Source organism: Lemur catta, chromosome 22, assembly GCF_020740605.2.
Source record: "Lemur catta isolate mLemCat1 chromosome 22, mLemCat1.pri, whole genome shotgun sequence".
NCBI classification, from domain to species: domain Eukaryota; kingdom Metazoa; phylum Chordata; class Mammalia; order Primates; family Lemuridae; genus Lemur; species Lemur catta.
Window position 1 is genome coordinate 8,373,771 of NC_059149.1, and position 144,179 is coordinate 8,517,949.

General features: G+C 45.0%; 2 protein-coding genes and 1 long non-coding RNA gene across 8 annotated transcripts in view; 2 read left to right on the forward strand and 1 right to left on the reverse strand.

Moving 5' to 3' along the window:
* Positions 1-9,819: 9,819 nt before the first annotated feature.
* TACC1 (transforming acidic coiled-coil containing protein 1) lies at positions 9,820-113,137 on the reverse strand. 6 transcript variants are annotated; one of them, XM_045535845.1, is made up of 13 exons: positions 113,052-113,137; positions 59,274-59,389; positions 40,337-41,405; positions 35,358-35,418; positions 32,854-33,061; positions 29,501-29,553; positions 24,012-24,134; positions 22,680-22,756; positions 21,303-21,346; positions 19,486-19,646; positions 18,577-18,683; positions 15,676-15,796; positions 9,820-14,515 (listed from the first exon to the last, which is right to left on the reverse strand). In XM_045535845.1, the coding sequence occupies exons 3-13, from the start codon at positions 41,095-41,097 to the stop codon at positions 14,447-14,449; spliced, it is 1,785 nt and encodes a 594-aa protein (XP_045391801.1). In that variant the 5' UTR covers positions 41,098-41,405; positions 59,274-59,389; positions 113,052-113,137; the 3' UTR covers positions 9,820-14,446. The 6 variants fall into 6 exon arrangements, with proteins under 6 accessions (XP_045391801.1, XP_045391799.1, XP_045391800.1 ...); XM_045535843.1 differs by lacking the exon at positions 113,052-113,137 and adding an exon at positions 60,324-60,812; XM_045535844.1 differs by lacking the exon at positions 113,052-113,137 and adding an exon at positions 60,324-60,755 and having other exon boundaries at positions 32,941-33,061.
* Positions 72,234-79,737, forward strand: LOC123626706 (uncharacterized protein C14orf178-like; the record flags this gene model as incomplete). Its single annotated transcript, XM_045535946.1, has 2 exons — positions 72,234-72,284; positions 79,564-79,737. Coding segments are annotated over 2 exons (225 nt in total), but the record flags the coding sequence as incomplete, so codon positions are not given.
* A 30,822-nt stretch (positions 113,138-143,959) lies between the features above and the next one.
* The window catches only part of LOC123626668, an 884-nt gene continuing 664 nt past the window's right edge, over positions 143,960-144,179 (forward strand). Inside the window, exons 1-2 of the long non-coding RNA XR_006730964.1 lie at positions 143,960-143,982; positions 144,099-144,179. The exon at positions 144,099-144,179 is cut by the window's right edge and continues 53 nt beyond it. This is a non-coding gene — a long non-coding RNA (uncharacterized LOC123626668). The remainder of the gene's footprint in view (positions 143,983-144,098) is intronic.

Below are 144,179 nucleotides of genomic sequence, written 5' to 3' on the forward strand. Positions count from 1 at the left end.
CTTGCCGTTTCTAGCTTTGGCTTTCAAGCCAGAGCTGTTGCATACTTCCTCTTTCCCTTGAACACTTCGGGGTCATCGTAGGGTTATTTCTTTCCATACTGTGATTCTCAGGGATTAGGGAGACCCGAGGAGAGGGAGGGGGGTGGGGGAGTGGCCAGTCCGTGAGCAGTCAGAACAGACAGCATGTACTGATTGCTGGCTGGCTTGTGGGTGTGGTTCGTGGGGCCCCAAAACAATTAGAGTAGGAACATCGGAGATCCCTGATCACAGATCACCATGACAGATACACCCATAATGGAAAAGTCTGAGATTTTGGTAATTGTGACACAGAGACACAACACGAGCTCACGTTGCCAACAAATGGCGCCCACAGACTCACCGGCCATGGGGCTGCCGCAAACCAATCTGCAAACAACGCAGTTATCTGCAAAGTGAGGAGAAGGGGAAGGCGATCAAACAAGGTGTGCTCGCGATGTCGCCAAGGACATCTTCAATCTAAAAGAAATGTATTTATGGACACAACGTAGTACTGACTTCTGTTGGAAAACAAATTGTGAAAGACTTTGAAATAGGCAAGGAAAGCTCAGTGGGTGCTCAGATTCGTTTACTCACCGTGTTAATTGTCTTTCAGCTCTAACTCAACTGTTAATTGCAGAAAATTGACACTAAATGAAAATGACTTGTCCACAGAAATGCAAATAAACTGTACCAGACAGAATGCAATTGAAGATTGCCTGGAGGATAGACCCATTTTTCACCTATTCATACATTTATTTCAGAATTCCTTGTTCTCTACAGATGTCTGGGCTTTTTGACTTCTTCTTTGAACCAGCTACAACATTTTTAGGTTCCCTGATTGATTAAGGAGTTTAAGAAAATCTTTGACCTGTGTTCATTTTGTATATCTGTATGAATGTCATGGTTCTACCCTCTTCTAAAAACTCCTATGACACTTCACTGGGGCATTGTGAGGATTAAGTGGGTTAATGCATGTAAAATCCTTGGAGTGGTGCTTGGCACACAGAAAGCACTTGAGTGCTGATTGTCGGTATTATCAATAGTACAGCACTCCATACACCGCCGTGTGTTTGTTAATGTCTTGTTAATGTCTCTCTCCCTCATTAGACGCCCTCTCCCCCTGTAGTGCAAGGTCCATTAAGAAAAGAACTTTGTAACTGCAACACTGAGAACAGAAGAACCAAGCACCAAACACCCACGCACAAAGAACATAGCAGACAATCAAGAAATTAGCTGAACATTGAATGAATTAGAACAGGGACCAGCAAAAGAAAATTTTTAAAGGACCAGATAGCATATACTATAGACCTGCCAGGCCGTATGGCCTCTGTTGCAACCACTCACTCTGCTATTGTGGTGTGAAAGCAGCTGTAGACTTATGTAAACAAATGAGTTCAGCTGTGTTACAGTCACACTTTATCAACAGACACTGAAATTCGAGTTTAATACAATTTTCACATGGCATGAACTATTACTCTCCTTTTGATCCCTCCCCCCAACCATTTAAAAATGTAAAAGCCATTCTCAGCAGGAGGGCCATATAAAAACAGGCCCGGGTTGGGCCCCAGATCATAGCTTGGTGAGCTCTGAATTAGACAATGGGCATATTAAAGGCAAGAATTTTGCCTGATTCATATAACCATAAATCTAGCCCTTCTCACGGTGACGGGTATTCAAATAATGTTTGTGGAATTCAGTAACAAATGGATAAAGGCAAAGAGAGACGTTTTAGGAATGTGACTTGCTAAATCATTTCAGAAAGATTCCATCGGCCGTGATGACAGGATGATGGCTGTCTTGGCCAAGCCTGTCATGTGGGTGGGGTGGCAGTAACTGGTCCCAACTCATCAACTTCATAATCACTCTTAACTGGCAATCTTAAGTGACACTGATGGTCTTATTATGCCTGCTGCAAACTGTCTTAAATCCTTTTTTAGAACAAAATGGAATTATAAATAAATCTAGATAATATCTGCTGATCAAAAAATGTAATCGGAATCCCATTACCAGATGCCTTTTCTAGGCAAGCTAGGAAAATGTCGGACTCTATTATATTGGCATTGGTCAATGTTAGAGAGCAGAATTAGGAATTTTCCAGAATGAGAAAAATGGCAGATCAACGTCCAAAAGCACAAACAGGCCCAGAATTTGATCCACCTCCAGAATTGAAATGGGCCCAACTGGAATCTACAGATGCTGCCTACTTTGCTTCCTGGTACACACACCTCCCTCCCCCGCACTCACATTGGCTCCCCAACAGAACAAAAGCTTTTGCTTCCAGCCAAGCGAACCCTCGTGTGTCCATGGACACTGAGTACTAAAGTTATACACACAACAGTACAGCTATATTTTTGCTTGTGGGTTCATAATTCCATTTCTTTTTTTGTGCCTATGATCTGATTTCATGCGGGACTTCAGGCACATGTTCAATCGGATGGTGGACTTCCAAACAGGAATTCCATAAAAAGCAGCATTTCTCAGTGCAGGACTATGGCCAAATAAATTAGAACAGCTGTGTCAGGAGAATGTATCTGGGATAAGAAGGAAACCTGAGGAAAAATCGGAGAAGAGTTCCAGTTTTAAAGACAGATTTAAAGTGTGAGAATACCAACACACATACATAGTTTTAAAAAGAACATGGAGTCACAGGGCTAGTCCAAACTTCTGGCAATTCGTAGGTGGTTAGGAAAGGAAAGACATCCACAGTATTGAAGTGACAGTCCCAGAGCCCCTGGGCACAGGCCGGGGCTCAAACCCGGCTCTCCTCTCTTCTCACCTGGGCTCAGGCTCCTTGCACAGAAGAGAAGGGAGGAGAACGGAAGGGGCCTTTCTTTCATCTAGGGCAAATCATCACATGTTGCTCGTCCTTTCATGGCTTTTTAAAGTATTATTAAATATATCTTATTGGGAAAGAGACTGCTCCTGATACCACCAATTTACTATAACCTCAGTAATGCTCGCTGCCAAATTAGGGATGAGTTCCTTCCTTGTGCGTTGGTGCTACATACCACTCAAGGACAGTAATGCTCGTGCAGAGAGGGAGCCCCCGGGGGGAAGACCTGGACAGATCCATTCTCCCATCAGTGCCTGCCCAGGAGCTGAGCACGTGGTACATGCGCAACAAAGAGTCAAGTGCTCTGGGAACGCCACGCCAGCAGGACAAGGGACAGGAAAGGATGTGGAGAAAAGGGAACTCTTATATACTCTTGGTGGGAATGTAAGTTAGCACGGCCACTATGGAAAACAGCACAGAGATTTCTCAAATTAAAAATGGAACTACCGTACGATCAGCAATTCCCCTAGTGGGTATGTATCCAAAGAAAAAGAAATCGGCCAGGCATGGTGGCTCACGCCTGTCATCCCAGCACTCTGGGAGGCCAAGGCGGGAGGATCTCTCGAGGTCAGGAGTTCAAGACCAGCCTGAGCAAGAGTGAGACCCTGTCTCTACTAAAAATAGAAAGAAATTATATGGACAGCTAAAATATATATAGAAAAAATGAGCCGGGCATGGTGGCGCATGCCTGTAGTCCCAGCTACTCGGGAGGCTGAGGCAGGAGGATTGCTTGAGCCCCGGAGTTTGAGGTTGCTGTGAGCTAGGCTGACGCCACGGCACTCACTCTAGCCCGGGCGACAGAGCGAGACTCTGTCTCAAAAAAAAAAAAAAAAGAAGAAAGAAAAAAAAGAAATGGATATGTCAAAGGGATACCTGCACTCGCCTGTTCACTGCAGCGCTCGCTGTTCACAGCAACGGAGATACAGGATCAACCCGGGTGTCCATCAGTGGAGGAATGGATAGAGAAAGTGTGGTCTCTACACACAATATATTAATACCGTTGTACACTGAATATGCCATTTGGTCAGTCAAAAAAATGAAATCCTGTCGTTTGCAGCAACATGGGTGGAACTGGAGGTCATTAGTTAAGTGAAATAAACCAGGCACGTAAAGACAAATTTCACATGTTCTCACTCATACGTGGGAGCTAAAAAAGTGGCTCTCGGGGAGGTGGAGCGTAGAATGATGGTTTCCAGGGGACGGGCAGGGGGAGGGGCAGGTGAGGAGGTTGGCTAATGGGTACAAAAATACAGTGAGATAGAAGGAGTAAGTCTCATGTTTGACAGCAGAGTGGGGGGAGTATAGCTAACAACAATGTATTGTACGTTTCAAAGTAGCTAAAAAAGAGGACTCAAAATGTTCCCAACACATGGAAATGATAAATACTTGAGGTGATGGTTACTCCAGATACCCTGACTTGGTCATTATACATTCTATGTATGTAACAAAGCCTCAAATGTACCCCATAAATATGGACAAATATAACCTATAAAAATTTTTAAAAAAGAAAAGAGAAAAAGGTGGAAGTTGAAAGCTAACCACAAAAGGAAGAAAAGTTTAGAGAATCTTTGCAACTTCTCTGCAAATCTGAAATTATTCCAGAATAATTTTAAAATGTTTGCACAAGCTGGTGGTTGTTTCCCAATATCCCAACTGACCAATTATTTTACCAGACCTCTGAATACCCTTGATTTATGTCCGTGTGACACTGCGGTGAGTCTCCTGGTGTCTCCTTAAGCTTATTTCTTTAACTCAAACCCTGGCATTCAGCCTTGAATTTGATCACACTTTTGAACACACGTGGAACCCGGTGACTAAGTCACTTACTCATTTCACACGCATGTATTAATTGCTTGTGGTTTACTCCATGGCAGAGTGACACTGACGGATAAAACATCACCCAAATCTAGTTAAGGCTTAAAAATAAAAGATCTTGTTTACAACAGATACGAACATTTGCAATTTAGAATTGAAATGTGCAAAGAGAATCAAGTCTGAGAACTTGTAGTCAAGGAGAATTCTTGCTTCTGACAGAGGAGGTTTCATTGTTTCAGTGGTGAGTCAGGTTAGTTTTTGGCAGCGGTAGCAAAGCAGAAATGGGACTCTGAACCTAAGTCGTCCGCCCTCTGCTGCCTGGAGGAGGAGGCAGAGTTTGCTGTGTTGACTATGGCGGAAGAAAGGAGGAGGAATTTTGCTTTTATTCTTTTTTTTTTTTTTTAATAGACTTTATTTTTTAGAGCACTTTTAGGTCCACAGGATTTTATTCTTTATATCCTCCCCTTCTAACTTCCACTTTTCTTCTTTCCTTCTCAATTGAGGATCAGAAAAGAATTTTTACGTCCTGTTTTCTGAATGCAGCTCATGTTGCTGTTGTAAAGTTTTAATTTCTTCTTCATGTTGCCGTACACTGTGGTTGTTAGTTACTAAGTGTTCTCACTCTGTAGCTTACTTTTAAAAGATGGATGTTGCAATCATTACTTACTTTTTACTCCCGTAAAATCCTGGACTGATCCAACGATCCCCTCTCCTCCACGGCCTAAAGTTGGTAGCTTTTAAGCTTTTTAAAACTTTTAACCTTTCAGGCTCCAACCCAAGACATTTGCAGTTTGCCACCCAGTACACATATACACATGTGAGTGTAATAAGTTTCCTGAAACAGCACATAGACTGTCACTGTTTGCTTGTACAACAAGCACTCACTCTTTTGGGGTTTTTTCCTTCTAATTCATATCCTCTAAAATAGGTTTTGACCCGCAGTTGGAAGAACAGGCCCTACAGACGCTAAGCTTTGGGAGTGGAGCCCTCTAGTGGCCATTCTCACACATTTTCACTGGCAGCTGATGCAGGATGTAAACTCTTATCTTAGACTTCTTTTTGCTGGAAATTTGTGTTGTCATAATCAACGGAAATGGAGAAAGAAAAAAATGTGTCTGGAAAAGTCAGGACGACAAAACAGACAAATTACAGTAAGTGCCAGTCTTTCTGTGAAACAAAAGGCACATTCATTATCGCACATCACCGAGAGAGGCTGTCTTGGACTCTTAATATTTTAGTAAAATATTGTGATTATGCCTGAATGCACCCAGTTAGCTAATTGTGTTGTCACTTTTGATGTCTAGAACAAAAATGTCTAAGTCTATACAACGTCTTACCATTGAGTATTTGTGATTATGAGTTTGCACATCCTAAGAACTCAGCACATTTTGTCAATTTATTCTCAGAAGTGCAGAAAATACAGGTGGCCGCCTTCGCAAGGCATGCAACTGAACTCCTGAGTCTCTGGGCAAATTTGGGGGAAATGTTCAGAATGTGTCTGCTTAAAACGTAGGAAAGTTAGGAACAGTGGCCGTAATGACACTCTCACCCTTGGAGGGGGCCTTAGAGAATATAACCCAACTCTTTCATCCTGCAGACAGCACTGAAGTCTAGAGAGGTGCAGCCCGGCAGAGAGGATGAGCAGGGGCTTGATGTCGGTTGGGGTTTGAGCCCAGACCCTTCCCTGGTGCGGCGTGGCCTGGCTACTTCACCTCCGAATGCTGTAGCTGAAGCAGACGTGGGAACAAATTTTGTGGGCTCACCAACTCGGGGCAAGTCCACGACTGTCAACACATCTCAAGCAGGCATTTTAATGATTTTTAAAGGGAAACTGGGGGACCGTTTGTCTCATAGGTAGCATTTTAGAGAAACTTACAAAATCACGAAATCACATGAGGGGACCTCTGCTGTTCTCAGCCCAAATGAGAGCATTAGAAGACTGCCCACTGCAGTGACCAAAACTAGGACTGGAACCTAGTTTGTCTCAGCCTTTCATGCCAAAGCTCTTCCCACAAAATGAGGGTGCCTGAAAGGAAGGAGAATTGGAGCTTTGTTTTCCCTTAAAAATGCCTTTCCAATATTGTAGCTAATGTGCATCTCCGGCTAGGTTCATACTCTCACACTATTGAACTTTGGTGAAAAGGTCGTGGAAAGCTTCTCTGATGTCCCTTGAAATATTCCCACTTGAGGTGAAGAAATAGCAACGAAATTCACTTAGTGAACAGAACGTCCTCCTTTGCACTGTTGAGTAACATATTCCAAAGTATGCCACATGTATGGAATGGCATTTGAGATGGGATCGAAGAAACCTGGGTCAAATGCCAGCTCCACCTCCTTAGCTAACTCATGTTTTTTAGCCTCATTTTCCCACATCACTTAAAAAAATTTTTTTCACCAACGTGGCCAATGTGCCATATCTGTAAAGGAAGGAATCTGGCACTCGGGGTACTCAGGTCGTTACTGTTGCCTTCATATTGGCCAACAAATGGATTTCTGTTAACTGAGGTATATCTTCAGCATGTTCTTTTTTTTTTTTTTTTTTTTTTTTTTGAGACAGAGTCTCGCTTTGTTGCCCAGGCTAGAGTGAGTGCCGTGGCATCAGCCTAGCTCACAGCAACCTCAAACTCCTGGGCTTAAGCAATCCTACTGCCTCAGCCTCCCGAGTAGCTGGGACTACAGGCATGCGCCACCATGCCCAGCCAATTTTTTCTATATAGATTTTTAGTTGGCCAGATAATTTCTTTCTATTTTTAGTAGAGACGGGGTCTTGCTCTTGCTCAGGCTGGTCTCAGAACTCCTGACCTCGAGCGATCCACCCGCCTCGGCCTCCCAGAGTGCTAGGATTACAGGCGTGAGCCACCGCGCCCGGCCTTTCAGCATGTTCTTGAATATATATTCCCATGGGAATCAAACTTCGGAGTTTGTTTTCTCATTTTGGCAAAGACAAACTAGAGATCATTGAAACACCCACTATTTTGTGGCTGGTACAGGTCTGGGGGGTCTTGGTATGGTCTAGGACACACAGGGACACCCGTTCCCCATCTAAAAGCTCAATCACCCCAACTTCGAGGTCTCTTGTCTTCAGCTAATTTTCCATTCCTCCACTTCCTACTGTTCTCAGATAAAACAACAAAGTTAGCTAGCTCTTGAAACTTTCAAAGCTTTGTTATTTTGAGATGCCTAACAAAACTACCAAAATTATTTGGTTCTAAGGGGGAGTCACTATTTGAAAATTTCTTACACTTGAGGTTTAGGTGATAATCATCATGTATTTAAGGACCTAAGAGCCAAGTACTACGCAAACATTAATGCTGTCGTCACCACAACCGCGGTATGAAGTTGGAACTGTTATCCCAGGATCTGGTAGTCCAGGCAGGTGACCTAATTGAGAAGCTGGGATCCGAACCTTGGCCGAACCCAGAGTGTGTGTTCAATACTGGTATTGCCCCACCCAGTTTGCACATCCTTGCTATTAAGTTCTTCCTTTCCACTTAGTCTGCCCCACACAGCTTGACAATTCCACGTCACCTTGTCCCGTCTTGGGGTTAGATTTATCTCACAGATCATACGTACACTGTGTCCCCACCCTCAGGCACATAACTAACTTAGATAAAATAACCTGCAACTCACAACTGGGCTAAGAACGGTAGACAGACACTGGCTTTCTTCTGGGAAAGAACAATTTTAAATCAGTACGTCGTTGATATGTAAACACAGTTTCAATCAAACGTGAACACAATTGCTCTTTAGCTAAGTATCCCTCAGAAACTCTTCCCATTACACTTTAAACTCTGCAATGTACTCTGCAAATGCACCAGTATTTGGTAAATGAGAATGACTACAGAAAAAAGGTATTTGGTTTTGACTGGCCCTTAAATGCCTGTGAACTTAGAAAATGATATAAATACTACCCAAGTCTGGGAGGAACTGAATTTCAAGAGCTTGAAAAGGACTAAATGGCAATTTTTTTTTTTTGCCCATTTTGAGTGAGGGTAGCAATGTTCGCTGACACATAAGCCACACAGTCTTGGCCCTGTCACTTCTCTGCGTCTTTCAATTGTAAAAGGACTTAAGCTGGCTGGATCAGGGTTGTTCATACTTTCACCCACAGCCACAGCAAGAAATTCATTTTTTGTCATGACCTCACAGTACACGTTTATTTATATCTGAAACAAATTTCATGAAGCAATACTTACGTTTCACTTGTACAATGCCCTCTGATATTTGCTTATTAAAATATTGATTGCTACTAACTAAAATGATGTCGTGATCCCCTATTTGTGTAAATTGGAAAAACACTGGTGCTCTTATCTAAGAATAAAATTCTGTAAGAGAGCAAGGTAAATTTCCATCTTATTCTTCCCGATAAATCTCTGAAAGAGATTTCTACTGTCTTTATTAGCATTTTGCAAATGGCAGTGCCACCTCCTTCTGTGATTTCATGAGATTCTCTCCTGGCAGTTCAGGAGCACACGGGTGAGAAACATCCTTTCAGGAACTCTGTGGGCTGCGATGTCTTACGATGCAGCAAGTAGCGATCACGCTCTTATTTTCCATTCACTTAGTGGATGAGCAACTAGGTTGTACAATGGAACCTTAACTGTCCTCTTATCTTTCCCTGCGATACCAACCCACGAAATTTCCTGCCTGACCTCCTACCCCTTTCAGCGGAGAGTTGGCCTGGCCGGTATTGGAAAAGTTTTTCCTGGTACTGTACTAACCTGGAAGAAACAGAAAACGTCAACTATTTTCTGTGGGCTGTTCGGCAGTGTTTACACAGTTCTGGCTTACCCTGTGTCCTTCGATGAGTCAGAAAGCTTGGGGTGACTTATATTCTTATGACTTGAAATGTGCCAGGGCAGACAACCAGACTCTAAGCAAAACCAAGAAGCACCCAGCTAAAAACTTTGTTTGCACAGATGTGAAGGCAGGGAAATTTGGATGGCTAGGTCTGAATTTCAAAGTTTGTTTTAATTACACGCCCAGCCACATGCATAAAACCCCACAAAATGAGTGTAGAGAAAATGTCATCTTTTCTATTTTTAGGCTGCAATAGGCAGCTCGCGGAAGTGAGGCTGCCATAAATTTTCACACTTGGGGACAAAACGACTTATAACCAGGAAAAATACCGACACCACACACACCCCTGAATCTAACAGTGGTAAACAGTTTTTATTCAGGCAATGAAACATGGAAAAAATATATTAGTAATCATTATAATAATTTGTGTGAGTATAACTTTTACAAATATTTACTTGACATATAAAAAGGGAAATTACTGTGCATAAAAAATTTATGTAGATGATTATTCCACACGACACACTCCTGATCGCAGTAGTCAGTGCAGCGCTCGTCCCTGCGGACGAGAGGCTCCTCACACGCTCCGTGGCACCCGCGGGGACACAGTGGAAGCAGATGTGCAAAGGATGTGACCGGTTGGCACACTGGTACGATGGGGACCTATTGGCAAACACACACTCACTACAGCAACACCGAGAAGTTCACTGCCGCCTCTGAGACGGAAAAGAAACCTTGGAGCCTCTCCTGGCGCCTGGGAAGGGCTGAGGCTGTGGCGTGGTGACCTACACGCTGCCCTGTGTCTGGACTGGGGGCACTTTCAGGGTTCACAATTTTCATATGTCCATTTGAAAATCCTTTCATAAATGCAGAATATCGGTTAACAATGTGATTAGGAAATGCTTTTTTGGAGTCCGTTTCAGATACCACTGAAAGGCAGAGGCCTCTTGAGGGTTCCAAGGCGAAGGACCAACACAGGGAAGGTTCGGGCCACACCCCAGCGCTGAGCCTGCCTCCTCTGCGGCATTAAAGCACTAGAGCACGATGCAGACGCCACAGCCAGCATTGCACACAGTCTCCACGTTAGAACTATAACCAGAATATATATTTATATAATAGCTGTAACCATATTATAGTTAATAAAGTCATTCCTTAGGAATCTTGTTTGTCCAAATCTAACTGCATGCTAAGAGGCACAGAAATGGGATTGCATTTGGACGAAAAACTACAGAAAGTGCAATCTTTAGTCTCCCGAACGCAAGCTCTGGCACCAGGGAGCCGGTCTTCGCTGGAGAACGCGGCCGTCTGCGTTTCCTTCCAGAGAGCCTTGGAGACAAGACTCAGTTTCTTTACCTCGACTATATGGGAGACTCAAGGATTTAGTGGTCAATTGCTTTTTAAAACTAACTGGAATCTGGAGGCCAGTCAAACCTTTTTTGGATAGATGTCTCCTCAAAATACTTCTTTATTAAAATATTTGAAGATGACTTCTTAGACCTTTGGCTTGACATTCTGGGATTCCCAGACTATATTTGTTCTTTAATAAGCAAATAATGTTATCTTTTAAATTCTTCAGAATATATACATCTTTACTTTAAAATCCTTTTCGGGAATCACTTAATCTTTCAATACCTCGTTTTCTCTTTTCCCGAGAGAATACGGTCAGAAACAGGGGCTGAGGGCAAGCTCGCGGCCCCACGGCCACAGAGAGACAACAGGCATGAACAATTCATGAGATGGCTACCAATTCAAATGAAAAACCAAAAGGAAATAAAGGGCAGCTTTAGAGCTTTCACTGCACTAAAAATGCATGCGTTGAATCACGTCCAACTCAGTGTGCACAAGACTCACCAAGGCCCTGCTCTTACAAAACTCCTTTTGGAGCTTTAGAGCCACCGCTGAGCCCTTTGTTACCTTGACTGAAAGCGAGTGCTTCAATCCGGCCACTTTAGTCAGCCCGGCACGCTGGGGGCCGTTATTCTCCCTGTTTGTAGTTAGAGCTGATTCAAGCAGTCTAACAAATGTCGCAGAGTTACACAGAGTGTGGGACAGGCAGAAAGGGAACTGGCTGGAGAGGAAGTTCAACGTGTGCTTTCCTCCGAAGCGAAACACAAATCCCCCCAGGTCCCATACCATCGGGAAGGCTGCCAGACCCTCGGCTTCTCACCGGCAAGTGCTTCTGGGCTTCCTAATTCGGGCTGAGTCTGAAGGAGCTAGAAGCCACGTGAGAAAACTGGGCTTCTCAACATTTCCAGAACAGTCTGACAGAACAAAAGGTTTGGGTAGGTCACCGGCTTCGAGGAGCTTCTCCAAATAAAGTCAGCCTCGGGAGCTCTGACTGGAGCTGACGGTCGAGCCAGGCCGATGGCAGACTGCAGTCTGACTTCCAGCAAATTCTCCAACTGAAGCACTGTCAGACAAAGGCTGTCTATGCTTTGGCAAAGTCAAAAGCTAGAGAGATGGCTCTGAATCCTGACCAGAGTCTCAGAAAAAACACCTAATATTCCCAAATCACTGCCCCAGCCAGCAGCTTCCTGCCATGTCCCTTTTGGAACAGGGTTTTCTTGCCTCGCAAGCTATGTGGCCGTCACATGTGTTGAAGCAAACTCTATATTATGCTCTTACTCTCCGGAGTTCTAAAAAGTATTTTTTTTTTCATTTTTTAAGAAAAACACACAAGTTTCACACTGCCCAGTGTATAATCTTAACTTACCAGCTGTAAAAGCTGCATTTTTATCAGTATTGGAGAGTATCCATTTATTAAGTTAGAATGGTCACGGCTGAGGCGCTGGTGGCAAACACAACTTAGCAAGGGCCTTGGTACGCCTTGTGCAGCAGCTCCACTCAGGAGGGTGGAGTTTTAAGGGGTCTTTTCTAGCAGTATGCTGGGGAAGGATTGTCATTACTCTGTTTTAACACGTGGCTACTTTCTTTATACACAGTAAGCTTAAAAAGAGGACTAAGGATTTATAGTGGAGACCACTACATGCCTTTCATACTTAAAGCAGATCAGTATAAAACAAGTAAACATGGATATGTCACCAAAACACAGCAGCAAAAAGGTTTAGCAATCAAGGTTTCTTTCTGCAAAACGTAAGATCAATTTCCTTAGTAGTAGAGGACTTAGAAATCAGTTACGCCGGCAGGAGACACTTGTATTTGATACTATGACTATTAGCACAGCATTCATATTAAACCACAGTGACTGCTTTCAAAGCCCAAATGATTGTCAAGCCACTTCTCAAACCACAGATAATTTCTGTTGTTCTTTTTTGTACAAAATGTTAAGACAATAGGCTTTAAAATACAGCCTAAGCACCAATTATAAATGCATATTGGTAAAACGTGACTTCTGGCTTTAAAAGACATTATTGACCTCCCTGGGGCTAAAGATTGCACCCATGTGAATAATACATTGCTAAAGAAAAACTCATTTTTTAAGATCTATAGAGGTTCTCCACTAGGCACAATTCATTGCGGAAGTTGGATCATGCAACAGTTTTACAAGAAGAATAGGAAAACGTACGTGTACTGAATATAGTGCATACCACCAGGAAGACTTTCAGGGTGTAAGATTAAGACAAAAGAGTGCTTTAGAACACTTGCATGGATTTGGTTTTGCCTATCAGATGGAAGGGAATTCACTGGCATTACATGGACAATTTTCATTTTGGGGTTAATGTCCCACCACTCTGAACTGAGTCCAGTAAGAGCTGGAGGAATTTGGTTTTGTTAGTAAAGGCCTTCTCCCTGCATGCCCCTCCCCGCATTCAAATTGTGTTTTGTTTAAAAATACTCAAAATGGGCTGTGGTTCGCATTATTTTTTTACTGCCTGTTTTGTTAAAAGTTCTATCTTAAGTTGGAAAGGATTTTTTGCTTTATTTTTTTAATCACCTGAAGAATAATGCATCACACTTATTAAAAAAACAACTGTTCCTTCACCTTATAATTGGCAATGGGGCTACAGTTACCTTTTCATTACACAAATCTAAACCTTTTACAAGTAGATTTTCTTTGCCTATTTAAAACAGAAAGATAACAAAGATTAAATGTTGATTTTGTATCAACAAGTGGAAGCAGAGGAGACTAAATGACGGTAGGGCAGATTCACCAACCCCCAGCGTGGAAGGAGCCCCACAGAGCTGTTCACCCAGAGAGGAGACGCCACGACTCCCGGTCTGGGGACTATGCCCAAAGGGCCGTGCCCATCAAAGCCGGGCAGTGTCCCAATACCGGAGCAACAAAATGTCCTGGCACAGTCCTCCCCAGATGGGAAAGCCTGAGTCTGCAATCTTCACATCCTCAATCCCCCAAAGTCTTAAGCTGGCATTCTGAGCCGGGACTCTATTTAGTTCTGGCTCAGAATTCAAGGAAATATGGTCTTCGGTAGGAAGTTCTTATTTGACTATGCTTCAGGGGAAAAAGCAGCAGCAAATACAAATACATACGTCTGTGTGAGTGTGTACAGAAAAGGGTAACCAGAGCCCCTTCTTGTTTATAAACTGGAAGTAAACATAGGCCAAATTATCTCCTTAAATAAAACCACTGATATTGAAAATTAAAAGATTAAATAAATAGGTCACAAAATAATCAGACAGGTGGTAGAGAAAGATGATCCCAAACAGTAGCCACAAAACCATAAATTTAACATATTTGGAACAGTAAAGATGACTTTAAAACAAACCGAAGGTAGAGAACTCACAAACCCAAACTCAGCAGCCTGTCTAGCTGGACCTGCGGACGGGGACAGACAGACCCCCGCACTGTGGGTTCACCCTCCTCTCGAGACTGCGACACTCTGGGGTTTCTTCCAGGGCCGTTGCACCGGCAGCAAAGCAGGACAGGCAGCAGTAGGCATGTGCTTTTTTTAGGTTTTTTTTTTTTTTTCTCTGCAAAGGGACAATTATTCCTGGATAAGGCAAGATAATTGTGGTCACGAGAGAAGCAGCCAAATGCAGATCTGTGGAGCTAACAGGGGAATCTCAGTCAGTCTTTCCCAGCTTTGCAATCAGCTCGTCACAGATTTTTGTCAGTTCTTCGATTTCTTGGTTCTGAAAGACAAACGATACAATCATGCAGGCCACTTTGTTTTCTGAGATAAAGGGAACCGTAGCTAAATAGTCCCAACACTGGCTGTACCCTACCTAGACATTCTAATTCAGTGATTTTTAACTTTTCTACATCAGGGATCCTTTATGAAAAGGAAGGCTATCTCCTCCCCTGGAAAATGTTCTTGTACTCACGAAATTATGCTTAAATTGAGTACATGGTGAGGACAGTCACAGACCTCGGAGCTTGTCCATGAACCTCTTAGTTCCCATATTTTCTAGTTATCATAGGAATTACCTGGGGTACTTGCTAAAAACACCAGTATCTGGGTCTCACTCAATCTACCAGCATCTCCAGGGACCTGGGATTCTGGAGCATGCACATTCCAGGAAACACTGTTTTAGGGGCTATCAGACTCCATGATAAAAACTCCTGCTCTCGCTGAATGGATGTCACTTGAGTACATAATTGGAGATGTTAGTAAGAAACACTGGAGACATATAAAAAAAGAAAGCTACAAATTGCTTAGTAGTGGGAAACAGGGATTATTGCTACTGTTGATTTTCATTTATCTATAGCAGTTTTGCAACTTGCAGCACTACTGATGTTTTGGGATGGGCGTGTCTTTCTTAGGAAGTGGGTGGGTGTCCTGTGCGTTGCAGGATGTTTAACGACACCCCTGGCCTCTTCCCCACCAGATGCTACTAGCATCTCCCAGTTGTGACAACCAAAGAAATAAATCTTCAGATATTGCCTAGTGTCCCCTGGAGGGCAAAACTGCCCCCAACTGAGGACCACTGGCCCAAACCAATGAAGGAGGAAGATGGCTTCATATACTGCTTAAAAAACAAAAAGAAAGAAAGGCAGCCTCCTGACCCCAACCAAGAAGTGTGTGATCCCCTGAACTTCAGTTAAAATACAACTTCCTCTGTACCCTGCCCGGGACGATCCCCACACAGTATGCCTGGAAATTTAATGATTGGACTTGTCTCCACCGAATCTGTTCACAAAGGAGCTAGATTGAAGTGTCTGAGTAAAAAGGCAAGGCCCCTTTCATCCAGATCACAAGCCAAGTACACCAAGGACCGAAGCTAGTCTAGTCCCTGCCGAGGAGGAAAAGCGAGTGTCCCTGTGGCCGTCCACACCAAAGCCCTTTCTGTACCTTCTGCTGAAGGGCCCTTTCCAGGGACTCCACCTTCATCTGCTCCTTCCGGAGTCCAGCGTGGAGAGCCGCACTCTCGGCCTTCGCTTTCGTCCGCACCTGAGCGATCTCCTCATTGGCTCTGCGTGTGGTTGTGTTGGTAGAATACAGAGACAAAAAGCACATGGTTAACCGTCGTCACAGCTGGAGTCAGGACACTAACCGCTGACACCTGTGAGGTACAGACCCAACGTGCTGACAGCACAATAAGAGAAGAACAAGAATCGGTGACCTAAATAGTAATAATTACATTTTCATTTATAAAAATTCAGTTTGCAGACAACTGCCAAGGAAGTCTCCATGGCACAAACCAATGGTAGAATCAACCTCAAGGGCTACAATGGCTCCTAAAATTCACATTTTACTAGAAAATAGAATCACAGAACGGCTGCTAAAACAATCAGATTTTTTTAACCCAGTACAATCGTAGGCTGGATCATTTTGGGATTATCACAGTTAAAGCGTCAGGATACTAACCACTGATGTCTGTGAGACAGAATTAGAAGAAGTGACTTTACTAATGAGATGAAAAGGAAATCTTAAAATCTATAAATACCAGTTGATAAACAGCCATTTACCTGACAAAAGGACACTAAAGTCTCACTAGTAATCAGTGGCATGTAAATTAAAATGATAAACTTTTAAAATTTATCCAATTGGCAAAAATTAACGAAGGTCATCTTGCCCTGTGTTGGCCAAAATAAAGAAAACAAGCCCATGTGCCGATGGGAGGGATGAAAACTGGCACTGCCTTTGCGGAGGACGATGTGACGGTGACTGGGACAACTGAAAATGGACACAGTCTCCGACCAGCAGCTCCACTTTCAGTTATCATTTCACAGAAATACACCTGCCTGGAACACCGGTGAGTGCACAAGAATGTTCACGGCAGCGTGGTTTGCAGTCGAAAGAACGTTTGAAACTATCTAAATGCCCATCAGTAAAGAAGTGTCATAGTCCCACGATCTAATAAAAAGATTTAGACTGAGCTATGTGTTCTAACATGAAAACATGGCTATGTTATACTATTAAGGAAATTTATATAGTATGACTCCAATATAGTATTTTTTTAAAGTAAAAAACAAAATGTTTGAAACCATCTTGAAGTATTGTAAAGACAAAAAGAAAACACTAGAGGGATATACAATACCCTGTGTATAGTGTGTACAGGGACATGTATCACCTCTGTAGAGATATACAATGAACCTAATTACACTACTATGGGAGTGGGAAGAGGAAAGGGGACTTAAGAGTTATTACAAATAGAAATACAGGCCGGGCGAGGTGGCTCACCCCTGTAATCCTAGAACTCTGAGGCTGAGGTAGGAGGATCATTTGAGCTCAGGAGTTCGAGACCAGCCTGAGCAAGAGCAAGACCCTGTCTTTACTAAAAATAGAAAGAAATCAGCTGGACATCTAAAAATACATGGGAAGAAAAAATTTGCCAGGCACAGTGGCACATGCCTGTAGTCCCAGGTACTTGGGAGGCCGAGGCAGAAGGATCACTTGAGTCCAGGAGTTTGAGGTTGCTGTGAGCTAGGCTGACGCCACGACACTCTAGCCTGGGCAACAGAGCGAGACTCTGTCTCAAAAAAAAAAAAAAAAAAAACCCAGAAATACAGGCAGCAAAATGTACAAGTTGTGTATTTTAGTTAAACAATAAAGTTGGATACCATTCCCTAGGATAAATTCCAAATGTACTGGAATTAGAGATTTAAAAAATTAAGCCACGAAGCATAAGGAAAAGCTGGGAGAACATTTTCTCTCCAGCGTGGGGAAGATCTTCCCTACTGTGACAGGGAGTCTAGAAGCTGCAGAAGAAATGACTAATAAATCTCAATGCATAAAAATAAATTTCTGCATACCAAAAAACACCAGTGGCAGAGCCAAAAGATAAATGATAAAACTGGAAAATTATTCAAAATTCACATCACAAAGTGCTGGTGTCCCTAATATATAAAATATATAAACTGACAATAGAAAAATGGGCAAAGAATAGTCATTCACAGTAAAGCAAATATATGAATAAATAAATGCTGCAATATATTCAATTTCACTCACAAGATAAATTCACATCAAAATTACATCAAATAAAATAATGCTCTGTTGCTTGCCAAAAAAACCCAAACAAAAGCCTACACTGAAATGCCATTTTTATCTATAAGATTTGCAGAAAACCAAAAAGTTGATCTGTTGCCAAAGCTGTAGGGAAAAGAGATGCTTTCGTATGTTGTATGGGGGGCTATACTCACATAGGTCTAACGAGGCCAATTTGATAATATTTACTGTAATTATAAACTCATATATTCTTTGGTCAAGCAATTCCTTTTCTATCACACAGATCATAAAGACAAGTCACGTGCAAGTGAGATGATCACCAAGGTTATTTCCTGCAGCGTCCTCTGTGGCAGCAAAAGATTTTAACTGACCTTGATTAAAGAAATGGTGAATTCCAACACTGGAATACCACGTGGCTATTGAAAAAAATGAGGGAGCTCTTCATGGATTGACATGGAAAGATTTTCAAAATTATGCTGTTAAGTAAAAAGAAGTGAGGCATGCTATCATATGTATAGAAAAGAAAAGGAAAAAGGTGTATCTGGAAGGAAAAACAGAAGCCAACGACAGTGATTACCTGAGGTGTGCAGAGAGGTGGGAACCCAGGGCAGGGGCACAGGGGTGGGAGAGAAATACCTTTTTATGCTTTTTTAATGTTTCAACCACGTAAAGATGGTTCAAAAACTGAAATAAAACATACACATACAAATACAACCTGGACTTGCAAAACAATGATTTTTTTTTGCCTCTGTGAATCTGCCTACAATCTCATGAAAAGTGAAATTCCAGTGTATAAGCTCGTACTTGTCTAGTTTTTCTTCGGCGTGGATTTTGAGGGCCTGATACCGCTGTTCCTCTTGTTTAACTCTGGCCAAGTAATCCTGAGCACATTTTTTCAAGGCTTCTTCATTCTGTTCCGAAGTGAAAATTTAAATTAAACAGGTCATTTTGTTTCTTCTACTAGCAATCTACCATGAATCAGAGTTTTCATTTTTTAAAAACTGGGTAAACCCAATTAATTCAGATGCCTTTAATTTACACTACGTGGTGATCTGAAATAAACACATGCAATTCGCACTGCAGAAATTCCACATAATTTCTTCACATTAATTTTCAACATCATGCAGTAAGGTTCAGTCATACCAATACGCCGACTTTAGGAAAGCAGTTATTCAAAAGTAAATGACACTTTGACTCCATATTAGATAAACTGGCCAGTCTCATGAAAATAAAGAAATTTCACTGCTATAAATGTGTCATATTGATAGTGTGCAATTAAACTAAATCAATATGCTTATTTACATTTAAGTTTGAAATATTACACTTAATGTCTTCTAGAACATGCACCTTAAATTTTTCAGTGATATGAAATTCTTTCTACTTCCAATATTGAAAAGGTGAATTATCAAAGAGAACATTTCTAGAATTCCACTAAGTTCTGAGCATTCTAGCTCTTGCACCCCACACCACACTCCAGTCGTGTCTGGGGGTTACTGCCTTGACCCACTAGAGGAACGACCAAGACACGCCAGCCAGTGGGCCAGACGCCTGGGAGCAGAAAAAATCCAGCTTCCCTGGAATAGAAGGTCCAAGGCCAGCGGCCACGAGCGCCTGTTTAAATGGCCTCCCCTCCCCAATCTGGCATCTGTATTGATGATCCATCACCAAAAAATGCATCACTAGCCAGGAGGTGGAAGGAAAGGAACACACTACCTTCTTGAACCCTTCCAGAACGCCTTTCAGGTTCTCGTATCTCCTGAAGAGATCAGAAAGGGACCTTTCCACAGAGTTGAGGTCGGCCAGAGCCTGCTCCTTCTCCATGGTCAGCTGCTGGAAGCTCTTCTGAGAGGTCATATTTGTCCTTTGTTCATCTTCTGGGAATCACAAGTCAGAAGTAACGGCATGTTTATTCAACAAATAGTTACCAGCTACTGTCTGCGAGCCGAGCAGCGCTGTCGCAGTGGGGACGCAGCCGTGGATGGAACAAGGTTCCCATTCTCAAGGACTAACAGGCTAGGGGGGTTTTGAGAAGCATGGGGACAAAGGATGGGGAAAAATAAGCCAGGGCAAGAGGGGGCTGCTATTTATGGAGTGGCCTGTCCGGGGAGAGACTTGAGCAGAGACTGGAAAGAAGTGAGGGTGGGATCCATGCAGCCACCTGGGAGGAGAATGTTGCACAGACGGAACAGGGTGGCCCAGCTGCTGTGGGCGGCAGAAAACAGCACTGCAGGGCTCAAGCTCGGAAGACCGGACTTTGACCGGGGAGGCAGTTCTTACGACACAGACCACAAGAGGCTCTACATGCAGCGCAGGGGGACTGGTCACCACTACTCGGTGCACCGAGAATCTGATGCAGGGAGACTACAACTCGCGGTGGGGCAAGGGCCGTGCACCGAACAAAGGACCCCGGGGGGGGGGCCTTGGCAAGGCGATCACGCGGTACTGCACGAGGGCTCGTCACGTGATACAGGTGTTTGCTATCTCTAAAATGAACCTAACGACAGCTGGTCCTCATTATTCGCAGTCTATGAATTCGCCTACTTGCTAAAATTTACTTGTAACCCCAAAATCAACACTCGTGGGCTCATGCAGTCATCTGTGGACCGATGCAGAGCAAACTGTTGTCACCTGACGTGCACATTCCCAGCTGAGGTGGAACGAGGTGAGGCTCTGCCTTGTTTCATGCTATCAACAAGGGTCCTTTCTGTGGTCTATTTCGTGTCACATCTTTTGCATTTCTGCTCTTTTGGTTGGTTGTCTAACCGTCGATGCCCCTAAGGGTAGTGCTGAAGTGCTGGCTAGTGTTCCTAAGCACAAGAAAGCTGTAATGTATCTTAAAATACGTATGTTAGAAAGCTTTGTTCAGACACGACTTAGAGTGCTGTTGACTGTTCATTAATAAAAAAATATGTACTAATTAATGTGTCTCTAAACAGAAACACACGTAGGACAATGTTATGTATTGATCAGCTGATGAAAATGTTGTGACCAGAGGCTCACGACATAACCCTGTATTTCCCCCAGAAGAAATGGTTCAGTATTTGCTAATTCAGTGTTTGTAGCAACTTCACAGAACATACCATGGATCATGAGACTTGACTGTATCTAAGTGACAAAATGAATTTTGTATTATGATTTGAAAATCACCCATGGATCTTGCTATGGTCTGAATGTTTATGTTCCTCCCCCCAAATTTGTATGTTGACACCTAAGCCCCAGTGTGCTAGTGTTAAGGGAGGGAAGACTTTTGGGAGGTGATTAAGTCATGAGGGCTCTGCTATCTTTTATAAGGATTAGTGCCCTTATAAAAGGGACCCCAAGAGCTAGCTACCCCTTCTAACAGGACCAGGCCCTCCCCAGACACCGAACCTGCTAGTGCCTTGATCTTGAACTTCCCAGCCTCCAGCACTGTGAGAAATAAATGTTTATTGTTCATAAGCTACCCAGTTTATAGTATTTTCTTATAGCAGCCCAAACAGACTAAGACAGATTCTACAGTTTATACCCTAGGAAAAAACTTTTCTCCTTACCAATCATTTGAGCAATAGTCTTTTCATATTCAGCCACAATTTTCCTAAATAAGAAAAAAACAAATTTATCATCAGAAGAGAATTTTTAGACTACTGAAGTTAGAGAAATGTTGCCCCAAACAATTAAACACATTAACATATACTGACAAATTTATATAACCCATTTATCTGCTTTGGAGGTGCTCTCTCTCTCTCTCTCTCTTTTTTCACATCGTATAAGGTTTATTAAAGTTCAAAAAGGTTTTTCTTAAGATTTGATGTTTACCAAGTCTTTTATTCTATTTACAGAAACAACTGCTTCCACCTTCTCCTTGCACCTGTTTGATATCTCGACAGCTTAATTCCACTTAGACAAATCAGTTGTTAACAAATTAAGTTAAAGACGTTATTCCAGGCTCTTCCTAAGAGACCTGATCTGACTTCAGGCTTTCCTGGCCCCAATCCACCCTTTCAGGTTCTCTGTCCCCTCTGATTCACTTATAAGTTGTATTCTATTTAAGTTTAATTCTAAGTCTTTCACTTATTCAACGACTTTAAAGATCACCCTCATGTTAACTTTTCTCCTAGTGAAGCACAACAAGGTCCTTCTGATCCTGTCACCCCTCCCCAGCCCTCACTCGTGGTCCCCGTCACTTGTGGCGGATGGCTACTGTCAGCTCTCTAAGGGCCGGGGATGTCCCTTCCTCTCCACCAAGCCCCGCACAGGGCCTTACACCCAGGAAATGTGCAAAAATCAAACAATACAAGAGCCAAAAATTAGAGTAGACATTTAAAATGTGTCTTAATCATTCACGTGCTGACTATAAAGTGTGTGAGCTAGCTCAGCTTGTTTTCCTTCTCTTCTTTGATACCATCTTTTGTCATTTCACAGCTCACAACTCTAAGGAGTGAGCAGGAAAAATAAAAAGATTTCCATTTAAAGTCAATTGGTTTTGTTTCCTGTTAACAGGCTTTTTATTATATAATCTATTTGGTGGTTATGTCATTTGGGCTACCATGAATAATTAATTTTTAAAAAGTATTATGAATTTTGATGCCTCCATCACTGAACACATCAATAAATCTTATTACTCTGTATTCCAAATGGATATTTTTGTATAAATTTCTGCCAATTCTTTTAAGAAGACCAGAATCATGTGGTTTCTGCTTATATGTAATGTTCTGAACAACCCAAGATAAGCTAGAGTATTTTGCTATAGTAACGGATGAGTAAGAACTCATGAAACGACATTCTCCATCATCAAGTAAGGTGCAAAGAGCAAGCCCTCAAGGTCAACAGCTGGTTCTGTGATAAACAAACACTTTCATCACTTTGTCCCCATTAAATCTGACAATGCATAAAAGTATCCAACCCCTCCCCCAAACTTCCGGTCTAACCTCATCTCCAAGACTTCTTGTCGGGTCTCTTCGTACTTTTTCTTCCATTCATTTGCTTCAATCTCTTTAGTGATGATCTAGAGTATAACACAGCTTGGTTTTACCTAATCGATCTATTACAGTTTGAATTTAAGACTGAGACGAAATCAGGACACAACCAGGTCTAACCCAAGACAGTCTACGTTAGGAACACAAAACCTCGACACTGTTCTCATTCGCACGATTCCGGTGGCCTCCTTACCGCTGCTGCACATTCTGACAGCAGGACTAGCTGACATCCAACCTGAAGCTATTTCATAAAGCTTTAAAAGCCCTAGAGCCGAGTGCTTAATCACTCTCACCATATTGTAAAAATAAAACTGCCACCCCATCTAAAAAAAAAAGGTGGAATCATTAAGAAAACACACAAACTAAATGCATAGAATACAGCACAGAAATATAATGGAAGAGGCAGGTAACATGACAGTACACAGTTACGCTAGCACATAACAATGTCTTTCATAGTTTCCAGATCATCCGAGAAAGGCCAAGGAGTGATGTATTTTGAACAGAGGCTGTTTAAAAGATACACAATACAGGAATTTGAGAGTTGAACTGTTTAATTCAACAGTGGCTAAAAGGAGGAAACAACTGTATATTACTGTAAAGAATTTAAGGAACTTTGGGGCATGAGCATACATCCTCTGTAAAATAAAAGCGGTGACTTAGTTATATATGTGAACAGAGCTGGCAAAATTAGATATTTAAAATGTCAAGATTGAGGCTGGGTGCGGTGGCTCACGCCCGTAATCCTAGCACTCTGGGAGGCCGAGGTGGGTGGATCATTTGAGCTCAGGAGTTCAAGACCAGCCTGAGCAAGAGCCAGACCCCGTCTCTACTAAAAATAGAAAGAAATTAGCTGGACAACTAAAAAATATATATATAGAAAAAATTAGCCGGGCATGGTGGCACATGCCTGTAGTCCCAGCTACTCGGGAGGCTGAGGCAGGAGGATCGCTTGAGCCCAGGAGTCTGAGGTTGCTGTGAGCTAGGCTGATGCCACGGCACTCTAGCCCGGGCAACAGAGTGAGACTCTGTCTCAAAAAAAAAAAAAGAAAAAAGTCAAGATTGAAAGATAAAGAAGGTACAAACATTTTTAAGAATATTTTGGATTGTCAACTCTTTCTCCCTGGACATGGGAGAGCCAGGGCTCCCGCATGGATGCGGAGCTGCACAAGGAGCCCTTTGTATGCGCTGAGCAAAGTGCAGGACACCCGAGCTCCCGGCTGCATGTGGGCCTCACAAAGACACGAACCGATAAGTCCTGATAAGCAGACTCAACAGGGCCGTTACCTCCTCTCTGATCAAGGTGAGCACGGCCGTCTTGTCTGACTCGCTGAGGCAGATTCCGCCCAGGGGGCTCTCCCCGCCACACGACAACACAGGGGCCTTCTCGGCGGAGGACTCCAGCAGTCCCTGTGGGGAAGGGGTCACAGTCAGTACATCGGTCTTCAGCTTTTTAACCCCAAATACCTTTCAATAACTTCCTCAGTACTAAGTTGATCACACCCTTTAAAAATGTATATGAAGAAAAAAAACAGTAGGGGGGAAGCTTTAAAAAAACCCATCTAATTACAGTACTATGTAAAGAAAAACTGTTATGATGAATATCAGGGTGGATGTAATTTCTGTTGAGCAGATAACCTGGAGACGTTTTCTTCTTACCCAAAAGGGACAAAGTTCCCTTATCACAGTGGTCAGCCACCAAAGAATCACATGCATAAAAGATAAAAACATCCATGGTTAAGGTCTCCTTTTTCTGCGAGTTTCTAGGGCTGATGTGTTCCATGTAAATGGAACTTTTTTTTTAAAAAACAGTGGCAGCTGTTCCTTTTACATATGGATGCTTTGTACGCGTCTTTATTTAGCCACTTTGGATGTGAATGCCTCTAAAATGTATTACTAGCTTTCAGGCCTTAGGAGGCAGAAATGGCAAATATATCTGAACCCTGACCCCTGCCTTCCACCGGACAGTTCGGATCACTGTGAACTTGACTGCTCTGCAGCGACGTCCTGCTGTCACCAGGTGCACACCAGTGTTTGCACGCACACAAGTGGCCACGCGGCACAAGGCCTGGGCCTGCTTTTGGGGTTTCTTCCCTACTATTAAGTTTCCCGCTCCCTCTGGCAGCGCCGAGTCTTCTGACCTGCGGGCTCACTTCTGTCATAACTCGGCTTCCAGAGGGCCGTGTGTGGCGAGCATTTTGTTTTGCACAAGAGCGTGGACTTCCGTACTATTTTCCTTTCTAAAAGGCATTTTTGGTGGCTATTTCCTCCAATGTATGGGAAGTAAACTTTTTGTATAGATGAGCGATCTAGTAGTCTGGGAACATTCAAAATGCCAACAGAAGTGACCTGGGAATAACCTTCATAATCTTAAATGTGAGTATAACTGATCAATTATTGATTATAATCAATCAGTTCTCTGGTATCTTGTTTGACCCAAGACTGAGCAGAAAGTCCAAGGTCAACACACAACAATGGCTTTTAAACTTTTCAGGGTCACTACAGCCTCACCCTCTCTCTAGGTGCTCAGAAACATACAGATCATTTTAGCGCAGACCTCAGCCACGGGCCTAACACAGAAACCCATCTTAGGCCGTGGAAAAGGGACACACAAAAGCCACAAACTGGCAGTGTCCCCGTTCCAGCAGCATTTGGGAGAGGGCAGCCCACCACGCTGACGGAAGTCCAAGGTCCCCCAGAACCTCTACCCTGGGATAGCTCACTAGAAGCAGAAGGCTCTCGTGGCGGGCAGCCTCTACAACAGCCCCCAGGGGCCCCCACATCCTGGTGCTAATCCTCTCTTGTAATCGCCTCCCTCTGGGTGTGGGCTGGACCTAGCGACTCTCTAGAATGTGGCGCAAGTCACAGGATGTCACTTCTGGGATGAGTTATGAAAAGACTCTGAGGAGCTGTGTGGAAAGGCCCACATGGCGAGGAACCGATGTCTCTGCCAGCAGCCAGTGCGGACCCAAGGCCCACAACAACCTTGTGAGCTTGGGACTGGATCTGCCCCGAGTCAAACTGGAGATGCCTGCGGCCCTGGTCAATACCTTGACCGCAGCCTGGGAGAGACCCTGAGTCAGAGGAACCCGGCAAGGTCGCCAGCGTTCCTGACCCTCAGAAACAGTGAGATGACAGACAGTTGTTGGCTGGGTTTTAGAGTCATTTGTCACACACAGTAGGTAGCTGACGTGCGCCTGGACATTTGAGTCATCTCATTAACTTCCTGATCCCTGGTTCTTACCAAGAAACTGCAACTGGCCTAAAGGGAAATAATACACTAGGTCAAGATGACACATTTATTCACCTTGTTGTTACGTTTCTGATTCTAAATTAACACATTTCATAGTCTTTTGCGAGTTATTTTAAGCCAGAGTCCCTGAGTTGAGTCAACTCTAGGAAACGGCCACTCAGTGCTTCCCACGGCCATCATGTGAGTGAGAATGTGGGAAATAAGCCCCCAACAATCTTCTCAGTAAGGAAAAGATCAACATCTATTATAAAGTTTAGCATTCATTCATTTGTCGAGGGGATGGATGAACAACTTGACACTAACAGATGTGGCGTCCAGAAGAGGCGGCTCTGAGCTGCAGGTGGAGACCAGGCTTGGGCAGTGCTGGATGTACCCAGGCAAGTGGGCTCTCTGGCATGTTGGCTCCTGCTGCCCCTGCCTGGCGCATGCCACAAGCCCCACCACTCCCAACGCAATGGCTCCTATGAGGTGTGAGGGCAGGAATTGTGCCACGGCCTATTTTAGCCACTTTTTCCTGTCTCCTGGGACTTAACTTCTTTACATTCCTTAGTCCTCATGTTGCTTATCAAACAGCATAGAAAACCTACAGAATCTACCATCACAAAGAATCGGCCAGATGATTTATCTCAGGGCTGGGAAATCTAGAACGTTTTCAATAAAGATGCTAAGTCAATCAATAATGTCCTTTCAAATGGGTCCCATTTCACGTCCTCTGGTGCTTCTCTTAGTCCCTCAGAACATTCACAATTGAGGATCAAGAAAGACTGTAGACAACAGAACTCAATGGATTTCTGGCTGCAAATTTACAGTGAACACAGACACTACAAAGGAATTCCCTTTGCTCGTGCCCTTGTAGCAGGAGAATCAGCATCACCAATCTATGTGCTGAGTGTGCCTGTCCTGTCTGTCACTTGTCCCTGAACCCACTGGAACAGCACCAGCCCCTGCCACTCTAACAGGGGCTCTCTTGAAAAGCCAAATGAACTCAACTTTCAAGAAGTGTAAGATATCTTAAAAAAATAATAAGCTGACTCATAAGTGAAGAATGTTGCAGGCCAACAGCTGAAAAGCAAGACGGGACTTAATCTCCATCCCTGACTGCTCTAACCCTGGTTATTTTGTCCCAGCCCTGCCTACCGCCGGGCATGAGACTACAGCAGCACGTGCTGCTTCAGAGCACACAGAGAGGCTGAAAGTAAATGCCGGATTAAACAGATTGCTTTATTCAATGTTTTGCGTATTGAAATTTCTTTATACATTTATTCAATGTTCTAAGGAAGTAGGATTAATCTATGTCAGGAAGTTCAAACTGGGGTTACTTTTAAAAGGTCACAGCATGCGATACGTTCCTCACCAGCTGGCTCTAGGGACAAGTATTCTCCATTCTTTTTCACTGTCTTTCCCACCCGTTTCCTATCAACACCACCTGACAGCAGCCTAGCACTTGACAGCATGAATCTTTCATGTTATCATTTCATTCTGTCCTCACAGCCGCTCTGACGAGGCAGATGGTACTGCTCATTTTATGGATGAATAAGTTGGGAATCGGGAAGTATAGACAGTTTGTTTGAAGCACCAAGTAAACCATCTGCATCTGCAGCCATGTAGATCAATGCTCTGTCCACTCAAAACACCCTTCTTCAATCATCCCTGCACTATTTTTGCACACTGAAAATACTAGGAAGTGCTGCTGTAGTACTTGGAGAACTTCAGAAGAACTGGTTTCCCAAAGCGCACAACCAGGCTGTTTTGTCGTGGAGTGTGGAATTTCATCGTCTGGTAAGTGCGGACAGCAGAGGAGGAAAACCAAGGCTTAAGCCCGGGGGTGGCTGCACTGGGATTAGATGACCTGACTCCCAAGAAGCTGAGATCCAGTGAGTTTCTGGGCAAAAGTGATTCTGCTTGGAAACAAGTGTCACTAAGGCGTGAGACTCTCCCCAGGGGCAATGCTCTCGGTCCCCCATGCGTATGGGCGTGTTCTCCCTTCTGACGCCTTCCCCAGGCTGCCCCTCCCCACCCCAGCCCGAGAGGTTACACGTCAACCTTTTGCCCACTCCTATTCTCTAGAGAAATACAGGTCACGGCCCAATAGTGAATCATGAAAACTATTTTGTGGCATTAAAAAAATGAAACAATAGGAAATACAAGAGTGAATCACCTGAAATAAGGTAGATACTTGTTTTGTGCAATTCATTCTATATAAATACACAAGTGTGTATTTTGTGACCTGTCATGGCGTGAGCTCAAGAAAAGTCTGGGTTGGCTTTAATAGATTTGAGGGCACTTGGGACACAGGTAGGTGATAGTGGATACTGTGGGAGCTGGTTGTGATCGAAACACTTTACCTTGATCCACAGAAAAAAATACACTTCATGTCTTTTTTTTTTTTTTTGAGACAGAGTCTCACTTTGTTGCCTGGGCTAGAGTGACTGCCATGGCGTCTGCCTAGCTCACAGCAACCTCAAACTCCTGGGCTCAAGCGATCCTCCTGCCTCAGCCTCCCGAGTAGCTGGGACTACAGGCATGCGCCACACTGCCCGGCTAATTTTTTTTTTTCTATATATATTTTTAGTTGTCCAGATAATTTCTTTCTATCTTTAGTAGAGATGGGGTCTTGCTCAGGCTGGTCTCGAACTCCTTGACCTCGAGCGATCCACCTGCCTCGGCCTCCCAGAGGGCTAGTATTATAGGCGTGAGCCACCACGCCCGGCCACATGTCTTGACCAATATAATACAAGGCAGCAGAAAAAGGACATCAGTGGGATAATTGATAAAATTTGAATAAGGCTAATATATTAGATAATAGTACTGTATCAGTGTTTTAAGTGTATTAGTGATTTTGATAACTGTCCTGTGGTTATGTAAAATGTTAATATTTGAGGGACATGGGTCAAAGATGTATAGGAATTCTTTGCCCTATTTTTACAAACCTAAAACTAGTTGAAAATGAAAAATTAAAAAAAAATGTTTTGAATTAGCACAAATGCTGCCTTCCCTAGCTCCCACAGCCCCTGAAACACATTCTATTACAACATTCACCACATGGTATTACTGGTTTGCATTTTGTGTTTACTACCAGTAGCTGTTCGACAGAAATATACTAGAAGCCATATATAGTTGTAAATATTTTAGTAGCAATAAAAAAGTAAAATGGGAAAATTAATTTTGATAATACAGTTTAGTTAACCCAATATACCCCAAATATTACCATATCAATCTGTAGTCAATATAAAAAGTTACTGAGACATCTTATGGTCCTTTGTTATTTCTGTACTAAGTCTGGTTGTATGTTACATGTAAAGGACCCGCTACAGTTTCAGTGCTGAATGGCCACACGCGGCCAGTGTCTCCTGTATAGAATGCAGTGTAGACTCGGTTCCTCAAGTGAAGAAACTGTTTTATTTGTATTTCATCCCCATCACCTCACACTGACTAGAATTTATTTAATGAATGAACATGGGCTTCAAAATAAATGCTGAAAGAAACGTGAGCTCCATGCCACCCTCCGCATCCAGACACTCACAGGCATGGCAGGTCCGTCGTCTTCTGTCTTCTGGCTCGTCTCTCTCTCCACGCCTACAACACAGAAAGCCATTTTTACAGTTACCCCAAGAAAGTGGTTCCTTTCCTCCCTAGGGAAAGACTCTCGGGAACCCCGGTGCAGGCTCAGAATGGCTATGGCCATACGGACAGCATTTCAGGATCTGAAAGGAGGGCTGGCATCCTGCTGAGCCTGCACAGCTCCATGTTAAACGTCTGTAACACTCGGGAGAAAGAGCAGGGCCCGGTTAGTCAGCCATGAACAGACTGTCCATCTTCAGGCGGAAAGAACAGCAAGGCTGTCCCCGTCTGTCCACGAAAAGTTTGGCAAATGAGTTGTACTGACTGTGGGATTGTCTCGGGAGGAGGAAATCATCACACTGATTGCTATTTCATTCCCAAGTCTGAGAGAATGTTAATTCCAGCCAAAGGGTGCCCTCAATCTACGACAAGAGACAGGATAATCAGCTTTACATTTCAAGCCTACAAAACTAAACAAAACTAAGTGCAGGATCCTCTCTACACCCTCCCAAACTGGTTTCCTTGTCTCAGGTCTATCTTCCACTCTACTGGGGTAGGAGGTAACATTTAACATAACCAGAATATGCACTTATTGAAGAAAATGTAAAAATATGGAAAAACATACAAAACTTTAAAAGCTTCAATCCTCCATGTAGCAATAACTAGTTACTATTTTAGTCAATAGCTAATTATTTAAAACACAAATGCTACCATCACTCCCCTGCTCAAAAATGTTCAAAACCTTCCCCCTCTGCCACACCCACAGGATCAAGCCCAAATTCCTCAGTCCGACCTTGTTTCCCACGTGCCCGGTACTCACAGAGGGCTACTGGGCATGTTAATATCACGGCCGCTTCCTTCCCACTGCTGGGTGAGAGTCTCCCTTCCCGGAGAACACCTACATATGTATCCATCAAGACCCAGCTCCAAGGCGACTCTCCCCAGGAATCAGTCCCTGATTCACTGAACAGAGCCGGTCAGAGTCAGTCGCCACCCACACACCCCCAGGACCACAGTCCCTGCTAGCTCCTGCGATACAGCTGGTAGGTTACAGTGTAACCGCTTGCTTAAATTTGGTCCGCTTTTTACCTTGAGGATAGCACTGTATCTAATTGAGCCCCAGCTCTCTACATAAATTTCTGTTGAAAGGATTTCCTCCAGGGAGGAAGAATGTTAATTCAACAGATATTTACCACGTTCTTGTATCAGAGCCGATTCAAAGATAAACCTCTCATAGTCTCTAACCTCAAGAAGCTTATTATAATCATTACTCTTCTATAACTAACATGCTGCACAGGTGCTGAACCACAGGAAGGCGAAGGGGAAATGAGGCAGGGCATACAGCACGCAGGGCAGGCCCGAAAGGACGGGCGGGATTTGCACAGGACGTGGCAGAGAAAGAGATTTCAAATGGAAAAAATGAGCGCAGGTGTGAGTCTCAGGACTGACCCCGAGTAGGCGGGTAGCAGGGCATCAAGTGGAATAGTGAACAAGGCCTTTGGGAAAGATGTCAGCACAAAAGGTGGCCTTGGAAGAAATCAGGAACAATTCCTGACACATTTATTTTACAGACAGAAGAGTGAGACCTGGGGTGAGGGAGGAGAAAATAACTTGCTCAAAGTCCTGGTTTTCTACCTCCTTCCCTGGTTTGAGTTCAGATCGTGACTTTTAAAATTCTAAACATAAAATCCCACAAACTAAATTACGTGACTTAAGAAGATCTAAGTTTTTAATAATGTTCAATGTAGTTAGGAACATGGTTCTCAACTTACTCATCCGTAACGTTTAAGGCCACAGGTGTAACTTGGGACCCAGAAGAGGGCCGTAGCTCTAGAATGATCTGAAGAGTCTGAAAGTAAGAGGCTTCAGCCCAGGCTCGTCTAGGTTCTCCAGCAGCAGCCCAGTGTAATGAACATAATCTCTTCACACTTGGCACTGTGGTTAAAAGGCCATGGAACCAGACCTGCTTAGATTCCAATCCAGTTCTACCACTTACTAGTGATGGGGTCCAGAACACACTAGCCCAAGATATGGCACCTGGACATTTGAGGAACAGCAGCAGGAAGGTCTCTTTGTCCTTCCTCCGACCTCCCCGCTAGAGCTAGAGCAGGCCATGAAGGAATCCTCTGACCTTCCTCTGAAAACAGGGCATAAGACCTTCATTCCAGAGGGCGCCTGCCTCCCGATAGGCAGAGGAAAAGAATGTCCTTATCCTGGCTGGGCGCGGTGGCTCATGCCTGTAATCCTGGCACTCAGGGAGGCCAAGGCGGGAGGACTGGTTGAGCTCCAGAGTTGGAGACCAGTCTGAGCAAAAGCGAGACCCCATCTCTACTAAACATAGAAGAATTAGCCGGGTGTCGTGATGTGTGCTTATAGTCTCAGCTACTTGGGAGACTGAGGCAGGATCCCTTGAGCCCAAGAGTTTGAGTTTGCAATGAGCTACAATGATGCCACTGTACTCTACCCAGGGTGACAGAGTGACTCCGTCTCAAAAAAAAAAGAATGTCCTTATCCTGGAAGACACAGAGAACAAACAGTAACCTGAACAAACAGGCCTTGCTAAACTCCCCCCAGTTCATTACCATTAGATCATACCCTTCTGTCCTCCAACTACACGTCTACACAACTGTCCACAAAAATAATTCTCCCTGTTTCTTTGGGTCTTCATTTCTGAAGGCTCTTGTGTCACACAGAACATAGTAAATAAATCCGTATGCTTTTCTCTTGTTGATCTGTCTTTGGTTACAGAGGTCTCAGCCAGGAATCTTGCAATGGGTGAGGAAACAGATATCCCTGTCTCTCCTACACTGGCCAAGTGACCTTGATCATGTTACTTAACTTCTGTGCCTCACTTTGCTTCTCTGAAGAATGCAGAAAAGAAGACTCAGCGAGGACCAGTGAGTTAATAGACGCAAAGCACTCAGAACAAAGGCCTGCACATAGTAAGGCAATATACATACTAGTCGTTATTATTTCTGTAAGTTAAACGAGTTTAATTATCACAAAAAGGTCAAATTTGTGACATACTTATAGGCCACTATACTTTAAGATATGGCCACATTAACATAAATTTATAAAGAAACACAAGCAGTCACTCACATCCGTGTCTCCTGTACATCCTGCCACACTTATCCCAATGTCCCTAGTGCTTTTTTGCATCTCTTTTCTAGGTAAAGAAGCAAAGCGTAGATCGGCACCCTAAATCCATCCTGCGAGTGACCCAATTCCTTAATCTCTCTAAGGCACCTGCTGCTGTATCAGGCTTTCGGGCATTTCCATGCTACGTACATTAGAGATGAAGATATGCTTCCATACCTGCTTCTGAGGATGAAAACGCATGACTTATGGCAGACACGGGAACATTGGAACATTCAAAGTACTCCAGGTCTTCCTCTGGCTCACCTTTCACCTCGGCCCCGGCCGATTTCTGACCACATGACGTGGACGCCAGTTTCTCCTCGTCAGTAGCGTGGCCGTCCCTATTAGAAATGTCTGAAATCTGGGAGATCACTGCTCCTTCATCCTGGGAAATGCAACAAAGATGCTGCCCTTTAGGAAGGTGACCCGTGGGGAAAAGTGACATCTCAGGAAGGGAGCGGAGCGGCCAGGGCTCCAGACTGACACTCGACAGAGTTACCCACAGATTTTGTTACAAAGCAAGGACGAAGCTGGAGTACTTCAATCAAGGGGTGCTGTGTTTTGTAGAACCTAACTTCTGTGATTTGGGTCTGAGGTTTTAAAAAATGAGTTTTTCTAGCCTAAATTTATAAGCAGGCAGTTTAAATGGTCCAAGATTGTGATTTTCAAATTTGTTTGCTCATGTACCTCCCAATTTTTTTTTGAAAAATCCATGTACCCTGTTGTATTTTCAAATGACATCTAAAAACTTTTCAGCATAAGTTTAAATAATCACGAAGGATGTAATTATCTGGCATATCCTAAATATTGAACTTGCTTAACGCAATCTAGTTACTCTGGTGATTTGATATACTATGATCCATTTTAAAACTACATGGGCTGGGTGTGGTGGCCCATGCCTATAATCCCAGCACTTTGGGAGGCCAAGGTGGGAGAATCACTTGAGGCCAGGAGTTCTAGACCAGCTTGTGCAACAAAGAGAGACCCTATCTCTACAAAAAACAAAAATAAAAACAAAACATTAGCCAGGAGTCGTGGTGCACGCCTGTAGTCCCAGCTACTCAGGAGGTTGAGCTGGGAGGATCACTTGAACCCAGCAGTAGGAGGTTGCAGTGAGCTGTGATTGTGCCACTGCACTTTAGCCTGGGCAACAGAATGAGATCCTGTCTCAAAAAATAAATAAATAAAACTACACAAGTTCTTTAATAGTGAGAAATTTACATTATTCCTTTTTCTGTCTGAATTTGTATTTTCACTGTACTTCCACCAATAAATTATCCCAATAAAATACATTTGTATGGCTGAAAGTTGTCTTTTCTTTTTTTTGAGACAAGGTCTTACTCGTTCCTGGGCTAGAGTGCAGTGGCCATTATCATAGCTCACTGCAAGCTCAAACTTCTGGGCTCAAGTGATCCTCCTCCTGCCTCAGCCTCCTGAGTAGCTGTGACTACAGGTGCACACCAATACATCCAGATAACTTTTCTATTTTTTATAGACACAGGATCTCACTAGGTTGCCCAGGCTGGTCTGGAACTTCTGGTCTCAAGCGCTCCTCTCAACTCAGCCTCCCAAAGTGCTGGGATCGCAAGCATGAGCCACCGTGCCTAGCCTAAAAGTATTTTGAAGGTCTTTCTATCCTATTCTGTTAAAAAATTAAAAAAAATTTTTTTTTTTGACCATAAGTCTCAAAGTGTTAAAATTTTTCTTCTGGAGAGTTATCATTATATTTACTATTGCATAATTTATTTTCAAAATATTGCAAGTTTTTAGCTGGGCATGGTGGCATGAACCTGTCTCTTTTGAACTCCTTTTCAAGTAATGTGCCAAAAAGTTCTACCATCAAAAATTATTATTTTGTTTATTTATTTTTGAGTAAGAGTCTCGCTCTGTTGCCTGGGCTAGGAGTGCCATGGCGTCAGCCTAGCTCACAGCAACCTCAAACTCCTGGGCTCAAGCGATCCTCCTGCCTCAGCCTCCCAAGTAGCTGGCACTACAGGCATGCACTACCATACCCAGCTAATTTTTTCTATATATTTTTAGTTGTCCAGCTAGTTTCTTTCTATTTTTTAGTAGAGATGGGGTCTCACTCTTGCTCAGGCTGGTCTCGAACTCCTGAGCTCAATCGAGCTGCCCACCTCGGCCTCCCAGAGTGCTAGGATTACAGGCGTGAGCCACCGTGCCTGGCCAAAAATTATTTTTAATGAGCTAACAGCCAATAACTCAGGTCCTCCTATTTTGTTGAAAGCAAAAAAACTATCTGACTTTTAAAAAATGCACTCTCCAGGAAGTACGTGTGCCTGCTGGCTTCTGGCCAGGGCTCTGCTTCCCAACCCCCAAAAACAAACAAAAAAAAAGCATTCTCCAGTTATTAGTGTCAATTACCTTCTCAGAACTGATATGCTATTTCAAATCTTCCCTTTGTTTGGTGCTGCAGAGGTTTTTACACCCTGCAGTGATGCATCTTTGTAAGATTTAGAGTAGAAATTTTACAAAAAGAAAAGTGCAAAAAGAATCATTGTGAAAGGGCTCCCTTGTCTTCAGGGGCCTTCTTGGATGGTTTTAGGACATTAAGATACAAACATCCACTGGAAAGTCTTCGTGAACCACCCCCCAGAGGGATGCAAACTCCAGTGGGGGGAACACTGGTCTAAGCGACATTGTGGTGACAGGCACAGACTTACCTGAGAACATGTATCCAAAGCAAGAGACTGAGTTTCGTATTTCTTCACCTTACAGCCACTCCTGGAAAGAGAAAAAACACAAACAAGCCAGTTCGGAATCACATCGACCACCTTCAAGGTATGAGATGGAGCAGAGAGCAGTGTGTGCAGACTGAAGCCAAAGCATACAGCACCACACAAATCATACATCTACACGTCAGGGAGGCAGAGACACCTTTTATGCCTCTGAATCATCTCTCAAGAGATGGATAAGCAAAGAACTACAGCTGGGCTCGTTCTCTGAAAAGACCACCTTGCTTGCTTCTGTGGGTTGTCAAACACCACTATGCTGACGTCCATGGGTTTTAACTACACACCATCAAAAGCCGTTCAGACAGCATAACCTTAGCAGCTAGAGACATCGGTTCTTCTGATCTTTGCTCAACTGGTTTTGATGTTCATTAGAAAAATCATCACGCTGGACCGACCATTCTTTAAAAATTCTTTATTGCACTAAAAGCCACAGAAGTCGCGTAAGACAGCTCCAGTCTAGACCTGTGTGCTCACAGAGAAGAACTGTGGTCAACAGAAAGTGTAAAAATACAAATATCTGCGTAAATCATTACCATTCCTATTAGATAATAGATGGAAGGTAAACACCACGTACTGTGCAAAACCTAAACTGGGGAAAGCTTGGACCACCCGTTAGTTTTAGACGAGAACATAATTTGTGGTCACAGGACTAATTCAGATTCTGTTCTGTCTTAATAAACTTTAAATTTCCAGTAAAAATGCCACTCTGACCAAAAAAAAGGGAAAAAATTATTTGCAAAATTTTTTCTTTTGTGAAAAAAAATTAAAAGGCAAGCACATAAGTCACCAGAATGTGCATATGATCACGAGTTCATGGTCCTCTTTCCCTAATGCTCTTATGTAATGCCATCCTCTCCACCAAGCTTGAGTTGACTCAATAATATTTACCACCTGTTCCAAGTCACCAGCCTCGTCCTATCAAAAAAGTCACTGATTTCCAATACTAAATAGCAGAGCAGTCCCTCAAACCACTGCTGTGTGATGATGTTGGGGCCAAGCCAGCTCTTGGTACTGTCAAAGCGCCACGTGACACCTGCCAAGCCAGGGAGCGCAAGCTCTTGCACCTAAGGTGGGAAGGCCGAGCCTCACTCCTTCAGGTGCAGGCAATTGCAAGGCTAAGCTGACTCATGAAGTGGCAGATGAGATGCAAAAAATCATCAGAAAATCGAACTCAGAAATAGAAGCCAACATGCTATGGAGAGATGGCTGGGAGAGGAAACTGCCAGCAGTCCCAGGGACAAACAGAAACAGCAGGAGTACTTACAACAGAAAACAGAGAAATTTCACTTGCTCAGTAGTCCTGATGCACCAACAAAATTAGAGACAGGAAAGAGACAGACAGATGGAGAAAAAGATCATGTAAAGACGGGATTATTTATCTCTAGTCTGGCAGATGCAAAAGCTGCACAGTTCTCTCTATGAGGTGAGATACAAACTAAAAATGTCATATTTATGAATGTTATCACTGGTGAGTGCATGATTAACAGGACCTGAACTATAATGGAGTAAGGAGTGGTAGAAACACTCAGAAATGCCACCAATTCACATTTGTAGATGGAAAGTATACTCCCAAATATTTGTGACTGAATTAAAACAGTATTTCGCTGCTGAGCATGCTCACTCTAAAATGTCTAGTCACCCCTATCAAAGGCAGCGCATGAATAAAAACATAGTTGAAAATATATCTCGATCTCTCTACAATAGGTACGCATCACTAAGAAGCTTAAAACGATTTCACATAATTTATCTTATTTGGTATGCAAAATCCCAATTGTATTATAGCGCCTCCATTTTACAGAAGAAGATTCTGAGAAGCCAATCATACGCATCTTTTGTGAATGTCATGCAAGACTCTTAACTCTCCACTAGATTCTATGACCACGTATGTGTGTTTTCAGTCTTTCCTATGAAGGGATTTGCTAATCAAAATCCCAGCATTACACAAGAAGTCTAGAACTCCTTTCTTGTAGAAAGAACAAGATGACAAGAATTTTCATTGTGTGCTTTAAAAAAAAAGCCCCAAATAAAGTACATTAGATCAAGAATTCACTGCACAAAAATAGAATGGGAGGCAAACGCTACTAGGTGGGGTGGGAGGACTCAAGAGGAGGTACTTCTTGCTGCTGCACATAAAAGTACAGAATAAACTTCCCTCTCTTTGGCCCAGATTGAATCTTACCTAACATGAATGCACTGCCGCATGCAGAGGACAGGAAGGCTCCCAAACGACTCACCAATTTCGGTAGGCAGGAGCGCCCCATGTTTAGAGGGGGAAGGACCAAGGCAGTGATGTGCCCCATATGTACCCCAAGGGCTGTATAGACATCATAGGTAACTAACTTTAAAGGCCACAAAATAAAACTCCTATCAATAATATTTTTCAACAAACATTTAACTGTTCATATATAATCAAAGAATAGATACACTTCATTCCCTTTAGAAATTTTAGGAGAAATGTTCTGGGGCTGCCAAAGAACTGATTAGCATATTGTTCAACTTTCTTGGTTCTGAAATCCATACTCCTGCTGTTTAAAACTCTGGGTATTTTCCTTTCCACTGGAATTCACCTGCCACCTGGAGTTTTTCTCTAAGCCACAGTAATGCTGAAAAGTATTTCCCTGACCTATAGTGACAGCTACAAATATGGTACATCTCATACTCCCTTTTCATATTTCATCCTCCATGTCATTGGTCCTTCTTCATATCTAATTTTTAGTAAAATGCCACAGGGTCTCAAAGGTATATGCCGTCATGTGCCACATAATGACATTTCAGCGACAGTCCACATACACTTTGGGGGCCCAATAAGGTTATAATGGAGGCCAGGTGCAGTGGCTCACGCCTGTAATCCCAGCACTCTGGGAGGTCGAGGCGGAAGGATCTCTCGAGGTCAGGAGTTCGAGGACAGCCTGAGCAAGAGTGAGACCCTGTCTCTACTTAAAAAAAAAAAATAGAAAGAAATTAGGTGGACAACTAAAAATATATAGAAAAAATTAGCCGGGCATGGTGGCGCATGCCTGTAGTACCAGCTACTCGGGAGGCTGAGGCAGGAGGATCGCTTGAGCCCAGGAGTTTGAGGTTGCTGTGAGCTAGGCTGATGCCACGGCACTCTAGCCCGAGCAACAGAGTGACACTCTGTCTCAAAAAAAAAAAAAAAAGATTATAATGGAGCTGAAAAATTCCTATCTCCTAGTGATATCCTGATGATCCTGACTCTGTGTAGGCCTATGCGAATGTGTGCATGTCTTAGGTTTTAACAAAAAAGTTTAAAAAGTAAAAAAAGAAGTAAAAAATTTTTTAAATACAAGAAAGCTTATGGAATAAGGACATAAAGAAAATATTTTTGTACAATGTGTTTGTGTTTTAAGCTAAGTGTTATCACAAAAGCCAAAAAGTTTTAAAGAAAATTTTATATAGTAAAAAAGTTACAATAACAGCCAGGTACAATGGCTCACACTTGTAATCCCAGCACTTTGGGAGGCCAAGGTGGGAAGTTCACTTGAGGCCAGGAGTTCGAGACCAGCCTGGGCAACATAGCCAGACACTGTCTCCAAAAAAAAAAAAGTTACAGTAAGCTAAAGTTAATTCACTATTGAAGAAAGACAAATTAAAAAAAAAATAAATAAATTCAGTATAGCCTAAGTGTGCGGAGTTTATAAAGTCTACAGCAGTGCACAGCAGCGTCCTAGGCCTTCCCGGTCGCCCACTGCTCACTCACCGGCTCACCCAGAGCAACTTCCAGTCCTGCAAGCTCCATGCATGGTAAGTACCCTATACAGGTGTACCGTTTTTTATTTTTCTGACCACATTTTACTGTACCTTTTCTATGTTTAGATGTGTTTAGATACATAAACGCCACTATGGTACAACTGCCCGCAGAATTCAGAACAGTGAGGTGCTGTGCAGGTGTGTAGCCTGGGAGCAGCAGGCCGCACCACGTGGCCCCGGTGAGCAGCCGGCTGCACTGTCTGGTTTGGGTGATCACACCCTGTGATGCTCGCACGACTACAAAATCACCTAACGACGCATTTCTCAGAACTACGCCCCGCTGCTAAACGACGAATGACTGTATCGCAACCTACTCAACTTAAATTTTGTGATAAAAACAAAGTTAAACTGAAGCTTAACACGGAATGTGGCCCGAGGTGATCACCTGAGAACTCCAAGGACCCTGCAAAAGTCCATCCAGGTTTCCCAGGAGAAATGGGGGACAGAGAGGAGCCGGCACTCGACAAAACACTAACCAACTAATTTAGTCAGATTTAACTGGCTGTTTAAATTATTCTCGATCCTTAGTGGAAATTCACCCCCCTGCTGATCAGCGAGAAGCTACACATGGAGACAAGAATTCTCACCAACTTTTAGTCAGAGGTTTGTTTCCAACAAAAATCACAGCTTTCTGTTTAAATAAAAAGACTTCTTCAAGACCTTTTTGCAACATTTCCCACACATTATTGACACTAGACAGGTAATTTTTAGTCCTGGCACTTTTGTTTTATCCATAGGGAATATGAAGAAGGTGGTTAGCACTGACACCTGAATTCTGTATATGAAGTGATTCCTGAAAGCTCAGCTAGGATTTCTGAAAACTATCAAATCTCTACTTGCCTATCTCAGGCTACTTTTAAAAAGAAAAACAAAACCAAAGGGGGAAAAAAAATCCAAGCTAAACGGAATAAGCCAAGGATTCAGAAATAAGGGAGAAATCGCAAAAGGAAATCTCTGGTGTTTCTGATTCCACACAAGAGTTTTAAGCAAAATAGCGAAGACTGTGGTATAAAGTCATGAGCTTTGCATCTGTCCCACTGCACTTCAAAGACCAAGTCAGTTCACCAAAACCAAAGGAGCAGGCTGCCAAACTCACAGGGACCCACAGAGCACAATACCCAGCACCCATCATCACTCACGTTATCAAACGCGACTTTGCCTTCTTGGGTGAGTCTAAGATTTCATTAACATGATTACCAGTGGTAGAACAAAAGTCACTGCTTGTTAGAGTTGTAGTTGGCTTAAAGGGATCCATGGATTCGTCAAAGTTATCTGGGTCAAAGTGGTAGGAGCCCTTAGAGGAGAGGGGAGGGGAGTTCTGCAGGATGGAGCGGCTCCCAAAGGGATTAAAGCCGGGGTCGTCCCACTGACTGGGATCTAGTTTAGAAGACGCTTGCGAGAGAGGCGCATCTCCTGGTGGGTCTGCCGGCTGCTCTACACCTACTGGCTTACCGATGCCATCCTTTTGTATCTTGGGAGTCAGTTTGTTACCAAGTTTCCTGCCAAGTTTCCTTGGAAGGGCTTTCCTGGCCTCTGCACTTTCCACATCTGTATAATCAAACTCAAGCTTGAGAGGTGAGCTCCTTGCCTCCTCCGGCAGCTCCACCCTCAAATCACTGGTGTCACTACTGAGAGAGCCTGGGATTTCTCCTAGCAAAGAAGGATTTGTGTTCCCATCCAGTTCTCTGGGATACTGGTAGGATATCTTGGAGAGAGGCGTGCCCTCCAAAGCAGTTTCAGGGTCTGAGAACTCTCCTCCGGTGGTTTTCTTCCTCAGAGAGACGGGCTTGGGCTTTCTTAGTTTGCTTCTGCAGAGCACGGGCTCTGGACAGGGGCTTCCGGCCTTGAGATCAGCTTCTGCGGGTGCCTGGAGGGCAACCCCCATGCTGCCTTCTGTCATTGCCTGGTCCTGGATGGTGCCCGCTGCGCGGGGGGCCAGGGCCTCGCCCGAGACTGCAGTCACACCGCCATGAGCCACTTTTGTTCCCAGAGCTGCCGGGATGTCTGTGGAATTCTTGGTTTCTATTGAAAATGGCCTCACGACCGAAATTTTGCTAATATCGTGTTCGGGTTCTTCTTTGAAATCCTTGACTAAGTGAGAACCAACAGCCTGCTGAGATACCTCATTTTCTGAAGGTCTAGAACAATTCTCAGACGAACATTTGCCAACCACTTCGGCTACCAGCCGTTCATCAGCTTCTTGTGATTCTAAAACAAAACACAAAAGCCTTCTGTTAAAGAATTATCTTTCTGGCATTTGTAAATATTCTCTACTACCTGACTTCACATAAACAAACAGCAAATTCTTCCCTTTGCTTTTACTAAGCACCTCCAAAATTCAGCAAGGATGGCGGCAGAGGCTGAAAAAAAACAGCTGGCATATAGCCTAAAATGAATTTTCCTATCCCAAATTGTACATGTGCATGATTGAAGGGATGTGAGCAACAAGGATGCCAGCAGAGCTATTTAGAAAAAGGCTAAATAGATCAAGAGTCTATTGCAATGTATATAATACAGGTTAAAACTGATCTGGAGGAATCTTTAGACGCCAGCAGCTTAGCTGTGGGGATGCACATTGGTGCCAAACAGTTCCCAGGAAAAGCCCAACAGCTTCAGGGTCAGAACTTTATGCAGAGAGCAGATCCGAGTCTTTGGATGCTAAAAGCACAACTTGAAGAAGGGGTTATGGGAACCCACAAATTTACAGCCAATTGGTCAGAAGTACTGAGACTTGTGACTGGCTTCTGAAGTGGGGCAGTCTTATGGGCCTGAGCCCTTAACTTGTGGGGTCTGTGCTAAATACAGACAGCGTCAGAACCGAATCGAACTGTTGGGCGCTCAGGTGGTGTTGGAGAATCTGAGAACACACAAAACAGGAAATCTGCCTTGAGACAACCACTACTTAATAAACAGAGTCACTAAAGTATCTGAGATTTTTTTTTAAAATGGTACTTTTAAATATTGCAGTGTTATATTTTCTACCAAAAAGATTTAAACTTATGAGAAACCATTTTATGTACTTTTTCATGTCTACAAAATTAATAAATTAAATGAATCATTAGATATTGTTAGTAACAATTCTGAAACACAAACTCCCTCTGTTCTTCTTTCAGACATCTGGAACAGTTTAATTAAAGCATTCACTCGGGTACTAAGCTGAACTGTTTAACAACTTATCATTTGTAACTACTAACTTGCATAAATCAAGGTTCTTTCAATAACATGTAACCCAAACACTATTGAAAAATACTAGATTTTAAGTAGACTCTGATTTATTTTGTATGTTTTAATCACATAAATCCCATTGTTTTTAAAATTAATGTTTTGAGTCTTTACAACTGTATCACCTTAATCTGCTATAGAGTCCACACAATATTTTCTTTGAAGAAAGGTTCCATGGCCTAAAGATTTTGAAAACTAAAGTTACAGGGGAAAGTACATCTCTAAAAATGGTGATATGGAAGTAACTGGAAATGAATCAACCTCCTAGGAACTTGCTCATGTGACTTCTTAGAGAACTTCAGCATCTCTCAGATATTCTACAGATGATCCCACTGCACGCAACAGATCTTGAAAAACTTAGGCAAGAGGTTGTATTTTAAAGTCTTTAACCTGGTGCCCAGCAAGAGCAGGTGGGTTACACAGGGACAGAACCACCTTTTCCACATTCTGACAAGAAACGGCCCCGAGCCACCATTTCTACACCTAGAAAACTACTTTCATTAACAGGTTAAATGATGTACAACGTAACATGGTAGACACTCAACAAAAGTATTCGTTCCCCAACCTTTCAGTTCCCCATCCAAATTTTTCTTCGAATCATTTCACTATAAATCAAACTGATGTACTGGAAGAACTTGTTACCCAAATAAATTATGATGGATTTGGTAAAATAAATATTCCACTTCTAAAACTGTGGTAATAAATGTGTATTGTCATGTGTGGGATTTACTTGAAGTGATATTTACCCCCAAATTAATTAGCCTATATTATTAATAAATGTCATGACAGGAACTACTTCCTTTCATTTGCTGTGGATATGCTTTCCAACTAATTTTTTAAATTTGGTTCTTTTAGTTTTGGGGTCTACAGAGAGGTGCTTCTGGGCTGGCCATGGTAGCTTTTCCACTTATGTTTGAAATGGTCTGATTATCTGAATTCTATTCTCTGGAACAGGGAATACAGGCGTGTTGCTTAACGACAGGGATACATTCTGAGAAACGAGGCGTTAGGCAGTTTTGTTGCTGTGGGAACATCACAGAGTGCACATACACAGCCCAGACGGAGCAGCCTCCTGCACGGCTAGGCTGCGTGGCACAGCCGGCCGCTGCCAGGCTACAAACCTGTACCGCACGTGACTGTACTCAATACGGCAGGCAACTGCAACACAGATTTGTGTATCTAAACATATTAAACCTAGAAAAGGTGCAGTAAAAATACAGTATTATGATCTTATAGGATCCTTTCACCAAGCCGAGAGCCTGAAACTCTGGAGAGGGAGGGTGTACCTCCCAGGGACAGGGCAGGGCCCGGGAGCTGGGGAGGAGGGAGGAGCACACACCCCAGCCCTGCCCAGCCACTGTCCCTGGACACAGACAGCTTCTGCAGAGTAAGGAGGGTCAGTGGCCGTGCCATCCTCTCACCCCACGCCTAGGAGGGGTGGCATCAGATACGGAAACAGAGCACAGGGCTTTGCGTGAAATAGCCGCAGCCCCACACGTCCTCCCACTGGTGTTCGTGTCTGGGAATCGAGGTTGAAACAGTGTTCGGGTGGGTGTTACAGATCTGCTACAGCAGAAAGCCTGTGGCCCTGCCCTTGCGGAGTGGGGAAGGAAGACAAACACCCCTCATCTGGCTGCAGGCCCCAGGCTGAGCGGACGGCTGAGACAGACCCGCTGGAAAGACACCCTGCTCGGTCATTTCTTGGCCAGCTTAGGGCAGGTACCAGGTAAATAAACTTAACTGCTCCTACACCTACTCACTGCAGGCCCCACCTGGGTCTCTTCAGTCACCAGCAGAAAGTCCTCACGGGGCGGAGGAAGGTGTTGCTCATTTACCTATTAAACCAGCTTGGGGAGCTGTGAGAATACCAAACAAGAAAAAAACCAAACTAACCACATACCTCAAAAAGAGGTCTGGGTAGGATCTTTTTTTTTTTTTTTTTTTTGAGACAGAGTCTCACTTTGTTGCCCGGGCTAGAGTGAGTGCCGTGGCGTCAGCCTAGCTCACAGCAACCTCAAACTCCTGGGCTTAAGCGATCCTACTGCCTCAGCCTCCCGAGCAGCTGGGACTACAGGCATGCGCCACCATGCGCGGCTAATTTTTTTCTATACAGATTTTTAGTTGTCCAGATAATTTATTTCTATTTTTAGTAGAGACAGGGTCTCGCTCAGGCTGGTCTCGAACTCCTGACCTCGAGCAATCCACCCGCCTCGGCCTCCCAGAGGGCTAGGATTACAGGCGTGAGCCACCGCGCCCGGCCTTTGGGTAGGATCTTATTTGGCATTTGCACTGTCAATCAGCAAGTATCCCGGTCCCCTCTGAACCCACATATCTAGGGCTGCCCCAAAACAGAAGCTGGCATTCAAGTACCCCACGTGTAACTTTTAGTAAGAAGTAAAACACCCAGATTCTCTGTAGGCTCCAGTTCCCAATTTGCCGCCAATTAAGAGGTCTAGCCACAGCTGTCGGTCCTTGCTTTCCATACTGTTACATAACTAACCTACCTACATGTGCCTTTCCATTTTCACAAAAATTCTGTATTCCCCAAAAATATTCTTCCAGGGCACAGAAAAGCTCTCTCCCTAGAATGATGAGTTTGATTCTGACAAGCACAGCACTGCCTGGCGGCTTGGTGAACACAGATCATTAGAGATCAGATCAGTAGATAAATTCAAAGCAAACACAGAGGAAATCCAAAAATAGACCAACATTTCCACTTCTGCCACATTTGTTGCTGTTAATGAAGCTCTTCCTTTCAATAAGCAGCCTTCCCTAACTCTAAAAGGTTGTGTGAATCACCCACGGCTGCTCTTAAAACAGCAGATGCCTTTCGTGCTTATGTGGGATAAAGGCTATTCTCATGTAAAACGAGTCCTTCCCTCCCTCTCTGCAATATTTTTAAAAGAAAAGGCATGGTATGCCAGAATTTTAAGTATTGAGGTAAAAACAACTTAACATTCTGGTTTGCACTCTAGTATGCTGAAAATATACTGGGTTAAAACACAAGTTTATGAAAAACCTTGAAAGCCTTAGAAGAAGGGAAATGTCATTATCGCAAAGTATTTTTGAAACTTCAGAGAAACTTCGACTGACATACACTGGAAGCTGCTTTTACATGTAGAATCTCATTTAAGAGGAGATAAAACAGCAACCACTTGGAAAACAATGTATAGATGTATATTAACACTTCAGATTGGGCATTATTCTCAAATACGCTTGGCTTCTCCCTCCCAGGTCTTTTCTAAATACCTGATGTGACAATTGAGAAAGCTGTCAAGATGTGGACAAGCCTCCTGTATCTCAGACACACACACACACACACACACACACACACACACACGGGTCTTTCCGAATCAAAACCCGCAACAGTATCTCTCATCCGGTGACTTCAGGTGGGGCCTCACCACCGGAAGGATCAGAACTCGAGCTTTCAGCCCTCCCCACGCCCATTCCTGGAGCGGGGAAGGGGCTGGAGACGGGGTTATAAAAACTCTAGAGCAAGCAGACGCAGAGGACTTCTGGGCTGGTGGACGCTTAGAGGAGCTGGGAGGGTGGCACCCGGTGAGGGCACGGAAGCTCCGCCCTGTCTTGAGCATCTCTTCCATCTGCTGTTCCTGAGCTGTGTCCTCTACAGTAACCAGTAAACCAAGTAAAGGATTTTCCTGAGTTCTGGGAGTCATTCCAGTGAATTATCAAACCTGGGGTTGGGGGGGTGTACCAGTATTGGAATCCTCCAACTTGTAGCCAAGTTGGATAAAGTGCAGGTGACCTGAGGGCCTGGGACTCTGCTGTCTGAAGCGAAGGCAGACTTGTAAGACTGAGCCCCGAAACCTCTGGAGTCTGAGGCTGACTCGAGGTATCTAGTAGCAGAAACCAATTTGATTGATTTGTCAAACACCCAGTTGGTATTGGAGAATCAGAGAACTGATACAGAAAAGACACCACACATCCTATAAGCGAGCCCGAAATAAGTAGAGAAACACAGTCTATCTAAGAACAAGGGCCTAGAACGCTTTTATTAAGCATAAATATATATTCTGATCCCAAACCTAATCCCCTTCTACCAATTTCTCCTTTGTCTCCATTTCACCACAGGATTCTCACTCCCAACCCCAGCCAGCCCACCGCACCTTCTCCTCCCAAGATGGAGGGGCAAGATTTATACACAGACACACACACACACACACACACACACACACACACACGGCCACATGGAGCACAGGCAGGACACGGCTCAACCATGCTAGAGAGCCCCCCGTAAACTCTAGAGCTAGCTTCATTAATCTAATTTCTCTTAATTCATAGGATGAACCTCACAGAACCCAAGTTTTGCCTTAATTGTCTTAATTCAGATCCTTGGATCACAAACCAAGGAAGAAGGGCTCTGGGGTTCAACATTTACGGTTTAACGGAGCCAAGAATATTGCTCTGTGTTGTCACAGCCACTGAGGGGCAGGCAGCGGAGAGTCGGGACAGAGGAAGAGGGGCAGTCTCCAGGAACAAACTCCCCCACGCCCATGGCATGCTTCTGAGCACCCAGGCGACATAAGAAATCCGCACGCCCAAGCTGGGCCAGATACCTCCAACAGATGGGACTACTGCTCCCCATCACTGCTCTGTTCTGTCCTCATTAGTGGGGGGGACCCACGGCTTCACACGACCCCCCAGGTCGTACTGTGCCTCATATTAAGCAAGCCTCTGACAACTAGAGGATAGGACCCCTAGTGACCAAGGCGCTGGCCTAGATTTCTGAACTCAAGACCAAGTGTGGGTCTCTGCTACCGAGGGCCACATGAAAGATACGCAGAAGATGCTTCAAACTTAGAGGGCCCAGCACCAAGGGTGAAATTTTACAAATGTATAAAAGCAGTTGACTGTAAGCCACAGTACTGAGAAATTCTACATAGAGATCTAAACCAGATGTTCAATGTCAGCACTCTGTAATTAGTTTAAACTCGTAGCTTCATCAGCATCGGAACCCCGAGAATCAAACCACAGAATATTTTTAAAGATAATCATCCATGCAACCGACCACAGGTCTTTACGACCGGCAGCACACGCCGTGCTAGGCACAGGCACGAAGCAATCGCGAAGTGGGCGCACGCGGCCTGCAGGCCCGTTAAGGAGGCAAACGCCACACTCAAGGCCCTTCCGGAGAACAGCCAAGTTCTGAATCGGGAGGGAACAGCTACCTCCTTCTCATTTAACTCCCACCTCACAGTCTGCAACGTGTTTTTACACAGAAAACACTCCCACTGCCGGACTTCTGATTGTGCAGGACTCAGTTTCTTACACCACCGACTTCCCTTTCTCAATGGGTTACTTCCTTTTTGGATGTGCCTTAATATTCAGCAGAAGAGAAATCTCCAGAACCATTATATAAAATAGTTCCTTATTTTTGAAAGCCAGCAAGATTGTATTTTAAAATAGCCTTTATTATTGACTTAGAAGCAAACTGGGAGGTGGGATGAATGAATACAACGCGTCTAAGGTATGGGCTACAGGAGAGGTTTAGGAAACCAGTGAATGGACCACACTCAGCATTTCTTCAGAGAGGAGAGGAAACAGCTGCTGTCAGTGCTAGCCAGGAACTGCTCTGGAACTGTCACACAGCGCTGGCAGGAATGTAAGATGGTGCAGCCACTCTGGGAAACAGTCTGGCAGTTCTTCAAAATGTCAGACATAGGCCAGGCACCCTGGCTCACACCTCTAATCCTAGCACTCTGGGAGGATGAGGCAGGAGGATCTCTCGAGGTCAGGAGTTCAAGACCTACCCGAGCAAGAGCGAGACCCCATTTCTACTACAAATAGAAAAAATTAGCCGGGCATGGTGGCGTGCGCCTGTAGTTCCAGCTACTCGGGAGGCTGAGGCAGGAGGGTCACTTGAGCCCAGGAGTTGGAGGTTGTTGTGAGCTAGGCTGACACCACAGCACTCTAGCCCCGGCAACAGAGTGAGACTCTGTCTCAAAAAAAAAAAAAAAAAAAAAAGAAGAAAGAAAGAAAAAGAAAAAGAAATACAAAATGTCAGGCATGGAACCATATGACCCAGGAATTCCACTCCTAGGTATATACCCAAGAGAAAGGAAAACATATATCCACGAACACAGATGTTCATAGCAGCATTATTCATAACAGCCCCAAAGTAGAAATAACCCAACTGTCCGTCAACTGATGAATGGGTAAATAAATTACTGTATATCCACACAACGGAGTATTATTCGGCAATCAAAAAGGAATGAAGTACTGATACGCTACGACATAACTTGACCTTGAAAACATTATGGTAAGTGAGCAGATCCAGCCATAAAAGACTACGCATGTGTGATTCTACTTACATGAACTGTCCAGGAAAAGCAAATCTACTGAAACACAAAGCAGATCACGGTTGCCCAGGACTGTGGGGGGACAGGAGAGGAGTGAGGTGTGACAACAACACCAACACACACACACACACACACACACACACACACACACACGCTGATGCACGCAGGGCTTCTTACGGGGGTGGATAAAACGTTCTAAAAATTAGATTGGGGTAATTAGTTGTACAACTCTTGATATACTAAAAACCACTGAATTATATACCTTTTAAATAGGTGAAATGTATGGCATGTAAACTACAGCTCAATAAAACTGTTTTTTTTTTTTAAACAACAGAGGCTCAGACCCCAGGGTAATGGAGGAGCAGTGTCCTGTGATTTCCAATAAAACCACACAGACTTCCATTTCAGAAAGTAATTAATCTCTTATATTGTGTCACCTGGAGAGACACACACTTGAGAGGTGGTAGGTCTCACCACCACACCAACGTTGCATTTTAAATTTCTCTTGAGGAAGCCCATACGGTGCTAAATTCTATTTACAGAAAGAGGTGAAAAAATGACATCACCCCTCTCTCCTACAGCAGATACAGCCAATTGCAGCACATGGAACATCCTGGAGATACGACAGTTGTCAAGCCCCAAAGGCTTGTTTCTGTTTTACTTTGTTTGGGGATGGTGGGGGGGGGGGGGCGAAGTTTTTTTGGTTTTTTTTTCCATTCTCATTTTTAACACTTGACTTCTTCCTTTTAACATTTGACTTCTGGATTTTGCTGCTAAAACTTCTTGGGAGGTCAAGGAGGCCAAGAGATCTGGGAAACAGAGCCTGGCTGGCTCCCTCGAGACCCTGAGTGCGGGGGGGCCTTATTCCCTGCTCCCCTCTGTGTTCCTGAAGCAGAAACTGAGTGCCCAAAACAGCATCGATGCTCTGATACACAAACGGCACCCCCTTCTCGCCTGATTATCTTGTTATACAGAAAAGCAGCACATATGAGTAGGAAGTGAGAGGCAGTCCCGCTCCACGCTGACGTTAAGCTGTGGAAAGGACCAACATGTTCTCCCCCGGCCCCCTCCCTCTGAAGGCCCCACTCCTCCTCCACGTGCCCCCTGGTCCTGCCTCCACCCTGTCCTCTCCCACGCTGAATCACCAGCTTCGGGGGGACACAAGTGTGCTCTGGCACCACCCCCGTCGGCTCAAGAAGTCTGACCCGAGGAGACTGTTCATCGTGCACATTAGCATGCAGGCGACTGTCCAGAATTTGAGAGCTGTTTTTTTCCAGTTTCACGTCTCTGAGTTCCCAGTCCCTCTGAGTCTCCCACAGCTGAAATGTATTTGATCTGTGTACGTTCTCAGACACTTAGTCAAGGGCATCAGTCTTAAAATGGAGAAGGAGAAACAATTTATCGGCCAAGGACGGAACAACCGTACAAGAAGGCCTTTTCCAGGAATGCTGAGTGGATCCTAAGGATGTCGGCTGCATAACTCACATCTCCCCGACAGCCACTGGGCCCAGGCTACCCAGAAGCATGGGGGGTCGTGTCCCAAGTGGGTGAGTCAAGGCAGAACATCCTCTTAGGTACATCATCATTTTAAGATGTCTCACCAACCAAAGCAGAAAAACAACACCAACACACACACACACACACACACACACACACACACACACCCTCTGAAAGAACAGAGACAACACACTAACTGTTCAAACCCCTCCTTTCCACCCTCCAAGAAACACCAAACATAAAGATTAACCAGGAGGCTAAAGGGCGGCACGTTTAGCTGCTTTTTGTAAGAGACAGGGTACCGGCTGCCCTGCTATTCTCCTGAGATGAGCTTCTAACTCCTGAGAGAGGCTCCCTCTAGAACCTAAGACTCTATGGGTAAAGAATAATCTAGAAAACTACTTGATAAACTGAAATCGCTTGCACTAAGGATGAAGAAAGCACTTCGAATTTCCAAAAGAGCGCTTTATGCTATTTCCTTTAAAAAGAGACCCCAGCTCTATCCTCTGGAGGTCACGATCATAAGGAAAGAGGCTGGGCCCACTCAGCGGGCGGTGTGCACCTGCCAGGAGCCACAGCCCCTCCAGGGAAGCCAAGCCCAACAGCGAGCATGTCCTCTCAGTCATGACATGCCCCTGGGTTCCGGAACCATCTGCATTTGTTTGAGGTTACGTTTCAAACAGAGTAGAAACCCCCCACCACCGACAGAAATCATGGCGGGTCCTCCCCGTAGGACTTCTCTTCCATCCCGAAACCATTCCAGCAGGAAGAGCAAGGGCAGGAAGCGCACGTGCTAACAGATGGGCTCCTCTGCCGGGATCCGACATTGTGTAACTTCAGCCTGTTGCTGCCAAACAACCATAATGTGCATCTCTTCAGAAATAATTACCGGAGAATTCAAAATACCAACTGCCTCTCTCACAAAGTAGCAACCGCCCACACAGGGCTGAGAAGCTGACGCTGGATAAAGAAAAGAGGGAGGAGTGTTCAGCAAGAGAGGGGCCTCCAGACAGAGTGACAGCAGTCACCACACGGAGTGCCTGAGACACGTCTGCGGTAGGATCGTGACCCTGGCTGGGGACATGGCATTTCTCCGGCCACTCCAGCTGCTGCACTCTAAGAAATGGGGTGGCAGGGCTGAGTTTGGTGGCTTACGCCTGTAATCTTAGCACTCTGGGAGGCCAAGGAGGGAGGATCGCCTGAGGTCAGGAGTTCCAGCCTAGTCTGAGCAAGAGCGAGACCCCTGTCTCTAAAAAAAAAAAAAAGAAAGAAAGAAAGAAGTGGGGTGGCAGGGAGGGGTGGGGGAGGCAGTGAAGAGCCCCCAAAGGAAGAAAGCCATGGGAAAAGCTTTGCAGTCAATGCAACTATACCCTTTGGTACAAGTTTTTTTAAAAGTAGACAAGGACCTTGTGATAGCCAGCCTCCAAGATGGCCCCAGTGAGTCTCACCATTTGGTTTTCATGCCCTTGGACTGACATATATGTAACCAAAAGGACGTGTGGAAAAAAATGTGACCTCTGAAGCTAAGTCATAAAAGACACTGTGGTTCCATCCTGCTTGCGCTTGGACCACTTACTCTGGGGGCAGCCAGCTGCCATGCTCTGAGGACACCCAAGCAGCCCTGCAGAGCGTTCCACATGGTGAAGAACTGAGCCTCCCACCAACAGCCAGCTCTGACTGGCCAGGAGGATGAGTAAGCCAGCTTGGGAGAGGACCCTCCAGCCTCAGTCAAGTCTCCAAACAACTGCAGTCCCAGCCAACATCGAGACTTCGTTCTCCCAAGTGACCCCAGCCACACCACCCAGCTAAGCTGCTCCCGAATTCCCCACCTACAAAGACTATGTGAAATAAATGTTTAAAGTTTTGGAGGCATTTGTTATGCAGCAATAGATCACCAATACAGGCACCTTAAAAACTCCTCTATTGGCCGGGCGCGGTGGCTCACGCCTGTAATCCTAGCACTCTGGGAGGCCGAGGCAGGTGGATCGCTCGAGGTCAGGAGTTCGAGACCAGCCTGAGCGAGAGCGAGACCCCGTCTCTACTAAAAATAGAAAGAAATTATCTGGCCAACTCAAATATATATAGAAAAAATTAGCCGGGCATGGTGGCACATGCCTATAGTCCCAGCTATTGGGGAGGCTGAGGCAGTAGGATCGCTTAAGCCCAGGAGTTTGAGGTTGCTGTGAGCTAGGCTGACACCACGGCACTCACTCTAGCCCGGGCAACAAAGCGAGACTCTGTCTCAAAAGAACAAAACGAAACAAAAGAAAACTCCTCTATCTACTACAAAATAGGTGCACAGTCCGAGGAGGCTGCACACATCTCCATGCACCTGCCTTTTCTCACCCATGCATGACTCAGGCGGAGAAGGAAAGCAAAAGCTAACACTGAATTTGTCAGTTCCTTTATTTTTCACTGACAAGCTAAAGCTAAGCACTGGGTAAGCAAAATGTTTTCAATGCCACTGCACTGCTTACCCAGTGAGGATTTTTGCTCCTATTAATCTACAGCTAAATTGTGCTGCAAGCTTCCAAACTTCTGACGTTCAAAATTCCTAAAATACGTTTTATGCTTCAGACATTATATATGCCAAGTTAACACATGTGGAAGATGTATCCCCTGGTTTTTTTTAACTGCTATGACTTAACAGGATACTTATTTTAGAGGATGCTTTTCCTCATCACACACCCTGTTCTGGCAACATTTTAAGAACCTTTATTTCCTTTGATAAGTGTTCTCTTCAGACAGTGAAGAAAGAGACTCACGAATTCCTTGGAGAGAAAAGCTGTATAATATGTCCCAAAAGGCTCGGGTCTGGATCTGTAGTCTTGAGGGCTGAATTCAAGACCAAGGTCCACTACTAGTAATAAAGGCTCTGGCCTCAATTTCCCAATCTGTGAAATGGAAACCACATGAGTCCTATCTCACAGCATCGTTGTTTTAAAAATCAAATAAGATGCTGTAAACAAAAATTACTTGCTTCCAATACATCTAATAAATAAATACAGCTGAAACAGAAAGGAGGTGATCTGGCAGATGGCAGTCTTACAGCAGGAAAGATGGAGACCAATCAATCATTTATCGTTATATTTCTAACAATGACATAAGAAAGAGGGTACGTGGACTGGCTAGGAGAGTACTTGCATCTGCCAAACAGAACTGTCAAACATTTTTCATTTGCGAATTAATAAAATACTCCTACCATTTCCATTCCCTTGTGAGGCTGGGGCTCTAGTCACACTGGTGTGAACTGGTAAAATGAGGCTCATGTACACTGACAGGTGAAGGTGAGATGTTGAACTAACAAGCAGCAAAGTCTTTCTAGACCCAGCTTTAAACAGTTACCAGGCAATATAGCAACGCTTGGTTATCAAATCCCCACTGAGATGGCTGTTTGGGGGGTAAACCCCGGTCTCCCACCACTGGGTTTAGGAGATTGTGATAAAATGTTTTATACCCCCAAGGCTTCCTATGGGCAGAGTTACTGGTCACCTGAAGAACATACAATGACTACTCTTTAAATGTTCGAATGGCTTTAGACTACAGCCTCTTTTTACATGCGGCATTAACTGGCAGCAGTAGAATTTTAGACGGGACTACCCCGTGGAAAATGCCTCTGCCACAAGAATCAATCAAATGAGTTATACTGCTTTGTGTGATGCTCAGGTATGCAATTCTGAAATGAGTTTAATCAGTATAGTATTTTTTAAGAAAGTCTTAATTTTAGTACTCATTTTAAAAGAAAAATCCCAACGTGACAGTTACCAAAACCTCTACTTTCTTGAGGTAGGCTTTGCTCACCCGCCTTGGAGGGTTTTACTCAAACCCTATTGCTCCGCTGTGGTTCTGCACTCTCTCGAGTCTCTGCTGGAAAAACTATACTTTTTTCCCTCAGAAGACATTCTCTTGGGTGAAGCACCATATAGAAGCAGAGGTGCTTCCCACTCGGCTTATTTACTGTGATAAATAAAACAACAAGGAAAACATGGCTCTGATCCCATTTATTAAGTTGTTGGAATCTCCAACTTGAGAGCCAGAAACCTGGAAAGAATGGAAATGTATCATGCTGCTAAGGTTTTCCAGTCTTAAATATCTTAAAACAGAATCATATAATAAAAAAATCAAACTGTGGAAGAGCCAATCACAATAAAAAATACGAATTAAATTAAAAAGCATTCGCCTGGGATGCTGTCGAAGGAGCCACATGGGTTGGATTGTTGGACTATGTAGCATTTAGGGTCCTTATTAGTCCCACTGTTTCTAGGAAACTCTAATAAAGCAATCTCCAGTCGGGGGCAGGGAGAGGACATCAAACTGAATTCCTAGGAGAACATGCTTGTAGATTTAAATGGAATACTTCAATATGCATCTAATGAAAAATGTTCATAGTATTTGCTTAAATATATAACCCAAAACCTTAGAATTAAAAATTGAAGTCTCAGATTTTAACAAGACCTCTGTTCTAAGTGATATATATATATATTTAGACCATATATATATACATATATATATATATATATATGGTCTAAAACATTCCAATAAATATACCCTATTAACTTCTTAAGAGATCTGCACAAATAACAAACTCTCAAACACCCAAGGTTACATAATGGGCAAAAGTTAAAATTCTGTTTGTACTTGTATTAAATGATTCTAACATTTTCCCCATTCTTCCCTTATTTCCTTAAGTAATTAGATCCTCAAGTTACTTGAAAATCAGGTACGTTGACAGCCCAACTACATCATCCTACTCTGCAAAGCACAGAGCCGGCCCACGTTAGCGTCTCCCTTCACCTCCCGACCACACACGAAGGGCACCCAGAGTCCACGGTTCATCAGATACGGCCTTGCTACCTTTCTTCTTTATTCCTAAAGTCATCATCCCAAATTACTTAAATTTTATAGTTTACTGAAACTGTCACAGTATGGATATAGGTTGGCAAACTTTCCCTGTGAAGGACCAGACAGTAAATATTTTAGGCTGTTGTCAGACATTTGGTCTCTGTTCCAAGTACTCAACCCCGCTCTGCAGTGTGAAAGCAGCCATAGGCAACACCTAAACAAATGAGCATGGCTGTATTCCCATGAACTTTATTTATAGGCTCTGAAATTTGAATTTCATATGATTTTCATACATCACAAATTTTTTTCCAACCATTTAAAAATGTAAACCCCATACAAAAACAGGTGGCAGGCCAGATTTGGCCTTTGAGCCACAGTTTGCTGATTCTGAGCTAGACTACCAAAATTGGGTCAACAAACAACTCTGCATTCCCCACGAGGCCTGCAGCAGTAAACACCTGTGGATTGGTCTCATTTATCCCTCTCCTTCTTTCTGGAGAACTACAGTATGTTTTTTAAATACCTAGGCATTTCATTAACACATCAAACTGGTAGGTTTAACTAGTTGTTTCACGGGTGATGGGAAAGCTTCTGTATTAATTAAGATTCTCTTTCTTAAACCAAGATAACAATCTGTAAATAAATGTGTGTGTGTGCTTGAGGGGGAGGAGGAACTCAAGTGGCAGGTAACATCACTGCAGTTTTCGTGTCTAAAACAGTGGACAAAACCACAGCCCCTGAGTCCTCTATAAGCACCAAAAGAAAAAAAAGGATGTTTCTGCACCAGTATATTATATTTCCCAGCAAAGAGAAAGAATAATATAACAGTAGCAGCTTTAAACATCTTTTGTGGGAGAAAGCAGACAGATAGTAAATACGAACTTCCAGCCCAAATTTACAGCCATCAGTCTGGTATTTTCAAGAAATCTCTTTGGCTAGAGTTTTATTTTACCAGGTAGTCTAAAACCAGCTTCTATCAGTGGCTTTAAAAAAAAAACAAATTACAATCTTATCCACTGTTTAATTCCTGGCACACAATGCTTAGGAAGAGTCGTTATAGAGTTTAGATACTGTAAGTTCCTAAAATAGTTCCAATAAAAAGAAAAGTTATTTCAAAATAGACTTAAATGTTTCCCTGAGTTCAAAGAATTATATGGAAGTCAGCATGGAGCCATGGATATGGTATATGGGATGGAGCCCACATGTTTGAGGGCCATTATATACCAAGAAGCCAGAATCTTTACATATGTTAACTCCAACTCCTAACTGCCTAACGACTCATGAATGATTTCGTCTTATATAATCTGTAACTGCTGTCCAACCATGTCCTGGAACCACAGAACTATGAAAGACTAACTTTCTCAGGGAAAAAAATAATCAAGAATTTCGGGAGAAAGGGAACCATATGGTTCCAGAAATTAAACTTCAACATGAAATGACTCCTAAGGAATTTTTGCCCACTGAAATCTTCCCTGGTCAGAACTGTGCTTTGGTTGAACACATGACAAGGCCATCAACAAGACTCTGGACTGGCTCCAGATGTTGTGTGGAAGGAGTCTCGGAAGGCAGAACACTACAGGCTGATGAGCAATCATCCTATTGTTTAAAGACCCTAAATTGAAAGACTTCAAAATAGGCAGGGTTGTTTCCTAGACTGTACGCCGTCCTCCCGCCCCCAATTACAGTCTGCAATCATGAACTACACCACATAGCTTTCCTCATCTACAACTTTTAAATAAGTTTTCCTTTTAGAGAGAATGAAAAAGAGTGTGAGAGTCACTGGCACAGGAAGGAACAAACAATAGGGTCTCTGTGGCTTTGGGGGCCTAGGCCATCCAGGCCTCTATTCAGTTGGCAAAGAATCTGGCAGCATGAATCCGTCCTGCAACTGACAAAATGATAAGGAAGGGCTGCCCAAGCTGACGGCAATTCAAAGAGGCTTTCAAACAGCTATTTAACATGTGTCTTATGAGTTTTATTTAAATTTGATGGGAAAGCCACCAAATAGTTCTTTCCAGCTTTAAAATCTCCCTTGTGATCTGCCAATCTTTAGAGAAGAAAAGGGAAGCTATGACAAACAAGTGGTGTCTCCGTCACTGGGAGTCTACACAGCTACGTGCCACACACAAGTTCCCCGCTACATAAACTTGTCTGTTCCCGTGACATCCTTGCCTGGAACAATGAAAAAATGCAGCCCAGGGTGGGTTGAGGCTATTGTTGAATTCTCAGCAGGATAAGCACAGCATGGAGCTCTCAATTTAAAGCAAAAACAAATCACAAAAGCTGATGTCATTTTATCAATAATTCTAGCTCCATCAGGCAGTTCATAACCAGAGTGACCTGACTTCCCTGGGTAACCTGTGAAGAAATTACTAAGCAATAAAATACAGTAACTGGGAAAAGGAGAAAGTCATAGGCCGTTAAAAAATAAGGTAACTAGATAACTGGGAGCTGGTTCTATCTACCACTGTAGGATGACAGCGTCAGACACAGGAATAGAGAAGCCACATAAAAAGGACATCCAGCCTAGAGTTCCCTCTCCATACAGCAGCCAGTGAGCCTTTTCAAAAACAAGTCAAAGCACAATCTCTCTGCTCAAAGCCCTCTGTTGTGGGTTAAACTGTCTCTTAAAAAGACATGTTACAGGCCTCACTCCTGGTACCTGTGAATGTGACCTTATTTGGAAACATTATCTTTGGAGATATAATCAAGGTAAGATGAGGTCATACTGCATTAGGGTGGGCCCAAACTTTAATGACTGGTGTCCTTATAAGAAGGCCACATAAACACACAGGCACACAGGGAGAAGACCACCGTGTGACACAGCAAAGACTGGAGTTCTGCTGCCACGAGCCAAAGATCACCAAGGATTACAGACAACCACCAGGAGCCACAAGAGGCAAGGACGGGTTCTTCCTAGGGCCTTCCAAGGGAGCATGGCCCTGCCGCCACCTTGATTTCAGACTTCTAGGTCTGAATTCAGTTCTCCAGAACTGTGAGAGAATAAATTCAGCTTGCGGTCCTTAGATACGGCCACCCTAGGAAGGTAATACACCCTCCAATGGCTTTCCACCTCACTCAGAAAGCAAATCATAAATCACCATTACAATATTGGGCCTCCTCCCGCTCCCTGCCTACTCACTCCACTCTGGCCACACTGGCTGTCCTCGAACGTGCCATGAGCCCTCCCACCAGAGGGCCTCACCCATGGCAGGCTAGTCGTGCCTCAGACCTTTGCAGATGCCATTCCCTCGGCTGGAAGGGTTCTTTCTTTCCCCAAGAATCTACAAGGCCTGCTCCCTTCATCCCCCTTCAGGTCTTTGCTTGAGTCGCCTTGTCACTAATGCTTCCCTAACTCCCTTCAGCATTCCCTATCCCCACTCCATGTTCCCTGTTCCCCCTTTTCCTGCTTTATTTTTCTCCATAAATCTTAACACAAGTGACATAAATATTTTTGTAACCCTTAAAAAGGTTCATTCATCTCCTTCTCCGTTAGCTCAGTGAGAGCAGGACTTCACTGCTGAATCACACTCTATTTACTGAATAAACAAACGAATTCTACTGGAACAGGTGAAATTTTACTCAGAACTGGCTATGGGACAAAAAAGGTTTCTGCTAATTAAGTGGGACAGCCAAAGAAAGCTTCTGTAGGTGAAGGGCAGGCTCAGGGCTGGGCGAGGACCTGTGACCAGGTTTTCTTAGGCAGACTGAAGGGCCCCCCACCGCCCCTGCGTGGAGGTGCGAGATAAGCAATTCGAAGCAACTTCTTAAGGTTCCGCCCCATCAAAAAAAGGTCAACTCTTACCTATAATTTTTGTCTCCAGCCACACCCTGGTAGAAAGCAACTTAGCCTGAGGAATTTGTGAAGCCAAATGTAAACAGAATCATACCACAGCGCATTATTATACGCATCTTTACTTTCTAGGGGCTGAAGAATGTCTGGTAATGATAATCTCATACTGCAAATGTCAAACTCTACTCAGGGAAGAAAGCCTCTGATCACCACACTCCTTTGAAAAAAACAAAAACACCTTTCAAATAAGCCAGGAGCTTTAAAACAGCTCTTTCTGAGTAAGGAGGCAATCTGGACCCTTTCAAATGGGTCTAAACTGACACCTTTCCCCTCTTCGTTTATTTATATGTTTCAAAACCTTAAAATAAAAGAAGCAGAAAAATGAAAGTTTTTCTTTACCTTGGGTTTTGGCCCCGGGTCCTGCCAATCCTAGTGAGGGATCACAGGATTCCTTGAGAGGCGATCTGATCGGGGTTTCAGCTTCAGGGGTCTCAAAATTACCTTCAGAATCCGAGCTGCCAAAGGGGAAAAATGAGGAATTACCACTTTCAACGGTATTTCTGACACCCTTTCAAATCTATATATCGACAAAGTCCAGCATGTTTGTCTAACTTTACAATCAGCTGAGCCTCAGCACAGATGGGCCTGCAGGAGGCGGAGTTTTAGCAGTGCCCTCCTTAGTTTCCCGGTCTAGCTTCCTATCTCTGAAATCTCCTCCATTCTTTCCAGCTTTTCTCCAGCACCATTTATTTTTGAGGTCATCCTTCCCTCCGATACCGGAAAAATGCACTTTCCCAACAGACTGCTTTTTTCACAAGAAGAGCCCCTTCCCTGAGACTTAAAAATTAATATTGGTCCCACCCCAACATGAAGCCCATTCTAGCGATTCCTTTTTCCTCGGCAGGCCTCTACCTGTTTGGAGCTCACTCGGCCAGAGACTAGGAATGCTGTCACCTGCCTTCCGCAATCACAAGGGTGACAGCTCGGCAGAGACCACCATTTCTCACCAGCTGCCAGGGGCCTGTCATCACGCGACTTCAATGACCGCGGCTGCATTTGTGGGACACAGTGGGGCCCCGGGAAGGCCCTAAGACCCACCGGGTGTGATCAGCGACGCGACCCTCATTTGTGTGTGTGTGTATCGGGGCAGGGGCTGGGAGGTCGAAGCTTACAGAAAGCGACCGAGGCAAATGGGGATGCGGAGAGACTGCAGATTCCGGGTCGGGTTCAGAAAGCTCCCTAGCGAAACGGGGGACGGAAAATACACGGAGGACAGAACATCCTGAACTTTCGAATGCACAGCGGGGACCTGGCCACGGGCGGGGACGCAGCCATTGCCACGGACACGGTTACGCGGGCGGGCGACACACACACGCACACAGAGCGAGCCGCGGATGGATGGATGGTGACGGCAGCGGTCTGCATCTCGCGGGGATGCTGTGTACTTGCCTGAAACTCAAGGATTTGGTCTCGGCTTGCGAGTCCTCCTCCTCGGGGTCGCCCTCGGGCCCAGCGGCCTCGTCCTCCCCGGCGCCCCCGCCGCGCACCGCAGACCACGTCCATTTCGCCCACTGCACGGGGGACAGGATCTGCCAGGGGCTGAACGCCATGAGCGGCTCCCGCGGCTCCAGCTCCTAGGGGCAGGGGCAGGGGAAGAGCCTTTTTCCCTTTCAAAATGGAGGGAACCGGTGACAGGCGCCAGGCAGCGTTTCCAGCCGGGCGCGGATGTGGTTAAACGCGCGCCGTCGGGGGCGCGGGCGGAGCGCTTCCTCTCGCCGGCTGCAGCGCGGCCGCCTCCTCGTCCCCCGCCCCCTACGGCGCGACGCGGCGGCCCGCGCCCGGCTCCCCCGCCACGAAGACGCCTCCCCGGGGCCTCCTCCGGGCCCCGGCCCGCGGCTCCCGGCAGCTCGGCGCGGCGGCTCGCGCTCCGGGCTCTGGCTCGCGCCTCCCGGCCGGCGGGGGCGCATCAGCGGCGCATCAGCGGCGCCGGGGCCGCCCCCCGGACCGTACTACCGCGCGCGGGGGGCGGAGCCTTTGAAGTCCGCGCGCGCCCGGTCCCCCCGCCGCGGCGCCGCGCTGGTCGCGCCCCGGCTGCGGGCAGGGCTGCGGGGCTGGGCGGGCGTCAGGGCCGGAGAAGGTCCATTTTCCGAGTCCGTGCGCTGCGCTTTTCCTCCTGCTTTGTCATTCTTTTACGTTTTTATCTTGCCACTGGGACTGAAGGGCGTTGATGAGATTGGACTGCACGGAAGTTAAGCCCCTCATTCAAAAAACAACAACAACAACTTTGAGGCTGGTGTTTTCCCCTCCCTGATAACGGCAGCGTGGCAGATCCAGCCTGTTCATCTTCATCCCTGTCACTCCCAGCATTTAGAAATCCCTCAGCAGCAGTGCAGGGGGTGGCCAAGGACTGCAATTTAAGATGTTTTGTCCCTCCCTAAACCGTACCCGTGGCCGCCGAAGTGGCCTGGTCTTGGGCTAATGGGCGCTAAAATGGCCCCGTGAAATTACAGCCCGATCGGCTTCTTATTCTCCTTTTTGAGGCTTTCTTTTCATAACTTATAAGTCTTCGATTTCTGACTTCGTTTGCTACTTCCTGTAGTAAGCCAAGAGGCCTGGTGACAGCTTTACGTTTGAAGGCAAAGAGAAATAGTAGTTTTCCTCATTTCCCATTGAAGGATTTCATTTAGGGATTGCTTCTCTCCAAACCAACAGTTCACCCTCTTCCAAGCGAATCAGCTGCCTCAAACACCAGGCTCAACGGATCTCCGTGCCTGGATGAGGTGTTTCTTGTACTATTGTGATTGCGGTGAATCTGTGAGGTGCTGCAAGTTCCCACAGAGCGCAGCTCCCAAATCTGCATGCTGAAACTTGCAAGAAACTGACCCTCTCCTCTGAAAGGGGTTGGCACATACCTTGCAGATGAATCATGACTGTCTTACACATTCGATAATGAAAACAGAAGTAAAAATAACACAAGATAAGACTTGGCTGGTAGTCTTACCATAAGGAAAGGGCAAGAGTCTCTCTAGAAAAAAAGGATTGGGATGTCTGTCGGGATGCTTTAGAATTCAGTCCCGCTTCTTCCCAGAGATAAACACAACTGTTATGAGTGTTCTAGGGACTACAAAAAAGTGAAGTAGGCAGGAGGGCCACATGAAATATGCCACACTATCCAACTGTTTGTGTTTATAGGTTTAAGTTCACCAAGTAAACCTTCAGATTATACAGTCCCCCAGGCTCCTGATTTGACCCAAATGTTCTGTTGCCAGGAAATAATATTACTGCAGTAAATCAGTAACTGGCATCCACTGGGTCCTGTTCATTCTGCCTCCTGAATAGTTCTCTGATCTTTTCATTCCTCTGCATCCCTGTTGTGACTGACTTAGTTCCCACACTCCCCCTTTTTCATAGATACACTGTAAATGACTCCCACCTGCTTCTGTCTCTGAGCACTTTCTCACCTGGGGTCACCCTTGCCTGGCTGATCTGTGATTTCTGCTCTAATTTTGCTGTTCCTTCTCTCCCCTATTCCTGCCCTTTTGAATTCCTAGCATGAAATCAGTAGAGAATTGGTTGTGAACCTTTAATATGCCCAAGAATCATCTAGGAGAGCTTCTTAAAAAAACAAAAACACTAATGCAAACTGCCAGCAGGATATGGAAGTCTGTATGTTTACCCATTGTCCTGGGGAATTGTTATCACAGGATAAATTTGGGAAACAATGTCTAGCTTGAACCAACCAATTGCTGCTTCAGGAACAATGTCCCTTTGCCTGCAGAATTTAGCACATTCCCCAAGGAACCTCTACCCCACCCCACCCTATGCTCCCAGTCCTTGGCTGTCAACATGTTCTTCACTGCCTAGAGCTCAAGTGTCTACTCAGGAAGCAGGCTGATGGGCCCTCCTTTCTATCATGTCTGTACCCTGAACATTCATAGACACTTACTGTGGCCTTAGATGGTTTTGGAAGTGAAAGGGAGCATTCTTAATAGTTATACAGGGACAACAAGGCACAAACCAGGGAAGTCTCAGGAAGACCAGGATGTAAGGTCACTGTATACTTAGCACACTATATATAACATATTTATTTCCACATCTGTCCCACAGGCTTCTAAAGGGCAGGGACCATGTTGTCCCTGCCATTTAGGGACTTTCCCCAGAGATTAGGACAGGGCCACACACTCAATAAATGTGTAAAAACAATAAATAATCTAGTTTACAAATAGTCCTGGTGAGTTTGGCTAGGGTGACAAATTTCTAAAGCCTGATGACTCCTGGAAAAATACAAGTTTCTGAACCAGCAAAGCACAGAATCCAGGACTAGTGACGGCCCCAGTAAGATAAAGCCTGACCTACGTGGCAACTTCTTGAAACTAGGAAAGCAAATGCCATTTCTGAAAGTCACTCCTCTGCAAGTTCTTGAACTTAGTGTGAGCAGCAACAAAGTAGGTAACTACTCCATAGCTTGAACTGATTTTGTTTTCCAGAAGTGCAGTGATGAGGCTGATATATAACTTTTCTTGTAATTCTGGGAAAGAATGGGCAATGTTTGACAACAGATATCCTAACCAAGGTAAACCATAATTTTGCTGCTATGACCTCAGCCTCACCAAGCAGAATGTCTGCAAACATATAACCAAGTAACCAAATGAAACCTATTTGTCTTGGAAATGACCTTAAGCACAGAAAGGGCCCATCTGTTCTCTTCCTTCCTCTGCCTCTTGCCCTTCCCAGAAGCTTTGGATCAATACACCATAAAAGTCAAAAATTTGTTACTGCAGTTGACCCGTGAACAATGCAGGGGTTAGGTGTGCTGACTCTGGCACAGTCAAAAACTGGGTATAACTTTTCACTCTCCCCAAACTTAACTAATATCCTACTATTGACCAGAAGCCTCACCAATAACATGAACAGTCGATTAACCCATATTTTGTATGCTATGCGTATTATACACTGTATTCTTACAATAAAGTAAGCTAGAGAAAAAGAAAATATTAAGAAAATCATCAGGAAGAGAAATCTATTTACTATTCATTAAGTGGAAGTGCATCCTAAATGTCTTCACCCTCAGTCTTCACGTTGAGTGGGCTGGCGAGGAGGAGGAAGAGGAGGGGTTGGTCTTGCTGTCTCAGGGGTGGCAGAGGCAGAAGAGGGGGCGGAGGCGGAAGGGGAGGCAAGAGAGGCAGGCACACTGCTATAATTTTTCTTGAAAAAAATCCACATGTAAGTGGACCCGCACTGTTCAAACCCATGTTGTTCAAGAGTCAACTGTACCTTGCAACACTCCACAAATGGTGGCCAGACCAGGGATACACCTTATGGCTCATCAGTGCTCTGGAGAGGTCTGCAAAATGAGTCTCTCTGATACAAACGAAACAAGCCATATACGTAAGCAAACTCAAACAGGCTGACAAAGACTCTGCTTCACCTGACCCTAGTCAGGCTCCACACCAAGTCCTCTAAGCCTTGACCTTGGGCTTCCCTGTCTGCCCTTGTGAAGTCCAGTTTTATCAAGGATCCTGCCAGGTCAGTTCAGGGAGAGTCCCCCGCCCTCGTTATCACCCTGGCCGGCCTTCAGCAGGAATCCCATCAAGCCCCTTCCCCCAATGCTTCCGCTCAGTGATTTTCTATCCAGGGACCCCCACCCCGATTCTTGGCTATAAATCCCCATCTGTCCTTGTGTTTAGAGTTCAGCCAGATCTCTCTCCACTACTGCAAAATCCCATTTCGGCTGTCTCTTCTTAAATGAAGTCTTCCTTATTTATTAAGTGTCATGAAACATTTTTCTTTAACAAGGCGGACCACTCTCTATTTAGTAGCACAGCTACCCGAGGATGCCTGTGGGCTGTGGCAGGAAGAGAGGGGCAGAGGCAGGCCGGGGCCAGCCGTGAAGGGTCCTGTGCACCTGTGGGAGTGAGACCCTGCTCCCGGGTGGGGGAGCAAACACAAATGCCCACCTAGGTAATGGAAGGGAGTGACAAGCCCTGGGCGGTAGCTGTGTTACCTGGAGGACCCTGCCATGGCTAAGGGACAGTCCTACCCAGTCTCTACTGCCCAGCATTGCCATCCAACAACCTCCCATGCAAAATGGAAATCCTGGATAAGAAATCTTCCAGTATTTTAACTGTTCTTACTAAGTTTAAACCTTCTGTTACTGCAGGGCAAACAGAAGCCCTCTGTGCACCTTCTTAGACCGAGCCCAGGATGGGCAAAGGGAGTCGTCAATTAGTGTCTCTCACTCCACTTGTTCCACAGGCACCAGAACTGTACGCAGGCCATGCACAATGCGAACACCATTACAGTGGAAGGGAGAGAAAACCACTTCTGCTTCTGCTACGGAAACTGCATTTCGGGCAGCCAGTGAGAAGAGCAGGCATCTGTGTATGAGACGGTGCTCAGGGAGTGGGGGAGGGAAGGAAGGAGATAGGGAATCCGAGAGATAAAGAGAGATAAGTAACCACTGATTAAACAGAAAGGCCAGGCCAGCAGGAAAACCTATGTACCTGTATTTTCTAACCTAAGAATCTGATAAGCAAAATATACATCTCATTTACGTAAGATTGAATGTCAGACTGATGATGTCACCAAAATTGCTGGGCAGCTCTGAGGCACTTAGGAGAAGTACAGGCCCGTATGGAATTGAAACAGCACATGGCAGGTAGGTTTAGGCATCTCAGTGGAACTTCAGCAGAACATCTCCCGGCCCCTACCCTGCCTTCTGAGAGCCGTCCTGAGCCCTGGATGAGTTTTCTAAGACATAGTGGGGAATTCCCTGAGTGTGGTTAAAACCTTCAGCCCTTAGCTTTTTTCCCCCTAAATATTTAAATATGGAAGGTCCCTAAGATGTAATAATACAGGGTGTCCCAAAAGTCTCCATACACAGGGAAATTGTAGCTAAATATACCCTTTATTTACAAAATATTCATTACAAAATTTTTCCTTCATATGGAGACTTGGGGACATCCTGTAGTATCCTAAGTCAGGTAAGACACCAGTCTTAACCCTGCAAGATCAGATGTTATCCTAGTTGTCCTGTACCTGTAGGCTATAATCACCTATAGAATTATGATCTTCCCTCCACTTTGGTGACTTAAACACACTAAAGTCAGGGAATTTGTACTACGTATCATACTGAAAATTATATCGTAAACAGAAGCTCCTTTCTGATTTTTTAAAAAAGAAAAGTTAGAGTTATGTCCACAGTTAATACTCTTTCAAAGCTCCGGGAAGATTAACAGGGAACCAGACTGCATCCATTAAAGGCTTGGCAAAGCCCCCTCCTGGGGTCTGCTCAGAGACCCTTGTCCAGGTGCTTTACTCTGGGAACAACTCTTGTCACACCCACCCTCTGATCTATCTCATTCTGTAACACAAAAGTTTGATTTCCCCAGAAAGTATGCCATTCTACCTAGGTAACAGATCAGACCTACAGCAGAACTGCCATATAGCAGAGTTATACTGTGTCAGCTTTCAGATAAGGGGAAAAAATAAATGAATTGTATGATGTTTACACTAAACTAGTGTCATTAAGGAGCCAGTTCTATGAGGTTCTCTCTCATTCTCATGAAATATCGTGACTGTATGTTTATCAACTTTACAAGAAAGTTCACTTTAGTTCTCTAAGTGTAAGAGTATTAAAGAAGCAGTTGTTGAGTGCAAAAGATATCAACAGTTAGGTCAGTCTGTTTATTCTAAGTGAGGAAAATAACATCATCCCTAATTCTTCCCACCAACTACCACTAACCCAAAGTTGAAAACAAGCAAAGCAAAAATAAATACAACGATCTACTTAAAGCATGGACTATCTTTAAATTAGAAACATTCTGTTCAGTAGGTATGTTTGGTCTTTCCTGCTAAACAACACTATTGTAAGTATAGAGCCTGTTAAACAGGAATATCATCTTGGAAGACTACTCTTACTGATTTTGCACATTTTGTGTCCTTCTGCTGAACTCAGATTCCTTTTGAGCAGATTAGGCATTAAAAAAGAGTCCAAGTCCAGGAGCTTTACACTTAGAGCCTCAGACAAGAAAGCCATCTGAATCCTCCTCCACCTTTCTTATAAATTAAAGTTTCTAATCAGGAACATTGCTCCAAATTTGAGATAGCTGCTTTACTTCACTCACCTGGGTTGGAGGGAGGGTGGAATCTAAGGCTTGAGTGAAAGAGGCTGAAGGAATTTAGGAAAGTGAAATAGAATAATATTCCTTCTTCTGCAGCCATTTTAGTCCTTTCTCCTCTACCTCACCTCCAAAATGAAATAAAGTTCCCAAAGATTAGAAGACCATTGATCATATGGCCCAGATTTTCTGAGATTATCCTGATACCAAAAATTCTATTCACTATTCTCATAAATACATTTATGAGCCTTCATGAGACCACATGTCCCCATTTTTGATTTATGAGACATTGTCGCTAGGAAGTTAGAAAGGAACATATTGGGATCGCAGATGGGAAGGGCAGCAGAGATTCACTGGTAGGAGGATGTGGGGAGAAAGGTCCACCAAGAAGAAAGAATAAAACCACAGACAGCTTCCCAAAATAATTGTGCCACCCATGCCACCTTGATCCTTACTCGGATTCCAAGGGATTTCATTACAAGAGCTCATGTGTTTGTGACCAATAATCTTCCTGCATTTCTAACAGATAAAAAGACGGGAAACTAAGAAGCAAATTCCATGACATGATTTGCAGCCTCTTGTAATTTCCGGCTTTTATCTCTTTGTAATAAAAGTTTAACTATTCATATCCTATTTTGGTCCTAAAATTACATGTGAAAATTGAAGGAAAATGGGTCCTTTTATTTCTCTGTTATAGTACAAAGCAGAGAGGGGAAATGTATCCTTTTTATGTGTGCTAATTTTTAAAAATCCACATATTAACAAATCACTCATTTTCTCACTGATAAATATAAGCTAAAAGACTAGCGGACTACATGGAAAGACATAACAGTGTTCCAGGTTGGTAAAACAACATTGTAAAAATGGCAATACTACCCAATTAACTTAGAGGGGTTGATTTGATTTCAGTCAAAATTCCCAGGGGATTTTTCTTAGAATTTGTCAATATTTTTCAAAAGTTTATCTGGAAAAATAAACTGGTGAGCATATTTTAGATTAGAAAAAAAAAAAAACAAGCACCACTAAGAGTTAAGAAGGGGATTAGTCCTACAAGATATTAAGACAAGTTTATGCAGAAATAGGCAGATCTTTATTGTTTCTGTAAAACAGAATAAGAAGCCCAGAAAAGGATCCTACAAGATAGGGGAATTTATTATATAACAAAGAAGATGTCATAATATATAGAGAAAATGAAGATTATTTATAATAATAAATGGCTGGAGAGTAATTGGTTGGCAATGGGGAAAGAAGATCAAGTCAAACCCTTACCTCAGAGCATATACCAAGATAAATTCCAGATGGATTAGCTGGCTAAATAATAAAAATCAAACCATTGGGGAGAAAACAATCTAGAAGCAACAGAATCTGTCAAAGCTCTGTAGGAAGGATGACGGTCCAATCTGGAAGTAATTAATGAAATCACATGCAAAATAAAGAATGCAGATTTGGCTACATTAAAAAAGTAAAGCTTCTAACTGTGAGCCTTCAAATTAAAAGGCAAACAACAGGCTGGGGAAAAACAAAGGTTGTTAGTATTGTTACTACCTAAAGAACTGTGCAAACCAGTAAGATTATTCAAACCCCAACAGAAAAGTGAACAGTTATACCTGCTTACGATGTGTCAGATACTGTGCTAAGCACTTTATGTGAATTATCTCATTTAATTCCCACTCCCTTATCCCCATGTTCTCATGAGGAAAGTATTATTATGGCCCTTTTGTTGTTGTTGTTTAACAGGTTAAACTGGCTACATTTTCCACCTCTAGAGCAGAGGCTGTGGATCTGGGCTTAGCAAGCAAGGGTTTCAGAAGACCCTGATCTCCCTGAAATTACAGGCAGAATACGTGTTTGTGCCCGTTTCCATCCACCTCTCCTCCTCCTCTTCCTCACACACAGTCAAGCTCCACTCCGGGAACAATGTTTCAGGCTGATTGAGATTAATTTTTCAAATCTGAAAGTGGAACAAATAGAAGATTCTTCAGTGACAAGGAAGTCCCGGCCACAGGGGCCCTTACAGGGAAAACCCAGACCTGCCAGAAATTAACATAAGCAGCAGCGAGCTCTGATGACACAGACAGTGCAATGGGGAGCGAGGAGGTGACACTGCTCACCAGGCATGACACTGGTCACTGCTGCAGGCAGGTGTGCTCTTCCCCGAGTGCCCAGGGGGAGCCAGGGGCCTTGGGCAGCCTGTGGGTTTCTTCTGAGGGATCCCCTGGTGACCACGGCGTGAAACCCTCAGTGCAGGGAGGCATTTGCCTGTGAGTCCAGGTACCATCAAAACAGATTTTTGTGGGGACTCCTACTGATACAAATGAGAGTCCTCCAAGGAGCACAAAATAGGGTCGAGCATAAAAGGTGTACTTTCCGTGGGAGATGTAAAAGGGTTAATTTCAGCATCTCTCTCTTTGGGGTGCTCTCGATTTTGGTATACCTCCCTTTAGGGTGGTTTCTTCCAAGAAACTATGTTGTTGAGGCCAAACAGACCACTGGGGAGCCTCTCCCCATCTGGGAAAAAGTAGGAACTTTGGTGGGGTTTAGTGGGGAAAGGAGGCATGGGACAGCTTGTCAAGGCCTGATTTTGTGAAGCAGGAAGCTTAAGAATTTGGGGAGCCCTAAGAAAAATGCAAAAGGATCCATGAACACAGTGCTAGAGCCACACCAGAGACGCGGAAGGGGCCCTAGCAAGTAAGGGGCCGAAGTTTAAGCTTTAACTTCATGGTAAATTAATTCATCTCTGCCCAGAAGGCAAAAGAGATCCTTGGGGCTCAGGAGTGGCCTAACTGGCTTCAACCTGGCAAGTGAAAATACTGATTTATGGAGGTAGGGGGGTCACACTGACCTCTGTCTGCTTAAAGGAAACAAAAAAAATTGACTGTTGGAAACTTGATAAAACTGTCAAAAGATATCTCCCACACAGATTGTGAAACAGAACTCATGGCTCTATTCCTTCTGTACCAGTTGTAAACACACACACACACACACAATTTAAATTAAGATAAAAAAGAAAAACCACACTGTTTCTTCAGCGTTGTGTGCCTTAAGCACCATTACCCTTTGAATTTCCACAAGATACTATAGTAGAGTCTAATTCCCACCACCCCACCCCCCAGCATCCATTATTTCCTTATTTCTTCTGGAAAAGACCCTCTGAGTTTTCAATGGGAACATGGCCACCCAGCTAGAGCACACATTTTTTCCTGGCCTTCTTAGCAGCTGGTGTGGCCTTGGGTCTCAGGTCTGCAAAGGGTAAGTGCAAATTTGGGGCAATGTCTTTTTTTTTTTTTTTTTTTTCTGAGACAGAGTCTCCTCCGTTGCTCTGTTGCCTGGGCTAGAGTGCCAAGGAGTCAGCCTGGCTCACAGCAACCTCCAACTCCTGGGCTCAAACAATCCTCCTGCCTCAACCTCCCAAGTAGCTGGGACTACAGGTGCATGCCACCACGCTCGGCTAATTTTTTTCTCTTTTCAGTCACCAGACTAATTTTTTCTATTTTTAGCAGAGATGGGATCTCTCTCTTGCTCAGGCTGGTCTTCAACTCCTGGGCTCAAGCAATCCTCCTGCCCCATCTTCCCAGAGTGCTAGGATTACAAGCTTGAGCCACTGCGCCCAGCCTGGGGCAACGTCTTTGAAAAGAAAACTGCATGTCCTACATCTCCTGCCTGAAGTTGAGCCAGCTTCTGTGGTATGGAGGACAGGGACACTTGGGACAGCGTGGAGCAATAGGACAAGCCAGGCTGACCTGCGGAGCAGAGCAACCGCTGCCCTAGACCAATAGCTGCCTAAGGACTGTTCTACACGAGGGAAGTAAAAGTCTATCTTCTTCGCACTACTGTGTCACGAGATATTTTCGTCATAGCAGCCTTGCCTCGCCCCTAACAGTACAACCTCCTCTGGGGCATTTCAGCATCTCAGCTCCTTTAGATGAAGGTACAGGAAGAACCTGCCTTAAATTTCAGTCCACATGATTGTGAACAGGATTATATTAAGGTCCCTTCAAAAATTCATTTTATACAGGTTGAGCATCCCTTGATCTGAAAATCTGAAATCTGAAATGCTCCAAAATCTGAAACTTTTTGAGCACCAACATGACACCACAGTGGAAAATTCCACACCTGACCTCATTTGACAAGTCACAGTCAAAATGCAGTCAAAACTTTGTTTCATGCACCCAAATTATTTAAAATATTATATAAAATTATCTTCAGGCTATGTCTAATGAATTTCATGTTTAGGCTTGCGTCCTATCCCCAAGATATCTTATTATATTAAAAAAAAGCAAGTATTCCAAAATCCGAAAAAATCCTGAAATCTGAAACACTCCTGGTTCCAAGCATTTTGGATAAGGGATACTCAACCTGTATCTCAGTGGTGTCTTGATCCTCAGAACAGATATTTCCCGGCCATGAGACTCACATCTGCCATGTGGATGATGTTCTAATTATCCTAAAAACAGGACCACCCTTCCCTCTGCTGTAATGACTTGGGTGATGACCCTGCCTCTCTGGAAATCAGACAATTGCTTCTTTATTTTATTGTGTTTTGTTTTGTGTTTTAGAGACAGGGTCTTGCTCTGTCACCCAGGCTGGAGTGCAGTGGCGCGATCATAGCCCACTACAGCCTCGAACTCTGGACTGAAGCGATCCTCCTGCCTCAGCCTCCCAAAGTGCTGGGATTACAGGTGGGAACCACTGCGCCTGGCCACAGTTGCATCTTTAAAGATGACTGGGGTGTGGGCAGAAAGGCTGCAGAGTAGAGGGAGGCAACATTTAGGTTCCTACAAAGGCCAAGTCTTCCAGGTAGAATGTATTTAGATATAGTGTGAAGAATATTATCTTCTTTGGGGAGATTTCTCTGTTATGACTTTACAAATCCAGAAATAGTATATAATACATGAGTATGTGTCCAGTTCTAGGGATAAAATAATAACTGACCCAAATTCTATAAATGAACTAACATTGCTCTTTGGCTTTAAAATGTTATAACTGGTATTAGTGATGATTTCTAGCACTCACCCACAAAATATTTTTTAGAAACTGTTTTCTTATGGATTCATAATTAGTCAAGTTATTTTGTTGTATTATCTTACAGAACCATCGTAAACAAGAACAAGATTAGCCTTACTGGTCTTCCATGTACCTCATTATGTATGATATAGTCTTTTTTTTTTTTTTTTTTTGAGACAGAGTCTCGCTTTGTTGCCCAGGCTAGAGTGAATGCTGTGGCATCAGCCTAGCTCACAGCAACCTCAAACTCCTGGGCTTAAGCGATCCTACGGCTTCAGCCTCCCAAGTAGCTGGCACTACAGGCATGCACCACCATGCCCAGCTAATTTTTTCTATATATATTTTTAGTTGGCCAGATAATTTCTTTCTATTTTTAGTAGAGACGGGGGTCTCGCTCTTGCTCAGGCTGGTCTCGAACTCCTGACCTCGAGTGATCCACCCCGCCTCGGCCTCCCAGAGTGCTAGGATTACAGGCATGAGCCACCGCCCCCGGCCCCTGATATAGTCTTATTACATGAATTTCCTATTTCCTTTGGTCAGGGCATAGATAGCTACTGAGTAGAATATATTTGCTTTAAATTATTTTCTGAACATATGATAAATCACTGCTACAGACTGAATGTTTATATCCCCCCAAATTCATATGTCAAAATCTAATCTCCAATGCAAGAGTATTAGAAGGTGGGGCCTTTGGGAGGTGATTAGGTGAGGAGGCCTTTGGGCCTTTGGGGGGTGATTAGGCTCTGCATGGGACTAGTGCCCTTACAAAAGGGACCCCAGAGAGCTCCCTCCACCATGTGAGGACACAGGAGAATACGGCTGTCTGTGAACCGGCAAAGTCAGCCTTCACCAGACACCAAATATGCTGGAGTCTTAATCTTGGACCCTGCATCCTCCAGAACTGCAAGAAATAAATTTCTGTTGTTTATAAGCCACCCATCTATGGTATTCTGTTATAGCAGCTCAAACAGACTAAGACAGTCACTGACTCCTAACCTAAGTGTCCATCTCAGATCTCAAAGAACCACAGGAATTTTTAGCTGGAAAGGACCTTTGCCGAAGATCACTGTGTCCAATATCCTCATTTTCAGATGAGTCCCAGAAACAGTAAGGATTGCCCAAGTGTTACTCAGGCACCAAAGCTGGCAGTACTAGGATTCATACCTCTTGGGAGGAAGGTAATGCGGGACTTTCTCCCCTACCCTAAAGGATATGCACACTTGGTATGTGTAATAGAGATATGACTGCCCCCCCCAAATTCATCTTACTTTAAAAGGCAACATGAATTATTTTATAAAACAGATAATTCTTTTGCATACAAATAATGTTATGCACTGTTTTAAAAGTGTTTTTAAATACCTTTATTGTTTAAGGCAAAATAATACATCTGTACATTCATTCATCATTCTACAAATTTCACAAATGACCAAGCTTGGCCAGCTTCTGTGAAACACTGTGTTGAACAAAACAGACCCTGGTTCCTGCCCCCTCATGGAGGCTGCAGAGAAAACAGCCTCCTGGAGACCCCAGGAGGGAAGGCCCCTCTGCTCCCCAGCAAGCGCAGCTAAAGCCAAGTCGTGAGAGGGAGGAGTGAGGTGCTCAGGCTGATGAAGTCAGAAGGTCAGTAGAGCCTAGTGGACCGGGTTTAGGATGACTGTCTTAGAAAAAGTGAAATTTTGACAACACAGAAAAGTTTGATGAAGAATGGAAAACTTACCCATAGTCTTGCTGTTGCTAAATAGCCACTGTTAAAATGTTGATGAGCAATATCCCTATTTTATATTTTTCAAAGCATTTTTTTACATCTAGAATCAAATTGCCTGTATTTTTCTACTTATAATCTGTCTTTCCCTAGTAAAATAAAAAGCACCTTATCTACCTTGGCTGTCTGCTCAATAATATGTGAGGACAATGATTAAACAAAATATTGCAAATCAGTCTCTTACATCTACACAAGCATGTACTTATGTGGATGGACGGAAGAATGGATAGATGGGTGGATAGATATTTTACACAAACAGGATGTAAATATACGTATCATCCTCTGCTAGAGGTGAGTACTTACTCACACTCCTCCAGTTTTCATTATAACATTCTCCTCTCCAGAGGAGGAAGAGGGAACCAGGATGTGTAGCCAAGACCCTCTCTGACCCTCAATGGTATCAGCCTCCTTGCAGAGACCAAGTGTTCTGACCTCCTTCTTTTAGCTGCATAACACGCCTTTGTGTCTCGGTGCATAATTTGACCGACCTGCTCCCCACGAGGGACATTTAACGGGTTCACTGTTTCTCACCATAAATGCAATGGTGACGAACAACCCCATGCACATGCATCCTTCCACACATGATTTCTTACAGTAAAATCCTAGAAGTGGGATTTTAGTGTCAAAAGCACATTTTGTATTTTGATAAATACAGCCAAACTGCCCTCCAGCAAGGTCATACTAATTCACATTTTTAATGAGATAGCCTTTTCTCTAAACCTTAATCAATACCAAGTTCAATCAATGTTTTAAAACTTTGCCTAATGGGTGGAAATGATAAGCCAGCACTAATGATTTTTGGTTTAATTTGAACACATGGATTATTTATGAAGTCTGAACATCTTTTAATGCATTTATTGAACCCTTGCCTGACTTCCTTCCTTCTTTCCTTCCTTTCTTCCTTTCCTTCCTTCTTTTTTTGTAAATGGAGTATTTAAGCCCTTTACCTTAAATCAGTAATATCAAATGTGTGGTCCCGGGAACAGCAGCATCAGTATCATCTAGGAACACATAAGAAATGCAAATTCTTTTTTTTTGTAGAGACAGGGTCTCACTATGTTGCCCCGGTTGGTCTCAAACACCTGGCCTCAAGCTCTCCTCCCACCTCAGCCTCCCAAAGTGCTAGGATGACAGTGAGCCACTATGCCCGGCAAAAATGCAAATTCTGAACCTCACCTCTGTTGAATCAGAAACCTGGGGTGGGCCCAGCCATCGGTGTTACAACAGGCCCTCCTGGCGGTGCCCACGCACATGGAAGTGCCTTAAATCACTGATTTTTTCCAGTCACCTTGGAGACCCTCACTTCCTATACAGGAAATGTGTCTCTACCACCCAATTTGGAGATAAAAAGCTTTCTGATGAGTAGCAAGTTCAATATTTCCTCCTCAAGATGGCATTCACAGACTGAGTATCATTTATTATTTCCTTTCATCCACGATATTCTGTTTTTTTTTTTTTTTTTTTTGAGACAGAGTGTCACTCTGTTGCCCAGGCTAGAGTGAGTGCCGTGGCGTCAGCCTAGCTCACAGCAACCTCAGACTCCTGAGCTTAAGCAATCCTTCTGCCTCAGCCTCCCGAGTTGCTGGGACTACAGGCATGCGCCATCATGCCCAGCTAATTTTTTTCTATATATATATTTTTAGCTGTCCATATAGTTTCCCTCTATTTTTTTAGTAGAGACGGGGTCTCGCTCTTGCTCAGGCTGGTCTCGAACTCCTGAGCTCACACAATCCGCCCGCCTCGGCCTCCCAAGTGCTAGGATTACAGGCTTGAGCCACCGTGCCCGGCCATCCACGGTATTCTGAATCACCTCAACAAAACTCTCCAGTCCATGGTGTCGCCGGCACCACACTCCTAACAGCCAAATCACAGCTGTGAGTGGGATTTCCCATTCGTGTCTGCCCCACACCACTCCCTCATCTTAGGCCCACGATCCGTATGTCCTTCGGACCTCTAGGGGCGTGTGGTTTGGAGATCCTGGTGCCATCCCCCACTCCCAATGCAGGGGTGGGAAAGCGACTCGGGCCTGACTGACAGCATCTCCCCCTCTCCCCTTTCCAGCATAACACTTGGTCCAGCCAAGGGCACAAGGCACAAGCCCATCCAATTTATGTCTCCCGACAACCTCGCCCAAGTTTTTCCACCACTGCCCCTCCCGTTTCTTATATCACATCTGGGGCCCTATGGCAGGATTCTAAAGAAAGTCTAACATCCCCCACGGGAGAGCCCTGCCCACCCGAGCCACTGGCGGGGGAAATGGCGTCTACCATGGTAACCGCGGTGGGTCCAGCAGGAATCCCAGGGGACGGGGCTGAGTCTGTTTTAATGTTATCAGTGCCCAGTGTAGGCAGAAACGTGGCTCCGCACTGGGGTTAGCCAACATGATGGGCACTTTGATTAGTCACCAGCCTCCTGGCTCAATAATCCCTGCATTCAAGATGCTCTGCAAGCCGCAAGCTGACAACTGGTAGGGACATTTCCCAGGCTGGCGAGTGCCAGGAAGGGATACACACCGAGATCATGTGGCAACATTCTTCGGCCTCATTCCACAGCCCCTGGTACATCTGTTTGGCAAAAGCTGCCTCAGACGGTGCCAGGATTCACTCCTCCTCGCCAGCACCACCAAGGGGCCAAACCTGAAGAATTCCCCTAATTCTCAGAGACACTAAAGTGACTCCTTGAGCTGGAGTCTTTCTTTTCTCCCTTTAGATGATTATTTTTCCTCCCGTAAGGTATTTAGAATCATTTTATCTTCGGCCAGGCACACTTTAACTCAAGCCAGTCATTCAAAAACACCCGTGGAGCGGCTGTCGGGACGGGCAGGCACACCAGGCGACTGCTCTTCCTCTGGGGTGCGACACACCGACAGGCGCGTCCCGACAGCGTCACGCAAGGAACTGATCCGTTTCACATATCTCGCGCCTCTGAAAGTGGAAGAAAGCTCAACTGTGACCAAAAAAGGAAGCAACATGATTCAGCTTCCATAGAGGGCTTTCTCGAACGTGTGAGGGGGGAAGCCGGTGACAGGGGAGGGAGGGAGGGAGGGAGGCCCGCGGTGGAGACGCTGCAGACTGCGGGAGAAGTGGGGTGCAGTGGGGGAGAGAAGCGGGGCGGAACCCACGCTCACCTCCGACCGTGATCGTGGTCGAAGGCAGGACAGCCACTGCCAGAAGGGAGGTATCCTGATGCCACTGAACAACACAGCATCAAAAACCCTTTCTGCTCTGCAAGGAACGTGGGAAAGCCTGGGTTTGAGCTGTCAGCTGAGTGTACACACAGCAGGAGACAGCCCTGGGTAGCTCGGGGGCTCTGTAGGGGAGGCCACAGCGTGACACGGCCACGTGCCACGGGGCACCTTTGTGAGGACGGTGTGTGGGAAGGTCGGGGCTGGCAGTACAGGGTGCGTGACATACACACGCGCACACACACACGCACACACACAGTCTCACATACACACGGTCACACACACATCACATGAACCACCCACAGGATCACGTTCTCTCACACACACACCCACACACCACACACAAATGCCCGCATACACCGCCCTCCATGCATACAACACACAGACATACACAGCCACACACACACACACACCACGCAAATGCCCGCATACACCGCCCTCCATGCATACACCACACACACACACACACACACACACACACACACACTCCTCAAGCACTTCAGTCCCAGCACAGGACTTCGTCCTCAGCCCCGATGACCATTCATACAAGGGTATGGAGTCAAACAATACAAATAATTATAATTAAGGGTATAAAAGCAACTGTTATTTAGAAGAAAAAAGACCATCAGCTGGGAAAGGACTGCCCAGTAAAAAACACACAGAGAAATGAGAATTGTAGGCCGAGGGCAGCCAAGACTGAGAGAGAAGATGCCGGAAGGGCCAGGGAAACGAGAGCTGGCCTGTCGGGGGTCCCCGAGCCGGGGGCACCCACTCCCAGTCAGTGCTGGCCTCCTGCTGGGCTCTCTCGCTGCATAAATCCGTACAGATTTGCCAGCCAGGAGCTTTGGGAGGGTACCAGAAAGTTCTGTCACGCATTCAATCAACAAACTTTTGTGAAAAATTCTTCAAAATTTTTATTTTCTATAAATACAAAAAGGCACAACGAGCCCCCTCTGCCACCAACACAGGGTGTTCACACTGCAATTCGACCCGTGGAAACCAACGAGCAAGCATGGGACGACACGGAGGAGAAGGGAGGAGAAGGGAGGAGAAGAAGGGAGGAGAAGAAGGGAGGAGAAGGGAGGAGAAGGGAGGAGAAGGGAGGAGAAGGGAGGCTTCCATCTTCTCAGAAGCCGCCAAACAGTATCCTCCGAATCATGCGCTTTGGAGCGAAAAGAAACGCGCCCCTGAGGGGTGGGGTCCCAGCCAGCAGAAGGAAACGAAGTGTCACAAAACTCAATCTTGTCCTCCCTGTTCCCTAATCTATTTTCTTTTCTCCTACACGTACTACGAATCAGTATCCAGGGGGTCCTCATGTTATCCCACCAGCAAAGGCGCGGGATGAAGGAAGGGCTTGCTCACCCCTCGGGCCAACCCAGGCCCCAAACTAAGTGGGTGGCGGACGGCGCCCCCTGGTGGTGGGACTGGGGACAGGGCCTGCTCCCCGGCAGGAAGCAGGAAGGCTACGAAACCCGGTGAAAGAGACCCACCCCAGACTACGCCATCGCTGTCTCTCTTCCTCCCCATCACTGCCAGCCACTCCTGACATTTGGGCACATCTCTTAGTTCTAATCCCGTCCTCAAGAGAAGCTGCCAAGCTCCACTTTGGGTACCAGCTGTAAAGGTGGGCCATGTTATTCAGGACTTGATCTGTGTCCCCAGATGGCATAGTTACGGCCCTCTAGACATGTATTAGGAACCGTGGCTTCAAACACACCTGTCCAGAAGTACCACAGCCTGAATATCATTTAGTCAACAAAGGGTTCCAGAGCCTTCCGAGGCCAATGGACCTGCAGGTTTGCAAAGGCAAAGGAAATGTCAGTCATCTTTCCACCTTCATGTCTTGCCCGAGCCTTCCTGGTTTTGTTTTCTCAAACCCCTATTTAAGAGCAATTTTGATGTAGCCATAGAAACATAACATTTTGCAGTTGTTAGGAAAGTAGGACTCACAGACAAAAATACTTCAGCAAAGAAACCCGGGAGAGGCATTCTGTCTGCTCTGTGTAAATGCAATACAGCGTGTGAGTGTTTGTCTACAGAAGGGGCTGGACAATGTTTTCTCAAACATTTACTTCCCTGAACTATGTTATCAGTAGGGAATAAGCCATAAAACTCACTTTCTAGCAGATAAACAGAAGCTGCCACTGGTTAATGAGTCACCTGGCTGGCATACCCACCCTGGAAATGACTAGAAATGTTGTCTCCTCTGCTTCAGCTAGGTTCAGCAGAACTGAATCCCAGCTCCCCCATTTCCTAGCTCTTTGGCCTTAGTTTCTCAATTTTTCCAGGACTGTTTCTTAATCTGTAAAATGGGGATAATAATATCTACTTCACAGGGTCCACGAAAGCATTAAATGAGATAATGGATAGATTTCAGGGTCGCTGACACTCCTAACTTTTATATGTTGTGTATATTTGTATTTTCTTTTCTTTACATTTTTTTATTTTAACAAACAGGGTGCCAATCTGTTTTCCATACTGGAGTGCAGTGGCCCAATCATAGCTCACTGTAACACTGAATTCCTGGGCTCAAGTGATCCTCCTGCCTCAACCTCCTTAGTAGCTAGGACTGTAAGTGCACGCCACCATGCCTGGCTAATTTTTTCCATGTTTTCCTAGAGACGAGAGTCTTGCTATGTTGCCCAGGCTGGTCTTAAACTCTTGGCCTCAAGCAATCCTCCTGCCTTGGCCTCCCAAAGTGCTGGGATCACAGGTGTGAGCCACCACGACCAGCTGTATGTGTACTTTCATGTGGTCCAGAAACATTTTATCATATTATCAAGGGATCTGTGACCCAAATAAGTTTTTTAGAGCTATTGCTCTAAAGCAAAGTGTCTTTGCAAGATTCCTGGGAGCTCTCATCCTTCCCGGTGACAACCATCCTTACTTGCTGTCAGGCTTTTATGAGGACATGCAATCTGAGACAGATATATGGGTTTTCTTAGAAACAGAACTATCCTGCTTTCAGAAAATGGATATGACTCTAAAGTTTCTATGTATGATAACACTCCCAAATTTAAGAAAGCTAAATATAATTTCTTTTGCCTAGAATTGTTACTAATAACATTTGCAAAGACGTACCATAAGACTGATGAAGGTAAAATTGTACTATGTACAAGCAAAAAAAAATTACATCCAAAGTATCCTTAACAGTAAGACTTCTGAGAATGCAGAAACATCAAAGTGAGCTATTCTGGTGGTTAACAACTCTCCAAGGTTACCAAGCCTCCACAGGTAAAAGAGTTGGAAGATAAAGGAAGAGTAGAGAACAGTGGTTTATCATTTGCCATCCCTTATATTAAATCTGCTAGTATTTTATATCATATTATCTCAAAAAATAAAGTCTGTCCCTGAAAACTGTAAGCCTGACAGAGCATGCAGATGACCCGAAAGCATCTGAAGGTGCCACCATTTTGGCAGAGGAAGTGAAACTGCTTAAAATATAACCTTAAGATCGATGGTAAATTGATCAGGACAGTAAAAAAATCTATGAGAAAAGCTCAGTTATGAATGTCCTTTTTTTCCAACCTCCACACAACCCCTCCATTCACAAGGTCACCTCCTCTTGTCTGACCTTCTGGCATATGTCCTTCCCCAATATTACAAACAAATATTCAGATTTTTATACATTTATAAATGCTTTTCTCTGCTCATGTAAATTCCCACATACATAATAAATAACATTCATGGTGTCTGATCAGAAGGCAGTCAATTAATGTGTTGAATAAATGAGAATGAAATGAAAAAGATTAACATGTTCAATGAATGAGAATAAAGAGAAAAATGGCCCAGGGTTAAACAGAAGGAAAGAGAGGTTATAATACTGAATTTTTTAAATTGTGGGATGAGAAAGGATTATTTAGTACTTAATCCTATTACTGGAGTAACTGGATAGCCATTTTGAAAAAAAAAAATAATGTTAGAACCTCACTAGTGATTCTAGAAATTTCAGATAGACTAAATGGATTATTATAAAGACAAGGAAGTCATAAAACAACTACAACAAAAAAGTTCTCTCATCTTGGGATAGGGAAGAGCATAAAAGCCAAAGAAGAAATCCTAAAGTAAAACATGTCAGGTTTATTTATATTAAAAATGGACATGATTACTAGTGTTTTTTTGTTTTGTTTTTGGTTTTTTTGGAGACAGAATCTCACTCTGTCACCCAGGCTAGAGTGCAGTGGCATCATAGTAGCTCACAGCAACCTCAAACTCTTGGGCTCAAGTGGTCCTCCTGGCTCAGCCTTCCAAGTACTTGGGACTACAGGAGTGTGCCACGATGCCTGGCTAATTTTTCTATTTTTAGTAGAGACGGGGTCTTGCTCTTGCTCAGGCTGGTCTCAAACTCCTGGCCTCAAGCAAGTTGACTGCTAGGCCTCCCAGAGTGCTAGAATTATAGGTGTGAGCCACCATGCCTGGTCTATGACTACTAAATTTTTATGTGGTATTCTGGATGGGAATCTTGGAACAGAAAAAGGACATCAGGCAAAAACTAAGGAAACCTTAATAAAGTATGGACTTTAGTTAATAATAATATACGAACATTGATTGTTGAGTTGGAGAATAGAAAAACCAGTTTGTGTCTTTTACACAGAACAGTATTCTGGATTTCCTAAATTTTCAGATAATCTTTTTTAAAATGCGCTTTCTGAATATAAAAGGAATATGTGTTTGTCGTAGAAAATCTGGAAAATCAAAAAACCAAAATGTTTATACATGCTACTGAATTACTAATAAACAAAAATTAAGTTAAAGTGTTAAAAATGGAAAATCAAGCCCCCCATTAGGCAGCCCAGGTGAGCAGTGAGGTGCTGGGGAAAATCACAGCTGTGGTTTCAGGTACCCCTGTCTTTAGGTTGAGCCCATCTTGAGAAAACTTCTCCCCAGTTCAGTCCAGGGCTGCCACCAGGACTTGGCCGACCCCTCAGCTGGAGACCCCCAGCCCCCATCTGTGGCTCCTGAAATTCTGTCTGCCCTCCCACTCGGCACCTGCCAGCCCTCACCCTCCTCACCAGACCCCTCTTCCCAGGCCCCCAGGCCCACTCCACCTCCACCCGCCCCACACGACAGGCCTGCACGTGCTCCCCTTTCACTGAAAAAGCCTCTGCCTGACTTCCATCACCCGGCAACTCACTGGCTGTCTCCTGCAAGGGTCAGTTTCTTTCTGGGAACTGCGAGAGATCATCTCATCTCTCAACCTCTGACCCCCACAGCGATGCTCAGCCTCCTGCCTGCCTCTCAGGGGCCTGTGCTGTGGTCCTCTTTGGATTCAGCAAATACCTTGGGGCGAAAAGTCTGGCTGGAGTAGGGAGGAGCGGAGGGCAGAGAGTGAGAATTTTGGGGGCAGCACACCACCACCCCAAGGCAGGCTAGCATTCTCTCAGGCAAGGCGGCTGACTGTTCCCAGCCAAGGAGAAAATGCAGGGGTGGGGGGGGATATCAAAAACAGAAAAAAAGAAAAATCCTCAAGAGACTCCAAACAGCCAAATGATCTTGAAAAAGAACAAAGGTGAAAGACTCATCCTTCCTGATCTCAAAACTTACTATAAAATTACAGTCATCAAAAGCATGGTACTGGCATAGGATAGAAATATAAACCAATGGAACAGAATAGAGAGCCCAGAAATAAATCCTCATATACGTGGTCAGTTGATTTTCAACAAGCATGCCAAGATCATTCAATGGGGAAATGATAACTTTTCAACAAATGGTGGTGGAAAAACTAGATCCACACGCAGAAGAATGAAGTTGGACCCTTATCTTATGCCCTACACAAAACTCAAAATGGATCAAAGACCTAAACCTAGGAGCTAAAACTATAAAACTTTTAAAGTAAGACATAGGGGGAAATCTTCATGACAGTGGATTTGGAAATGATTTCTTAGGTATCATACCAAAAGCACAGGCAACAAAAGTAAAAATAGGTAAATTGGATTGCATCAAAACTCAAAAATGTTGTACCTCAAAGGACACTATCAAACAGTAAATAGGTAACCCACAGAATGGAAAAATATTATTTGCAAACCACATATTTGATAAGGAATTAATATACACAATAGAATAATACACAATATGTAAGGAACTACAACTCAACAACAACAAAAACAACATAATTCAAAACTGGTCAAAGCACTTAATAGATATCCAAAGAAGATACACAAATCGCCAATAAGCACAAATACTAATCATTAGGAAAATGCAAATCAAAACTGAGACACCACTTCACACCCATTGGGATGGTAATTTAAAAACAACAACAGAAAATAACAAGTGTGGGTGAGGATGTGGGGAAATTGGAACCCACATGCATTGTTTGTGACAATGAAAAATGAATGGTACAGCCACTGTGAAAAAGTTGTTTTTATTTTTGCTTTTTTAAAGACAGGGACTTGCTCTGTCGCTTAGGCTGGAGTGCAGTGTGCACGATCATAGGTCACTGTAACCGTCAATTCCTGGGCTCCAGCGATCCTCCTGCCTCAGCCTCCCAAGTAGGTGGGACTCCAGGCATGTGCCCCCATGCACGGCTAATTTTTTCTATTTTTTTGTAGAGACAGGGGTCTTGATCTTGCTCAGGCTGGTCTCGAACTCCTGACCTCAAGTGATCCTCCCACTTGGCCTCCCAAAGTGCTGCGATTACTGGCATGAGCCACCATGTCCTGCCAAAAAACAGTTTTGTGGTTCTTCAAAAGTTAAACGGAAAGTTACTATACTCAAAAGAACTGAAAGCAGAGACTCACAGATACTTGTATACCAACATTCAAAGCAGAATTATTCACGATAGCCAAAAAGTGGAGGCAACTCAAGTGTCTTTTCACAGATGAATGAATAAACAGAATGTGGTATATATATATATATACATACACACACACACACACACACACACACACAATGGAATACTATTCAGCCACGAAGAGGAATGAAATTCTAATAATGCTACAACAGGGATCAGCCTTGAAAACAACATGCTAAGCAAAGTAAGTCAGATGCAAAAGGACAAATACTGTATGATTACAGTTATATTAATAGAAGGGACCTAGAATAGATAAATAGAGACAGAAAGTAGAATAAAGGTTAGGGAATAGGAGCCTGGGTAGTTGTTGTTCAGCAACTACAGAATTTCTGTTTGGGATAATGAACAAGTTCTGGCAATGGATATTGGTGATGGTTGTACAATGTACTTAATGCCACTAAATTGTACACTTTAAAGTAGCTAAAATGGTGAGCTTTATGTTATATGTATTTCACTGTAGTAAAAAAATTACAAAAAAAAAAAAAAAAAAACCCAAAAAGTACCCCACAATAGCCAAAATGAGCTTCCTCAGAAGGTGGACCTCCCTGTTCCATGGCCTTGCAGATGGCATCCACTCATTTCCTCACCTTGGGTTAAGGAGTTCATGCACCCTCCAGCCCCCTCTGGCTACTAACCAACTTAGATTCAGATAATCCACTTCCTTAGCTCAGAATACCAGCAGCTGCGCCCTTTTTTCCTTTCTCTTCTTAACTTTTAATACTTGAACCATGTACCAGCTGGGAGAAGCTGGGGTGTAGTTGGCCACTACAGCTAAAATAGGGAAGAAATTGTGAAGCAAAACTATACGTGAACTCCCTCAGAGTAGGATTCTTCTCTTTTTTCTTTTCTTTTTTTTTTGTGGGGTGGGGGGAGGACAGAGTCTCACTCTGTTGCCCGGGCTAGAGTACCGTGACATCAGCCTTGCTCACAGCAACCTCAAACTCCTGGGCTCAAGCGATCCTCCTGCATCAGCCTCCCGAGTAGCTGGGACTACAGGCATGTGCACCATGCCTGGCTAATTTTTTCTAGTTCAACTGCTTGGCTAGTTTCTTTCTACTTTTTAGTAGAGACGGGGTCTTGCAGAGGCTGGTCTCAAACTCCTGACCTCAAGCCATCCTCCTGCCTCAGCCTCCCTGAGTGCTAGGATTACAGGTGTGAGCCACCACGGCTGGCCCAGAGTAGCATTCTTGATAAGAGTATCTACCTCACTTTTTAATGATTTGCAGAGGATTTTTCTTCTCTTATTGACTCTTTTTACTGTTTCAACTACCTTCACTACCTAGAAGTTGTGATATCTAAACTCAACATATACATACAAATAATTCCATTGTCATGCAATTCAAACCATTTCCTTTTGGGCTGGCTTCACTGCAGATGGAGCCAGCCAACTTTTCCTAAAAATTATATATTGCCACATCTCTTGGGCCCCTTCTCCAGTTAAATACTATAATTCTTTTAACTTTTCATAACATAGCTGGTTTTTCTGGGTCTTTTCCACAAACTTTCTCTAAATCTCTCTCTTAATTGTACACTAAAACATTTTACATGGACATTAAAAAAACTTCTATAGCAAAGGGAAACAAACATGTTTTTAATGACAATAAAAACGGTGTGGTGACATATAGGAACAACATTTATCAGGTAGCAGATGGGAGGGGGGAGGCGATGGGCATATACACACATAATGGGTGCAGTGCGCACTGTCTGGGGGATGGACACACTTGAAGCTCTGATTGGGGCGGGGGGCAAGGGCAATATATGTAACCTAAACTTTTGAACCCCCATAATATGCCGAAATAAAAAAAATTAAAGATATAATAATTTCCAAGATTTTGCAAAAACGGTAAATGTAGTTCATAAACTACTGAAGTTTGGTAAATACTGCTTTAGAATAAATTTGTTTCAAAGCCAAAGAATTACTCAAAAAGTAATCAAAATTATTAAATTATCTACACACACACAAAAAAAATGGTGTGGTGAGAAGGTCGTGAACCATATTATTTTAAAATCAACGGATTTCAGAAATGTTGCTCCTTAAGTTTACTTATTTTGAGCCATGTTTTCTTCTAAACCTCAAAGCCAGCACCTCCCTCTTTATGTCAGGGACATATGTCCCGCGATAACTTGCTCATCAAGAGGCACTCTAGCTTAGCTGTTGCTGACTGCAGTTCACCAGAACACTCTGTGGCCTGCAGCTAATTTCCGCCGTCAGAAAGACACACGGCAAAATCACTTAAGACTTCAGAAACTCCTGACTTTGCTACCGACCTATTCCATGATGTTATATTCCAAATGCAAACAAAGATTGGACTAGAAATTTAAACTAGTAAGAATTGACAACAGGTGTGTATCTTGCATTCCAGGCAGGCAAGCCAAACAAGCACAGATCTGTCAACTGCACACATATTCCCTAATGAATCATAGGCTTTGCTTTATGCCATTCTTCAAACCTCTCCACAAATCATTTACTACTCTTAGAAAACCTACCTCAGCCACACTGCCGAAAATAAACAGCTAAGAAATCAGTGATTTCAAACATTTCATCAAACTACTATATTCCCAAATACATTTCCAACCTCTTGGTAGTACAACTTTCTGGAAAATAGAAATTAACTGAGGAAAAAATTAACTCAAACAGTTATCGCCTTGCTTCTCTAAGAGGCCTTATAGAATTAGCATACACATCAACCTCCCCTTCAGAAGAGACCCTGCCTTACTCATGAAGGTATCTCCAAAGAGCCCAGCACAGCATCTGGTTCATAGATGCATGTACATATAACTGTGTTAATAATAATTCATGTATTTAGCACTAGGTGCCAGGCACTGTGCCAGTAATATACACCGCTCCAAAAATTAGGTATGATTATTGCCATTGTAAACTTGTAGAAATTTGCCCAACTGAAGAGTTAAATAACTATATTTCCAGTGCTTCCTAAACTAAGCCTGGAAGCAATCTAGCTGAAATTCAGCCTAGTCTTAATAACAATCCTGTGCAGCCTCCTTGAATAAATGAAGTGAAATTTCCCCTAGCTTTTATCAAAGCCAGCTCATGCATTTCCTTGGGTTTACAGAAGATTGGCTGCTACGATTTTCAACAATAGTGAGTTTTATCTTAAAATCAGACATTTCTTTTCATGTATATCCATACTTTATATTTCACAACAGAGCTCTTGTAAGAGAGATTTATCAGATTACTGTTATACCTCATTAAGTTACTTTGAAACACAAATTATGAACATTCTGAAACATAATTTCTCTCTTAAAAGAGAAATGCCAGTATTAATGTATTATTTGTGTAATTTTCACGTTTTTTTTTTAAAGGAACAATAGATCTCAAAAATGCCACAGCCTGAGTAGGAGAACTTCCCTGAGGTCAGTGGTATCCAGGACAGCCATATATCCGGCAGGAAGTCCACAGCCAGTGACATCAACAACGGATCCCCCACTTGTACCCTGGAGAGACTTGTGGCTTGTATATCTGAACAAGGCAGGACTCGGATTAAAAGCCTACTCTTTGCTCTCCATGTATATTATGGGTGTGGAATCCCATATTTCTAAAGAGTCTTTCACTTGAGCATGCCAGGTGGCTTGCAAGGCTGACTCATTAAGCAGAACCTGACACTCCGATGAGACCAGTAATCTCAACACAGTCTACATGTGTTACGTGCTTCTTAATATGTTCACTTGATTAGAGAAGGGCTATATTCATAGGCAAAGACCTTGCGTTTAATTATTTTTAGGCAAGCTTTGCAAAATATACAAGGGACACTCAGAACCTCATCGGAGAGAGAGACCCTCCATCTATTGCCAAGCCACTGCATAATTTAACAATTGATCAATTAACACCCTAACCCCTGAACCATGCATTGCATGCCGAGTTCATTTCTTCAGCATGCTGTCAGTGAGTAAGTCCATTATCTGCTTTCAAGTTACACAGTAAAGCTGGCCACACATTCACAAAAACTAAACAGTCAACTTTCACCCTTGGCTAAAACAATATATGGCTTAGACATAAAACTATAACTTGAGATGCACATCTACACGATCTTATATCAGCCTCAGAACAGCCCGTGAAGTAAGGATTGCTGTCATTCCCATTTCACAAATGAGGAAACGAGACACAAGGAGGTTAAGGAACAGGCAAGAGATCTCCAGCTATTAAGGAACAGAGCCTAGAACTAAAAACCACCGCTATCTGCCTCCAAAACTCTTAACTTCACATGAATGTTATACTGCCTCTTATGTTTGTTTTTTAAAAGTTACATCAATTTTGGCAATTTCGTCTTATTAGGTACAAAGCATTGCTAACGCAGAGTTCCCCCTTATACGGAGAAAATTTAAAAAAGAGAGGTGTGTTCTGCCAACTGAGACAAATGTTTGGTTGTTTTGTAGGACAGTCCCAACTCTCGAGTGGGAGGGAGCTGCAGCATGAGCTCTGAAGTAAGACAACCTGGGTCCACCACTTTCTAGCTGTGTGAGCTTGGGCAAGTTACTTGACCTCTCTGTGCTTTAGTTTATTCACCAGTAAAATGAAAACAATAACAGAAACTAACTCAGTGTTCTTGGGGATTAAATAACACAGAATATTTAGAAGCATTTTGCACATCTTTTGTGGTCAATAAATCTCAGCTATTCTTATCATTAATAAGCTGCCTGAACTAAGGTTTAGATTTGTGATCTAAACATGAGGAGGGACAACTAACACATCTAACATGTAGATGTGCTGGAAGCTACTACTATGCCTTGAAAAGATGATCAAAAAGCCCTCCCACGGTTCAGGCTGCCTGTAGGATGGATAACTGTATCTTTCTCAAACTAAACAGCTTTAACATTTGCTGAATTAAAATAAAAAGTATGGATTCCTTAGCACTGACTCACCACCAAGACACACATACATTCCAAAAAGTTTTAAACTAAACATCCAAAGACTATCTGGGTTCTAAAACGGTCATCAGGGCACCCCTCTGTCAAGAAGCATTGCCGTCTTTCGAAACGTGAGACTTGCTCTCAATCACGTTCTCTAAAAATTTCCCTTCACGGCTTGCATTACACACAGTACTTGGTGTCCCCAATTGTTGCTGTCCCAGAACAAAAGCCTAATTGCTGCTGCTACAATACTGCCCTTTTTCTGAGATCATCATGAAGCCCTTGGAGCAAACAAGAGAGGGAGTTCTCGTAAGCAGCAAGCACGGAGCAAAATTCCTGGCGCCTGAAGGCCAACACGAGCTGAGTTTTTCATCTTTGAGACTCGAGTCCCTTATCTAATATCGACGCCTCCATGCAAATATTAATAGCTCCGTCTCGCGAATGCTTCCGAGCCCTTTAGGACACGTGCGTTTTCCTGCTTGGGCGAGGGGTCCCTTCTCCGGCCGGCGTCGGCGCGAACAGGCGCAGGACGGCGGACCCGCGGGACGGCCGGGGTCGCCCCCAGCCCCCGCAGGGCGAGGCTCGGGAGGGAAGTCCCGGCCGGCCGGAGCCCAAGCGCCCGCGCCCGCCGCCGCGAGCGGGAGCCCCGCGTTCCCAGCCCTCCCGGACGGCGCCGTGCGCCCCCGTCCCGCGCGGGCACGCGAAGGCCAGCGGGCGCCCCCGGACAGGGCTCTGCGACTCACGCGGTCTCGCGGGGCCTCTCCCCGGCGGGTTCCCGGGCCCTCGGGGTCTGCGAGTGGGAGACTCCCATCGCTCCGGACTCGGCGCGCGGCTGCACCCGCCGGCGCTGTACAGCCGGGCGGCTCTGCGCGGAGCTGGGCGGGCAGGAGGAAGCGTGGGGGGACGGGGGACGGGGGACGGGGTGGGGGAGCCCAGCCTCAGGGTCCCGGCCGCCGGGAGAGCGGCGACAGGAGCTTGCTAAAGCAGCTGCCAACTTTCTCCGCCACTTGCAGGGCCCGGCCTGGGCTGCGCCCCGCGCCCCGGCGGGGACGGCGCCGGGAGATGCCAAGTGCCCTGGCCACGCCCCGGGCGCGCGGAGCTGCGGGGGTACGCCGAGCGGCGCGCTTCACCCACCCCCGCAGCGCCCCTCCGCCGCGCGGGGCAGCAGGTGGCGGGGCCCGAGGGCCAGCGTGCGCCCGGGGCCGCCGACCTCCGAGCCGGGGCCGGGCTGGCGCGGAAGCCGCGGGCGCAGCCGGGGCCGCCGTGCGGAGAAGCACCGGCAGGGGGCGCCGTGCGCGGCGTCGGGCCCCAGGCGGCCCCTCGGGGGGCGTGGCCTCCCCGCCGCCTCGGCCGGGCCGCCGCGAGGCCGGGACCGGGCTGCGGACGGCTTGGGGCCGCCCCCAGCGAGCTGGGCGGCTCGGTGCGAGATCCACCCTCTGAGTGTGTTTCTCCGTCTGTAACACGAGGGAGCATGTTCTTTACTGAATGTCCCTTTCGCCCCTGACAACCAAGGACTGAGTACTCTTCCACACTCCGTCTTAGGGAAAAAGTGCGCCTCCTCTCCCATGTCATCTGCGATCCGGCTACATCTAGCAACTCCCTTTCCGGAATATTCCATGCTCTTCCTCACCCATTCCCGCCTCCCACCTCTCTCTCTCCAGCCCCTGTCTTCTTCCCAGCGTCCCCCCACCCCAACAGATTGGAATGCCCCTTCTGCTAACCCTGTTCATCCTTCAGACCCAACTCACACCTCCCTTCTATGACGCCGTCCTGCATCCTGACACTGCCACATCTGCCTCGTCACTGCCTGTGTCCCTCGCTAGAACGTGAGCTCCATGAACACGGGGAATTCGTCCTGTTTTCACCAGTCCTCCAACATGCTTGGCGCATAGCGGGCACTCATGGTTGTTGATAGGTGCATTTATCCCACACGCGCCTCATCACTTAGCTTCCCCATAGCCCTTGTCAATTCCTCTAACAAAGCATTTGCCAATCTTATTTTGTAATTATGTATTCACTTGTCTGTCTTTCCACTAGAATGTGAGTTCTTTAATGGCAGGAATGCTTCTTATCTCTGTACCTTAGCTTAGCGCCTGGCACAGTGCTTGGCTCATGGTTTAGTACAATAAATATTTGCTAAATGAATGAATGAGTCCATGGCTAGGTAGGCACACAGAATTGTCTTCAACAGTAACCTCTTTCTTAACGGAAGCTATAGTAGAATGCAGATGTATGTGGCTACCTTTTAATTTTTCCAGAAAGAATCAGAAAACTCATTAAAGAGACATATTTGCAACAGATCTTTTGCGTGTCAAATTTTGACACATTTTTACACATTATCTTCACTCTCCTTAGCCAGAGGGGTCCTAAGGTCCAGGATGGTAGACATATACAACCAGAGTATTTGGGGGGTGGGAAAACAAACATTAATTAGTAAAAGTGTAGTGAGGAATTGAGATTTTTGTGGAAAGGATTTCAAACAGCTTAAGACAAGTTGACTCTTGGCAGATAATTTTTTTCGTAAGTTCAAATTCTTCACACACTGTGTCTGGAATACTTTGGTGATGTGATGGAAGTGTCATCGATAATGCAAACATAACCCTGTCAGAGCTGTGGTTTCCACCAGAGGAACTCTCAGCCTCTCCTTGTGGGAAAGGTCTTTTTTCCCAGCAGGTCATTCTAAGGAAAAACAGGAGGGATGGGCGACAGGAGAAGAGCGTGGGAATGGGACAGTTTTCTTTCTTTGGGTAGACAAGATGGGCTGTGGGGAAGAGTTTTATTAGTGCAGAAGGGCACAGCAGAGTGCCACTGAAATGCTTTAAAAAGAAAAAAGTGAAGCCCACACGGTCCTGTGTTGCAGAGGAAACTGAGACAAGAGGGAAAAAAGGACTCTGCAGTATAATGTGAAAGACTGTCTGCATGTGGCCAAAGGCCACCTCCACAAAGATGCTTGTGTGTTGACTGGTGTCACTCTATGTTGTTTACTGGGTTTGCTGCCCTGGCTGGTACAGAGACATGGGCAGCTGGGGCTTCAGACCAGGGGGAGTGATGACAGTGGAGGGAAGTCTTGACTTTGGGAGGTACATTTATGAGGGCTTTTCAGGATAAATGCTCAAGACAAACCAGAGATCCCCAGACACCCCTCTTCTCCCAACATAATAATAATTTGTCCATCTCATGAAAGCAAAACCATGATCTATTTCTCTATCCTGGAGACTGGCTGAAGATCACCAACAAAGGTATAGATTATCTGCAGTTTCTCTGCTTAATGTCCTTTGGTTTAAAATCCTTCTTGCTTTATATATTTCAATTAAAAAACAAAAAACTTCCTAATGATAATAAAGTGTTACTATGCAGTCACAATTTCTTTATTATTATTATATTTTTCTTTTAAGATGGGGTCTTGCTATGTTGCCCAGGCTAGCCTTGAACTTCTAGGTTCAAGTGATCTTCCTGCCTCAGCATTCCAAGTAGCTGGGACTACGGGCATGCACCACAATTTCTGCTCGGAGGACAGTTATTAAGAAAATGGAAAGCCCTCCTCTCCCTTGGTGTGATCTTGAAGTGGCACACTCAGAGGTCAGCTGTAAGTTGTGGGTAACCCTGCTACTGGCTGTCCCCAGGGACCGAGAAAGTAATGCCAGTTCTGGGGCTCAGAACCACTCTCATAGCAGAAGAGTTCTCCAAGAAGACGGCAGGAGGGTAATAGCAGGACACTACTTGGTATTGCAGTTGATGTGGAATAAAGAGAGAATAAAGCCTTCTGGCTATATTTTGGTGTCCTGTAATTTCTTCCTAATTAAGACAGAAGGAGAAGGAGGAGAAAGAAAGGAGAGAGGAGGGAGGCAGCCCTTATTTTGCAGTCTCTGAGTCAGTTGGCTGCTGGACAAGATGGCTAGCTGGGGCCAAAGGGGACATGTGGCCTGTGATGGAGTGTAGGAGACACAGAATTTGATTCTACTTCCCTGCCCAGCATTAGGTTTCCATTTGTGCACACTAATTCCATCCATAAGGTATTTTTTAGACATTGAAAAACTAGTAAGAAAAGAGAATTTAAGAAGGTGACACTTAAGATTGCCCCTAAGGTTTCAGTGTTGAGCCCTACCCCCAGAATGCTGCTTGTGCTCTGCAGAGGGGCAGGAGCTAACATTTATTGGATACCAGGGACTGTGCTTGATGGTTAACAAAAGTAGCCACATTCAGGTCTCTGGGAAAAAAATAATAGTGGGTAATACTTACTGAGCAATTTTTATGGGCCAGACTCTGTTCTACGTGCTTTAGATTTATTAACTCATTTACTCTTCACCATGACCCTATGAGCAGGCACTTTCAGTATTCTTAGTTAGCAGGCACAGCTTGCAGACATTGCAGGTTCTGTTCCAGACCACCGCAGTAGTGTGACTACTGCAATAAAGCAAGTCACACAAATTTTATGGTTTCCCACCACATATAAGAGTTATGTTTACACTATACTGTAGTCTATTAAGTGTCTAATAGCAATGTTTAAAAAGATAGGATTCCTTAATTTAAAAAATACTTATTGATAAAAATATGCAGACACAGAGACATGAAGTGAGCACATACTGTAGGAAAAGTGGCACCTACAGACCTGCTCAACACAAGGTTACCACAAACCTTCAATTGTTTTTTTATTTTTTTTGAGAGAGTCTTGCTCTGTCGTCCAGGCTAGAGTACAGTAGTATCAACATACCTCACTGCAACCTCACGCTCCTGGGCTCACGTGATCCTCCTGCCTCAGCCTCCCAAAGTGCTAGGATTACAGGTGTGAGCCACCGCACCCAGCCCAAACCTTCAATTTGTAAAAAAAATGTGGTATCTGAAAAGTGCAATTAAGTGAAGCACAATAAAACGAGCTGTGCCTGCACAAACGAGCAAAATGAAGCATGCAAAGGATACACATGCCCAAGGCCACACAGCTAGAAAATAGCAAAGCTAGATTCAAACCCAGGTAGCTAGCTCCAGAGCCACAGCACAGAGCTTAGCCTCTATGCTATACTGCTTTAATTCTTACACTGCACACCCCATTTTACCATTAAAAAACTCCAGTTTAGGAAAGTGAGTGTTGTATCCAGTATTTAAACCCAGTCATCTTGAGTACAAACCTTATGCTCCACATGGATTTTTTTCCCCCAGGAATCATGCCAAATGAGTGTTATCCTTCAAAGCCACCTTGGTAAGTTCCATGCTTATCTCAGACTGCACTATCGCTCCTCATTTGGAAATTATTTAACACATTGACTGCCAAACTAGAAAAATTTTTTTTCCTTGGGGCCACAGTGTTTTATTACAAAAACAGAATAAAAACTTCAAAAACAAAATGATCCTTTATAATTTAATGAAAAATTTGTTATTTTTTATTGTTTTCTGTGCATGAGTTACATGCAACTTGAAAAATAGTTCCAGCAGCTCCCAAAGTAAAGAGACATGTGAGTTACATATGCTTCATGAGGCCCCAGGCTCAAAGCTAGCAAGAGTTAAATACAACTCACATGGCAGGTAATGTGTTAAATACTCATTTGACAGTGTTGTGATTTGGATATGGTTTGTTCCCACCAGATCTCATGTTGAAATTTGATCCCCAGTGTGGCAGTTTTGGGAAGTGGATCCTAGTGGGAGGTGTTTGGATCATGGGGGAGGATCCCTCATGACTAGATTAATGACCTCCTTGGGGGTGAGTGAGTTCTCTATTAGTTCCCTCTAGAGCCAGGTGTTAAAAAGAGCCTGCACCTTCCTGCTCTCTCTGTTGTTCCCTTTCTTGCCACATGATCTCTGCACATGCTAGCTCCCCTTTTTTAACTCCCACTACAAGTGGAAGCAGCCGGATACCTTCACCAGATGTCCTGTCTTGAACCTTCCAGCCAGGAGAATCATAAGCCAAATAAACCCTTTTTCTTTATAGATTATCCAGCCTCAGGTATTCCTTGATGGCAACACAAAATGGACTAAGACAACAGGTCTAAGGATAAAATTGGTTCATTCCTTCAGAGCCACATATCGTTCTTGAAATCAGGTAGTGTTAAGTGTTCCAACATTCTTCTCCTTTTTCAAAATAGTTTGTCTATGCTAGGTCCTTTGTCTTCCTATACAAAACTTAAAATAAACTTGTAAATTTTTTTCAAAAAAAAAAAACCTGTTAGGATTTTTATGGGCATTGCATTGAATTTATTGACTAATTTAAGAAGGATTACCAGCTTAACAATATTGAGACTTCCAATCCATGAACATGGTATAGCTCTTCATTTATGTAGCTCTTTTTCTGTAATGTTTTGTAGTGTTCAGCCTACAAGTCTTATACATCTTTTGCTAAATTTAATCCTAAGTATTTGTATGCTATTGTAAATGAAGTGTTTTTATAATATTATTTCCTAAATGTTAGTTGCTACATGCTGCAATCTTGCTAAATTTACTTATTACCTCTAATAGCTTTTTTGTGGATTCCTTAGGGTTTCTATACAATGTTACTTGCATATAAAGACAGTTTTATTTATTCCTTTATAATACGTGTACTTTTTTTTTTCTTTTGCCTGTGGCACTGGCTAGGCACTCCTATTTATTTTATATAAATAAAAGTAGTGAAAGCCAACATCCTTGCCTTGTACTTGACCTAGAAAGAACTGAATATTTCACATTGCAGTATTATGTTAGCTGATGAGTTTTGTAGATGTCCTCAACCAGGTTGAGGAAGTTTTCTTTTATTCCTAATTTGTTGAGAGGTTTGTGGGTTTTTTTTTAATAAAAAGGTGTTGAATTTTGACAATGATATTACTGCACCTATTGAAATGACCATATAGTTTTCTCCTTTATTCTATTAATCTGTTGAATTACATTGATTATCAGGTTAAAACAACCTTGTATTGCCACTTGATCATAGTGTATAATCTTTTTTATATATGGCTGCATATGGTCTGCTAATATTTTGTTGAGGATTTTTACATTTATACTCATGAGGGATATTGGCCTGTAGTTCTTTTTTCTTAAGATGTCTTCATTTGGTTTTGGCATGAAGATAATACTGGAATCATAAAATGATACCTCTTCCTTTATTTTCTGAAACAGTTTTTGCAAAAATGGAATAATTTCTTCCATAAATGTTTGATAGAATTCACCAGTGAAGCCATCTAAAAGGTGTTAAATTACAAATTCAATTTCTCTAATTGATATAGGGCTGTTCAAGCTTTCTGTTTCTTCTTGGGTGAGCTTTGTAATTCATATCCTTCCCAAAATGTGTCCGTTTCATCTAAGTGGTCACATTTAATGGCATAAAGTTGTTCATAACAATAATGGACTATTATTTTTTCAGTATGTCAAGGATCAGTAGTGGTGTCCCCTCTTTTATTCCAGATATTGGTGATTTCTTTTTTTTTTTCCTTACTCAGTCTTGAGATTTATCAATTTTATCAGTTTTTTCAAAGGACCAGCTTCTGGCTTTATTGATTTTTCTTTTTCTTTTTTTTTTTTTATGTTCTCTAGTTCATCTATTTCTGCTATTATTTTTATTTTCTTCCTTCTAGTTGCTTTGGGTTTAATTTCCTCTTCTTTTTCTAGACTTTAAAGGTAAAAATTAATATAATTAATTTGAGACTCTTTTTCCTCTTACAGTCTGTCAAAGCTACACATTTCCCTTTAAGTGCTATGTTAGCTACATCCCTCAAATTTTGATATATTGTATTTTATCATTCAGTACAAAATATTTTCAATCTGTCTTGAGATTTCTTCTTCAACCCAATGAATATTTAGACGCATGTTGTTTAGTTTAAAAAATTTGGGGTCTTGCTAGTTACCTTATTGTTTTTAGTTTCTAATTTAATTTCACTGTGGTCAGAAAATTATTTGATTTCAACCTTTTAAAATTTATTAAAACTTTTTTATGGTCGAGAATATGGTCTATCCTGGTAAACATACCATGTGGACTTGAAAATAACGTGCATTTTACTGCTGTCAAGTGAAGTGTTCTATAAATATCAATTAGGTCAAGGTGATTGATAGTGTTGTTCAGATTTCCTGCTTTTGCTGATTTTCTTTTTCTTTTTTTTTTTTTTTTGAGACAGAGTCTCGCTCTGTTGCTGGGGCTAGAGTGCTGTGGTGTCAGCCTAGCTCACAGCAACCTCAAACTGCTGGGCTCAAGCGATCCTCCTGCCTCAGCCTCCTGAGTAGCTGGGACTACTGGCATGTGCCACTATGCCCGACTGATTTTTTTTTAATATATATATTTTTTTAGTTGTCCAGATAATTTCTTTCTATATTTAATAGAGATGGGGTATTGCTCTTGCTCAGGCTGGTCTTGAACTCCTGAGCTCAAACAATCCACCCACCTCAGCCTCCCAGAGTGCTAGGATTATAGGTGTGAGCCACCACGCCCAGCCTTTGCTGATTTTCTTTTAGCTGTTCTATTGACTTCTGAGAGATTCTGAGAGACATTAAAATTTCTAATTATGATTGTATTATCTTTGGTAATACATTTTGTTTAGAAATCTATTCTAATTTGATACTAATATAGCCATTCCAGCCTCCTTGCGCTTACTATTTACATGATTTATCTTTTTCTATCCATCTATATTTGATTTCCTTCTGCCTGTATATTCAAAGTATGTCTTGGAAGAGGTTTATATTTCTTATTTTAAATAGACTTTATTTTTTAGAGGAGTTGTAGGTTCATAGCTAAATTGAGATGAAAATACAGAGAGTTCCCAAATACCCCCCTACCTCCGACACTCACACAGCCTCCCCACGTGAACATCCCACACCACAGTGTACCTCTGTTACAATCAATGAACCTGCACTGAGGTATCCTTATCACCCAAAGTCCATGATTTACATTAGGGTTTGCTCTTCGTATTGTACATTCTGTGAGTTTTCACAAATTTATAATGACATGTTTCCACCATTATATTATTTGTATCTTAGAGAACAGTTTCACTGTTCTAAAAATCCTCTGTGCTCTACCTATTCATGGCCTTTCCACTAACTCCTGGCAACCACTGATCTTTTTATTGTCTCCATAGTTTTGCCTTTTCCGGAATATCACATAGTTGGAATCATAGAGTATATAGCCCTTTCAGATTGGCATTTTTCACTTAGTAATATGCACTTAAGCTTTATCCATGTCTTTTCATGGCTTGACAGCTCATTTCTTTTTAGCAATGAATAATATTCCATTGTCTGGGTGTATCACAGTTTAACCATTTGCCTACCGAAGGCCATCTTGGTTGCTTCCAAGTTTTGGCAATTATGAATAAAGCTGCTACAAATAGTCATGTGCAGTTATTGCGTGGACATAAATTTTTAGCTCTTCTGTGTAAATACCAAGGAGTGAGATTGCTGGATTTTATGATAAGAGTATGTTTACTTTTGCAAGAACTGTCAAAACTGTCTTCCCAAGTGGCTGGACCATTTTGCATTCCCAGCAGCAATGAATGAGAGTTCCTGTTGCTCTCCATCCTTGCCAGCATTTGATGTTGTTAGTGTTTTGAATTTCAGCCATCCTATTAGGTATGTAGTGTTCTCTCACTGTTGTTTTAATTTGTAATTCCCTAATAGCATAAAATGTTAAACATCTTTTCATAAGTTTATTTGGCATCTGTATATCTTCTTTGGTGAGGTGTTATATTTGTTTTTGTATCTATTTAAAACCAGTCATCTATCTTAGTGTTTTAATTAGATTGTTTAGTTCATTAACATTTAATGTAATTATTGATGTAGTTGGGTATGGGTCTATCATTTTTGTTTTATTTTGTTTTCAGTTGTCTCCTCTGACATCTGTTTCTCCATATCTCATTTCTCACCTTTTAAAAATTCCTTAATATTTAAAAAATTATTCTACTTAAATTTCCTGATGCTTTTTAGCTAGTCTTTGCATTATGTTTAGTGATTGATCTACAATTACCAAATACATCACAGCCCATTTACAGTTGATATGTACTTCTTCATGTAAATTCTTACAGCTTAAAAGTACAATTTCTTAAATAGAAAATTCATCAGATGGAGTTAACAGGTAAATGGATATGTTAAAGGAAACTGTAAGTAAACTTTAAGATAGATCTATCAAAATTACTCATAATTAATACCAGAAAGGAAAAAGATTCAAAATAAAATGAACAAAAACTCAGGGACTAGTTAGATGATATCAAACAAACATACATGTAATTGGAATCTCAGAAGGAGAGAAGAAAATGGAGTAGAAAAAATATTTAAAAAAATAACCAAACACTTTCCAAATGTAATAAAAATCAGAAATTTGCAGATACAAGATATTAGATAAACACTAAGTAGAATAAACATGAACTCCACTCCAAGGCACATGGAAGTCAAGCTGGCATAAATTTTGAAGGCAGAAAGATAGCAACGAAAAAACTGGATTTCCATTGGGTTCTTCATTATATCTGTTCTCTGCTGAAACTTCTCATTTCTCTGCTGAGATTTTGATTCATCAAAAACAAACTTTTTATCTTAATTTTTAAAAATTTCATTGAAAATAGCTATAAAGTCCTTTAAAACTACAAAAACACTTTAAAACCCTTGCCTTTTAAATTCTTGTTCATCTCCAGGTCGATTTGATTGACTTTTCTCTTAAGATCATATCCCATTTTCTTTGTTCTTGACATGTTAGGTAATTTTGGTTTGAATCTTGGATATCATGAATGCTAAGTTGGAGAGATTTCAGACTCAGTTTTCTCTGATGAATGTTGTTTTTCCTTTGTTTTAGCAGACAATTTTCTGGTCGGGCTTGAACGGCAAACTGTTTCTTGGGTTGCCCCTCCAGCCTGAGTGCAGATCTTTTGTCTTTAGCTGAGCTGCTCTGAGTGTATTTTGTGCAGATGTGGTTCAGGAGCTGATCAGAGGTTGGGCTTGGGGATCCCCTCTCTGATTCTCTCCTCTCTTGATCCCCTCATTCTTTTCAGCATCCGAGATTCCCTGGCTCTGGCTCTTTCATCCCTCAAGACACGGAGCCAGCGTGGGGCCCACACATAGCCCCAGGCTAGGAGCCCAGGAGGGGGAGGACCGGCTTACGAGGCTTCCCATCTCCCGTTGCCCAAGCTGACACACGCCACCAGAGGCTGTCTGTTCCCATTCCCTCTTCAGTAACTTCAGGTGGCTGCTTCGTGTGTTATGTCCCCATGTTAAGCGATACTTTTTGCAGGAATGGTCATCATCACTAGAACAATCTATAACACCCAGAAGCAGAAGCCCACCTGTAGTTCTTATGAAATGGTAAAATCCAGCTTTATCACCCACCTTGCTCATCACAGTCGTCCTGTGTGACTTTGGACTGTTTTTAAAAATCAAAGAACACAGAAAATATTTTGCTATGGGCCCTGAGGACAATTTTAAGGGATAAGGGCCAAAGCAGTTGAGAAACTGGAGCATCACTGCACAGCTGGGCATGTTTGTAATCTCAAGGTAACAGAGGCCAATATTCCCTAATATCTGTTCTCTCTCTCTCTCAGTAAAACAAACAAACAAACAAGCAAGAAACAACCCAGGTTTTTAGCGAGGCATGTGGCTGCTGCGAATAAAAGCTGCATTTCCCAGTCCCCATGACACCCAGGGGTGGCCACGTAACCAAGTTTTAGTCAATGGGGTGAAAATAAAGTGTGCAGTTCGACTTCCAGGAAGTATCATTAATGGGAAATGGGGAGGTGAGGCCTTTTTTGGTCCTTTTCCCCCCTGCTGGCTAACATGCTGATGGACAGCTGAATGCAGGTAGCTGTAAAGTAATCCTGAGGTGGAAGCCATGTGCTGAGGTTAAAGGAGCCTGAATCCCTGACACCATGGAGCCTCTGAACCTACCCTGGACTGCTCACCTACAGATTTCTTTTATGTAGGGGAAAAATAAATTTATATATCATTTAGGCTGGGCACAGTGGCTTATACCTATAATCCTACCACCCTGGGAGGCTAAGGTGGGAGGATTACTTTAGGCCCATGGTTCAAGACCAGCCTGAGCAACATACTGAGACCTCGTCTCTACACAAAAACTAGAAAAATTAGCTGGACATGGTGGCGAGAGCCTGTAATCCCAGCTACTCGAGAGGCTGAGGCAGGAGGATTGCTTGGGTCCAGGAGATTGAGGTTGGAGTGAGCTGTGATGATGTCACTGCACTCTAGCCTGGGCAACAGAGTAACACTCTGTCTCAAAAAAAAAAAAAAAAGAAAGAAAGAAAAAGAAACAAAAAAAACCTTATGTATCATTTAGCCACTGTTATTTTGAGTTTCTATAAGACTCAGCCAGATCAAATCCTAATCAATACTCTGACCATTACACTGGGGAGAAAAAGAGTTCCATTATCTTGCAGTCAAACCACCTACACCTGGAAGGGCTGTATGACTTGGCAGCCTCACCAGCGGTCGCCCCACCCTACTCCATAAATACGGGGTGCTGTGTAAGCAGTCCTGACCCTGACACTTCCCAGGCCTAAAGGTCAGCTCCAGCTGGAACTGTCCATAAAACCGTCCCCAGCCCCCACCCCGCCATTACTGCCAAGCAAATCTACCCCTATTCCAAATACATTCCCTCTGGCAGAATGTTTCCATTCTCTTCCCCCTCAAGGCTGTCCTGAGTTATTCGTGCATTTGTTCATTCATTCATTCGACAAACATGTACTGAATGCCTGTTTGAGTGTCTGTCTTACTCTGAATTCACCTTTGCAAAAATGTTGGATGAGGTGAGAGTTTCCTGAGTCGTGCTACCAGCCACCAGATGACGCTCCCATAAACCCACACCCTCACCCCATCTCACATTATTGTTTTGGCACCGCCTAAACATAACAAAGGTCAAAAATAAGAAACTGATTCATAGAATAGAGCTGGAAAGGCCCTGAGAGGCCATCTGGTTCCGCCTTCTCATGTGAAGATAAGGAAGCACAGGCCCTGACACGGCAGACGTAGAGACCTGCCCGAGGTTACAGAGACAGCAGCTCAGCCGGGACTGGACTCAGAGTTCTCCGCCACCACCCCGTCCTTTGTTCTTTCCTGCATCATTATTTCCTTCATTCGCACTTAATGCAAATACAAAGATTATGCATCTGTTATTTTCACTAGAAAATAAAACTTTTTACTTTAAAATCCACCCCAGTTATCAAAGAGAGGATTGTCTTTGCATTTGTACTCTGAACACGCCAGCAACCAAGTCCAGGGCCTTCTCTCCGGCCTTGGAACCCGTGGGACTGGAGGAGAATTAAGTCAGGTGAAAGTCACATGCTCACTTGCCAGGTAGGTCTGCAGTGCCAGTTTCCAGCCAAATGCCTTTCGCCTAAAGCTTATTCCCAGAAATTCCTCTATAATTCCGCCAGCCACTGTATGTGCGACTACTCTCTAATGTCTTGTGCTAGCAAAGCCAAATTCTGGCCAAAAAAAAAAAAAAACACTGTCTTTGTTCCCATTGCAAGGTGATGCAACTGTCACCTATAAGTAGGCAGTTTCCAGACGAGGCTAGTGCTTCAGACCAGTGACCTTGCTCTCCTGCTGCGGAAACAGCTGCCAAATGCACATTTCAGTCTGCAATTGCAGCAGGAGGAATGAAAGCACTTGTTTTTTTTAAGCTTCTTTTGTTTTGTATTTCATTTACTTGTCATTTCTATTCTTACATAATGGTTCAGGGGCAGTGTGCCCTTTATGAGCGTTTTATTGAATTTTTTTTTTTAAAGCAGGCTATTTTTTGTGCCCTGTCATTGTTTTGAAAGACAGAACCTGCCCAGAATTCATACATCCTGGACTTAGTGACTCACAAGTGCCCTCCTGAACTCTCACTACCTTTTTGGGTCTCATCCAGCTTCCGAGTAGTGACCTGGAACAACCTTTGGGTATTTAAACACGATTCTGACACCATCGACCGGTCCTGGGAGTGGCAGGGTGGGGACAATCCCATCCACCAGTGCTTTCTTTCCACTCACCGCCCACCAGGTTCTGGTTTTGGTCATTCCACCAAGAACAGACAGAGGACAGAAAAAACAGAAAGCTGTCAAGAATCCGAGGGCCTGGGTTCAAGGAAGCTCTTTAATTTGTGAGCCTTTGGAATTAAAATCAGTATGCACGGTTCATTGTATAAAACAGCATCATGAATATAAAAAAATGCTACTGTTCCCCAGCCGGGCAAACAGGGTCTATGAAGCCTGAAAACGCTGCAAAGCAGCAGCAAACATTTAAAGGAAATCTCTACAGAGACAAAGTAAAATAAATTCTTTTGGCTTACAAGTTAAGACTGTCCTTAGAGGCCACATAGAGACCTTAATTATTTACTTTAGGACACTCGTGAGCCAGAAATAGCTGCCAAGTTGCCAAAAAACCCACAAAACAAACAATAAAAGCAGGCTTTTAACCTCAAGTATATTGAATAAAAGGCAGAATAAGCACAGGTAGAACAAAACAACAGAGCCATGCTTTCTTCAGGAAGCCTGAAAGTTTTCTATTTTCCTGCAGGGAAAGACCAGAACTGCGATGGAATGGCTCTGCACCTGCCGGTGGAAACCACGAGCAAGGGGGTTAGGAAGGAAGAAAATAAAAACATCGTATCTTGCCAGGTGTGGTATGTGCACGGATCAGTAGGGAGTGCCACTGTTTTGCTTTTTCCATGTTCCAGGGAGGGGACACTTCAGACAAGGATTCGGCTTGTGTAGTCTTAACTTTGAAAGTTCCATTTTCTTGCCTGTAGCATTAAACTTTTTATTAATATCTATATTCAACTCCTTGATCCAGGCCAGGCGTGGTGACTCACGCCTGTAATCCTGGCCCTCTGGGAGGCCGAGGCAGGAGGATCGCTCGAGGTCAGGAGTTCAAGACCAGCCTGAGCAAGAACAAGACCCCGTCTCTACTAAAAATAAAAAGAAATTATCTGGCCAACTAAAAATATATACAGAAAAATTAGCCGGGCATGGTGGCACATGCCTGTAGTCCCAGCTACTCGGGAGGCTGAGGCAGGAGGATCGCTTAAGCCCAGGAGTTTGAGGTTGCTGTGAGCTAGGCTGACGCCACGGCACTCACTCTAACCCAGGCAACAAAGTGAGACTCTGTCTCAAAAAAAAAAAAAAAAAACCTCCTTGATCCATATTGCTATGGGTGCTGTAACCATTTTTTTTTTTTTTTTTTGAGCATTTGGGATCTAAAAGGGTGTGAACAGCAGAAGTGAGACCCGCAGACCCTGTCTTCTGGCTCCTCTGCCCCTCTATAAATGGTCCCTGGGGAAAGGAGGTGTTCTGACATAGCAGGGCGTAAGAGAGTCAGTGCAAGAGGGAAGCAGAGGTCTGAGCAAGGTGGGCTGAGTGTGAGCAATGGAACTCCTGGGTTACCTGGACCACAGCAGGATCAGGGCGGTCACAGGACCCAAGAGCTGAAAGGAGCCAATGAGATCATCTGGCCCCAAATCCCACCCACTGGTGGATCCTCTGCTCAAGACTCCTGACCAGTGGTCAGCCAACCTCTGCCTGGAATTTCCAAAGATAGTTCTGGCACACCCAGAGTTGCAGCACTCAGATCCCTCTGCAGGAAAGGATTTAGCAAGGAGGCTTCAAGGAATGTGGTTAGCTGATAACCTCCAGCTGTTAGTGCCTTCATGGTCTGTCTCAGCTCCTGCAATGTCTTCTCTGGCCGTCCCCAGACAATGGCTGAGCAAGGCAGCAGTATAAAGCCCTGGCCATTGTTGCCCAACAGGGCACTCCCGGAAGGGGCAATTGGGTTTGGAGCTCCCCACGAGGCTGGCTGAGACTGTGTCAGGCCTGCACCACAGCCTGAAGCTCCTCCTGCCCAATCTTGCTTTCGCTCCTTTTCCTTCCCCAGGTGTTGCTCCTCAAGAAGCCAGGGAAGCACTGGGGACGTTTTAGGGCATGAAACTGTTCTATATGATACAATAATGGTGGAATCATGACACTATGCATTTGTCAAAACCCATAGAACTTTATAGCACAGTTGTATGCAAATTAAAGAAAAATCATTTAGGAGGTCAGGGGATCCCCGGGTGGAATGCAGACTAGACAAAATAATCTAACCGTATCACAAATGTACGAAATCACCTCACTGAAGACAGTGTAGGGAGAAAGATGCCGACCTAATAACTTTGGAAATGAGTGGAGTCTGTTGAGGTGAAAGCCAAAAGGAACTGTACATAAGCACTGTAATCTACCTGATAAAGGTGTTTCCCATGGGGGCGCATGTTAACAATTCTAATACCATTATACACGTACGTTGCAATTGAACAACTAAAACAATGGCAGGTGGAGGAGCCATGTTTCTCACTGTTGGAGAAGGTACAAATAAGCAAGGGGAGGTCTAGACTGATCCTTGTAGTCACGGGTTAGAGTTGGAGACATCAGTATGAATTCATGTTTAGCTTAATATATTAATAGGTACAGAGGGTTACACACAGAAATACTTACGAATGTGTGTATGTACACAGGCTAGTGCACACTCATATATCTCCTTGCTCCATCAACTGGGAGGGCCTAGAAGCAAGGACATCCAGTACCAACAAGCACACCTGGCATCCAGACCTTGGTTTTTAATACTGGGCTCCAATCAAAGGAACCAGGGCTACTTGGAGAAATAGCTGATTCTAGGACTGGGGCAGAAAACATATGAGATGAGCCTTGAGCATCTTGTAGTGCCAGAAGGTAAAAAAAAAAAAAAGGTGCAGTGGCTCATGCCTATAATCCCAGCACTTTGGGAGGCCGAGGCAGGAGGATTGCTTGAGGCCAGGAGTTTGAGACCAGCCTGGGCAACATAGCGAGACCCCATCTCTACAAAAAACAGAAAAATCAGCCAGGTATGGTGGCACATGCCTATAGTCCCAGCTACTCAGGAGGCTGAGACAGGAGCATCATTTGAGCCCAGGAGTCTGAGGATGCTGTGAGCTATGATGATGCCATTGCACTCTAGCCCAGGCGACAGAGCAAGATCCTGTCTCAAAAAAAACAGTATTCAAAAAACAAACACAACATCAAAACCCACAATGATGGGGGTATAGCAAAGGGATACTCAAAGAGTTCTCAATGGCCAAAGCTACAACAATCTGAGCAATAAAATTAATAAAGTATTATTATATTATAACTCAAAGTATAAAATAAATATATACAAGTCTTTACTAATATAAGTAAATGGTTAAACAAGTAAATAAATGAAGAGGAGAGACAAATCTCCCTTGAAGGAATTCCAAATGATCTATGTAGCTATTCCACCCTTAGATTGAGTGCCTCGACTTCCATTTCAGTCCTGGGCTTGTCACTAACCAGCTGTGAGAACGAAATCCCCTCTCCAGGAGTCAGTTTCCTCATCTGTACAAGGTGGCCCCAGAGCTAGGTAATTTCTTGAGGGTCTTCCAGCTTTTATGGTCTAGGATTCAGCCTTTTGTGTCAAATGACTGCCACACCCAAAAAGTCTCTAGGCTGGGCCCTTTCACAGTTTTCGTGTCCCCATCCCAGCCCATCATTCTGTTCCCCTCAGTGCTCCACCTGGTGAGAATCAGCTGGCTCCAGAATGGGACTCTCACAGTGACATCCCGCTGCCAGCCCCCAAAACAGGAGAATTACAGTCTACAGGCTAAAAGGCACCTTCAAGAATGTGCACCCCCCAAAGACCGGTCAACACTTTTGTCAAGCATAAGGGTGTCCACAAATGTGTGCCAGAAGAATTGTCCTGAAGGAATTCTCCAGAGCCTCTGTCACACTTTGCAGTAGGCTGAAAAATGGCCTCAAAGACTGGGTCCTAATTCCTGGAACCTGTAAATCTCACCTTATTTGGAACAACGCTGTCCTATTTGTTACCTTAATTGTTAACATGGTTCAGTTAAGGATTTTTGAGATGGTGAGATTATCCTGGATTATCGGGGTGGACTTTAAATACAATCCTCAGCATCGTTATAAAGGGAGGCAGAGGAGACCTCACACAAAGAAGAGAGGGCAATGTGACTAAGAAGGTAAACACTGAAGTGATGTGGCCACAAGTCAAGGAAGCCACCGGAAGCTGAAAGAGGTGAGGACCCGACTGTCCCCTAGAGCCTCTGAGGGAGCACAGCACTGCTGATACCTGTCAAGTCCAAGGATACTGACTCTGGACTTCTGGCCTCCAGAACTGTCAGAGAATAAATTTCTGTTGTTTTAGGCCACCAAGTTTGTGGTCATTTGTTACAGCAGCCACAGGAAACCACCACATACACTTCCTAAAATTCAGGTACCTTTTCCTTTCATACAGATTTTTCTCCTCCGATAGTAAACAAAACCATCCACGTGTATCGCCAGGATGCTGGCAGGTAACACTCTGCAATTTGAGAGTTTAATAAAGCGACTGTTTACAAAGGTCTGCGTAGGATCTGGGAGACAGCAAGAGACAGTGCGGTAGCCCAGGGCTGCAGGGTGGGGCCAGAGGGGGAGATGCTGTCACTGTCCCAGGCCTGGACGGTCAGGCTGCAAACACCAGTTGTAGCCTTGAGTCAGAGGACGCAGCCAGCCATGGCAGCGGCAGGAAAGGAGCAAGCGGAGTCAACCCTTCCCAGTGCACTTCCCTCCCTCCGACTTCTCTCCGCACGTGCCCTGCACTAGCTGGATCTAACCGGAAGCCAGACGTAAGGGAGCCGTCCCAGCCAGCCTCCTGGGCACACAGGAGTGGAGAATGGCGGAGAGCGGATTTATGAGGGCAAATGGCAATGCCCAGCACCCACATAACTAATTCCTTCTCAAGACTCTCCACACGTACCAGCTTGGTTTTCTGAAACAGAGAGGCCCCTGGCCCCTGGCTCTGCGGCCTTGGGCCACTCGCCACCTCTCTGGGCCTCATTTTCCAAAGCTGTAAAACGAAAGGTTTCCAATAGAGAGTAAGATCCTCTCAGCTCTATGCTCGTGACTCTAGCAGCAGACTCAGTGCCTTCCCAGGCTAGGCTGGTGCCTGCCTCAAGGCCCGACGGCTGTTCATCTACTGAAGGACACGTATCCGGGCCTCCTTCTACCAGACGCGTCTCTGCGTCTGTCCAGGTGTGCAGCGCCTTTGGCCGGGGAGCCGCTCTGAGGACAGGAGCAGGCACAGCACAGCGGTGCTGGAAGGGGAACCGTGACACTGGGAAACCCAGACCCGGCTCTGGGGGGCCGACCTCCAGAGGCGAGGACGCAGTCACTGGACACACCTGCCTGTTCCCTGGAGAAAATTCCAGGGTGCGTCAGCAGCTGGCCGCAGCTGGGGCAGCCCGAGGGCTGGCAGGCCCGGCAGGCCGGGCAAAGCCTCGGCTGCCAGCAACCACTCCAGGTGGTAATAATTAGCCAGAAAGTCAGACTACGGAAAGTTCCAAGGGTCCACGAGAGTCCCATGTTGAACAATAACGGAGCCCTTCCTTGCCCTCTTGGTGAGTTTTGTTCTGTACCATGTCTGCTTTTTCAACGCTCCAATCTGCTAATATCTCTTTGGAGCCTCCTTTTAAAAACAGAGGGTGAGGCTAAGAAGACAGTATCTTCACTGCTTCTCCAGAGCTGGAAGTGCAGAAGGTGGAGAGGCCCCTCCCCCCCACCCTCACATGTCTTGGGTGGCCTGGGATAAGGGGACACGCAACAGACTTTTCTCCCTTCCCTCAAACACCCACCCCCCAGTTATCAAACTAGGACCCTGTGTAATGACTGCCGGGCCCCAGATGACCTCGGGTTTGCAGTGTGTGATGGGGGCAGTAGGGCTAAGGAGGACCTACGTTCCAAAATCCTTAAAACCCTCCCCAAACTGCTAACTAACTCCCAAAGTCCATTGTCATCCCGTTTCCAGCAAAACAATTTGATTCTTGTTATAAGCACGCCCACACTTGGGCGATGTGCACTTTCACACTGTCCAGTGAGCGAAGGGCCTGAAGGCCTCGCAGAGACCAGGGAGGAGGGGGACTGGAATGCGGGAAGGCTGAGCAGCGGGCGGAGAGTGGCTGCTAGGGAAGAGTAAAGGACAAACAGGGAGACTCTGGGCACTGAGAAATGACATCTCACACTTCACACTGTTGCCTGGAGCTGTCCCTGTTGGGTTGATGCTATGAATGTTCCGAAAATTCAGGGCAGCAGCATCTCCATCAACAGCACACAAAAAGCTTGTGCTCTGGACGCTTGGACCCTCCGAAGGGACCCTGCCTTTCCAGCCACGAGCGGGTAACCACCGCGGAGTGCGGTGGGAGGCTGCCTCGGAGCCCACCTGCTCCACGTGCATCTCCTGCTCACTGTCACCGAGGAGCCTAAAAGTCTCCCGGCAGAGCTGCACCAGTGCATGGATTTATTAATCACTTTCAGACGGTTTGCCGAAAGCTGAGCACCGGTCAAAGGGGCTTCTGATGACAAAAAAAAAAAAAAAAAGAGAGGATCAATTTTGGATATGAGATGCTGAGGGTACTAGACGCAGAGCGGGGCTGGGTGGGCGTCCACAGCAGAGGCCTCCTCTGTCTGGTCAGGGAGTGACTGAGGTCCTTGCAGAAAGGGAGGGAGGAATCCCTCCCAGGGGGGCCTGTGGGAGTGCACGGAGAAGAGCCAAGAAGACAACTTGTTGCAGGACTGCACCCACACCTGGAGCTGCCTGGGGCAGTGTCCTTGCCGAGCGGATTATACCGCGAGCCCCCGCCAGACGCTCTGTGCATCTTCCTACCCCTGTTCCCCAAAGTGCCCCAGCGTGTCGCACTCTGACCACTGCTGCGCTGGCGCAGGAAGAGTCATGGCTCCGTCCATCAACTTCCACATGCAGTACTCTTCAATCAGACAGAAATGGCTTACGTCAGGGAGGATTAGATTTACTAGAAATATAATGTCAAATCTGAGCCCCCACACCTCAATGAGATAGTCCTAAATTATACTCCCAACTCCAGCATGTACCAGCTGTCTGCTGGCGTGCACCTCACTTCCTCCTCTGAACCTTGCCGCCCTCACTCGCAAGCCAGGATAATAACAGTGCTCACCTGGCAGGCAGTGCTCACCTGGCAGGCAGTCCTGAAGGTTAAACAAATGAAAGGGGCACAGGAAACACTTAGCACAATGCCTGGCTAGTAGGAAGTGCTCAGTCGACATCAGTCATTGATTTATTTCTCACCTACTGGGACTTCCAGTAAAAGCTGGCAAACTGACGCAGGCTAGCTTCAAGATCATTATCCATTTAATCTAGACTTAGGCTGTGCTCACAAATTTGTTCTTTGAAAAAGCCAGAACATTCTTTTGTAAGTCATGATCTCCTTGCTGTGTGCTTTTTTTTCTATCAGCTATATTTAGGTCTTAAATTTTATATCTCAGTTTAAAATCCTAAAGTCATCCTTCCAAAAGTACAAGTGGTTCAGCCAATGCCATTTACTAAAAAAAAAAAAAAAAAAAAACAAACCCACAAAAAACCAAGCAAGATTCTTTTGTGTTTTACAACAATAGGTCAAAGGGGGAACTAATTTCTGTAACTACAAAGGTAAATAAATTAGACTTACTCCATTTAATCTGAGCATCTAATTTGGCAACCAATGACTAGTTTTTTTCAGTTTTACCTCTTTAACCTCTGGGAGGACATCTAAACTCTTTCCTGTAGGTCCTTGGCTGTCTCTTGGGGCCCTTCCTACCTGGGGATCCAGGCCCAATCCCCCTCCCAGCTCAAAGTGAAATGACATTACGTTTGCTGTGTCCATTTCATAGTCTCCAACACCAGCTATTTCTTACTTCCAGGCTGCCTCCCAGCTGCTTTTCCTTAGGTTAATTCAGCAACCTCTTTAACACACAGTAACATATTTGTTGAGTGCTTACTATATGCCAAACACAGTTCAAAATGCTTTATATGGATTAAGTCATTTTATCTTCATAATAATCTTTGTGAAATAGGTACTGATATTATTAATATCACCCCTCTCCACAGGAAGCTAAGGCACAGAGGGTTGTCATTTGCCCAAGATGACCTAGCCAATATGTGGCAGAGCTGAGATTTGAACCAAGGCAGTTTGGCTACAGAGCCCGGCTCTTTCCTGTTAAACCATAGGACCTCTCAGAGAGGAAGCGAAGTTTATCAGGGATGCAGTTTGGACAAGAATCCTAGCTCCACTTAATCACAGGAGCACTCTTCCTTCCATAGAACATTCTGTCCTGGCCCTGTGACTCTGCTCCTCCCAGACTATTCCCCGGGGGCATTGTTCACTGAAACAGGAAAGAACTGCACTCACAACAACATCCCTCTTACCTCTGTCAAATAGGGCTGCAAAAATATGCAAGGCAGTGTGGTGGCTCAGACGCAGGAGGACGGGACTCCAATCCTCCTTTAGCACTAACTGGCTGGGTCCCCTCGGGCCAGTCACTTAATGCTCCTCCCTTTGGATTCCACCTGGCACAGTGGGGATCACACTGAGAGCTACTCTACAGGGCTTCGGTGAGGATGACAAGAGCTCATCTGCACAGCGCCTGGCTCAATAAGTAAGCTGTTATCATCAAGGAAGATCAATAATTAGCTATTATGATTATTGACCGCATAGTCCATAACCGTGAGCCCAGTGGAGAAGAGCACATTCAGAAAAGACTCGGGGAGAGGCCAGGCTGTAATATAAGCTCTCTGGGGCTCTGCCCTTTGTTAAGTCCCTGTAGGCTGCCTGGGATGACACGGAAGAGCCCCCTCCCTGAGCCTGGCTGGCACGCCACCTCCAGCGGGCTCCCGGGGACAGGAGGTGATCAGTAAAGGAGGCGGATGGGAGGGCAGGGCCTAGACAGGGGAATCGAGAAATCCCTCTGAACATCAACTCTGTTCCGTAAGCAGTCATTTTCAGTCCGGGCAAAGCACTGCTTCTTCCAGGTCAGCAGTTCTGTAAATGTTTTAACACTTCTCTTTCAACGGGGAACCTCAACACAAAAGTCAGGTAAGGACGGAGCTACTTTGTTGGCAGTGGGCAGAGGAAGCTCCCAGGGCATCCACAGGCTCCATGTTGAACTCCTCCCCAAAGGGGACCTTGCGACCCTTCGGGAGAGCAAGGATGTCCTTGCATCACAGTCTGCAAGACATTTTCTAACAGAAACAAACGTACCTAAGATGTGAACGTTGCCTGTAGGGAGCTCAGGCTGGTAGGGAGGCAGCCACAGTCTTACACTGGCTGACAAGGGGACTCCAGTGTCCCCTGTGGAAGGTATAAATCCTAATAGAGCACTACTGCCACCTCCTACAGAACTCTCAGGCTGTTCAGCTGAAAGGGGTCCCTCAACAGTTCTACGGCACACGCTAGTGACCAGGAAGAGCATGCTCGCCTTCGGCACCTGCTCCAGTAAAATAACCTTCTAAAGTTAACTTACCTCTCACACCACCTCTGTGAGCTGGAGTTATTATTATTCTATTTTACAGATGAGGAAACTGAGGCTGAGGGCATTTAAGTTGTTCCAAGTCACCCAGTTAGACAGCACCAGAACCAAAATTCAAACCTGTCTTTCAGGTTCCAGAGCATAGCAGCATGGACCGAAGACCGAGGCTGCCTCTCTTCAGATCCCTCCTTTGCCACTTACTAGCTGTGTCTCTAGCCTCAGTGTCCTCATCTGTAAAACGGGAATGATGATGATAGTATCTACCACCCTTGGAATGGCACCTGGCACGTGGCAAGTGCACTGCCTCAACATCACGTTTTGTGTACGTGATCACTAGTGATCACTACTTTGTTCAACGTATTTCCTCAGTTATCTAGCCTGTCACAGAAGAGCGCAAGGCAATACGTGGGAAAGGAACAAACTGTGTGGCACAGACACTAGGAGCCCTGGGAGTTCAGAGAAAGGGCACTTGTAATGCTTCACTGGCGACTGCTTCATAACTTTCCAGGACGCCTTGCACAGAAGCCACGCCGAGTTCTACGAGCCAGTCCAATGTCAGCACGTGTATTGCCAAGGCCAGCCTTCCAGCCACCAACTGCTGGGAGCATGTTCCTAACAAAGCCCAGGGCCACAAGCAGGCTTCTGGGTCGGCCCGTTAGCTCCCCAGGGACAAAGTTGCAGGCAGCAGCTGGGCTCTGTCCACGCTGGGGCTCAAGGGCCCGCGCCCCGCCCCCCACGCTGGAGAAACAACTCAAGGCTTGTGTCCCCAGGGCAGGAGGTGGGGGGGGGGCAGGGAAGGACAGAGCACGCTGGGCCACAGGGACACCTGGTCCAGGCTCTGGGACACAGCAGGGCCCTGGTTCATCGTGGTGAAGATGCCTCTCCCAGACCTTTCCCTTGGTCATTCCTCCCTGAGCCCACTGGGCGCTCTGACATTTCAGGGACTCAGGAAAAAAGCAAGAAGCAGAGAAATCAGGGGCTTCACACCGTCCGCGTCCCAGAATTCTGCCACGGGTACACCCCCACCGAACCAAACGCGCTTCCAGACACGCGGGAAGGAAGCTGGACTCGGAAAGCGGGGAAGGAAACCTGACCTCGGCCAGCCCCGCGGTCCCCCGCCCGGCGCGCCCACCGCGGGGACCCCGCGCCGCCGCCGCCGCCGCCCGCTCCGGGGGACACGTCCCTCCGCCGCCTCCTACCTGCTGGGCCGGTCCCCGCCGCGCGGGCCTGCGCACCACCTGCGGCGGCGACGTCCCCTCGGCCGCCCGGAGCTGCGCGGCCCGAAGGCGGCGGCGCCGGCGGGGAGGGGGTCGCCGACCCGCGCGGGCTCCGAGGGAGGAGAATGTTCTGGAACCTGGCGTCGGTGCGGACCAGGGCGGGAACCGGGCGCCCCGCTGGGGTTGAAGCCCCGTCTGCCGCGGCGGCGTTTCCCTCCCTTTCCTTTCCCTCCGGCGTTACAATGTTGCGGTTTTTTGTTTTGTTTTGTTTTTTTCTTAATGGAACGTCAGCTTCGTTCTTGACGTGCTGGAAAAATTTCCCTCTGCCTAAACTTGGCTCAGGAACACGTTCTGCCTGTGAGAGAATTTCTCTATTACAGAGTTCAGTTAAAAAAAAAAAAATGAGCGAGCGAGAGCTGTTTTGCCAACTTTTGTACTGGGAACATTTTTGATGGATTTTTTTTTTCTTTCCCCTCCTGATCTTCTGGATTCCAAGAAACATACACGCCCACATCCCTCTGACTGGTTGGGTTTTTTTTTGTTTTTTCCCCCCTTCTAATTGAAAAAATAACAGCAATTAAATAGCTGGTAAAAGATTGCAGTGAAGATGTCCTTAAACTATGAGCTCAATAAACAAACAAATAAATGTTTTTAAAAATATATTTTTTAAAAGTCTGTGAGCTCAGAGGGCACTGCCCAGGTCAGCCTTGCCCTGCTGTGTGTGTGTGTGTGTGTGTGTGTGTGTGTGTGTGTGTGGTAAGGAGGGGTGGTGTGGTCTCCAAGACCCCTCTATTAGCTCTTGGTCTTTCTATGATGGTCACACAGGAATTGGCTCCCTTTCCCAAACTGGGGTCCTGTGCCACCTTACAAACTCTGTCTCTCCTATCCCCCAGAGACAGGAGCGGAAGACCCCTGGTTGTGATTCTTGGAGGTGGTGGGGTTGGAAGTGCAGAGGGCTGAGAGGCTGATTGTAAGATTCAGTTGTTGGTAACAGCCCAGGTGGTGGCGTGTCTGTGAATTGTCAAATGCCACCACAAATTGGGAACCTTTAGGGTATTTGTTGACCCCAGCAATAAAAACATGGTAGTTCTCACTGTGCTAATTGGGATTTGTTCACAAACAGGAAATGAGAACGTCCCCTCTGTTCTATGTATTAAGAGAAGGTGGGTATTAAACAGATTAATAGTGTAAACAAGATTGTATTATAAATTTTTTTTCCTATTCATCAGGTTAGAAAGTTTCAACTGTTTTTAGAAGTATCCTTCATGTACAGAAATTATACTGTGTGTGTAATAGACTAAGGCTAGCAATTTCTAGATTGTTGAGTTGATGTACTGATTACATATTATTTTTGCCTGGTTGGTAAAGCAAGACTGACCTAGGTGGTATTTTTCTGTTCTAGCATGAGTTTTGCACCTGAACTAGAAAATAACTGAAATGCATTTAAATTCTGAAATTTAGAGATTCTATCATTTCAAACTTGTTTTAGTGTGGAGAAAATACTAACCCATCATTAAAAGTATTTAATTAGATGTCTATTTTATACCCTAACGAATTTAAGCATAATATTACAATAAACTTAGAACTCTCTTTTTCTTTCTCTCTCTCTCTCTTTTTTTTTTTTTTTTTTTTGAGACAGTCTTGCTCTGTCACCCAGGCTAGAGTGCCATGGTGTCAGCCTAGCTCACAGCAACCTCAAACTCCTGGGCTCAAGGGATCCTCCTGCCTCAGCCTCCCAAGTAGCTAGGATGACAGGCACACACCACCATGCCCAGCTGAATTTTTTTTTCCTGTTTTTAATTGCCTGGCTAATTTTTTCTATTTTTAGTAGAGCTGGAATCTCCCTCTTGCTCAGGCTGGTCTTGAACTCCTGACCTTAAGCAATCCTCTCGCTTTGGTCTCCCAGAATACAGGCATGAGCCACCACACCCAGCCCATAGAACTCTCTCATTTGGTTTTTGTCCTCAAATGATCTCAAGAACTCTGAAAGGAAGGAGACAGATTGAGTCTACTTGATATCTAACCAATAGACAAACCACATTTTAAAAATATTGATTATGCCCCCATGTAAGGGCAAAAGTCTAATTCCACAGACTTAAAGGGTGTACAGCTCACTGGGTGTGGCTTGCCAGAGATGTGGGGATGCTGGCAAGCAGTATCAGGGGGGTGGCACCGCTAATTCTTACCCTGAGAGCAAGATTCAGTAGATTAGTCACCTCTTTTCAATGGTTAAATGAGTTGTTTTGATATCATGGATATATACACAGGCATAACAATCTCACATTGGACAGGAAAAGACAGAGCTGAGGGTGAGATGCAAATCCAGGCTTTTCAAGGTTAAAGGTGAACAATATTTCATAGAAGGCCAAATCTTGGACTGGTTTGTGGATGAGGGATCACACTGAGTTTAGCTAGCTACGTAGCACTGACTGACTGCCTACTTTGTGGGCCAGGTCTGTTTGCAGCCTCCTCAGATAGAAAACAGTTTTTTCTCACAGCAACTCTGTAAGATATTGTTGCTCTCATTTCACTTGTCCTTAAATTGTGAGCTCAGTAAATAAATAAATAATTTTTTTTAAATAAAATTTTTTTAAAAGCCGTGGGATCACAGGGTGCTGCCCAGTTCAGCCTTGTCCGTGCTGTGTGCGTGGTGTGTGGTAGGGAGGGGTTGTTACAGTCTCCAGGCCCTCTCTTAGTTCAGTGTTAAGATTGTTCATGATAGGAGATTTGTTTTTTTTTTTTTTAAGATTCGTTTTATTCATGATGCCTGTCTAGTCTTGCAACTCCTTCCCATGTTCCACATTACAATTGCAAACATCATCGATGTATTCATTCCAGTCAATAAATATTTAATGAATATCAATGTGCACAGCACTGGGCCAGGGTATGAAGGCTCAAACCCTGCCCCTGGGGATGTTTGTATTCCAGTAGGCAGAGGAAACAAACGTACCTGTATCATGTGACCCAATAGTTCCATTCCTAGGTATATACCCAAGAGAAATGAAAACATATGGGCCCGCACAAAAGCCTGTACACAAATGTCCACATCAATATTATTTATAATAGCTGCTTGTGGAAACAGCCCAATGTTCATCAACTGATGGATGAGTAAACAAAATGTGGTGTATGCACACTATGGAATATTATTCAGCCATAAAAAACAAATGAAGTACTGATATATGCTACAGCATAGATGAGCCTTGAAACCATTATGCTAAGTGAAAGAAGCCAGTCACAAAAGACCAGATATTATACGATACATTTTTATGAAATGTCCAGAATGGGCAAATCTATAGAGACAGAAAGTAGATAGGTGGTTGCCCGGGGCTGGGGGTGTGGTGGAGTGGGGGGTGGTTTGCGGGTTGACAGCTAAAGCCGTCAAGGTTTCTTTTGTGGATAATAAAAATGTTCTAAAATTGATTGCGGCAAAGGTTGCACAGCTTTGTGAATAGACTAAAAACCATTGAACTGTACATTCTAAATGGGTGACTTTAGGGTGTGTGAATTATATCCAAAGAAATCTGTTGCAAAAACAAAACACATACCTGAAAAAAATAACTGTGTTTATTTTGTAACCCACGCCAACTTCCAAAATGCTACAGTCCATGTGCAGTTTCTTGTTTTCCTGGCTTATTCATTTTTGATGATTCATTTTGAGAAATTCCAGACACTGAGAAAGAAAAGATGATATGGGAGATTCAAGGAAAGAACCGTCTCTTATAGGAACAAATTATTCTCTATATTGTGATTATCACATTCTTTGAAGAGCTCCCTTCTTTGGGGAAACACGTATCCCCAAGTTCTCCCCATCCTGCCTTCTACCAAAATGCATATTCCAAAAAGAATTTTCAAAGTGTAATCACACTGAGAATTAGAAGCCTGACAATGATTACTGTATTTGCACTTAACTAATGAACAAATGTTTGATTGCCTTAAGCTTATGGAATAAATTCACTCTAATTTTTTTATTTCTTGAAAATGACCAAACTGTTACTTTATTCTATTATAGGCACATTGCAAGGTGCGGGAGCTGAGAATCCAGGAGGGAAAGCTAAGAACAAATCTAGCAGCAGTTCCGGCTGCTCCCGCGGGGGGTACAGGCGCAGGGAGAGCCCGACGCAGGCCTCTGCGGTCAGTGGGGACCACCGAAAGGTTTGAAGCAGAAGACTGTCATGTCTGAGAAGGTTCTGGAAGTCCTGGGAATGGTGAAACTCGCACTTGCGCTGCAGAGTTCCTGGCAATTGGATGAAAGGTTTCATTATTATTATTATTATTGTTATCATTATTATTATTATTTTTAAGGAAATGGCTTATGTAAGGACAATTTAGTAGTCGCAGAAAGGAAAGACCATTCTGTTGCTCTTCAGAGAGAGAGAGAGACCACCGCCAGGACAACAAACTGCTGCTGGGGGCGGGCACCGGGGTCAGATGTCATTCTCGAGGACGTCCACTAGGTGGAGGCATTGCCGTGCAAGAAAGAGAAGTCGCCCTTCCAAGCTTGTCTTCCTGGGCCAGGAGGGACGGCCTTTTGCTCCTTTTTGCAGCGGGACAACGGGCAAGTAGCCAGAGTGTTTCGGCAGAAAGAGCACGAGCCCTGGAGTCAGACACATCTGTGTCCCAGTCTGGACTTCTTCCCTCAGTCGGGTGACCTTGGGCACATTACTTCACCTCGCTGGACCTCAGTTGGCTCGTCCGAAAGTGAGGGGTTCGCAGGTCCGCCGCCCTTTATCCGCGTTTCCAAACCTCCACGCTCTGAAAGCCAGAGGCGTTTGGTGACTCACGGGTCCTCCAGGCCTGACCTGAACCGACCTACCAAGATGTGTCACCCTGCTTAGTGTGACTGTTCGTACGCTTCGCTGCAGAAAGGGCCTGTGTGTTCGATGACAAGGTGTCCCTCCAGCCCACGGGGGTTTGATCTAATAAAATGAATATTGTGTTGTGTTACTTTTCTAAAATCTGAGAAGATTCGGAATCCTGAAACATACCTGGCCTTAGGGTAGAGATTAATTGGATCTGAAATACTGGAAGGGTGTTGTAAAGATGAAACGAGGTGATTTGCCTGCAGCACCTGGCACAATCTTTGGCCCTCTAGGGCTTTCCTCGCCCACCCAAGCCAATCAGATTTGGGGTCTGGCAGGGGGAGAGAAAACCTGGGGGGAGAGGGGGACAAGCAAAGAATTCCTATTGATACATTCATATCATTCATTCATTCAACAAATGTATATTAAGCACCTACTTACTATGTGCCAGATACTTTGCAATTAATAAGCTTATAATCTTCTGTTGAGCCTGTGCACATTGTCCTTAGGGGTAAACTCAGGGACTGTCTTGGGTTCCAGATATCATTCAGGCTGGCGGGAGGCCAGAGAGTCACTGGAGAAGGCAAAAGTAAGAGACAGAGGAGGAGGTGGCTGCGGCTGGTGCCACTAAAAGGAAGATCCTGTTCATAGACTCAGCCCACACTGTGGCTGCCTTGTCAACCCGGCCCTTTTAACACTATCCTTGATTCCCGCTCCGGAAGATTTCATCTGTTTAAAACTTCTGCTGTGGGGTAGGGTTGGCTGACGGAGGCAGAGGGCGGAAGGTGGGACGGGACTGCCACTCACACCTGGACGTTCCTCGACTCTCGGGAGTCAACAGCACGAAGCCTGGGAGAGTTGCTCTGCTGCCGTGTCCCACTCACCCTGCCCCCTTCCCCATCCCCCTCTGTGCTCCAATCAGATCCAAGTTCTTGCAGTTTTTCAAATTTTCAAATTCTCCCTGGCGTCTTGGCCTTTGCACAAGCCGTTCCCTTGTCCTGAAACTGCTCCTTCTCTCCTGGTAAATTCTGGGATTCCGGTTAGTCCCTGTGCACAGCCCAGGGCGTGTTGGTTCCAGACCCCTTACCTACCCTTCCTTTCCTGTCAGTGCCAGGCCATCCCCTGTGACCCTGCACACACTCTGTCGCAGCACCAAATGCATTGCACTGGGATGGCCAACGCTGGTGTCTCCACTCCCCCACCCCCACCGCACATTAGCACCACTGGGCTCGCCACAAAGTAGACACTCAATAAATGTGGGTCAATTAAATGAATGATGGTGGAGATCGATACTATTATATTAATGAAAGACCTTGGAGCTCTTGGGAGGTATGAGAAGATTCTACGTAGCAGAAAATGACATAAATCTTTAGCCACTGCAAGAAGAAATCTGAGACCTATTTTAATGTCAGGTCCTCGCCATGCACGACCCTTTACTTCCTCCCTGGGGCAGAGGCTGTGCTCGTGGAAGCACACTGGACTGCTAGTCTCAAAGCCTGGGCTCCAACCCACCTCTATCACCAGCCAGCCATGTGATCAGCTGTGTGTCACATGTCAGCTTCACCTGTACTTCTGTTATCCAGGCAGCAAAGAGGTAGAGTAGCCAATCCCTAAAGTCCCTTCCTGTTCTAATATTCTGTGACTTTATTTTGAATGCACAGGGCTATGAGAAGGCATGATGACATCTAACCAAACTTGCTACTTCTAAAAATAGGACGTAGATGTGAATGTGCACCAAAGTGTGAACAGAGACAAGGATCATGGACAATGATGCCACAGTGAGGGTGGTGGCCAACTGGGAGATTGCCATGCAAACACTCCTACCTTGCAGATTGATTCCTCCTCTGTCTTCAAGAAGTCCTCTTTCAAAATTGAGATTCTTAGCCAGGTGTGTTGGCTCACCTGTAATCCTAACACTTTGGGAGTCTGAGGTGGGGGGATCGCTTGAGGCTGGGAGTTCAAGACCAACTTGAGCAATATGATGAGATCCTATCTCTACAAAAAAAAGAAAAATTAGCTGGGCATGGTAGCCCCCATGCACCTGTAGTCACAGCTACTTGGTAGGCTGAGGCAGGAGGATCGCTTGAGCCCAGGAGTTTGAGAGTTTGAGGTTGCAGTGATCTATGATTGTGCCACTGCACTCTAGTCTGGGCAACAGAGCAAGACCCTGTCTCAAAAAAAAAAAAAAGAAATTAAGATTCTTCTGAGTCCCATTTGTTACCTTACAATCATAGGATTTCAAGGCTAGACAGGAGGTAATACCTCAGTTATCTTGTCAAAGGCTTGCAGGGATTGTTGACAGGCAACTGGGATGGGACAGGCTGTGACTGGCACCTGGGTGATAAGCCCCCATGAGACCTGCAGGCTGTTGACAGGGATGTAGGAAGGCGCTATAGTAAAATCTCACCTACCTTGTTAGTTTCTGGTCATTGTCAGCAACTCTTACACTTCTGTAAAAGCAGAACTTCTGTTCCAAATACAGGTCCAAGGTCTTCTGTATTTCTTTCTCTGGGCTTCCCTCCACCATCCTGTCACTTGCAGAAGCTGAAGACCTAGGATCATTCTCTCCTTTCCCCACCTCTAACACTCCGTCCATCAGTAAATCCAGGCATCTCACATATCCCCAGCCTGCCACGTCTCTGACTCAGCCAACAGTCACTGTCGTCAGAACTAAAGCAGCCGCCTCCTGATGGGGCCCTGCCCTCACTCCTGCAGACCCGAGACCGCGCTCTGTAGAGCAGCCAGAAGCATCTTACCTCCTCCTGCTGAAAAGCCGCCGGTGGCCTCCCATGGCCAGGACAGGAAAATCCAAACTCCTCACCGTGTGGGCAAGGACCCTGCCCACCTCTCCAACTTCTCCTGCCACACCCCAGCCACTCTGGCCCTTCTGTCTCTCAAACATGACAAGCATTTTGCTGTTGCGGGGCCTTTGAACGTGTTACTGCCTCTTCCCCTAGATCTTTGTGTAATACACAGGCCCACCCCTAACGTTAGTGCGGACCAGGGACAAGGGTATGAATGGAAACCCATACACCAAATCTCTAAAGTTTGTGGGTTTTTTGAGACAGGGTCTCACTCTGTTGCCCAGGCTGGAGTGCAGTGGTGCGATCACAGCTCACTGAAGCCTCAAACTCCCAGACTCAAGCGATCCTCCTGCCTCAGCCTCCTTAGTGACTGGGACTACAGGTGCATGCTAACATGCCCAGCTAATTTTTCTATTTTTTGCTGAGACAGGGTCTCATTGTGTTGCTCATGCCAGATCTCTAAGTATTTAAATGTTATCAATCATACTAAAAACTATTACGTAAAGTGTGATCTTTTTACTATGATAAATTACCTTCATAATGACAAAATTTAAAAATATGTGTAAATGTATGGTTTTTATGACCACAAGTGAGCAAAATATAGAAGACAATTGAATTTATTACTGTACATATTTGAGTGTTTTATGTTGATTGGTGACATTTGAATGAGTAATAAAATAGAGATATACATTATTTATAGCTTACTATATGCTTATTCCACAAAGTTCATTTTTTGCTTTCATTTAAGAGAATTCTCTAATATAATCATTTTCAAATAATTTGTGTTTTAGGTGAGATGAATGATATAAAGCATTTTCTGTCCTCAAAGTGTACAAAATTCAAATATACTACCATTAAAAAATAACTGAAAGTAAATATAAAAAATTAAAAATTAAAATGGCTTTCAGCTATGCCTTCAAAAAATTATTTTTATCAGGTATTCAAAATTATTTGCAATTTTAAAAATGCATATTCTAATTAGTGAACATGAAAAATTTAAACTAGAATGATTTACGTAAAGCTGAAAAACATTTTTGGAATATTTAGCTAAATTATATTAAATATTCTTATTTTTTTCCCCAACCCCCCAAAATATTCTTATTTTTAAAAAGATTCTCAATTTCAATGTTCGATGTCCATCTGGTTGTCCAGGTAGAGAATTGGTATGCTTCCAGCATCTTGCATCTAAACCAACATACATGCACATTTAAGAGAAATATAAATTACTTAACACTGCAAAACATGCTTTGCACACCATGTGCAAATGTTGCAAACACGACTCTCGTCCTTGGGCAGTTCCAGACCACAAGGAAGAACAACAGCAATGGATGCTCAGAACTGTGGGAAGCAATTCTTCTTTATGCAACAATCTATTACATTGACGCTGTCTTAAGAAGAACCGGTTGAACAAATTAATTAATTTGTCCCTTCTCTTACCTGGCTTGCAAATTCTCTCCTTACCCATCTGTGTCTGGCTTTGGTAGCACTACCACCCACAACCTTGGCAGCTCTCAGACGGGCTGTCTGAGCAGTGTTAAATAATCAGAGTGCTTGGGGTCCTCTAAATCCCAGGGCCCAGGGCAGGGGCCCCTATTGCCGTGGTCCAAAGGTAGTTCTGTCCCTAAGGTCACTTCCTTCTTCCCTGTCTCACAGGGCACCTCCCTACCGAAAAACCTTCCCTGACCACCCTGAATAACTGAAGTGGCCCCTACCTCCCCGCCCGGCCATCCTGAGTCCCGTTGTATCATACAATTTCTTCGTAGCAATGAACACCTTCTGAAATCACATCATGTATTGTCTGTTGATGGTTCGTGATCTTTCTCTACCGGCCGTAGACTTTGTCATGTCCACAGGCCCTCAGTCACTATTTGCTAATGACTGAACACGTCTGACCGTTCGATTCCAGAGGCGCCACAGCAGTGTACCTTTGTGTGTGTGATGGTTTCACGCTTACACGCCTGTGAAGTACAAAGCGAGTGATCGGGGCTAAGAGAGGGTGCGAGCTGCGACTTGAAACCAGTCTCCTCTCCGTAAAATTAGGGTTCTGTCCCCTACAACACTAGAGAGAACAAGGAGCCTTGAGGGTGTAGCCGTGGTGAGCAGCCACACTCACGTCTTCCACTAGAGGGCAGTGACTGCACACACATGCACAGGGGACCGATTTGCACCACTGGACCACAGTGATGGGTGGCCCTGTCTTCACCTCGATTTTAGGTGTGGTCGAGACATCCTGACCACGCCGAGACAATCACACCAGTTCCACGGATCTTAGTAGCTCTGTGTGTATCCAGAAAGTCTGGAACTTCATGGATGGACCTCTTGCCTTTACTCTGACTTCTTCCAAGGAGAAGGTTAGAATTTAAAGTCAATACAACTGTTTGTTCCTTTCTGCCCTCAGATGCCTTATCACCTACCGGCGCTTCTCAATCTTGACACTACTGACGTTTTGGACCAGAACACTTTTTGTCGTAGGGGGCTGTGCTGTGCATCGTGGCAGACCCCTGGCCTGCCCACCTGGCTGCTGGTAGTGCTCACAACCAAAAGTGTCTGCAGACATCACCAGTGTTCGGGGCTGGGGTGGGTGTGGGCAAGGTAACAAAATGCAAAACTGCCCTGGTTTGAGAACCACTGCCTCATCTGTTATAAAAAAAACAAAAAACAAACCACCCGGGGAATAGATGTCGTGGAGTCTAGCCACGAATTGCGCTGCAGGGGACTGCTGAGCAGGAATTCACAAATGTTCCCAGCACAGGATCTTGCGACTTGCATGTAAATGTCTTTTCTTCCAGTGACATTTAATTTTTTACCATCTCCAAATGGTAATCATTTGCGAATTAAGTGCTGTTTATCCTCCTGGCTATGAACTCTAAACGAGTGCAGTGTTTTTTTGTTTTTTGGTTGTTTCATTTTTTTTTTCCTGATCTGCACGGTTCTCAGTCCCTAAGAGCCATTTATCTCCCTTTTATTGTTTTGTTCCTCACTTGGCTTCCCCCTCCACCAGACAGGCTTAATAACTGGCAATCATCACATCGCAGGGCAAGGCAGTCGGCAGCCACCCCCACAACAGGGGAACCGGAGCCCGAAAGCTCTGGAACCGTTGCTTCTTTTGTTTTCCCAGACAGACTCCAGTTTTGTCTCTTGGCTCTCCCTGAATAAAGAGAATCTTAAAACATCATGTGGCTGCAAATGGCTTCGTATAAGCTGGAAGGAGCAGTAAACAGGAAGTCCACAGCAAAGGAGAAATAAAAGTGATCAATCAATTAGGCTGTTAGAATGACTTAACCCTCCCACCCCCACCACCGAGGCATCTTTGGGGGAAACTGGGCTGCATTCCTCAGGCCTGGGCAGGCAGGCCCTGGGGCAGAGCTGCCAGGAGGGGGCCCTGCAGAGAGCCAGCGAGGGAGGTGAGTGCCAAACCCCTCCGAGAGCCAAGGATCTGCCAGGGGAGGTACGACAATGGGGCCCACATGCAGCGTGCAAATCCTCACAGCCAAGTTGCAGAACTTACATGACAATCTTTTATCCTGTCCTGGAGTCAGATGAGAGGCCACACTGTGAGCAAAGAGCACAAGTGCCCTGGCATTCCAGCCCCACACCTGGCTGCTCTTGCTGTACTCGGGACTCTCACATTCAGACAGAGACCCCCACAGTGTTCTGGGGACATCGGGGCACTGAAATTCCTTCTTCTTGGGAACCCACTGCCCTTCCCAGCCACCACCCAGCGCCTCTGGCTCGCATGCCCCAGTATCTTGGCCCGGCAAAGCCCCTCAGAATGGGCACCATTATTACTCCGTCCTGCCCAGGGGTCTTTCCTGAGAACAGCATCACGGAGAATTTGGGGGACAATGCAGAGACTTCTTTGATTTCAATCTTAAAGGGATGCCTCCCAAAACTCAGAGAGAAAGAGAGAGACAGTGAGATATCAGGCAATCGGTGTGTCATTTCACAAGGATGATCAGATTATACAGACAGGGATTTAACAAGGAAAGGGGTGGGATGGAGGAGGTAGCAAAGCAGTTTGAGGTCAGTGGATGGGAAATATATGCTCAGGCCAGTTTCTAAGGCCACCTGGGGGAGGCAGCGTAGGCAGCATATGGAAAACTGCGATGGAAAAGTGACTCCCTCTGCTTTAACTAGAAAGACTAACAAACATGCAAAGCTGAGGTCGCAATATAAAGCCACGTCACCATTTCAGCCTTTAGCAAATTCAAGCATGAACATTTTTTTGTTTTCGTTTTTTGAGACGGGTCTCACTCTGTCACCCCAGCTAGAGTGCAGTGGTGTCATCATAGCTCACTGTAACCTCAAACTCCTGGGCTCCAGTGATCCTCCTGCCTCAGCCTCCTGAGTAGCTGGGACTATAGGTGCGTGCCACTAGGTTTGGTTAATTTTTTCTATTTTTAGTAGAGATGGGGTCTTACTCTTGCTCAGGCTGGTCTTGAACTCCTGTCCTCAAGAGTTCCTCCTGCCTTGGCCTCCCAGAGTGCTAAGATTACAGGTGTGAACCACCATGTCTGGCCAATCCTGAACATTTATGTAAAGTTATGGTGCTTTGTTAAATACCCCATATTGTTATTTACCTTTTCTTTTCTGTCTTGTGTCACCCATTGGATTATAAACTCTCCCAGAGTAGGAAACATAGCTTAGCCTCCTTAGGGTCCCCTCCCCATCCCACCCCCACAATGCTAGACACAGGTGTTCGTGACACTATTACCAGGTGCTCTGGTGAGTATGATCGTGCGGAACTGAATATAACTGCAACAGGAGTTTGTGAACGGGAGCAATCCGGGTGGGCAGGAGCAGTTGGAGGAGGCAGGCATCACGGAGTTACAAATGACAATGGGCAGCAAAAATACTGTGGTTCTTTTTTTCTTTTCTTTTGAAAGTAGTGGTTAAAGATAACATTAAAAAACTATAAAAGCACACACATATTCATTATAGAAAATGTATAAAATAGGGTGGGCATGGTGGCTCATGCCTGTAATCCCAGCACTGTGGGGGAGCTGAGGTGGGAGGACTGCTTGAGGCCAGGAGTTTGAGATCAGCCTGGGCAACACAGTGAGACCCCATCTCTACAAAAATTTTAAAAATTTGCTGAGCATGGTGGCGCATGCCTGTAGTCCCAGCTACTCGGGAAGCTGAGGCAGGAGGATCACTTGAGCCCAGGAGTTTGACACTGGAGTGAGCTGTGGTTGTGCCCCTGCACTCCAGCCTGGGTGACAAAGGGAGACCCTGTCTCTAAGAAAAAAAAAGGAGAAAAGAATAAACAAGGAAATTTAAATCACAGGTAATCTGACTCCCAGACATTAGTGAGCACACAGAATACTTGATTGTAAACTGTAATAAGTGCCATGAAGGAACAGACTAGGAAGAGAATAATCAGGGAGAGCTGATCTAGAACAGAGGTGGCCTCTCCTCCACTGTGACATTCAGGCTGAGACCGGAAGGACGAGCGGGGCTGAGACGGGTGAAGGGAGGGAGAAAGCACGAAACAGGCAGGTGTGTGTTAAAGGATGTGGGTTTGTTTTTTAAGGCAAATCATACTTTCCATACAAATATAAGATGAACATCTGTTGAAGATGTTAAGTCATTAATTAATGAGGGAACCAGTAAGATCTTACAACCTGTTCAAGGAGAATTCAAAGTACCACGCTTCCTAGGTCGAGGAGGGATGCCAAAATGAACGCATACATCGATGCCGGAGGAGGTGGGTGAAGACGGGTCGCCTGTCCACTGGAAAGAATTTATTGGCGTATGCAAAACAGTCATTTGTGTTACTCTCAGTTACCTACAACTTAAGTTGTAAACCAGCACAGAACAGGAAAGATGGCGATGACCAGGGTGGGTCAGTCAGGATACTCACAAGTCCCCCCTCCCCGTTTCAAAGCCTTTCTCAGTCTGTCCCGATATGTGCAAATGTCCTGGGGGTGAAACGGGCTTAACACAACTGAAGGAGGAGGCGTGTTGCTGACGTGATGAGGCAGGAATAGAGTGGGCGAGGTGGGGGTCATGGCACACATTCCCATGTGTAGCTTGCTCTATGTGCGCGTGTGCGCGTGTGTGTGTATGTGTGTGTGTGATAAAGCTTTCTTTTTTTTTTAAAGACAGTTTTTGAGAGCAGTTTTAGGTTCACAAGGAAACTGAGAGGAAGGTGCAGAGGTGTGCTGTGTACCCCCGCCCCACCCCCACCAGAGTGGCGGTTACAATGGACACGTCACAGTCACCCAGAGTCCACATTTGCATCCAGGTCACTCTGGCATTGTACATTCTGCAGGTTTGGACAAACGTAAAATCCCTCTGTGCTCTGCCTGCTCGTCCCTCCCTCCCTCCCTCCCCCCATCCTAATCGTTTTCACTGAGCAATGTAGGATGAACGTTTCCCCCATCATCAAACGCCCTTGTGAAGCCTGATTTGTAGCAGTCAGGCCATGTTCCCCTGGGGTGGACGCCCCATGATGTGTGACTAATCCCTCCATCCCGGTCCATTGGGGTCGTCCCCACTTAGGGTCTCACACGTGAGTCTTTGTTCTCACGTCTCTGATTATTTCCTCAGGGTGGGGTGGATTTCTCTGAGTGGAATGTCCAGGGCAAAGATTATTCCAAATTCTTTGGACCTGCAGGGTGTGGGATGACCGCGGAGCGTCCAGGAGCAGAGGACAAGGTCTGGGCTTGAGAGGTCAGTTTGGGGTCACAGCTGAGATCTGAGGAGGGCCTGAGGCTGGTCACAGCACCTGGCGGGACACCCACGCTCAGGGGCACACAGGGAGGACCAGCACACGGGTGAGCAGGAGAGAAAACGGAGGGAAGCGTGTCCAGAGGCTGTTAACCAATGTTGAATGCCACCTTCCGTTCAGAAAGGACAGGGACGAGGCCGGGCGCGGTGGCTCACGCCTGTAATCCTAGCACTCTGGGAGGCCGAGGCGGGAGGATCGCTCGAGGTCAGGAGTTCGAGACCAGCCTGAGCAAGAGCGAGACCCTGACCCTACTAAAAATAGAAAGAAATTATATGGACAGCTAAAAACATATATAGAGAAAATTAGCCGGGCATGGTGGCGCATGCCTGTGGTCCCAGCTACTCGGGAGGCTGAGGCAGGAGGATCGCTTGAGCCCAGGAGTTTGAGGTTGCTGTGAGCTAGGCTGATGCCGTGGCACTCTAGCCTGGGCAACAGAGCCAGGCTCTGTCTCAAAAAAAAGAAAGAAAGAAAGGATGAGGACGGAAGGAGAAAACCATTGTGTTTGGCCAGAAGAAAGTCCCAGTGACCTCGAGGCCAAGGGTGTCAGTAGAATTGCGGGGGTGGAAGTCAGCGGTTAAGGGAACAGGAGATGGAGGCATTGAGTGTCGGCCACAATGTGGAAGATTTTTGGCAGCACAAGGAAGAGAAAAGTCTGGAAATTAGCTAAAAAGGCGGAGAGCGGAGCTCTGTTTCTGCGAGTGTGTGTCTTGCTCCTGCTCCAAGCCAGCTGCTTCTGTCCGCTGTCCACATCCTCCACCGCAGTCTCCTCCGCTGATTTTTCAATCCCAAGTATTTTTTCAACCTCGGAGGAGATTACGTGGCTCCACAGGACAAGCAGGGAACCCAGAGGCTGGCACGTCGGAAGTGCTCATTAAGTGTCGTTGTTTCTGTTAATTAACAGTCCTTAGGAACAAAATATACAAACAAAAGGGACAAAACCGGAGTAGGTAGCATGAAAGTGGGAATGAGATGAAAGCGAGGGAATCATTAGAAGCACAATAGGCCGTTTCTTCTTTTCTTGGCCCTCGTTCTAGACCTGCTGCGGGCTGGTCTGCTGCGAAGGCGCCCTGAACCAGGCTGCGTTTTGTCAGCCTGCGTTCGGCTTTGCGACTCCTCTCAACGATTCCTTTCTGCATTGCCTTGGGGTCACTCTGAGCTTTAGGTCTGGCCCTGCCCCTTGCCACTGCCGGAGGGAACCCAGGGGAACTCTCTGGAATTCCAGGTCTGGGGAGAGCATCTCGGGAGGAGAGAGTTAGGCAAAGGCCAAAGGTGGGAGCCACGGCCAGCCGGTGACAGCGGGGGACAGAGGAGCCTCCCGGCCCAAGTCTTCAGGAGGGGACTGTGAGCGAAATCCATTCGTCCGCGGGGAAGATCCGGCAGAGCTGAGACCGGAGGGTTCCGCTTGCAGGGCGGACACAGGAACCGGGTGGGCTGAGCGGCCCGGGAGGCAGGGGCTGCCCTTCCTGTAGCATGATGACAGAACTGCCCCACGCCACAGCGAGCTGTGCAGAAAGAGACAATTAGTTTATTTCGTCTGCACCTCTGCTGGCTTCCCCACCCTCCCCAGCCCTCCTCGCCCTCTGGTTAGAAGACAAAAAAGGGACCAACTGTCCAAGATAGTTTAGAGCTTTGATAATTAAAACAGCTCCTTTGGGTAGAGTTCACCCTCTGATGGATAAAAATGCCCCACGGCCTGTGCCGACTTCTCCCCTAAGATGCTACTTCTCGGCTCTGGGAACACAGGAAGAGGTGCGCGTGGCTCACGCAAGGGAGAGCCTCAGATGGGTCCTCAGCATTCTCTGAGGTTCCCGAGCTTTCCTGTCTCCCTGGTTACCACTCATCTGATGGCATCCTCAGGTGACATAGAGGCTGTTTAATACGTGGTCTGGCCTCTCTCTTGGCTTGACCCGGGTGCAAAGCCCTCCCACTGTGGCTCTTTTGTTGCTGCACGGCCCGGGAGGACTGCCTGTGACTGTCACTAGGTCCCTGTGCGGCGACTCCACTCTGCAGCCCAGGCTGTCCCTTCCCAGTGGCAATTCTTGTCTCCCGCCCACCAGCATTGCTGATTGCATTTCTTTTTGGGGGACAGAAGCCCTGCTTTGACAAAAGCCTACCGCCTCACTGTTTGATTTTAAAACTGGGCTGAATGTCGCCCTGGGGGGAAAGAAGCCACCATTCAGGCTGCTCATAGAACGAGACATGAGCCCCCTGAATTCCTCTGCACTAACTGATGTGTCCGACCCAAATTGTCCGAGTGAGCCCTGGTTTTGGCATCCTGTGGAGATGGCATCTGTAGCCAGGCCTGAAAGCTCGAGAGGCCTGTGGTTTCAAACCCTCTAGACTCTGCTCAACGAGTAAGGAAAGTGTTGCCTGTGGAAATGGCCCGGGCGACTGGGCCAGAAGTTGCCAGAAGAGAAACTTTCCAGCTCTCAGCTTCCTGTGCCGTGTGTCTCGAGGTAGCACGGGCTCTCTAACGGGGGCGCCACAGCCAACGAAAGCAAACACCGGTCTCGCCACCAGTCCCGGGCCAAAGAATAGCTGCTGAGAAGGAGAGAAAGACCAGGCTCCTAGGAACCGAAGCAGCACAAAATGGAGCTGCTCCTGGGCCCGGAGCTTCATTTTGTTTAGGAGGAGAAAAAAATCAGCCCGAAAGTATTCCTGAAGCAGCAGTGCTAACATCAACAGATCCATCTGGAAATTGAGAAAACTGATTTTGTTTTTACAGATTTGTACTGAAAACCAGTTCCAGCCAGGGAACCTTAGACCTCAGTCTCCAGCAGGGCACTAAGATGTAAACAGTCGTTTAGCAAAACCTGCAGTCAAAGTGACAGATGAAGGCTGTTGTCTTCTCTTTATTTAAATCAAGAGATGAGGTCAGATGTGACCAGGATGTGATAGTTTGTGGTGATGCATTTTAAGTAATTTTTAACCTACAGAGACCAGCCTCGGTGACGGGCAAAATGTGTCTTCGTGACTCTTCACTCCTTCAAGGATCTAGTGTCTTCACTCTGGTCCCCTATTTAATCACCCTCTCTGTGCCCCACCCCCGCAATGCTACCTTTCTTGGGGGACAATGATTCAATGCAGGAGAATGATTTGATGGGTTTGTTAGTTTTTTTTCCCCAATTACCCTACCCTTACCCCATATTTGCATTTTAACAGGGCTTTCTGGTGACCACACTGTACCTCTGGAGGAATTGTCTGAATTGTGGGAATTTGAGGCAGCGATCTGGTAGGCTGTGTGGGGTGCATTTTGGGAGTTGGGATACTTCTCAAACCGCCATTCTGTAGACAGTCACCTACACGGGAGCATTCCCTGCTTTAAAGCTGGCTGGAGCTTCCTTCGCTGGGCCTCCTCCTGTCTCCTGCCATGTCCTGGCTGGCGCTGAGTATGGACATGACCAAAAGCCTTGCTTTCCTGTCTGGCGCAAGAGCCTGCACTGTTCTATGTTGTTGGCTGAGAACAGTTAGCGCAGGTTTCACCGGGTAGCTGGGTGAAAAACAGGCCCCATGCAGAATTCTCTGTGCTCGTTCCCTGTCTGCCTGCATGTGGCTATTTCCAAACAAATTTCCCAACCAGAAGACCTCACTTCTCAGAAACGCCCATGCCTGGCTTCTCTCTCTGGCCCTCCGCTGAACTGGGACTCGGCAAGATTGCAATTCCATGGCTGACCAGATGCACTTGGTGCTTCCTGCTGCTCCACACTGGACTGTGGGTCGTTCCTGTGTGAAGGAAGGTCACAGGCTTGTTAATTAGCTGGAAAGCAAAGACAGACAGGATACAAATGTTCCTAGAAAGAAACTAGCATAGTGTGACGTCAGTACTGTGTCCAGCTACTAGCAGTGATTATGGCTGTCCCCTTTCCTGCTTCCTGAGGACAGCAGTTCAGCACGACTTTGAGCACAATTAAAGTGAACTTCTCTGGCCAGAGCCACGACTGGGGTGGGGTGGACTTCACAGCCACAACACTCTTGATTTTTCATTTGACCTCTCAAGGAGGGGGCATGCGAAACTAAACTTGGGAACACAGAATTTTCCAGTTCTATTTTTATTTGTATGCAACATATACATTTGCATGATGAGATTTCATTTTTGGCACTTTTGCATTCATAATTTCATTTGAGTCTTACCAGAATCGTTTGAGGTAGGTCAGGTGGGGATTAATCTTTCCCTTTGGTGAATGAGATATCTGAGGCTCAGGGAGCTACCACGGGTAGTGACCAAAGTAGGACTCATCCAGGTTTCCTGGCTCCTAGACCCTAATTTTATTGTATCAAATCATCTCTTATTAAAGACCCAGAAAGAGCGGTGGGGTGGTCAAAACCTGTCAAATCTGCTCAAACGGATATATGCTTTTTTCCCTGTCTAGCATCCTTTCCTTCGGGAATCACCCTGCCCCCAATTCCATAGTACTCATTTAGTTTGGCTGTGGTGAAACCATGTCCCTAACTGAAGATATGGAACTAAGGTTTGGCCAATTAGAGTTATCCATTATCCTGGACACTGTGATTGGCTCAGGTATGAGCACAAGACCTAAGCTGGCCAATTACGGTCTTCTCTGGGCCTTTTGTTAAAGCTCTTGGAAAGATATACAGTACTCTTTTTTTCTGGGTCCTTACTAACATAAAGCAGTAATCTGTCTGGGAGTGCAGCAAGCAGAGGCAACCAGAACAGAGTGACAGAGAGAGAGAGTCTTTATGTTTTTTTTTTTTTTTTATTTGAACCATTGAGTCCAGCTGTGCCTGAAAGTCTTCAGTGAGCCAATAAATTCCTTTTTTGCTTAAGCCAATTGGAGCTGTGTTTATGACGCTTGCAAATGAAAGGAGTTATTGACTAATAAAACTGCCATTTCTGTCTCTCCCAGAATTAGGAAATACTTCTTTGCAACTGTTTGTTTGCAGTATGCATCATTCCTTCCCACAAAAAATAGAGGTAGCTGATAAAAAAAACATGGAAAAAATAGGCAAATAGTAAGTTTGATACATAAAATATACATTATACATAGGTGTAGCACAATCTTTATATTAAATTGATGAAATTATATTTTAAGTTATAATACTGAGTATTATTGGGTGTGCTGGGAAATAGACACTGTTGGAGAAATTACAAATTGGTACGAACTTTTGAGAGAGAAATTTAACAATGCTTGTTCCTATCCAATGCTTGCCTATAACCAACACATCTTATTTTAGGAAATAATTAAATACATAAGGATGTATTCTTAGCTTTAGCTATTAGAATGATTGTGATAATCACCAAAAGTTGGAAAATAGTCTGAATATCCGATGATAAATTGTAGGTCAAAAAATGATATGTCTACCAGTTGGAGTACCATGCATTTGTTAAAATAACAATGTATACTTTCATTTGTTGACCTGGAATAATATTCATATATTGTGGAATAGCTTTGGACTAGTGCGTTTATTTCTCCCTAGGCTGCAGCAAGATTCCAATGAACAGATCACTCTTAATCCCATAGTCTTACCCAAAAAAGCTTATTTATTGGCTGTGGTAATTAAAAAGGGAGAGGAGAAGTATAGAAGTGGCAAAAATTGCCCCTGTATTCTTAAATTTTAAGCGTTCTTGCTTGGTTTAAATTTGGCTGTCCATAGGTATGAGGTTAATTGTCTCCTGTTGAACGATGTGCTATCTATACACTCTCCATTTTTCAAATGTTTGACTAGTATTGGGAGGTTACTCACTGGCATTGAGTTGGGTTTCAAAGTATCATCTATACTTGACCAAAGGTCACCAAAATTTATATATGCTCAAAACAAACCACTGGTCTGTGAGAAGAAAATTTTCAAAGTTCTATTTATGGTTAACCCTTTTTAAAATTTTTTCTCTTTCTGATATGTTTTATAATGTACATAATATAACAGAATAGTGTATAACAAAGATTGCTAAAATGTTTTTGATGATAAAGACATATTCTGGTTGTCTATTGCTATATAACAAACAAACTGAAATCTTTGTTGCTTAAGACATCATTTTATCTTGTTCACAATCTTGTGGATCAAAAATTTGTGAAGGGCAGTTTATCTTTGCCCCAAGGAGCATCAGTTGGAGCAGCTCAACTAGGTCTAGGAGATCGTCTTCCAAGGTGGCTGACACACACGGTTAGCAAGGTGGTGCTGGCTATTGCTTGGGAGCCCAGCCAGGGCTGCTGACTGGGGGAATCTCAGTTCTCTTTCATATGGTTTCGCTAATGGGCTGCTTGGGCTTCCTAACAAAATGGTGGCTGGCCTCCAAGAGACAGGAAATAGGACCTGCCAGTCTCTTAAGGCCTGGAGCAAGAAGGTGCTATAGTGTCATTTCCATCATATTCTATTGGTCAAAGCAGTTCAAGATCCCATTTAGGATTCAAGGGGTAGAGGTGTAGACCCCATCTCTCAATGAGTCGTCTGGCAAGGAATTTGTGGCCATCTTTAATCTACCACATAGCATGTGATCAAAAATGGCTGAAGACCACTAATTTAGACAAACAAAATGTGTGCCAGCCGCCCCCAACTGGGGCTCAGCCCTCTTACGTAAAGAATTCCTGGCTGTCAGAAGCCGGTCTGCTCCACTGACGCAGCTCCCAAAGCTCTTTCGTGAGAAACGAGGCTCAGGCTTTTCTCTTAATGGCTTGTTTACTCTACAGTCAGAAGAAGACATGTGGGACAATGTGGTGGAAACTGGTCTGTTATTGGTGCCACTGCTTTGTCTTAAGAAAACAGAGTTTGACTAACGGTAGAAATAAAATACTTACCTGGTCAGGTCGTGGTGACCTGTACAAAGTTTTCTCTTTTACACGGTATCCTTTCAACCGAAACATGTTGAATATTAATGTAAATACAGTCAGAAGGACTTTCATGAGTCGAAAGGGCATAATTGAGACAGGGGTCTACCAGCAATCTCCCAGGGCACAGACTGGCACTTGGCTATTCCTTTCTTATCAGTCACGGTAAAATTGTCACAAACAGAACTTTGAGATTTCTCCTACATAACAGAACATACTCTTGAGGAAAATGAAATTGGTTACTAAAAACAGTATACATTCGGGTTTGTAAGGAAATGTGTGTGTGAGAGATGAGAGTTGTTTACGATCCCGCCCCTGCCATTGAGGGGAGAGGACAGGACAAGAACCTGCTGGTTTCCAGAGCAGGGCGCTGGGTGAGGGTGCAGATCAGAAAAGGGGAGATAGTTGAACATTGTTCTCATGAGAAAGGAGGAGAGACTGCAGGAGACAGAAGGACAGGGATAATTTTGCTATGTGGGCTGCAGGGAGCCGCCTCCAGGTTGCCACAAACCCTCAGTAAAACTGCATTACGGTATTTGACAGTTTTCCTGGTGTTGGACTGTATCATTTTAGGGAATGATCCCAGGGGGTGTTGATATGCACAGAAGGTAGACACAGGCCAGTCACCTGTGAGTAACGTCTGAACAGAAAAAGTCCAAGACAGACTTACACCAAATCGTGAGCGCAAATATCTCCGGATAGTGGATTACGAATGATATTTATTTTATTCCTTCTTCATTTTTGTAGTTTTAAATTTTTCTACTAGTTCGGGGGTTCAAAGGAAATTATTTTGAAACATACATGGGTGTTGTACTCAGACAGCTCTGCGTTAGAACTCAGCTCCACCGCTTCTTAAATTCGCGCTTTTGGTCAAGTTCCTTAAACATTTTAAGCCTCAGTTTCCTAATTTGTGTGAAAAGGGTAAAATTAGTCCCTTCCTTTTGGCAGTTGTGATGATTAAATGAAATAATTCGTGCTAAGTTCTTTGAACAGTGCCTTAGAAGTGAGTAGACATACGATAAATGGTAAAAATTATTATTGTTCCTGTTAATGAATAAAGTTTGCTGGTGGTTCTCAGATGCTGAAAATGACCAGCTTTTTCTACTCACTGCCAAGACGTCAAGGCAGCGTGTGGCTGTGTCCATATCCTCTACAGAACCAGCAGAGTAAATTCAGCCGAGTTTTACCCATCACCGTAAGTCTCACAACATAGCGTCATCATCAACAAAAACCGTTTTGAGCACCTACTGTGTGCCGGTCATTTAAGTTCTCTGGAAGTTAGTCACCGTTAATGTGGCCTCCCTCTCGTCGCTGGGTCAATTCTGGCCCCCAAAGCTCGAGTGTTTCAATCCCTAAATTAAAAACACGTTAAGGGTGGGCTATAATTAGAACTGGGCCCACATGTTCTTAATTCCCAGTGAAGACTACACGTCACGTTTCAGGACTTGTCCAACAGCCACAGTGCTCTGATGTGGCGTGTGAGTTCCTTAGCACTGTCACGTGACGGGCTTTTTGATGTGGTTTCTGTTCCAGTAAGTTACACGCCGGCATCTCAGAATGGGCCAGGCTGCCACGCTGAAGAGGGATTCTGAGCACAGACTCCTGCCTGCATAGACTGCCACGGGGCACCGAGCCAGGGCTGCTCCGTGTGGCAGGGCCCCCTGTTCGGGGTTCCCTGGTTGCTGCCCCAGAGCTTGCTATCTGAAACAGTGCTCCTCAAAACAGTTTTTGGTCTTCGACCTCTTCAGTAGGAGAAAAAAAGAAACCCTCTGAACCCCACTTGAGGCTACACAGGCGAACTTGTGAGGCATCGTGGAACATCTGTGCTGCTCTGGGCGAGATCTGCCCTGTGGGGCCTAATATTGTTCATCATATTAAATAAGTAAATAACTTACATCTGAAACAAAGGCACAGGCTTGTGACAGACATCTGGCTCTCCTCTCTTTCCAGACACAGAGAAGACTCGCCTTCCCAGCCCTCTGGGGCGGGGCTAAGTGACTCCACGCCAATGGAGCGAAAGTGACACCTGTCACTCCTAGGCTGAAGCACTGAAGCTCGGAGGTAGCACGTAAGAGGTCCAGTCTGCCGAGGAGACTGAAGGAGTCACGTGTTCTAGATGTTGCAGGTGTGGATGGTAGAGCCTCCATCAGCCTGGATCCTTGAGTGACCGATGGAGCAGAATCTGCCCCTCCCCTCACACACACCCTTGACTTGCAATGTGCGAAAAATAAACTTTTTGTGTTCAACTTTGGGATCTGGGGGTTAATTTGTTATCAAAGCACAACCTGGCCTATCCTAACTGATACATGCATCTCGTAAACATTAGTCATGTAGGGACTGGTCTGCAGGTCATCTGTAGGACCTGCCACTGGGAGGAGGTCAAGGCTGTCCACAGTGAGAAACAGAGGACCAAAGGCATGCTTCTTTCATGGAGGAGCAGCAAAACGACCACATTCAAGGGGCCTGGAACAGCAAAGTCTAGCCAGGGATGGCTGGAGGCAGGATGAAACCTGCAGGTGACACTCAGTCTCTGGATGTGCTCATCCCGGGCACGCCAGAGTCTAGACCCAGGTCAGCCAAGCAGGCCAACCCAACACCCAAAGAGGGACAACATTCCCAGGAGGCTGTTTATCCTGGCCTCGTTGGTTCCAATCCTGAGTCAGTTGGTGGCATGTTTTTAGGGCCCCAGGAAGCAAATGAAGCTTCACAAGTCACTGCAAATGCACAGGACGTTGGACAGTGACGGGAGTTTATGACCGGGCCTGCCTTTCCTTTGCACAGACCCTGAGTGCCAGTTATCCACGTGGGAGCTGAGAGCTGCTCCACCCCCACCCCGGGCTCTTCGCAACCTCTGTGACTCAGACACTGACAGCCGTGGTGTGAGAGGACACAGTGCCGCTCGATCTGTTCCTAAACCGCAGGTGACCCGTGCCCTCTCTAAAGCCACGACAGTCTCAGTAACCTGGACAGAGAGAAACCCGGGACAGGAAAGAGGAGAACTTTTCCTCTTGTCATCTTGATGATGTGGTTTGTGGTGACTGAAAGACAACGTGACCATCTCTCTTCTGCCTGGCTGGCCTCAAAGCAGGCGGCAGTCAGCCGACAGCAGAGCGATGAAGCACGTAGCTAATCTCCTCGCGGTGCCAGATCGTCTTATTCCAACTGGAGGGTGGGGTAACCTTCTCATGCCTCCCTGGGCTGGAATTGCTGAAGGATTTGAACTCCTGTCTAAAACTGTCTTTGCAGAAATCTGCTTCTCTGAATTAGTGTGGAATGCAGAGCCCAGAGCCTGGCAGTGTTGAGATGGAAGCGTTCACAGGGACCAGATCGTATTTTGCTACTTTGCAGAACTTTTATGCTAAAGTCTCTCAGGGTTTTTAATTTTTATAAGGTAATTATTTTCAAAGTCAAAACGGTGCAGTTTCCCTTACTGAAAACCTCCTGCTGCAAGAGAAATGGGATCTTGTTAGAAATTACTCATCACTCTGCTTCCTCTACCTTACACTGTGCTGGCCAGGCTAGCTCGGAGATTGAAAACCATGGCTTCGTCCCCAAGTAAAATGCCGTAGAATAATTAAATCAGATGTTAACGTGGTGAGTCCATTTAAACAGACATAAATTCAAAATGCATGCATATTGGCCGGGCGCGGTGGCTCATGCCTGTAATCCTAGCACTCTGGGAGGCCGAGGCAGGTGGATCACTCAAGGTCAGGAGTTCGAGACCAGCCTGAGGAAGAGCGAGACCCCCGTCTCTACTAAAAATAGAAAGAAATTATCTGGCCAACTAAAAATATATATAGAAAAAAAATTAGCCGGGCATGGTGGCTCATGCCTGCAGTCCCAGCTACTCAAGAGGCTGAGGCAGGAGGATCGCTTAAGCCCAGGAGTCTGAGGTTGCTGTGAGCTAGGCTGACACCATGGCACTCACTCTAGCCCAGGCAACAAAGCGAGACTCTGTCTTAAAAAAAAAAAAAAATGTATGCATACTTTTACTTTGATTGTAATGAACTTGAAAATGCCTGTGCTTTTAGAGTAGAAGGCAGATTGCCGACCCTGCCTTCCCCCGCTCTGATTAAATAAAGGATTTGAAGAGGTGTGAATAGTGTCGGTTGAAAATCCATGGCAATAACCAACCTGGAGGTTCCCTACCTTTCAAATCCACATCAATATCACTAAAAGTGTACTCTAATCATGATTTCCAAATGTCACCTCAATACTCTGTGAAGCAAAAGATAAAGCCACACATTCTGAAATGTACCACAGTTGCATTTTATTTTTCAGGCCATATTCTTTTTCCGTGCCTTATTCCCAAATGTGACTTATATCAATATAAGGATTGCTGTAAGCCGGAAGTGGCAGGCAAAGCCGCTTGCTTGGAACCTCTAGGCTGGATGCAGAAGCCGAGCCAAAGACATCTACCATTATTGCCACAGGTTGGGAGGAACAAGGCCAAGGACAGGCCTTGGTTTATGGGGCTGCAAGTTGTACCCTGTGGCTGGAAAAGGTACCCCTGACTTTAGCTTGGCCCCATGCTGAGGTGTAGCACAATGACCCCCGAGGTTGACCTATACGGGTATTCATAGCGAAAGTTAGGAGGCTTGTGCGCTTTCTGCAGGCAACCATTAGAATTTTCAATACTTAAATTGAGCTCATAAGTAAATACAGGTGATCTCCAAACAAATTAAAATGGCACAAATAATGCAAGGGGTAGAGAGAGGCTTGCAGCACAAGTGACATCCTCTCATATATGCCAGATGAAGGTGACGCCGACTTAAAATCTTCGTTCCATTCTGGTGCAAGGTCATCGCAGAGCTGTGTTCTGCGAAGGAACGTGAAGATACTGCAGGAAGAGGCTCATGTGATGAGTGGCTCCTCTCGCTGCCGAACGCGCCACACCTGATTGAAGGGTGTCCTGAACCCTGCTCCCACCTTGCCAGCCCCTGGGGGCTGAGACTGACGTGCAGAGTGGCAAAATAAACCCTGGGCGGCTGGAAGTCAAGTCAAAATTGGTTTCCGTCCTGCCTTTCAAAGCTTTGTTTTCTTATGCACCATCCATACTAATGACTCGTGACCGCTGGGCCAGGGAGGGCCGGGGAACAGCCCTCGCCTTCCAGGAGATGCAGTTCACAGTGGATGGACATTCCTCAGAAATGAGGGAGGCCGGGGCTTTTCCTGAAAAGATTGATTAGAGCTGGAGAGTCTCAGTTTTACGGTTGACTAGGCTGCTCTGGCTCTCCCGGCCCCTCCCTGTTGGTCGGCCTAACGAAAATAAGAATATAAATGTGCAGAGCTCAACAGTGACTCCATTCAGAGTGACTGCCACCCCTTTCCACAGCCCAGGCCAACGTAAAGTAACTCAAGACTTCCTTCTCTTTGGGGGACTGCGGAACATCCCCTTTGGCAATTAAACCCTGGAACCTGTGCAAGTAGGATTTGATGGAAAGCCATTTTCAGGGGTGGTGAAAGCATTCCCAGTGAATCAGGTATTTACTATGACCATCACACATAAATGAAGTACGGGTTCTTCGTGCGTTAATGATGATGATAACTGATTAATACCTTTCCTTTGTAAAGCATTTATAGTTTACAAAATACTTTCACATGAATCATCTCCTTTTATTTTCAGAACCCTACGGTCAGAAGGTAGGATGTGCGTTATTATTCACATTAATTGCTTGAGGAAACTGAGACTTCTGGGAGGTTAAAAATTTTGCCTTGAGTAACAGAATCGGTATCACACGTAGGATTAGCGCCAGGACTCCAAGTCCAGTTCTTTTTCCAACCCACTCCACTGTCTCTACCAAAAAAAAAAAAAACAACTTTCCTTTTGTTGAATACTTTGAATTTTATAAATTGTTTAGTGTTTATTATTTTATCTGATGGAAATAATAAACAGCGAACATTTGTTGAATCACTACTGAGTTGAGTGCTTGTGTTGAGTATCAAGTGCTCAACACAAATTATCTCACTTATGAAGTAGGTATAGTTACCCCTATTTTCATGGATGAGGAAAGTAAGGCACAGAGAGGTTTTGTAATTTGCCTAAACCACACAGCTAATAAGTGGAGGAGCAGAGATTTGAAAGGAGTCCGCGTGACTCCAGAGCCCAACCTGCAGCGCTGAGCGGCCTCTCGTTCTCACCTCGAAAGTAGCACATTTGTGACTTCTTCAACTGATGATTGAAGAACACAGGTGCAGTGGCTGGTAGACAGAACCATCCTCGTTGCCATGACGTCTGGCACTGTGTGGGTCCACACTGATGGTGCCCGCAGGGAGGTCAAGTTCCCAATAACCGAAAGAAGCCAATCACTCTGTCTTTGGGTGGGGTCCTGCCCTCCACCTCCACCCCGTCCCAGCCCTGCTTTCCAGCTGGCTGGGTTGTCCCTCCGGAGGGGCCCCGCTCTTCCTCCCACCTCCGATCCCAAAAACCATCAGTTCCTTCTCCCTCACTTCCCGTGTCCTGTCAATTACCAGGACTTCCCTTTGCTTTGTTGTGTGTGTCTCTAGGACTTGCTTTTTCCTCTTCTCTCCTATTTGACCACAGTCCAGTCAAATGACCAGACAGTGGCTTTCTCAGTTTTCAACACATCCCACGTTGTAGCCGCCTTGTCCCCAGTCATCCTAAAAGCCCAGCGGTCCTCATCACATGGCACGCTGTGAACCTCTGGTGTCACCCACCGTCTGCCATGATAGCCCCGTTTCTTCGATCCCCCTTTCTCTCTCTTCTGTCCTGTCCAGCAGGTCTCCTCACCGTCCCTGGCTCATGTCTGTCTTCTCATCTCTGTGCCTTCACCAGTGGCTCCCTTGTAAGTCACTTCTCTTCTCTTGTGCTTATCCTGATGGAGACCTGACTCCAGTCTTCCATGAATCTTCTCAGACTTGTCTTTCTCCTTGGATTCTTATTGTTCCTGTAGAAGGTGCCACAGAGCCTAGTGTTCAGTTGGTTTTCTACTTGTCTCTATCTACCTCCCTCACTACAAAGGCTGGTTGTCTCAGGAGGCATGATTAAAAAGGGGTAGGTCGGGCACGGTGGCTCACGCCTGTGGTCCTAGCTACTCGGGAGGCTGAGGCAGGAGGATCGCTTGAGCCCAGGAGTTTGAGGTTGCTGTGAGCTATAATGATGACACTGCACTCCAGCTGGGGCAACAGAGCAAGACTCTATCTCAAAAACAAAAATTAAAAAAAAAAAAATAAGTAAAAAAATAAAAAGGGGTAGAGGTGAGGATGAAGGAAGTCATCCAAGTGAAAGACCACAGAAAGCAGAATCTGATTTATGAAGATATCCAAAATCCGAGGATGCTCAAGTCCCTGATATAAAAGGGTGTAGTATTAGCATATAACTTATGCACAGGCTCCTGTATGCTCTGAATCATCTCTAGATTACTATAATACCTATGTAATACAATGCAAATGCTGTGTAAAAGTTGTTATACTTACTGGTTTTTATTTGTATTATTATTTATTGTTGTTATTTTTAATTTTAATTTGTTGTATTTTCAGTCCAGGCTGGTTGAAGCTGCAGACGAGGAACCCACAGACGTGTCGGGCTGTCTAACTAACACTTTAGACAGGGGAAGGCAGCTCCTGGCAGCTGTCTCAGAATAACTCATGGAACAGTTTTACCAGAAGTTGTGGGTGCTGCTAAGCTTCGTTCAGAGTTAACACGTTAAATGGCCATTTGTCAAAGTTAAACTTACCCCAGGCCAACTTCTGAGGGGCTGGCACTTTGAAAACATAATCATGATAATAACAAAGTTAGTACGTATGTACACATTTGAAAAATGTGTCATCCTAAGAACCAAATCCTTTTGAGTTGGAAGGAGTTCTGAAGGAGTTCTGGTTGAAAGAGGGATAACATTCTTGGAATAATAATAATATGCTTTTCTCTTTTGTGTCTCATTGACTGACCCACCTTTCACCCTTCCCATTTTACCAGAGGCATATGTTTACCTTTAGATTTCTACAGCATGAATGCAACAAAAAAAAGTTAATTTTGAGGTTCTCACAACCAAAAATAGGATTTTTGTAGAAATAATAATTGCAAAAGCTATTAATACTAGGATTTGTTGAGAAATGGGATTTTCTGAATTTCTTTGGGTCCCATTTAGCATACAAGAAACAAGCCTGTGAGTAAGACTCAGATCTCAGAGTTGTTTCCATCCCTGCAGGTACTGGCTGTTTATGGTAACTAGGCCGGGAGTCTGGGCGCTTTGGGGTAAGAGGAGAATGATAAATTGTAGAGGCAGGAAGCCTGCCCATTTCTGGTCCCAAAGGAACCAGAGAAGGAGAAGGGAGACAGATGCTGGAGAGACACATTGATGCTGATTTTGTCTCTGCGCTGCCCAGAGGGGAAGGTGTGTGAGATAAGTTAAAATCAACAGAGTCCTTTCCCTCCATTTCATACTTTAAACTCTGCATGGAAACACGGGCTCCCCGGGGCCAATCTGGGAATGGCCATAGCAGAGTGAACTCAGCAGCACAGTGTGGTCAGGCAGTGGAAGGGCTGGAATTCAGCTTTCTCAACTGCCCCCAGTTCCTGTGTAGTGTGGAAAGAACCCAGGATCTCCGCGTGGCTCCTGGAGGGGTGGGGCACAGATGCTGGTTGAGTCTGGCTGCAGAACTGACCAGAGAGGAAGACTGTGGTGGGGCAAGATGGAGCTGTGGCCAAGGGCTGTAGAATGACCTGCCCGGGCCCTGGCCAGGGGCCCACAGCAAGGGAGGGGCAAGGGGGCCACATTAGGACAAAGGAGGCTGGGCTCTGACTCAGGTAAGAGAGAAAATGAACCACTGACACCCAAACCCTAGTCTTCAGCTCAGACCCTGGCAGAGTGCCAAGGAATGGGACAAGCCACACGTCAGTGGTCACCAGTCCAGGGCGCAGTCCAGATCAGCCACCCCACAACAGGCACCGTGAGGATGCAGAGGACACCACGTGGAATCGAGCCTGCCCCTCTGCTGCCAGGAGGACACAGTGCGCCCTCCTTGCGTGCCCATGCGCCATCTTGGTGAGAGAAGGGAGAGAGAGGGACAGCTGAGGCAGATGTGACTGTGTCCATCTGACACATGCAGAGGCCAAGGCCCAGCTGGGAGACGGTGTAGCGTGGTCCATGGCAGCTGGGGAGCAAAGCCGCAGTAGGAGCTCGGGCTCCCAGCGCCACACGCCTCCCACAGTCGTGTCTCCGGCGACGCTGCACGGACGCCCTGGAACCACCGTGGGAGTGTGTGTGCTCAGAAGCGCACCTTCCGTTTCCTGTGCTCGGGCTCCCTCGCACCTTCCAGGCTTCATTCCGGAGAATCCCACGGCTGGAGATGTTCCTCTGGCACCATTATGCCTGGGGGTGGCATGATTCTAAGTTTCTGTCATTGTGCCAAATGTTCCAAATGGCAGGAGCTGACAGGACAGTGATTGAACACAATGTTTCTTTTTCCTCCTTTCTTTTCTTTCTCCCAAGTATTACCTAAAATTGAACGCTTTATTGGCTGCAGTTTTCATCCATCTGCACAAATGCATTAGAAAGAGAAAGAGGTTGGCAGCCGCTCCGGGCCATGCCCCCGAGTGTTGCTCACCCGACTTTAACCAGATGCCGTGGGGCTGTCCCTGCCCTACACGCTCAGCACGCAGAGGACCGGAGACCCACGAGGAGCGCTCGCGATGCTGTGGGCTCTGTCCCCTGCTTTTTCTCTCGATTTCTCTCCCCCCACTTTGTTTTTTCCTCCCAGGACCGGATATACAAGTTCCAGAAGAGGAACATACATCCCCAGAGTTTGAAATCAAATCTGGAATTCATATCCTCTGTAAATGTACTTTATTAAAAGCAGGAATCGAGAAAAGTTTTGGAATTATTATATTGGAGAGGTTGATTGTGTACAGAGGACTTGGAATCAGGGGTAATTTTGGACATATTTTGCAGGCAGCTAACTCGGGGGATGAATGGAAAAACGGGCCTTTGGCATCACTCCCACCCCAAAGACTTCCAAACCAGCCTTCGGAG

What these genes read in the sequence shown, in the direction of transcription:
- TACC1 (XM_045535843.1), bottom strand. Translation starts at nt 60,484, where the DNA reads ATGGCGTTCAGCCCCTGGCAGATCCTGTCCCCCGTGCAGTGGGCGAAA. An exon ending in TCACCTTGATCAGAGAGGAG is followed by an intron (nt 22,757 to 24,011) that starts GTAACGGCCCTG and finishes GTTATACTCTAG; the next exon opens with ATCATCACTAAAGAGATTGA. An exon ending in AAAGGGCCCTTCAGCAGAAG is followed by an intron (nt 14,516 to 15,675) that starts GTACAGAAAGGG and finishes TTTGTCTTTCAG; the next exon opens with AACCAAGAAATCGAAGAACT.